The 144,179-nt window shown below is 40.4% G+C and overlaps 1 protein-coding gene across 1 annotated transcript; it reads right to left on the bottom strand.

The window, feature by feature from the left end:
• Window positions 1-80,151: 80,151 nt before the first annotated feature.
• LOC128644223 (U6 snRNA phosphodiesterase 1-like) lies at window positions 80,152-142,211 on the bottom strand. The gene is made up of 7 exons (XM_053696916.1): window positions 141,947-142,211; window positions 137,954-138,108; window positions 107,120-107,303; window positions 106,994-107,047; window positions 99,471-99,576; window positions 89,257-89,340; window positions 80,152-80,558 (listed from the first exon to the last, which is right to left on the bottom strand). The coding sequence occupies exons 2-7, from the start codon at window positions 138,066-138,068 to the stop codon at window positions 80,454-80,456; spliced, it is 648 nt and encodes a 215-aa protein (XP_053552891.1). The 5' UTR covers window positions 138,069-138,108; window positions 141,947-142,211; the 3' UTR covers window positions 80,152-80,453.
• Window positions 142,212-144,179: the final 1,968 nt, after the last annotated feature.

The following is a 144,179-nucleotide window of genomic DNA, read 5'->3' as shown; positions in this document are numbered from 1 at the left end:
GCTTGCAGACTGAGTCAGGAAGTGCTGGAGAGCAGGAGGAGGTGCCAGTAAGGAAGGTAAGACTTACAATTCCAGCAGGATATCCAGGAATTTGCCTGTGAAAGGAGAGGTAAAGTTTACCTTAACAGAAGCTCTTACTTCAGACTGCCAGGGCAGAGAGAGCTTAATGCTGCAGCAGTAGTTGTTTTCCAGGTTACAGCTGACAAAGGAGAGATGGTAAATTAAGTGGAGGCTTTCAGACTGCCAGGGCAGAGAGAGCTTAATGCTGCAGCAGTAGTTGTTTTCCAGGTTACAGCTGACAAAGGAGAGATGGTAAATTAAGTGGAGGCTTAGCTGAACTACTTAGACAGTAGTTAATGTGATCCAGGTATCAGAAGACAATACTAAGCAAAGAGAGGTTGGGGGAGGAGACTTTTATAGGGTTCAGATACAGGATTTAAAGGGATATACATGACAGACTTCTAGCCTTGCTCCTTGGAGAGTTGGACTTTATTTAGGGTTGGTTACTTTGATCGGAGCTTTCGAGTTCTCTGCGCTGTCCGGATTTCTGGATATGCTCCATTCCTTTTGTCTGGCTTTTTGGCCAGTCAGGTGTTTAGTTCCAGGGTATAGATGCCTGAACTATTAGGTACCAGGACCTGTTTTTTCTTCCTGAGTCTTCGCTCCTGTACAAGTTTTGGGACCTGACCGAGTAAGGGTTGGCCCGGTCTATCAGAGTATTTATTATTCCTTGCCACATAGTAACCCATGTCATCTTGAGTTAGCTGAGTGGCTTGCGCCTCAAGAATGGTGGTTTCTTTCAGGGATATTCGCTTCTCGGGAGACGGAGTCCTTAATAAGGGCTTCTCCTGGTTGGGAAGTGGAAGGGGGACTTGGTTCCACCTGGAATCTTGCTGGTTCCATGTCAGACTGTGGTGCCTTGTTTTGATAGATCTTTGAGTCTGGCCTTGTCTGTTTTCAGAGTTGGGTTGTACTTGTACTCTGGGGGGATGGCTTTGCCATCTTTACGCTCGTTCCTGTACCAGTTTCAGGATCTTTGTTCCCTTGTATTGGTGGCCCAGCTGGGTCTGCAGGTCAGGATGCCTGAGCGGTCTATGGGTTACAGTATCCTATGAGATGCGTGAGCTTGTTGTGTCTATTCTGATTTTCCTTTCTCCTTGCTCCTTTGACAGAAGACTGTTTCCTCTTCCTTTGGGTTCTGAGGTTAATTCTCCTTCTCGGGGGGCCTCGATGGAGGCTTTGTGTTCCCCTTTCTAGGGACCTGTGAGTAGGTCTGGTGGCTTAGGTTGCCTGGAGCGTGCCCTCTGTTGGGGGCTGTTTTGTACAGTCTGTTTCTTATTAATCATTTGTTTATTTATTTTTTTATTATAGATTTTGAACAAATAACAAAACTTGATGCTTCTACAAACACATATTACAATGTATCTCTACATTCCGTTACAAAAACCATTTCTTTGCACTATATCACTTGTAGATAACAATATCATAAACAAAGGCATCTTATACAATATTATATCATAATGAACAAAAACTTTTTTTTTTTACTATCAAAAGTATTTACTCATGATGCCAAATGTTGAAATGAAATCCTATTTTTCCGATAATACCTATGTGCCCATACCTTGGGCCCATCCCTCATACTTTACTCTTTCGTGAGTGGGAGGGGAAAGGGGAAAAAAAAGAAACCCACAGAAATAAAGGGAGGAGCGAGGGATCTAAGTGTATCTATCTCTCTTCTAACGCACTTCTCCCTACCTACCAGATCCCCAATAATACTATCTCCGTATTTCTGAAGGGGAAAATAAGATATTCTCTCTCATTCACAGGGAATCCTTTAATAAACATTGCCCATTTTTAAAAAAACGCACAAATATCTCTATCACTGTTCATATCTACATTATATTGTTCAAGTATATATTGTTTTTTCAGGTAGTTTTTAACTTCAGCTAATTTAGGGGTATCTGCTACCTTCCATTTCCTAAATATCAAATTTCTCACTGCCAAGATAATTACGTTAATTAGCTTCCTATGCTGAAAATATTGTGTCTCGTCCCAAAGGCAAACTATCTGTCTTATATTAAGGTTCCCAATGGGAAGCTTCAAGGAGTTAGAGGCCCAGTAAGCAACTTTCTGCCAAATCTGGTAGATTTTAGGGCATTCCCATATCATATGGGTCAGATTGGCCCCTAGGTAGGAGCACTTTGGGCAGACCTGAAATGCTGAGTTACCCCATTTAAGCCCCTTCTCTGGGGTATAATAAGTTCTATATAGTAGTTTCACATGGGATTCAATCCAAGTTGAGGATAGTGTGCTTTGATTCACCAATTCAATGGATCTTTTAATATGAGGGATATTTATCTCTACGTCCGCAGTTAACTTAGTCCACTGCAGCGATATCTCTCTAAAGTTGGAGTCATTTAATCTAGAAATTATTATTTGATAGCCCGTGGATATTGAATAGAATCCATTTTAACCATTGCAATCCATGTCTCAAGATCTCCCCAGCTCCCCTCAAAATCCCTAATAAGTGTATACGCATAATGTCTGGCTTGTAGATATGCATAGAAGTCTTTATTCTCTAAATTAAATTCCTGCCTCAGTGTACTAAATGTCTTGATTGTGGAGTTCTCCAAATCCACTAACTGTACAATCCTACATAGACCTAATTCTCTCCATGTCTGAAAGACTTTTGATTGAGAACCATCTTGGAATTCTGGATTTCCCAGAATTTTTTGGTATCTAGAAATGTTAGATTTAAGTGCTAGCAATGAAATAATTTTTCGCCATGCTATTATGGGCGTATAGATAGATTTGAGAAGCTTAATTCTGGTTGGTGTTTTTCTAGGTTCACAGTGAATTAGAGAGACTGGTAGGAAAGGGTAGGTCATATTATTCTCAAGTTTATTATTAGTTACATATCCTGCATTTGCTATCCAATCCAGTACAATTCTAGCCAAGAACACCAAATTATATATATGGATATCAGGAAGTGCCATACCTCCATATTCTTTAGCTAGGCAAAGTTTCTTAAATGCAATTCTGGGCTTCTTACCCTGCCATATAAACCTCCGGATTGAAGTATTTAGATCTTTTAAATCCTTCCCCTTCAGCAGCACAGGAGTGTTTTGGAGAGCATATAGCATTTTTGGCAATAAAATCATCTTAAATAAGGCTATTCGGCCTGATATTGAAAGTGGGAAATTTTGCCAATTCTTCATACTCTCTTTGACTTTTTCAATTATGGGAGAAATATTCAGACTGTACCAAGTTTTAGGTCGTCTTGATATAGTTATTCCAAGATATTTGAAAGCTTCAGGTGCTAATCTAAAGGGGTCTCAAACCTATCCTCCCCTCTTTCCAAAACTCAGAAAATCACTGATTTCGAGACATTTATCCTGTATCCAGAAAAGGAGCCATATACTTCAATAATTGATAGTATTTTTGAGATATTTTGTCTAACATTGGAGACATAGAGAAGGATATCGTCTGCATATAGAGTAATTTTCAATTCTTTTGCTCCTATTATGATACCTTCTATATGCTGATGTAGCATGATTGCCAATGGTTCAATTGATATATTAAATAAAAATGGAGATAGCGGGCAGCCCTGCCGAGTACCTCTTCCAAGACAAATATCAGATGAAAGAATATTATTCACTATTATTTTTGTAATGGGCGTATTATACAGATTGCGTATAAAGTTAACAAAATTATCCTTGAAACCGAACTTAGTCAGAGAGAATATTAAGTGGTCATAATGTATTGAATCGAACGCTTTTTCAGCGTCGATTGAAATAAGCGCAGAGTCTACTAGATTGCCCCCAATAGGAATTGATGCTTCCTTTAAGTTATTATAAAAATCTAACACCAAATAGATTTCCCTAATCGTGGCTGCAGAGTTTCTTTTATACATGAAACCTGCTTGATCCTCATGTATTATAGTGGGTAGAACCCTTTGTAGCCGAGTATAAAAGTAAGCAATTTATAATCAGAGTTTAGTAATGCTATGGGGCGATAGGATTCTTTCTTAGTCGGGTCCTTACCCGGCTTGAAAATCAGCATTGTCAGGGAAGCAGTGAAACTAGAAGGAATTAGTTTATTCTCCTTGTAAAAATAGTTATATAGGTTCTTAAGATAAAGTGTAATGTTTTATCAATTTCAACTTCAGAAATTGTAGCATTCATATTGGAACATACCTCAGAGGATATAGCTGGGTTCCTAATCTTCTCCCAGAATTCTTTTCTATGCTGCTTATTCGAGTTTTGAAACGCATATAAATTACTATAGTATTTAGTGAACACTTTAAGTATATCTTCAGTTTTTATTGCTATTGTGCCCTCATCCTGTATACTCTCCATGACTGTAGTTCTTCTATCGTTTTTAACTAACGCTGCCAGCAATTTACCCAACTTATTACCGTGTTTGTAGAATTTAGCTTGTAACCTAATCTCATCTTGTGTTGATTTGTAAATTAATAAAGTGTCTCTCTCTTTTTTAGCTCTAATATAACTTTCCCAGTTCTCCGGGGTTCTATCTAATAAATATTGGTTATATGCATTAGAAAGAAATTTTAATACATCTTGTTCTCTTTTCTTAGTTTTTCTTTTTAGTGCTATTATATTAGGTAATTTCTCCTCTTAACACAGCCTTTGCCGTCTCCCAAAAGACTAATGGTTTATTTATATAGTCATAATCTTCAAACTTTATCCTTAAAAATTCTTTAAACTTTATATCATTTGTCAAGAATTTTGGGAACCAAAAGCGCGGAGGGGTATAAGTAAGGCTTGAAACAGGGATCGAGAGGGAAACTGGAGCATGATCTGATATCGAGATAGGAAATATATTCATTCTAATATTTAAACTTGCAATCTTATCATTTACTAGGAATAAATCAATCCTTGAAAGGGATTTATGTGCTTTAGAAAGACACGTATATTCCCGAACATTCGGATTCATACTACGCCAAAGATCCCCGAGTGCCAAATTTGAAACAATTTTCCTAAACATTTTAGACTCGAGTGCATCCCTCTTAGTTTTAACTGATTTTACCTTTTTCCTATATCTATCTAGGGGGTATTGCGGGGCCATATTGAAGTCCCCTCCCATAATTACGTATCCCTCTGCACACTGTAGTATCCTTAGTTTGAGACTGTCCCAAAAACTCGGTGTCACATTGTTTGGATCATATACATAGTGTATAAATAGAGTTACCTATTTTTAACTTTAACAGGAGGTATCGACCTCCTGCATCCGTATATATTTGTAATGTTTGTGCTTTAATTTTTTTCGCTATTAGAATAACTACTCCCTTCCGTTTAAGTTCTCCTGGCGAGGCCACTACCTCTCCAACCCAGGAGGTTTTTAATTTAGCGGTCTCTTTTAAATTTAGGTGAGTTTCCTGTAAAAATGCTATAGAACAATTTAATTTCTTCAGTTGAGATAGCACTGTCTTCCTTTTTACGGGGGAATTAAAGCCCCCAATGATCCATGAAATTATATTCATATAACCCAAAGAGTCAGCCATATTTGTGGTTTAAATATAAATAGTTTTGAATCCTTCAGAGAGATGGGGGAAAAAAATAAGAAAATAATACAATGTTTCCCCCTCCTACCCCTCCCACCCCACCTAAATCCTGTAGGTAGTCTTTATTAATATCCCAGCTAGCTGCCCATATTCGATATGTGGGGTAATTGCCCTTCTCTTTTCCATTATGAGAGGACCCCATACTGAGAATAGTACACACACGAGAGAAGTATAAAAACAAAAAATTCCCTAGTCTTAACCCTATCTTCATAAATCCTTATAGTATTTTGTTTTCTATCAAAAAAAATTCAGCAGCCTTGTGATTATCAAAAAAATATACCTTATCCCTGTATGTCACTTTTAGTTTGGCTGGGTACAGCATAGTAGCCTGCACACCCTGGTTAATTAGCTTTGTACATATGGGTGACATTTCCTTTCTCCTTAAGGAGGTCTCATAGGAAAAATCCTGGAAAAGAAATATTCTAGCCTCCCCTATAAAGATTGGTTGCATTTTTCGATAATACTGCAATAATGTCACCTTATCCTGATAGTTAAATAATTTAGCAAGTACTGGTCGTGGTCTTACTTCCTTGTTACTATTAGTTAACTGACTACCTAACCTATGTGCCCGCTCCACTATTATATTAGGATAAGTGGAGGGAATGCCCAGAAGTTTGATCAGATTTGAAGAAATAAATTCTGCCAGGTTTTCATTTCCTTTCTTTTCAGGGAGGCCTACTATCTTTATGTTGTTCCGTCTAGAACGATTCTCCAAATCCTCAATTTTGTATTGTAATTTAGAGATCAAGGTGTTATTAGTTTCAATTCTAGTTTTCATGCCCTCAGTATTATCCTCAATATCTGATACTCTCTGTTCGACCTCCTGGAGTCTACTGGAAAATTGTCTTACTTCATTTGTTAATATCGTTAAATCCTGTTTAATCTCAGAGTGCGGTCTGTTTCTTAATAACTGCTTCTTCCTTGCAGCTAGCTGGCCAGCTAGCTCAGCGTGCTAATGCTCTGTGGCTACTCTGCACTATAGCAAACCGAGGGTTGCAAGTTCGATCCCCGGCGAGGTCTACTCAGCCTTCTTCCTTTCGAGGTTGATGAGATGAGCAGCGCCTTGAGTCCCTTAAGGGGGATTAGCCACTTGTTACAAGAACATCATGTTTTAGCTCCCTCTGTGTTCTCAAACTTGGAGTCTATTACACGCTCTTTCATGGTCGAATACTTAGGTATTCTATGGGCATGCACTGGGAGGACTTTGCCTCTTTAGTTGCGTTCCTTACTTGCAGGATGTTGGAGAGAAGTTTTTTTTCAGTCTCTGTGCCCGGTATTATTCCGGGTTTCACCTTCCCTGTTTGGGTTCATTTCGGTCTCTGATTACTGGACCCACTCTTGGAGGTGCTGTTTTTTAGCAGTGAGGGACTTTTCGGTTTCCTTGGTCCGCCTTGACCTTGTTCCCTTTGGGGTTTTTGGCTGGTTTACCCTTCATTTGTGAGGGGTGAATGGTGGGGGACCGTCTGTTGGGCAACGGCGGTGTCTCTTGGTGGCCTGTTGGCACAGTTGAGTCAGTTTTGCGGTCTCTAATTTGGCTCTGGACTGGCTGCGAGTCAGTGTCACTGAGGCTTTTCCTTTGAAAAAATATTCTCTGCTTCGGACAAAGCGGGATTTTTTATTGGGTAGAGGTTCAGGCCTGGTGCCTTCAGTATGAGCCGCCTATTGTACCCTCCCGTCTTGGCATTCAGTGTCCTCTATAGCTTGGGTATTGTTTTTCCAAAAGTAATGAATGCAGCTGTGGACTCTTTCCATTTAAGAATAAAAACATAAATTATGCTTACCTGATAATTTCCTTTTCTTCTGATGGAAAGAGTCCACAGCTCCCCACCTGTCATTTTATGTGGGGCGTCCTTATTATTCTTCTGGCACCTTTCACCCTGATATTTCTTCTACTGTTCCTTGTTCCTCGGCAGAATGACTGGGGGATGAGGGGAGTGGGAGGAGTATTTAAGCCTTTGGCTGGGTTGTCTTTGCCTCCTCCTGGTGGCCAGGATCTTAGTTTAGATCTTAGTTTGAGAAGAAAAGGAAATTATCAGGTAAGCATAATTTGTTTTTTTTACTAATTTTATATTTTTATATTTTTGCCTCGGCTGAGGCTTATTTTGGGAAGGGTTCTTCGAGCAGTGGTGCCTTCTGTTTAGGTTACCTGTCTTGTCCCTCCCTAATCATCTGTGTACTTTTAGCTTTCTTATTGGTTCCCAACAGAAATTGATGATGATGCCGTGGACTCACCATATCTTAGGAAACAAAACAAAATGTATGCTTACCTGATAAATTTCTCTCCGGATATGGTGAGTCCAGGGCCCCGCCCTTTATTTTAAGATAATTATTTTTCTTTCATGTAATTAGCAAGAGTCCATGAGCTAGTGACGTATGGGATATACATTCCTACCAGGAGAGGCAAAGTTTCCCAAACCTCAAAATGCCTATAAATACACCCCTCACCACACCCACAAATTAGTTTAAATACGATTTTTAAACCTCCTGTAGTTATTCCGGAGGTTTTTCCCGTTCCTGATGCTATTTCTGAAGTAATTTCCAGGGAATGGAATAATTTGGGTAATTCATTTACTCATTCTAAACGGTTTAAGAAATTATGCGTAATTTTTTTGACGTTTTTGCGCCAAAAATGTCGGCGTCACCGGATGTGGCGCCAAAAGCATTTAGGCGCCAAATAATGTGGGCGTCTTTTTTGGCGCTAAAAAATATGAGCGTCATTATTGTCTCCACATTATTTAAGTCTCGTTGTTTATTTGCTTCTGCTTGCTAGAAGCTTGTTCATTGGCATTTTTTCCCATTCCTGAAACTGTCATTTAAGGAATTTGATCAATTTTGCTTTATATGTTGTTTTTTCTATTACATATTGCAAGATGTCTCAGATTGACCCTGAATCAGAAGCTACTTCTGGAAAATCGCTGCCTGATGCTGGATCTACCAAAGTTAAGTGTTGTTGTAAACTTGTGGTAACTGTTCCTCCGGCTGTTGTTTGTGATGAATGTCATGACAAACTTTCTAATGCAGATAATATTTCCTTTAATAATGTTCCATTACCTGTTGCTGTTAGGAGGGACTCACAGTCCTCTGGCTATGAAAGAAGTATCTCGAATGTATGGGCGGAATCCAGCTCCTGTCTAATTTCTGCGGTTCACATCCCAGGTATAGACAATTGGGAAGCGGATTATCTCAGTCGCCAAACATTACATCCGGGCGAATGGTCTCTTCACCCAGAGGTATTTCTTCAGATTGTTCAAATCTGGGGACTTCCAGAAATAGATCTGATGGCTTCTCATCTAAACAAGAAGCTTCCCAGGTATCTGTCCAGATCCCGGGATCCTCAGGCGGAAGCAGTGGATGCATTGTCACTTCCTTGGAAGTATCATTCTGCCTATATCTTTCCGCCTCTAGTTCTTCTTCCAAGAGTGATTTCCAAGATTCTAAAGGAGCGTTCGTTTGTTCTGCTGGTGGCTCCAGCATGGCCTCACAGGTTTTGGTATGCGGATCTTGTTCAGATGGCTACTTGCCAACCGTGGACTCTTCCGTTAAGACCAGACCTTCTATCGCAAGGTCCATTTTTCCATCAGGATCTTAAATCCTTAAATTTGAAGGTATGGAGATTGAACGCTTGATTCTCAGTCATAGAGGTTTCTCTGACTCCGTAATTAATACTATGTTACAGGCTCGTAAATCTGTGTCTAGGAAGATATATTATCGAGTCTGGAAGACTTACATTTCTTGGTGTTCTTCTCATCATTTTTCTTGGCATTCTTTTAGAATTCCTAGAATTTTACAGTTTCTTCAGGATGGTTTGGATAAAGGTTTGTCTGCAAGTTCCTTGAAAGGACAAATCTCTGCTCTTTCTGTTCTTTTTCACAGAAAGATTGCTAATCTTCCTGATATTCATTGTTTTGTACAGGCTTTGGTTCGTATAAAACCTGTCATTAAGTCAATTTCTCCTCCTTGGAGTTTGAATTTGGTTCTGGGGGCTCTTCAAGCTCTTCCGTTTGAACCTATGCATTCGCTGGATATTAAATTACTTTCTTGGAAAGTTTTGTTTCTTTTGGCCATCTCTTCTGCTAGAAGAGTTTCTGAATTATCTGCTCTTTCTTGTGAGTCTCCTTTTCTGATTTTTCATCAGGATAAGGCGGTTTTGCGAACTTCATTTAAATTTTTACCTAAGGTTGTGAATTCTAACAACATTAGTAGAGAAATTGTGGTTCCTTCATTGTGTCCTAATCCTAAGAACTCTAAGGAAATATTGTTGCATTCTTTGGATGTAGTTAGAGCTTTGAAATATTATGTTGATGCTACTAAAGATTTCCAAAAGACTTCTAGTCTATTTGTTATCTTTTCTGGTTCTAGGAAAGGTCAGAAGGCCTCTGCCATTTCTTTGGCGTCTTGGTTAAAGTCTTTGATTCATCATGCTTATGTTGAGTCGGGTAAAACTCCGCCTCAAAGGATTACAGCTCATTCGACTAGGTCAGTTTCTACTTCCTGGGCATTTAGGAATGAAGCTTCGGTTGATCAGATTTGCAAAGCAGCAACTTGGTCTTCTTTGCATACTTTTACTAAATTCTACCATTTTTATGTATTTTCTTCTTCTGAAGCAGTCTTTGGTAGAAAGGTACTTCAGGCAGCTGTTTCAGTTTGATTCTTCTGCTTATAATTTCAGTTTTTTTCATTATAAGATTTAAACTTTGTTTGGGGTGTGGATTATTTTTCAGCGGAATTGGCTGTCTTTATTTTATCCCTCCCTCTCTAGTGACTCTTGCGTGGAAGATCCACATCTTGGGTATTCATTATCCCATACGTCACTAGCTCATGGACTCTTGCTAATTACATGAAAGAAAACATAATTTATGTAAGAACTTACCTGATAAATTCATTTCTTTCATATTAGCAAGAGTCCATGAGGCCCACCCTTTTTGTGGTGGTTATGATTTTTTTGTATAAAGCACAATTATTCCAATTCCTTATTTTTTTATGCTTTCGCACTTTTTTCTTATCACCCCACTTCTTGGCTATTCGTTAAACTGATTTGTGGGTGTGGTGAGGGGTGAATTTATAGGCATTTTGAGGTTTGGGAAACTTTGCCCCTCCTGGTAGGAATGTATATCCCATACGTCACTAGCTCATGGACTCTTGCTAATATGAAAGAAATGAATTTATCAGGTAAGTTCTTACATAAATTATGTTGTTTTTTTTTTTTATGAAAGTTTTTTTTATTGACTTTTGAATGTTATTACATACAGCATCTTAAATAACAGTTAGAAACATAAAAACAAAAAATACAAATACAATAACATTGCAGCCTTCAAGTGATTGAATATGTGAGTTTTCCACACAAGACAAGAGTAATTTTGGTTTATCGACCTTTCAGTAACATTCCAAAATATAATGGTGTGTTAATTCCGCTTTCCATCTAGCCTGACTCAATCTCAATCATGATCAAATCCCTATTTCCTCCCCCCTCATCTCTACCCGTTCATCTTGCTCCTGAAGACTCAATTATCTCACTCATTGAGGCACTCTAACCGGATTGTTTCCTACTGATCTTGTTGGTTTGCTAGGATTCTAGCTCTATTTTCTTTTTCAGTATACATAATATATGGTTCCCACTGTTGTATAAACTTATCCCTGGTATTAAGAAGCTCTGCCGAGGCGCTACTCATTGTAAAGTGATAATCTATTCTACTTTTAATATATTCAAATGAGGGTGGATCCACCTTCCAAAATCTAGCTATGCTTACTCTCACAACCGTGCAGATCAAGGCTATTAGCTTGTGATGTCTTTTCACTTTATTATCTGGAGGAAAATGAAGCAAAGCCTGTTCAGGGGTAAGTGTGATATTAGTTTCTAGAATTAGGCTTAGATACCTTGAAGTCTGATTCCAAATCTCTGTAACCTTTCCACAATGCCACCACATGTGTAAGTATGTCCCTTCCTCCCCACAACCCCTGTAGCACAAGTGGGGCCTGCTGTCCTGTGTATTGGCAAATCTTGTGGGATATATGTACCATTTATAGAGTACTTTAATATAGTTTTCCTTCAACATGGCATTTGGAGAAAACGATAGACCTCTATTAATGTTTGATACCCAATTATCTATTGTCCATGTCCTGCCCAAATCCTGTTCCCATTTAGTCATTATTACACTCTTGTCCCTATTTGAGCCACCATTAATAGCCGGATAGAGCAATGCTATCAGTCCCCTCCTAACCTCCTTCGATAAACATAGTGATTCTAATATAGTATTGTTTGGAGGCTTATCTAATCCCATTATCTCTCGAACTCTGGATTTAAGTTGTAAGTAGTGGAACCACTCATTTTGCCCTGGTGTGCCTAGCTCTGCATATTGAGAGAAGGATAGTAGGTCGCTATTAACATAAACATCTGCTATTCGGTAGAGGCCTTTATTCTCCCATTTCCTTTGAGTATGTATGTCAACTAAAGATTCAAGAGGGGAGAGCGGGGTCAGTCTGGACCTCTCGTTGAGTAAATGATACTTTCTCCAACATAGGTGTGTCCGGTCCACGGCGTCATCCTTACTTGTGGGATATTCTCTTCCCCAACAGGAAATGGCAAAGAGTCCCAGCAAAGCTGGTCACATGATCCCTCCTAGGCTCCGCCCACCCCAGTCATTCTCTTTGCCGTTGCACAGGCAACATCTCCACGGAGATGGTTAAGAGTTTTTTTTTGGTGTTTAAATGTAGTTTTTATTCTTCAATCAAGTGTTTGTTATTTTAAAATAGTGCTGGTATGTACTATTTACTCTGAAACAGAAAAAAGATGAAGATTTCTGTTTGTAAGAGGAAGATGATTTTAGCAGAAGTTACTAAAATCGATTGCTGTTTCCACACAGGACTGTTGAGATGAAGTAACTTCAGTTGGGGGAAACAGTTGGCAGACTTTTCTGCTTAAGGTATGACTGGCCATATTTCTAACAAGACTATGTAATGCTGGAAGGCTGTCATTTCCCCTTATGGGGACCGGTAAGCCATTTTCTTAGTTAAATAAAAGAATAAAGGGCTTCATAAGGGCTTAAAAAACTGGTAGACATTTTTCTGGGCTAAAACGATTGCTTTGCTAGGCATATTTTGCAGATTCTAACTATTAATGGTTATTATAATCTTGGGGATTGTTTAGAAAAACGGCAGGCACTGTGTTGGACACCTTTTTCAGATGGGGGCCTTTTCTAGTTATAGACAGAGCCTCATTTTCGCGCCACTAATGCGCAGTTGTTTTTGGAGAGCAAGGCATGCAGATGCATGTGTGAGGAGCTAAGAATCACTGAAAAAGCTTATAGAAGGCATCATTTGGTATCGTATTCCCCTCTGGGCTTGGTTGGGTCTCAGCAAAGCATATAGCTGGGACTGTATAGGGGTTAAATGTAAAAACGGCTCCGGTTCCGTTAATTTAAGGGTTAAAGCTCTGAAATTTGGTGTGCAATACTTTTAATGCTTTAAGACACTGTGGTGAAATTTTGGTGAATTTTGAACAATTCCTTCATACTTTTTCACATATTCAGTAATAAAGTGTTTTCAGTTTGAAATTTAAAGTGACAGTAACGGTTTTATTTTAAAACGTTTTTTGTGCTTTGTTGACAAGTTTAAGCCTGTTTAACATGTCTGTACCATCAGATAAGCTATGTTCTATATGTATGAAAGCCAAGGTGTCTCCCCATTTAAATTTATGTGATAATTGTGCCATAGTGTCCAAACAAAGTAGGGACAGCAATGCCACAGATAATGATATTGCCCAAGATGATTCCTCAAATGAGGGGAGTAAACATGATACTACATCATCCCCTTCTGTGTCTACACCAGTTTTGCCCACACAAGAGGCCCCTAGTACATCTAGTGCGCCAATTCTTATTACCATGCAACAATTAACGGCTGTAATGGATAACTCTATAGCAAACATTTTATCCAAAATGCCTACTTATCAGAGAAAGCGCGATTGCTCTGTTTTAAACACTGAAGAGCAAGAGGACGCTGATGATAACTGTTCTGACATACCCTCACACCAATCTGAAGGGGCCATGAGGGAGGTTTTGTCTGAGGGAGAAATTTCAGATTCAGGAAAAATTTCTCAACAAGCTGAACCTGATGTTGTGACATTTAAATTTAAATTAGAACATCTCCGCACACTGCTTAAGGAGGTATTATCTACTCTGGATGATTGTGACAATTTGGTCATTCCAGAGAAATTATGTAAGATGGACAAGTTCCTAGAGGTTCCGGTGCCCCCCGACGCTTTTCCTATACCCAAGCGGGTGGCGGACATAGTAAATAAGGAGTGGGAAAGGCCCGGCATACCTTTTGTTCCCCCCCCTATATTTAAGAAATTATTTCCTATAGTCGACCCCAGAAAGGACTTATGGCAGACAGTCCCCAAGGTCGAGGGGGCGGTTTCTACTCTAAATAAACGCACTACTATTCCTATCGAAGATAGTTGTGCTTTCAAAGATCCTATGGATAAAAAATTAGAAGGTTTGCTTAAAAAGATTTTTGTTCAGCAGGGTTACCTTCTACAACCAATTTCATGCATTGTTCCTGTCACTACGGCAGCGTGTTTCTGGTTCGAGGAACTAGAAAAGTCGCTCAATAAAGAATCTTCGTATGAGGAGGTTATGGACAGAGTTCAAGCACTTAAATTGGCTAACTCTTTTATTTTAGATGCCGCTTTGCAATTAGCTAGATTAGCGGCGAAAAATTCAGGGTTTGCTATCGTGGCGCGCAGAGCGCTTTGGCTAAAGTCTTGGTCAGCGGATGTGTCTTCCAAGACAAAATTGCTTAACATCCCTTTCAAGGGTAAAACATTATTTGGACCTGATTTGAAAGAGATTATTTCAGACATCACTGGGGGAAAGGGCCACGCCCTCCCACAGGATAGGTCTTTTAAGGCTAAAAATAGGCCTAATTTTCGTCCCTTTCGCAGAAACGGACCAGCCTCTAATTCTACATCCTCTAAGCAAGAGGGTAATACTTCACAACCCAAACCAGCCTGGAGACCAATGCAAGGCTGGAACAAGGGTAAGCAGGCCAAGAAGCCTACCACTGCTACCAAAACAGCATGAAGAGATGGCCCCCGATCCGGGACCGGATCTGGTGGGGGGCAGACTTTCTCTCTTTGCTCAGGCTTGGGCAAGAGATGTTCAGGATCCTTGGGCGCTAGAGATAGTTTCTCAAGGTTATCTCCTGGAATTCAAGGAACTACCCCCAAGGGGAAGGTTCCACAGGTCTCAATTATCTTCAAACCAAATAAAAAGACAGGCATTCTTACATTGTGTAGAAGACCTGTTAAAAATGGGAGTGATTCATCCAGTTCCAATAAGAGAACAAGGGATGGGTTTTTATTCCAACCTGTTCATAGTTCCCAAAAAAGAGGGAACATTCAGACCAATTTTGGATCTCAAGATCCTAAACAAATTTCTCAAGGTTCCATCGTTCAAAATGGAAAATATTCGAACGATCCTACCTACTATCCAGGAAAATCAATTTATGACTACCGTGGATTTAAATGATGCGTACCTACATATTCCTATCCACAAGGAACATCATCAGTTCCTAAGGTTTGCTTTTCTGGACAAGCATTACCAGTTTGTGGCACTTCCATTCGGATTAGCCACTGCTCCAAGGATTTTCACAAAGGTACTAGGGTCCCTTCTAGCGGTTCTAAGACCAAGGGGCATTGCAGTAGTACCTTACTTGGACGACATCCTGATTCAAGCGTCGTCTCTGTCAAAAGCAAAGGCTCATACGGACATCGTCCTAGCCTTTCTCAGATCTCACGGATGGAAGGTGAACTAAGAAAAAAGTTCTATGTCCCCGTCAACAAGAGTTCCCTTCTTGGGAACGATAATAGATTCCTTAGAAGTGAGGATTTTTCTGACAGAGGTCAGAAAATCAAAAATTCTAAGCTCTTGTCAAGTACTTCATTCTGTTCTTCGTCCTTCCATAGCGCAGTGCATGGAAGTAATAGGATTGATGGTTGCAGCAATGGACATAGTTCCTTTTGCACAAATTCATCTAAGACCATTACAACTGTGCATGCTCAGACAGTGGAATGGGGATTATACAGACTTGTCTCCAACGATTCAAGTAGATCAAAAGACCAGAGATTCACTCCGTTGGTGGCTGACCCTGGACAATCTGTCACAGGGAATGAGCTTCCGCAGACCAGAGTGGGTCATTGTCACGACCGACGCCAGCCTGGTGGGCTGGGGCGCGGTCTGGGAACCCCTGAAAGCTCAGGGTCTATGGTCTCGGGAAGAATCTCTTCTCCCGATAAACATTCTGCAACTGAGAGCGATATTCAATGCTCTCAAAGCTTGGCCTCAACTAGCAAAGGCCAAATTCATAAGGTTTCAATCAGACAACATGACGACTGTTGCATATATCAATCATCAGGGGGGAACAAGGAGTTCCCTAGCGATGGAAGAAGTGACCAAAATTATCCAATGGGCGGAGGATCACTCCTGCCACTTGTCTGCAATCCACATCCCAGGAGTGGAAAATTGGGAAGCGGATTTTCTGAGTCGTCAGACATTCCATCCGGGGGAGTGGGAACTCCATCCGGAAATCTTTGCCCAAATAATTCAATTATGGGGCATTCCAGACATGGATCTGATGGCGTCCCGTCAGAACTTCAAGGTTCCTTGCTACGGGTCCAGATCCAGGGATCCAAGGGCGACTCTAGTAGATGCACTAGTAGCACCTTGGACCTTCAACCTAGCTTATGTATTCCCACCGTTTCCTCTCATTCCCAGGCTGGTAGCCAGGATCAATCAAGAGAGGGCCTCGGTGATCTTGATAGCTCCTGCGTGGCCACGCAGGACTTGGTATGCAGACCTGGTGAATATGTCATCGGCTCCACCATGGAAGCTACCTTTGAGACAGGACCTTCTTGTTCAGGGTCCATTCGAACATCCGAATCTGGTTTCCCTCCAACTGACGGCTTGGAGATTGAACGCTTGATTTTATCAAAGCGTGGGTTTTCAGATTCTGTAATAGATACTCTGATTCAGGCTAGAAAGCCTGTAACTAGAAAAATTTACCATAAAATATGGAAAAAATATATCTGTTGGTGTGAATCTAAAGGATTCCCATGGAACAAGATAAAAATTCCTAAGATTCTATCCTTTCTACAAGAAGGTTTGGAGAAAGGATTATCTGCAAGTTCTCTGAAGGGACAGATCTCTGCTTTATCTGTTTTACTTCACAAAAGACTGGCAGCTGTGCCAGATGTTCAAGCATTTGTTCAGGCTCTGGTTAGAATCAAGCCTGTTTACAGACCTTTGACTCTTCCCTGGAGTCTAAATCTAGTTCTTTCAGTTCTTCAAGGGGTTCCGTTTGAACCCTTACATTCCGTAGATATTAAGTTATTATCTTGGAAAGTTTTGTTTTTGGTTGCAATTTCTTCTGCTAGAAGAGTTTCAGAGTTATCTGCTCTGCAGTGTTCTCCGCCCTATCTGGTGTTCCATGCAGATAAGGTGGTTTTGCGTACTAAGCCTGGTTTTCTTCCGAAAGTTGTTTCCAACAAAAATATTAACCAGGAGATAGTTGTACCTTCTTTGTGTCCGAATCCAGTTTCAAAGAAGGCACGTTTGTTACACAATTTGGACGTAGTCCGTGCTCTAAAATTCTATTTAGAGGCTACTAAAGATTTCAGACATACATCTTCCTTGTTTGTTGTTTATTCTGGTAAAAGGAGAGGTCAAAAAGCGACTTCTACCTCTCTTTCCTTTTGGCTTAAAAGCATTATCCGATTGGCTTATGAGACTGCCGGACGGGCGCCTCCTGAAAGAATCACAGCTCACTCCACTAGGGCTGTGGCTTCCACATGGGCCTTCAAGAACGAGGCTTCTGTTGACCAGATATGTAAGGCAGCGACTTGGTCTTCACTGCACACTTTTGCCAAATTTTACAAATTTGATACTTTTGCTTCTTTGGAGGCTATTTTTGGGAGAAAGGTTTTGCAAGCCGTGGTGCCTTCCATTTAGGTGACCTGATTTGCTCCCTCCCTTCATCCGTGTCCTAAAGCTTTGGTATTGGTTCCCACAAGTAAGGATGACGCCGTGGACCGGACACACCTATGTTGGAGAAAACAGAATTTATGCTTACCTGATAAATTACTTTCTCCAACGGTGTGTCCGGTCCACGGCCCGCCCTGGTTTTTTAATCAGGTCTGATGAATTATTTTCTCTAACTACAGTCACCACGGTATCATATGGTTTCTCCTATATATATTTCCTCCTGTCCGTCGGTCGAATGACTGGGGTGGGCGGAGCCTAGGAGGGATCATGTGACCAGCTTTGCTGGGACTCTTTGCCATTTCCTGTTGGGGAAGAGAATATCCCACAAGTAAGGATGACGCCGTGGACCGGACACACCGTTGGAGAAAGTAATTTATCAGGTAAGCATAAATTCTGTTTTCTAGTCGCTGTGTCCCAAATAAAAGCAGTGTGTGTGATCGCAATGAACTGTTTGATGTGACCGGGTCTGTTTTGCTGTGTTGCCCAAAGAATATTATCCAATCTTCTTACATTAAGCATGTCTTTTTCTAGTTGGACCCATTGTGGTGTAAGTCCTAATTTAAACCATTGTGTGGTCTGGGCCAATCTAGCTGCATAATAATATGATATTAGGTTAGGTAATCCGATGCCTCCCTCTCCCCTATGTCTCAACATATTGTGTTTGCTTATTCTAGCCCTTTTCCCTCCCCAAATGAATTTTAAAATTGCCTTCTGCATTACATATAATTCTGACAACGGTATTGAAATTGGGAGTGTTCTGAATAGGTATAGGAGTTTGGGCAATATTGTCATTTTGACAGATATTACTCTTCCATACAGGGAGATGTTAAATTTAGTCCATTTCACTAATAGCTCTCTAATGTGTGTGAACATGGGGACATAATTTTCCCTATAAAGTAAGTGCACATCTTTTGTGAGGTTGATTCCTAGATATTTGAGAGATGATTTGGCCCATTTAAATGTAAAGTTAATTTCTAATAATTTCTTTGTTGGCCTTGGGAGATATGTGCTAAGGGCCTCACACTTGCCTTCATTAATTTTATATCCAGACAACTGTCCAAATTTATTTATTATGGAATATACCATCGGGAGCGAAAGTAAAGGTTTTGTGACTGCAAGGATGACGTCATCAGCAAATAATGAAATTTTATATTCCTTATCCCCCACCCGTATACCTGCAATATTTGGATTATCCCTTATCCTAACCGCCAATGGCTCAATACATAGAGCAAAAAGTAGGGGTGACAGGGGGCAACCTTGTCTTGTGCCATTACGGATTTTTATTCTGTCTGATTGATACCCTGAGAGTCTTATGTATGCATCTGGGCTTGAATATATCTTTTTTAAGGCAGTAGTGAAGGGGCCTTTAAATCCCATTTTGCTAAGCACTGCAAACATGTATTCCCAGTTAACTCTATCAAATGCCTTCTCTGCGTCCAATGCTAGAAACAGAGAAGGCATCTTCCCAACTGTCGCATAATTAATCAGGTCAATCACTTTCCTAGTGTTATCTGGTGACTCTCTTTGCGAGATGAAACCCACTTGGTCATTGTCTATCAAATTTCTAACGGGTAGGGTCAATCGGTTAGCCAAAATTTTTGTGAATAATTTTAGGTCCTGGTTGATTAAGGAAATTGGCCGGTAATTTTGGCAGTATTGTTTGCTCTTGCCAGGTTTTGGAATGACCGTCACCCTTGCAGTCAACAAATCTGGGGGAATATCTACTCCTTGCAAGATGTTATTAAACAGTATCCTCAATTGGGGAGCCAGTGATAACTGCAGGTCTTTATAAAATGAGCCTGGAAACCCATCAGGGCCTGGTGCTTTGTTTCTTTTAAGTTCTTTGATAGCCAGCATAATCTCTTGTATTGTTATGGGGGAGTTCAAATTCTCTAGTTCTTCTTCTGTGATAGTTTTTAATTTGCTATCTTCTAGGAATCTAATCAATTCTTCTCTCTTGTTATTATTTGTATTACTACTAGGTAAATTATAAAGATTGTTATAAAAGTTGGCAAACTCATTGGCTATTTGTTGGGGATCATTTGTGACTTGTCCCGAGGTAGTTTGTATTTGTGGGATTGTAGTCGCCCTTGTCAGGTCTTTTAGTTTATTTGCCAGCATCCTATCTGGTTTGTTTGCGTAAATATAATATCTGGTGTCTACCGCTTTTATCGACTGGATCACTTCTCTATCTAATAGTTTGTTTATTTCTTCGTTTTTAATTTTAAGTAATTTTAAGACCTTTTTTTGGGGGCTTTTTTTTATTTGTTCTCTGAGTGCAGAAATTTCTACCCTCAAGCTATCTAGTTTGGCATTATAATTCTTCTTTATTTTGTTAGATTCGGCAATTAGCAGGCCTCTCACCGAGGCCTTAAGTGCACTCCATACAAAATTTGGATTGGACGTTGATCCTGCATTAATATCTACAAAATCTTTAATGTGCTGCTGTACTTTCTGAAGAACAATGGTATTCTGAAGTAGGCTAGGGTGGAGTGACCAGGATCTAACTCTATTGGGGTTGATCATTCCCTCTAGATCAATTATCATCATATCGTGATCAGACCATGAACAGTTATGAATAAACGCTAGCTTTACCAGTGGCAATAGGACCTGACTGATTAGGATCAAGTCTATTCTTGAATGGGTACCATGCACTGTGGAGTAATAAGTGAAATCTTTAGTTCCCTTGTTAAGTGCCCTCCAACTGTCTATTAGATTGAAGTCTAGTAATAAGTCAGCTAGAAGCTGTTGGGCTGGTGTTGTTCTCCTTTTTTTATGGGGTGTTTGTGAAGTTCTATCTAGATCGTCATTTAACGTTAAATTAAAATCTCCTCCTATTATGATTTTACTTCTCTTCCATGACAGGAGTAGTCTGCCTATTTTAGTAATGAAGGGGCCCTGATTCTCATTGGGTGCATATACATTCATTAATACCACTGGGACGTTATGGATTGTCCCCTTGACTATTAGAAATCTCCCTCCCTTATCTTTAACTATCTCTTCCTCCTTAAAGTTCAGAGAGCTATGTATGAGGATGGAAACTCCGCATTTTTTCTTGTCAGTGAATGCATGATATTGCAATGGAAAGCTCTTATCCCAATATTTAGGTGTTACATCTGAGGTGAAGTGCGTTTCTTGGAGCATTATTATTTGGGCTTTCTGGGCCTTGTAATCTATAATAGCTTTTTTCCTTTTTGTGTTGGAGTTAAGCCCCCTAACATTGTGTGAAATTAATCTAATGAATATGACTTCTTACCGCGAGCACTGCTTATATAGGTCCTCTTTATAAGTCGCCTATCTATACCTCTTACCTTTATACCTGAACATCTTAGGAAAGCAACATTCTTAATACCTCGAATATTACCCTTTATATTAATTGTCTTGTGAACTTCTATTTTGATGACACTTGAGACTGCATATAAACATATATAAAAACATAACATTAACATAAAACTTAGTGTGTTTGAACAACTGAATAACATTTGAACGTTTTTCTTGTTTTAAATAAAAATCAACAATATAATCAACTCTGGAACTAACATATATTGATCTATGATCTCATCTTATCACATAAGGCAGATTTTAGAGAACCAATCATATCCTTGGTATTAGCATCAGTGAATATCAAGTATTAGTATTAGGGGAAGGTTAGAAGGGAATGAGTGGGAAAAAGCTGGAGGTAAAGAAGAATGAATAATTAGGGTAGAGGAGAGCAAGCAAACAATGAGATTACCCCCTTTCAACATTGTTCATCATTCTGGTAACAGTACCTTCATCTTAAATATTATTATTATCATTGTATGATCCATAGATCACACTTCGGTTTTCTTTTTCTCTTTATCAAACCTCAAAGCTGTCTCTGTTGAGAGAATCACGGCACTGGGTATGCCTCTGTGCTATTGTTGCTTCCACCATCTTCTCTTGTGACATTAGATTTGGGGTTTTTAGGTCTCCCATTCCTATTTACCTCAGTCCATTCTTTCTGTGGTAGTCTCCTAGTGGTTTGTGGGGGGTCCGGCGAAACATCTTCCTCTATTGGAATCTCAAGCTTGGCAAGCAGCAACCGCCCCTCTTCAACCGTGGTGCATGAATAGGTGGAGTTCTTACATGTGAAGATTAATTTGAACGGAAAGTTCCATCTATATCTCAATTTTTCTCTTATGAGGGCTGTCACTACTGGCTTCAATTCTCTTCGCCTTCTTAGTGTCACTGGTGATAGATCTGTAAATATCTGGATATTATGCCCTTCATATGTAATTGTGCGTGCTTGTCTTGCAGCTTGAAGTATTAGTTCTTTAACATGGAAATAATGTAGTTTGACTACTACATCTCTTGTCTTGGATTGAGAGGGTTTGGTTAAGGCTCTATGTACCCTGTCCATCAAAAGCATGGAGGGTTCTGTATCTGGGACAAGTTGATGAAAAATCTCAGTTACATCTGCTTGCAAATTTTTGTACTCTTCTGGAAGATTCCTTATTCTGAGATTGGAGCGCCTCGATCTATTTTCCAAATCTTCTACTTGATCCTCCAGCTTCTTGATGTATATAGAATGATCCATTACAGTAGTTTTAATCTGAGGGATGTCTTCTGAGATATCTTCCAGCCTATTTTCAATCTCCGTTGTTCTTCCTCCAATCTCTTTGATGTCTTGCTTAAGGTCATATAAAGCTGTTTTTAGTTCCTCATGGAAGAAAGTTTTGATTTGAGACAGAAGCTCATTATTTGGTATATCTCCAGGTTGTCCCACCTCGTCATCTGATGTTTCTGCTTGAGTATGTTGTTTTGGAGGACTATTAGCTTTGTCTGCTGCTTTCAATTTTAGCTGTGACTTAGTGAGGCACTCTTTCACAGATTGGTTTCTGCTCTTCATCTTGAAAAAATTATTTACGTCTTCCCTTAATCAGTTCAGAGTGTATCTTCCCCTCTATGTCGCTAGGCTTCTTAGCGTGCAATTTAATTATTATGAATGAAGGGCAAAAGTATGGATTTATTCTCTCATATTACATTTATTTAAAGATCATGACTGGCTTTATTTGTTCCAGGTTGATATTTAATGCTTTAACATTGCTTTTGAACTTTATATATAATGGTGCAGAGCATTATTATTGGTTTTTACATAGGAAATTGCAGTATCTCCATCTCCTGACTTTTAGGGCCCTGAAAAGTTCTCTAATCGTATCCCGAAAACACCACTGGTTAGAGAGTCTTGTAGTTGTTATCTGTGAAAACCCTTATAGAAGAGATACTGAACCAAACTTCCTATTTATTTCCCTTTACATTTGCATGTGCAATCTTCAGGTGAATTAAGAGTTTATTAGTTGCTTATGTTCTTGTTGTCATTGTTTTAGTTCATTATATTAGCTTTATAGCCCTTACAATGTCCAATACTCCCATAAAATGGAGTCTCAATATTAGGCCTTGTAGCCTCTAATGAAAATACAATAAAAGTAATTCCTTGATAGTCTGATTTTTGCTAGTGTAAGTGTCTGAAATATCTAGATGACAGTGATGTATATTACACACAGTGGTTTGCTGCTTGTTTGTTACTCACACTGTGAAGGTTCCTTCTTTTCTCCTCCTTTCCACATAAATTATGTTTTTACTGAAACCTCAGGCACATTTGCACCTTGTGTTGCTTCTTTTCTCCATTTACCTTCGGTCGAATGACTTGGGGTTGTGGGAAGGGAAGCTTTGCTGTGGTGCTCTTTAACTCATCCTGCAGGCCAGGAGTGGTATTGCCAGCAGTAATTGATGATGATGCCGTGGACCATATCCGGAAAGGAAGACATTTATCAGGTAAGCATACATTTTGTTTTATAACTGCCTTAATATGACAGTTTTTGGACTCATAAACTGTGTACTTTTGGCTTGGAACAAACAGGTTTCACTTTCATTTTTGAGTGTTGCGCAGCTCATAATAGCTTAGCGTCTTTTTCATAGCAGGGGAAGACCTGTCCTACGCACCACGTGACCAGGTGTGGTCTTTTCATTTTCCTACAATCTTGCTGCGGACATCACTCCTAAGGAGAGCATTTTCACTGTTAGCTGTCTGGGTCTAGGAGCTGGTGAGTGCCCCAGCCATTGGGATTATAAAGGTGCCTTTTTTTGAATAAAATTGTTTACTTTTTGTTTGTCCTTCTGTGAATATATCTTAGCTATGGAGGACTCTGATACTACATTAGAAGGTTCCGCTCCTTCTATACTGATTAATAATTACTGTTTATATTGTGAGGAGGCCGTGGTTTGTCAGTCTGCTCAATTTTGTTCCATTTACCTAAGCACTGTTCTAAAGAAGGGAAACAAGCCTGCTAATACTCATAGCGCTATTAGCCCCTCTGAGTCGTCTACCTCTCAGGAACTGTATCCTGAGAGATTACTACCCTTTCTACACTACCCGCTCCACATGCAGTTCCCCGCGGCTCAACTAATCCTCCATCTGGAGGGGGCTTTTTTCCGGCGAACTTTACCGCACAGTTACAATCAGCGGTGTCTGCGGCCCTGAGTGCCCTACCTCTAGCAAACATAAGAGAAAGGTTAAACATAGTTCTCCTGACCTAAATTCATCTAAATATTTCTCAGATTTAGCTACTATGTCCCAGCTATCCGAGGATGAGTTAACCTCTGTAGCTTCAGAGGGTGAACTTTCTGAGTCAGAGACTTCAGTTTGTAAACCTCCTTCAGCGGAGGAACCCTCCTTTAAATTTAAAATTGAGCATCTGCGTTTTTTTTAAAAGACCCGATGAGTCCACGGATCATCTTCATTACTTATGGGATATTCACCTCCTGGTTAGCAGGAGGGGGCAAAGAGCACCACAGCAGAGCTGTTAAATAGCTCCTCCCTTCCCTCCCACTCCAGTCATTCTCTTTGCCTACGTTAGTGCTAGGAAGAGGTAAAGTTGGGTGTTAGAAAAGATTCTGCAATCAAGTGTTTATTATTTTTAAAGTAGTGCCAGAGAGTGCTGCTTTGTTCTAGGGTGTAGCCGTAGTCCATATCAGTCTCTTCAGTAGAGCTTTTGGTGGCTTTAGAGCAATAGGAACTCGTGGGACATAATTCTCACTGCGCCTCCTATACATTGCTGCTGCCCTTCTCCTGATAGCCTAAGCACACTTAAGGCATTATGATTTTCTACAGGGCTATGGGAGGGAGAGGACCTCCTAAACCTGCTGAGCTGCCCTGCTGTCGGGCAGAATACAAAGGGAAGTGCTAACTTTGTTTTTTATTCTGGGAACAGTAATCTCAGAGGCAAGTGGGCACTTTAACCTATTTCATATCACATATGGCTCAGACACAGAGATCCTTGTGTGGGGACATCTATCTCTCTTGTTTAGAGGGTACTGGAGGACAGCCATAAGTACAGGCACTGGGGCTGGGGAGCTCATTTTTCATTGCTGGTGGTTATTTTCCTATCGGTTTAATTTAAGACTTTTAAGATGATTGTGTTATGTTTAACTGTGACGCCCACGATGGGCGGGGCTAGCGGTTCCCGCGCTTACTATGATTAACTGCGCAACTCTCAGCCATTCTATAGCTGCCATAGCCTGCAAGGTGGAAGGCATCGGCACATTGTGACTCTAAAACCGCATGGTTTACTGACAAGTTAAGCAGGCTGTTATAGCGTTATTGGGCTATTGCACATCCGGATCATTCCAGCTCCAAAAAAGTTGAGACCAGGGAGTGAGTCCGTTTGGCAGGTAGGCACCTCAGCAGAGTTGCTGAGGTGTAGGGGTGTCTGAATTATGTTCTGTTTAGCTGCTGGGTTACGTTTAGCTATTACAGTTAAAAAGTTAGCTTTTAAAATTTAAAGACACAGTAACGGGTTTTTTTCTGTCATCAAATTTTTTGATATTGAGCAATTTGATTGTATTTTGACCTGTTTTTTTGAGAACATATTTCTCAAGTAGTAGAAAAGGTTTTTTTCTTGTTAAAATTTAAAGAGACAGTAACGGCTTATTTAAAAAAAAAATGTTTTTTGTTACATTGTTTTTTCTTATTGTGCTCAGTATGGACATAGGAGCTGTGGAAAATGTTACTTGTTCCATGTGTTTGGATGCAAATGTGGAACCACCAATCCCTTTCTGTCCCTCGTGTATTGAGAGTGCTTTAAGTTGTAGGGAAAAGATTTTTCATGAGCAAAATTTCTCAAAGGCTGATGCTTCTCAGGAGTTTAATGATGAGTCAGAGTATGCCGCAGCTTTCTAGCCAAGCATCCCAATCTTTAACGCCCGCGCAAGCAGTGCACTGTACTACTGCTCTAGCGCCCACTGGAGTTACCTTAAAAGACATGCGCTTATGTCTTCCACAATTTCTGATGTGTTGTCTGCTTTTCCTATGCTACAAGGCAAACGTAAGAGGAAAGACAACCATGTTGTCAGTGAGGTTTCTGATGCAATGGTGGCAATCTCGGATGTACCCTCCCAGGGAACTGAAATGGAGGGTATTGAGGTTCTATCAGAAGGCGAGATTTCAGACTCGGAAAGTTCATTACCGTTGACTGATTCAGAGATTGTATCTTTCAGGTTTAAACTAGAACACCTCCGCCTGTTACTCAGGGAGTTTTGGTTACTTTAGACGACTGTGATTCTACAGTAGTGGTCGCTCCTGCGAAGTCAAGTAAATTGGATATATATTTTGAAGTTCCCTCTTACTCAGACGTTTTTCCAGTGCCAAAGCGAGCTTCGGAGATAGTTTCCAAGGAATGGGAGAGACCAGGTATTCCCTTCTCTCCGTCTCCTATTTTCAAAAAGATGTTTCCTATAGCTGACGCTATCAGGGAAGCTTGGCAAATAGTTCCTAAGGTGGAAGGGGCTATTTCCACCTTAGCCAAGCGAACTACTATTCCCATTGAGGATAGTTGTGCTTTTAAAGATCCCATGGACAAGAAATTGGAGGGTCTACTTTAAAAGATTTATGTTCACCAGGGTCTGCTATTGTAGCCAGCTGCATGCATTGCTACTGTCACTAGTGCAGCAGCTTATTGGTTTGATGCTCTGTCCGAGTCTCTCAAGAGAGAAGATCCAAGATAGGATTAAGTTAGCCAATGCTTTTATTACGGATGCTTCTCTGCAAATTACTAAATTGGCAGCTAAGAGTTCAGGGTTCTCTATCCTAGCCCGCAGAGCCTTATGGTTAAAACCTTGGTCTGCGGACGTGTCATCTAAGTCTAAGCTTCTAGCAATTTCTTACAAGGGAAAGACCTTGTTTGGACCTGGTCTGACAGAAATTATCTCTGATATCACGGAATTTCCTTTCGAAATTTCAAGGGAAATTCTTTCTCTTCCGGAAAGGAAGAAATTTATCAGGTAAGCATACATTTTGTTTTATAACTGCCTTAATATGACAGTTTTTGGACTCATAAACTGTGTACTTTTGGCTTGGAACAAACAGGTTTCACTTTCATTTTTGAGTGTTGCGCAGCTCATAATAGCTTAGCGTCTTTTTCATAGCAGGGGAAGACCTGTCCTACGCACCACGTGACCAGGTGTGGTCTTTTCATTTTCCTACAATCTTGCTGCGGACATCACTCCTAAGGAGAGCATTTTCACTGTTAGCTGTCTGGGTCTAGGAGCTGGTGAGTGCCCCAGCCATTGGGATTATAAAGGTGCCTTTTTTTGAATAAAATTGTTTACTTTTTGTTTGTCCTTTTGTGAATATATCTTAGCTATGGAGGACTCTGATACTACATTAGAAGGTTCCGCTCCTTCTATACTGATTAATAATTACTGTTTATATTGTGAGGAGGCCGTGGTTTGTCCGTCTGCTCAATTTTGTTCCATTTACCTAAGCACTGTTCTAAAGAAGGGAAACAAGCCTGCTAATACTCATAGCGCTATTAGCCCCTCTGAGTCGTCTACCTCTCAGGAACTGTATCCTGAGAGATTACTACCCTTTCTACACTACCCGCTCCACATGCAGTTCCCCGCGGCTCAACTAATCCTCCATCTGGAGGGGGCTTTTTTCCGGCGAACTTTACCGCACAGTTACAATCAGCGGTGTCTACGGCCCTGAGTGCCCTACCTCTAGCAAACATAAGAGAAAGGTTAAACATAGTTCTCCTGACCTAAATTCATCTAAATATTTCTCGGATTTAGCTACTATGTCCCAGCTATCCGAGGATGAGTTAACCTCTGTAGCTTCAGAGGGTGAACTTTCTGAGTCAGAGACTTCAGTTTGTAAACCTCCTTCAGCGGAGGAACCCTCCTTTAAATTTAAAATTGAGCATCTGCGTTTTTTTTAAAAGACCCGATGAGTCCACGGATCATCTTCATTACTTATGGGATATTCACCTCCTGGTTAGCAGGAGGGGGCAAAGAGCACCACAGCAGAGCTGTTAAATAGCTCCTCCCTTCCCTCCCACTCCAGTCATTCTCTTTGCCTACGTTAGTGCTAGGAAGAGGTAAAGTTGGGTGTTAGAAAAGATTCTGCAATCAAGTGTTTATTATTTTTAAAGTAGTGCCAGAGAGTGCTGCTTTGTTCTAGGCTGTAGCCGTAGTCCATATCAGTCTCTTCAGTAGAGCTTTTGGTGGCTTTAGAGCAATAGGAACTCGTGGGACATAATTCTCACTGCGCCTCCTATACATTGCTGCTGCCCTTCTCCTGATAGCCTAAGCACACTTAACTCAGGCATTATGATTTTCTACAGGGCTATGGGAGGGAGAGGACCTCCTAAACCTGCTGGGCTGCCCTGCTGTTGGGCAGAATACAAAGGGAAGTGCTAACTTTGTTTTTTATTCTGGGAACAGTAATCTCAGAGGCAAGTGGGCACTTTAACCTATTTCATATCACATATGGCTCAGACACAGAGATCCTTGTGTGGGGACATCTATCTCTCTTGTTTAGAGGGTACTGGAGGACAGCCATAAGTACAGGCACTGGGGCTGGGGAGCTCATTTTTCATTGCTGGTGGTTATTTTCCTATCGGTTTAATTTAAGACTTTTAAGCTGATTGTGTTATGTTTAACTGTGACTCCCACGATGGGCGGGGCTAGCGGTTCCCGCGCTTACTATGATTAACTGCGCAACTCTCAGCCATTCTATAGCTGCCATAGCCTGCAAGGTGGAAGGCATCGGCACATTGTGACTCTAAAACCGCATGGTTTACTGACAAGTTAAGCAGGCGGTTATAGCGTTATTGGGCTATTGCACATCCGGATCATTCCAGCTCCAAAAAAGTTGAGACCAGGGAGTAAGTCCGTTTGGCAGGTAGGCACCTCAGCAGAATTATGTTCTGTTTAGCTGCTGGGTTACGTTTAGCTATTACAGTTAAAAAGTTAGCTTTTAAAATTTAAAGACACAGTAACGGGTTTTTTTCTGTCATCAAATTTTTTGATATTGAGCAATTTGATTGTATTTGACCTGTTTTTTTTGAGCACATATTTCTCAAGTAGTAGAAAAGGTTTTTTCTTGTTAAAATTTAAAGAGACAGTAACGTCTTATTTAAAAAAAAAAAAGTTTTTTGTTACATTGTTTTTTCTTATTGTGCTCAGTATGGACATAGGAGCTGTGGAAAATGTTACTTGTTCCATGTGTTTGGATGCAAATGTGGAACCACCAATCCCTTTCTGTTGCTCGTGTATTGAGAGTGCTTTAAGTTGTAGGGAAAAGATTTTTCATGAGCAAAATTTCTCAAAGGCTGATGCTTCTCAGGAGTTTAATGATGAGTCAGAGTATGCCGCAGCTTTCTAGCCAAGCATCCCAATCTTTAACGCCCGCGCAAGCAGTGCACTGTACTACTGCTCTAGCGCCCACTGGAGTTACCTTAAAAGACATGCGCTTATGTCTTCCACAATTTCTGATGTGTTGTCTGCTTTTCCTATGCTACAAGGCAAACGTAAGAGGAAAGACAACCATGTTGTCAGTGAGGTTTCTGATGCAATGGTGGCAATCTCGGATGTACCCTCCCAGGGAACTGAAATGGAGGGTATTGAGGTTCTATCAGAAGGCGAGATTTCAGACTCGGAAAGTTCATTACCGTTGACTGATTCAGAGATTGTATCTTTCAGGTTTAAACTAGAACACCTCCGCCTGTTACTCAGGGAGTTTTGGTTACTTTAGACGACTGTGATTCTACAGTAGTGGTCGCTCCTGCGAAGTCAAGTAAATTGGATATATATTTTGAAGTTCCCTCTTACTCAGACGTTTTTCCAGTGCCAAAGCGAGCTTCGGAGATAGTTTCCAAGGAATGGGAGAGACCAGGTATTCCCTTCTCTCCGTCTCCTATTTTCAAAAAGATGTTTCCTATAGCTGACGCTATCAGGGAAGCTTGGCAAATGGTTCCTAAGGTGGAAGGGGCTATTTCCACCTTAGCCAAGCGAACTACTATTCCCATTGAGGATAGTTGTGCTTTTAAAGATCCCATGGACAAGAAATTGGAGGGTCTACTTTAAAAGATTTATGTTCACCAGGGTCTGCTATTGTAGCCAGCTGCATGCATTGCTACTGTCACTAGTGCAGCAGCTTATTGGTTTGATGCTCTGTCCGAGTCTCTCAAGAGAGAAGATCCAAGATAGGATTAAGTTAGCCAATGCTTTTATTATGGATGCTTCTCTGCAAATTACTAAATTGGCAGCTAAGAGTTCAGGGTTCTCTATCCTAGCCCGCAGAGCCTTATGGTTAAAACCTTGGTCTGCGGACGTGTCATCTAAGTCTAAGCTTCTAGCAATTTCTTACAAGGGAAAGACCTTGTTTGGACCTGGTCTGACAGAAATTATCTCTGATAGCACGGAATTTCCTTTCGAAATTTCAAGGGAAATTCTTTCTCTTCCTCCTCTAAACCAGAACAATCTAAGCCTACTTGGAGACCCAACCAGTCTTGGAGCAAGGGTAAACAATCCAAGAAACCTGCTACTGAAGCCTATACAGCATGAAGGACATGCCCCCGATTTTCGTTCAGCCCTGGGTTCGGGACATTCAGGATTTCTGGGCAATAGAAATAGTGTCTCAGGGATACAAACTGGAGTTCAAAAATTTTCCTCCCCGAGGAACATTTCTTCATTCAAGATTATCTGTAAACCAGATAAAAAAAGATGCGTTCCAGTATTCCCGTTCCAGTACAGGGACAGGGTTTTTTTTATTCAAATCTGTTTGTAGTTCCCAAAAGGAGGGAACCTTCAGACCTATCTTAGACCTCAAGAGTCTAAACAAGTTTCTCAAATTTCCATCATTCAAGATGGAAACTATTCGTATCATTCTTCCATTGATCCAGGAGGGTCAATTTATGATGACAGTGGATTTAAAGGATGCATATCTACATGTTCCTATCCACAGAGATCATCACAAGTTCCTGAGGTTTGCCTTTCTGGACAAACACTTTCAGTTTGTGGCTCTTCCTTTCGGTCTGGCCACGGCACCCATAATTTTCACGAAGGTTCTGGGGTCTCTGCTGGCGGTTCTAAGACCGCGGGGCATTGCGGTGGTGCCTTATCTGGACGATATTCTAATCCAGGCATCATCTTGTCAACAAGCAAGATCTCATACCGACGTTGTGCTATTCTTCCTGAGAACTCACGGGTGGAAGGTAAATCGGGAAAAGAGTTCCTTAATCCCGAAGACAAGGGTGACTTTCTTGGGAACTCTAATTGATTCTATATCTATGAGGATTTTTCTGACAGAGGTCAGGAAATCAAAGATTCTAGATACTTGTCGAGCCCTTCAGTCCAAACCTCGGCCGTCAGTGGATCAGTGCATGGAAGTAATCGGACTGATGGTGGCGGCGATGGACATCATCCCGTTTGCTCTGTTTCACCTCAGGCCTCTGCAGTTAAACATGCTCAGGCAGTGGAATGGAGATAATGCAGATTTGTCTCCTCGAATAACCCTGGGACAGGAGATGCGGGACTCTCTTCAATGGTGGTTGTCTCTGGATTATCTATTCCAGGGAACCTGCTTTCACAGACCTTCCTGGGTGAGACAACAGACGCCAGCCTTTTAGGGTGGGGAGCTGTCTGGGGTTCCCTAAAGGCTCAAGGAGTATGGACTCAGGCAGAGTCTGTTCTTCCTATAAACATCCTGGAACTAAGAGCGATCTTCAATGCTCTTCTGGCCTGGCCTCAGTTGGCTTCGGCCCAGTTCATCAAAATCCAGTCGGACAACATAACGTCAGTGGCTTACATCAATCATCAGGGAGGAACAAGGAGTTCCTTAGCGATGACCGAGGTTCCTTAATTTGGTGGGCGGAGACCCAATCTTGCTATCTGTCAGCGATCCACATCCCAGGGGTGGACAACTGGGAGGCGGACTTTCTGAGCAGGCAGACTTTTCATCCAGGAGAGTGGGAACTCCATCCGGAGGTGTTCTCCAACCTAATTCTCAAATGGGGTCGACCGGAATTGGATCTCATGGCATCTCGTCAGAATGTCAAGCTCCCGCGATACGGGTCGAGGTCCAGGGATCCCCAGGCGGAAACTGATAGATGCTCTGGCGGTTCCTTGGTCCTTCAATCTTGCATACCTATTTCCACCGTTTGCTCTTCTTCCTCGGTCATTGCTCGCATCAAGCAGGAGAGGGCATCGGTGATCCTCATTGCACCTGCTTGGCCTCGCAGGATTTGGTATGCAGATCTGGTGGACATGTCATCCCTGCCACCCTGGAGACTTCCGTTGAGAAAGGACCTTCTCAGTCAAGGGCCTTTCCTTCATCCAAATCTAGTTTCTCTGAAGCTGACTGCTTGGAGATTAAACGCTTAATCCTATCCAAGCAGGGTTTTTCTGATTTGGTCATAGAGACCTTGATTCAGGCGTGTAAGCCGGTAACTAGAAAGATTTACTATAAGATATGGCATAAATATCTCTATTGGTGTGAATCCAAGGGCTACTCATGGAGTATAGTTAGGATTCCCGGAATTTAGTCTTTTCTCCAAGAAGGTTTGGAGAAGGCTTTGTCGACAAGTTCCCTAAAGGGTCAGTTCTCTGCCTTATATATTTTGTTACACAAACATCTGGCAGATGTCCCAGATGTACAATCATTTTGTCAGGCCTTGGTTAAGATCAGGCCTGTGTTCAAACCAGTTACTCCTCCATGGAGTCTGAATTTAGTTCTCAAAGTTCTTCAAGGGGCTCCGTTTGAGCCTATGCATTCCTTAGATATTAAGTTGTTATCTTGGAAAGTTTTATTTCTTGTTGCTATTTCTTCAGCTCCTAGAGTGTCTGAGCTCTCGGCTTTGCAATTCACTTCGCCTTACCTTATTTTCCATTCATATAATGTAGTTTTATGTACTAAACTAGGTTTTCTTCCTAAGGTTGTTTCAGACAGGAACATTAATTAGGAGATTGTTGTTCCTTCCTTGTGTCCTAATCCTTCTCAGAAAGAACGTCTTCTGCACAATTTGGACGTGGTCCGTGCTTTAAAATTTTACTTACAAGCGACTAAGGACTTTTGTCAGTCCTCTTCTTTGTTTGTAATTTTCTCTGGAAAACATAAGCTATGGCTACCTCTCTCTCTGGACAGCAGCCTCCTGAGAGGGTTACGGCTCATTCCACTAGGGCTGTTGCTTCCTCATGGGCATTCAAAAATGAAGCTTCTGTAGAACAGATTTGCAAGGCTGCAACTTGGTCCTCTCTTCACACTTTTTCTAAATTCTATAAATTTGATACTTTTGCCTCAGCTGAGGCTGCTTTTGGGAGAAAGGTTTTTCAAGCAGTGGTACCTTCCGTTTAGGTTCCCTGTCTTGTTTCTCCCTTATCATCTGTGTATTCTAGCTTGGGTATTGTATCCCATAAGTAATGAAGATGATCCGTGGACTCATCGTGTCTTTAAAAAGAAAATGTATGCTTACCTGATAAATTTGTTTCTTTTTAGACACGATGAGTCCTCGGCCCACCCTGTTCTTTTAGACAGGTTGTTTTTTTATTATAAACTTCAGACACCTCTGCACCTTGGCTTCTCCTTTCTAACTTCGGTCGAATGAGGGAAGGGAGGAGCTGTTTAACAGCTCTGCTGTGGTGCTCTTTGCCTCCTCCTGCTGACCAGGAGGTGAATATCCCATAAGTAATGAAGATGATCCGTGGACTCATCGTGTCTAAAAGAAACAAATTTATCAGGTAAGCATAAATTTTCTTTTTTATTAAAGGAGGTTCTGTCTACGCTAGAGGTTCCAGAGGCTATACTCCCTGAGGAACCTAAGATCCCTAAATTAGACAGGGTTTATGAAAACAGGAAGGTCTCTCTGACTTTTCCTGTGCCAGTTAAAATGGCGAACATTATTAGTAATGAATGGGAAAGGATAGGGACTTCTTTTTCCCCTTCGTCTCCTTTAAAAGGATAGTTCTTTTAGAGAGCCTATGAATAAGAAAATGGAAACCTTTCTGAGGAAGATGCTTCAACATATGGGGTATTTATTTCAACCGGTAGCAGCTGTTGCCGCGGTTGCTGGAGCAGCTATCTACTGGTGCGACACTCTGTTGAGCAATCCTCATCCAAGTCCATACAGCCCAAGAGTATATGCAGCGAGTGGGGGACGCCGAAGATAGATCTCATGGCATCCCGCCTCAATACCAAGCTACCCAGGTACGGGTCGAGGTCAAGGGATCCTTAGGCGGAATTGATAGATGCCCTATCAGTACCATGGAGGTTCAGACTCATATCTTTTTCCTCCACTACCGCTTCTCCCTCGTGTGGTGGCTCACATCAAGCAGGAGCGAGCATCAGTGATTCTGATTGCTCCCTCGTGGCCACGAAGGACGTGGTTTGCGGATCTGGTGGGGATGTCCTCAGTGGAGGTTACCTTGTTGCAGAGATCTGCTGATACAAGGTCCCTTCGTTCATCAAAATCTAGATTCTTTGAGGCTGTCTGCATTGAGATTGAACGCTTAGGCTTAGCCAAGAGAGGGTTCTCTGAGAGTGTTATCAACACTCTGGATCAAGCTCATAAACCAGTTACTCATCGTATCTACCATAAAGTGTGGAGGACTTACTTGTACTGGTGTGAAGAGCGTGGCATAAGGTTAAGGTTGCCAGAATTTTATCTTTTCTCCAGGGTGGACTGGAGAAGGGTCTACTTGCTAGTTCCTTGAAGGGACATTGGCTGAGGATCAGACCTGTGTTAAGATCTGGGGCTCTGCCTTGGAGCCTAAATCTTGTTAGTGTTTTGCATTCAGGCTCCGTTTGAGCCTATGCATACTGTTAACATTAAATTGTTATCTTGGAAGGTTCTTTTTTTTGCTGGCTATTGCCTTTGTGCTGTAAGACTATTTGTAATAGTAATAAAAAATATTTGTTAATATTGACCAAAGATAGCCACTTGATCACAAGAGTGATTAGTCTAGTGATGTTTAAGTTCTTTTCATTATGTATTTGGCTATACACTCAGTCCTACTTACTGCACAAATAAGACAAAATGGTTGACTTTTTATAGTTTAATAGCATAAAATGACATCAACAAATTGATAACAAAAATAATCACAAATAAGCACATTTAGGTGTAAAACTAATATCGAGGACCAATAGCAGATTAGCTATAACCACAGATAAAAATGTAATGCAAAAAAACAATAACTATATTTAATTCAGCAAATAGGAGATACAGATAAATCAATGTAACTATACAAAGTTTACTGTTCTATAAAATGATTTGCAAATTAATTTGTATCACAGTTCTTTTTTTGAAAATGCAATTGTAACTTAATTTTCTATACATGTATGAGAATGCATTAGAATATCTGTCTTATGAGCTCAATGTACAATTATTAAAACTGTATGGTTGGGGGGCGGAGTCTGGCCACGCTTGCAGATGGCCGCGTTCTAAGAGGGCTCCCAAATCCCAAGCCAGTTTTATCCCCTCTACCTAACCTCTTTACCCTCAATCCTTCCCCACACCTAACCTCTATGTATCGGAAGTAACCCGACATCTCGGGTTAGTGGAAAGAGGCTGATCACCTGCCGCACGCCACCTCAGGCACATCCCGGGACCAATTGAGGCCTCAGAAGTCCCAGCGCCGCAATAGCGGTTTCAGCCCAGACGTCCGACGGAAGCAATCAGGCACCAACTCACCGCTTCACAGGTACCTTGCCTCCTTGACACTGACAGTGATCCCGGTGGCCGGCGTTTAAGCCATACAGCCCCTACTGCCTTGCAGCCATTGCTGGGTCACGTGGGCCCGCTACGGAGTGCTCCCAGGATATAATAACAGGGGCCTACCTGCCAAACACGCAGCGTTTGCATCTCACTCTGACCAGTTTATTGCGGAATAAGGCCCTTTTAACCCAAGTCTTAAGTGAAGGCCACCACATTGTCCTGAAAGCGTGAATCTAAACAGGGCCCTTTTACCACCTTACCCTAGGCCCGAGCCCTTTCCCAGGACTTATCCTAACACAGCAAGCCTCGCAGCAAAAACAGGGTGGGTTGTGCTCGGCGTGGATTGCACTCAGGAACTAACATTAAACATTAGCCAGCCAGACACGGGTTGTTAATGCCCCACTCCTGTCTACTCACTGTGTTTCTGAGGCCTTGCAACCCGAGATCGATCTAAAAGGCCCCATGCAATTTTATCTAGGGCACTTCTTCCACCCTATCCTGGGCCTGGGGTCCCTCCCTGGACCTGTCCTTTAATAACCAGCTTCCACCTGGACAGCTTCAGGCCCAGGACTCCCGCTGAGAGAATTGTTCCATGCAAGAACCTATCGACTGTCTACCATAAAGCTAAACAACTACTACTAGTCTTACTCAATAGGGCCTCTTGAACACTCTCTCACCTGGCCACACAATCATCACCACCATCTGGGTAATGCCGTGCAAAAAACACAACAAGCCAAGCGTTCAAAGCACAGGTAAAACTCTGAAACAATACCTTACTCCAAGAGATCCCCCCCCCCTGAGCCAATTGACGCTAACATGTCTGACACACAGAAAGCTGTTCAAGATCCTATTCCAACAAAGGACCATTCCTCCTATATCACCAAACAAGACATCAAACACCTCTCCTCCAAAGAGGACATCAATGTGGTGCTTCAAGAGATGAGATCACTTTTTGGAGATCTAAGAAAAGACCTGGGTGCTCTGGACCGCAGAGTACAAGCCTTAGAAGAAAAGCAGAACCCCACCAACCTCAAGATACAAAACAATGCTGCAATTATCAGTGATCACGAAGACAAGCTTTCTATCCTGAATGAAAAATTAGAGGATCTGGAAAACAGATGCCGTAGAAACAATTTAAGATTCAGGGGGGTCTCTGAGACAGTTTCACCTACAGCCTTAGAGGGATACTTGCAGGCCCTTTTCAAAATCATTAAGGATAGCCCCACGGCCCCAGACATACCTCTAGACAGGGCCCACAGGGCCTTGAGTTCGAAGCCTCCACCAAAAGCCCCTCCTCGGGATATCATTTTCAGGTTCTCAAGTTTTAAAGATAAAGAAGACATCCTCCGCTATGCTAGAATCAAGAAGAACATTTTTCATGCCGGAGAAGAGATCCATATCTACTCTGATCTAGCCCAGTCTACGTTACAGAAGAGGAGAGAACTCTCTTCCATCACTTCTCTGCTCAGAGAACATAAGATCCCTTACAGATGGGGTTTCCCGGTCTCCATAATAGTGAACTATAACAACAAAATTATCACTTATAGACCGGGATCTGATCCAGCTTTTTTCTTCAGAGAACTGTCAATACCCTCCCTTTCACGATCTGAGGATGATAGCAATCCTGGACTTGGTGCCGTATAAAGTTACCAATAATGTTTTGTTCTCTTTTGTAATCACTTTTCTATTTGCCACGTTAATCATACCGTTATTACTAGGTTTGAATTTTATAGTACTAAAATGTTGCATTTTGGTTTAATTAAGACTGCAGGTATCTTCAGACCATCCCTATCCTTTCTATGCTGCCCCTATGCTCCACATATCTACACTCTGACTTGGTGCAGTATAAGGTTAACAATAATGTTTTGTTCTCTTTTGTAATCACTTTTCTATTTGCCACGTTAATCATACCGTTATTACTAGATTTGAATTTTATAGTACTAAAATGTTGCATTTTGGTTTAATTATGACTGCAGATGTCTTTAGACCATCCCTATCCTTTCTCTGCTGCCCCTATGCTCCACACATCTACACTCTGTTATGGACCCCAGGCCTCATATTAGAACACTAGACCTAGATCCTCCCAATGCAGACCTCAGATCAATACGCCTAGTTAACACTTAATGTTTTCATCATAGAGCTCACTCTGATAGATAGTTCTAGTTTAAACTTTAACGGAAAGATCAATACTACCTTGAGCTTCATGAGATAACAGGACACTTCTACTCTAACCTATCAATTAACATGTCTAGAGGCCCTATAGTTTTGCACTCACAAGCTGACAACTCAGGACAGCCGCGCTTCTTTCCCCTATTAATATCACCCCCTCATTCTACTTTACATGGTGATACTGGTTGACAGCTTTCACCCTAGACCTGTGTTTTATTGCAGAGACCTCAAATTCATCACAGTCACATTAGAAGCCTATAACCCTGTCCCCAGTCAACGTAGCCCTCCCTCTGACACCAATGCGTCTCCAAACCCTTCCTACTTTATCACTTGGTTTTTGGCCTGGTACTGGTTTGAGGTCTCCTTCCAGTTCATTGCTCAATTTTAACTGTTGATGTGTTATTTACTGTAGATGCCTTTTTACTCTTCTTGTGTCTCTAATTATGTAATCAGTATATATATGATGTCAATATTTATTATTGTGTTGCTTGAATGTCGGTACCCCTTCTCTTCCCACATGCTCTCACATTTCCTCCAAACCTTACCCTTCCTTTGACCCCGCCTAATACCCCTTTAGAGTCATAGGCACGTAGGAAAATCTATCCCCCTGTCTCTCATCTTTCACAGGTGCAAAACTCCTAATGTATTACAATCTACCAACTCTGGTCCCACGGGGTTACCTAACTGGCCATCTAATTTCTTGGACGCCTTAGTTACCCTATCACTTTGTTAAACCCGGCCTTGGCTTTTTCCCCTTCCTTATTACCCTCATTAGCATCAATCACACGGAGCTTACCTTCCCCCTTTTACCCCCTCCCCCCACCTCCCCTTTCCTCCCTCCCTCCATCCCACCCATCCCCCCCCATTTACCCCCCTAGCCCTCAGCATAAACACCTTCCCTCTATACTTATCCTTCCCTACCCCCCAATCTGTCAGGTAGACCATTACCACTTTCAATCTTTACGATACATATAACTGGTCTCGGGATTACTTCCCCCAACTCAGTTCTTCCTTTCTTAAATTAGTTAATAACCTTGACTGCCCTATCTCTTTCTATTTAACCTCCCTCGCTTTCAAATATTCTCTTTCTTTCCCACCCCTGCCTTCTCTCTTTTAATATCTCTCTTCTGCTCCCTTCTCTTTAACACCCCTTGAATTCTTTTTTTTTTTTTTTTCCCCCTCCCTCAAATGGCTAAACACAGTAGATTCCAGGATCATACTTTCAAATTAACATCCGTCAATGCCAAGGGACTTAATAGCCCCGGCAAGAGATCTATTGCCTTGAAAGAATTGCACAAATTAAACAGCCAAATTCTCCTACTCCAAGAGACACATTTCTAAAGAGGTAAAGAGCCTAGGTGGTACAACCCTCACTACCCCACTGCCTTCTTCGCGTCCGGCCCACACAAGAAAAACGGTGTCGGAATTCTGATCCACAAATCCTTCCCCCTACAGGTCTCCCACTTAGAAAGGGACACTGACGGCAGGTACCTGATCCTTACAGGGACACTTTACAACCACCACCTCTCTACTAGAGGCAACTAACCGGTATTTCGAGGGACTAAACCTACCCTCACTATCGGCAGAGCAAGCCCAAAGCTTAGAATCCCCCATTTCTGTAGAAGAATTAACCCAGGCCATTAAAGACTCCCCTTCGGGTTAAAGCCCTGGTCCCGATGTCTTTACCCCCAGATACTATAAAACCCTCAAAGATATACTGATCCCCCACATGCTCCATATTTTTAACGCTTTAAGAGAATTCCCTTATCTAACTAGATCCCTATTAGAAGATCATGTCACCGTTATTCCCAAGCCGGGCAAAACCCACACAAGCCCCGAACACTTCAGACCCATATCCCTAATCAATACTGATATGAAAATTTTAGCTAAGGTCCTTGCCAACAGGCTCAATAAGGTTCTCCCCCACCTAATATCAAACGACCAAGTCGAGTTTGTCCCAGGGAGGGAGGCTAGGGACAACACCACCAAGGTGCTAAATCTGATTTCTTATGCCAAAACAGAGGGGACTCCGCTGGTCTTGTTTGCAACAGATGCGGAAAAGGCCTTTGATAGGGTCAGATGGTCTTTCTTAAAAAAAGCGATGCAGGAAATGAATATCCCGAGGCCTTTATTAATATGACGCTCTCCCTTTATTCGAACCCCAACGCCAGAATAAGGGTCAACAACACCTTATCAGACTCGTTTGACATCAAGAACGGCACAAGACAGGGCTGCCCGCTTTCCCCTCTCCTGTTCGATATTTCGATAGAGATCCTGGCACAAAAAATAAGAGAAAACCCTGCTATCAAAGGGCTTCAGGTAGGCGATAATCACCACAAACAGGCTCTCTTTGCTGATGATATTCTCTTCACTCTAACTGAGGCAGAGAGTTCCATACCTGCTCTGCTTAAAGAACTTGAAGCCTACGGCTCTGTATCCAATTTTAGTCTTAACCTCAGCAAATCCGAACTCCTTAACATAAACACCCCACAACATCACATCCAATTCCTCAAGAACAACTTTAATATCACAATAGCCCAACAGAAACTTAAATACCTAGGTATCTTCCTTTCAGCCTCCCCACAAGACTTATTTAAACTCAATTATCTCACCTTAAAACAAACAATCGCTAGCGATTTATCTACATGGAAAAATAAACCGCTCACTTGGCTGGGCAGAATAGGGGTGGTCAAAATGAATGTCCTCCCCAGGATTCTGTACATCCTCCAAACGCTTCCTATCCCCCTTCAGAGAGGCTACCTAGAACAACTCCAAGGATTAATCGAACAATTCATATGGGCGGGGGTTAGGCCGAGAATCCCTAAAAAAACTATGCATCTCCCAAGAGACAGGGGTGGCCTAGGGGTACCCAATTTAGTAAATTACAGAAGAGCTATCTTGCTCCAACACATTGTTGAATGGTCTCACAACTCTAATGGTAAGGCCTGGGTTGACCTGGATAGACATATACTTAAACTTAACAATGTGGGGTCTTTGGCCTGGTTTCCCCCAGAAGTAGTAAGAAGTGAATACAGCGCCAACAAGAGGCCAAGGGATAAATATACTCACAGAGAGATAAAAGAAGATTATTTAATGAACCATGTTAAAAAGCATCAGTAATAAAAGACTATATATAAAAAATGTAAAAAGCACATATAAATAAAATTACAAATACAGGAATATCTTACAGAAGCGGCTCAAAGGGCCAAAGCTGATAATTACAATAAAAACAGAGGTAATAACAGGTGATCAGTGTGAGTGGTACACCAGAATAAGAGTGTATACTAATAAAACAGAATTAGCCTAAGTACAACTATAACAAGTGCATTAAGCAAAAGACTAATAAACAATAGTAGAAACAATAGTGTTCAAAAATAGTGTTTCAAAAATAGTGTTCCAAAAAATAGAAAAATGCACTGCAGTGCAAAAAAAAAAGGGGGTAGCAAAATAATTGTATAGATACGATCAAATAGTGAGTGAGTGCAAATGGATATAAAAATGCTAGCTACTTAATCCAGTGAGGTTAAGATATAATTAAATAAAATGCACAATATGCAATAACATAAATAATAAAATGCACAATATGCAATAACATAAAAAATAAAATATAATCCAAAAAAGTGTTCAAAAAGTTGATCAACAAATGTTAGTGAAGAACAAAAATAAGTCAATCAAAACTAAAAAGTGGAAAAAATGGGTGATGAAAAGCAAGGTGAAAGTGAGGAAATTGATTCCTTCCAATGTTAGTTACTTTAACAGATCCAAATTCCTGAGTGTGGTAGCTGAAGTAGCTGATTGGATCCTAGCACCTGTCAGCTGCTCCTATGGTATCCTAAAAAATGTCCCTGTAAAAAAAGAAATTCACAACATAGTGTATCCAATATGAGAATGAAGTAAAGATTAAAGTAATGCTTACCAATATGTCAACACGTTTCTGCCCTCAAAAAAGGGCCTTTCTCAAGACTAGAATATTGGTAATGGCAGCTAGCCTTATATACAGTTTAGAAGTAGCCTATATGGTAGTTTAATTGATTAATTGTATTGTTTGGGCGCCAAATCCCTCCACTTCCTGTTACACAGGAAGTGGAGGGGAATCTTTTAGATGTTACACAGGAAGTGATGCTACACTTTATGGGGGAATCTTTTAGATGTTACACAGGAAGTGGAGGGATTTGGCGCCCAAACAGTAAAAGTTTATTATTTTCAAATGGTACCGGAGTTGTACTGTTTTAGCCTCAGGCAGAAAGTTGAAGAAGAGTCTGCCTGTGGTTTTTGATGATCTTAGCAGGTTGTAACTAAGATCCATTGCTGTTCTCACACATAACTGAAGAGATGAGGTAACTTCAGCTGGGGGAATGGCGTGCAGGGTCTCCTGCTATGAGGTATGTGCAGTTTAAATTTTTCTAGAGAAATGAATATGCTAGAAAATGCTGTTAATACCGGATTTATTTAAGGTAAGCCTGATTACAGTGATTTAATAACGACTAGTATCATGCTTGCTGTAAAAGGTAATATTCTTATTACTTTCTCACATTACTGAAAATAAGATAACGTTTGCTGGAAGTGTTTAAACGTTTTTTTCTACATATTGGTGATAAAACTTTATTGGGGCCCAGTTTTTTCCACATGGCTGGCTAGATTTTGCCTAGGGATAGTTTTTTATGGCCCTCTCACTGTGAGTACAGGTTGGGAGAGGCCTAATTTCAGGCCTAAATCGTGCAGTAGTTTTTGCAGCTTGAGACTTCCAGCTTCCCTAGGAGTCCCCTGAACACTTAGGACCTCTACAAAGGGTTTTTGTGCCTTCAAAAGGGATGGTAGGGTCACAGCAGAGCTGTGGCAGTTTGTTGTGACTGTTAAAAAACGCTTATATCGTTATTTTGATCCGGTTTTGAAACTAAGGGGTTAATCATCCATTTGCAGATTGAAGATTTACTGCTTTTTATCACTGTTTTTCAATTTCTGACAAAATTTGTTTCTCTTAAAGGCACAGTACCGTTTTTATTTTCAAGCTTGCTGGTCTCATTGCTAGTCTGTTTAAACATGTCTGACATAGAGGAAACTCCTTGTTCATTATGTTTAGAAGCCATTGTGGAACCCCCTCTTAGAATGTGTACCAAATGTACTGATTTTACTTTAAGTTATTAAGATCATATTCTGTCTTTAAAAGATTTATCACCAGAGGAAATTGACAAGGGGGAAGTTATGCCGACTAACGCGCCCCATGTGTCAGAACCTTTGACTCCCACTCAAGGGACTCCCGCTCAAGTGGCGCCAAGTACATCTAGCGCGCCCATGGCGTTTACTTTACAAGACATGGCGGCAGTTATGGATCATACCCTTACAGCGGTATTGTCCAAACTACCAGGGTTACAAGGAAAGCGAGACAGCTCTGGGACTAGAAAAAATACAGAGCTCTCTGACGCTTTAGTAGCTATGTCTGATATCCCTTCACAATATGCAGAAGCTGAGGCAGGAGAGCTTCTTTCTGTGGGTGAGTTTTCTGACTCAGGGAAGATGCTTCAACCTGATTCTGAGATGTCTACATTTAAATTTAAGCTTGAACACCTCCGCGTGTTGCTCAGGGACGTTTTAGCTACTCTGGATGACTGTGACACCATTATACTGCCAGAGAAATTGTGTAGATTGGATAAATACTATGCAGTGCCTGTTTACACTGATGTTTTTCCAATACCTAAAAGGTTTTCAGAAATTATTACTAAGGAATGGGATAGACCAGGTGTACCGTTCTCTCCCCCTCCTATTTTTAAGAAAATGTTTCCAATAGATGCCGCTACACAGGACTTATGGCAAACGGTCCCTAAGGTGGAAGGAGCAGTTTCTACCCTAGCTAAGCGTACAACTATTCCCGTCGAGGACAGTTGTGCTTTCCTAGATCCAATGGATAAAAAGTTAGAGGGTTACCTTAAGAAAATGTTTATTCAACAAGGTTTTATTCTCCAGCCTCTTGCATGCATTGCCCCGGTCACTGCTGCTGCGGCCTTCTGGTTTGAGTCTCTGGAAGAGGCCTTACAGGTAGAAGCTCCATTGGATGATATACTTGACAAGCTTAAAGCGCTTAAGCTAGCCAATTCATTTGTTTCTGACGCCGTTGTTCATTTAACCAAACTAACGACTAAGAACTCAGGTTTTGCTATACAGGCGCGTAGGGCGCTATGGCTTAAATCCTGGTCAGCTGACGTTACTTCAAAGTCTAAGCTTCTCAACATTCCCTTCAAGGGGCAGACCCTATTCGGGCCTGGACTGAAGGAGATCATTTCTGATATTACTGGAGGAAAAGGTCATGCCCTTCCTCAGGATAGGTCTAATAAATTAGGACCAAACAAACTAATTTTCATGCCTTTCGAAACTTTAAGACGAGCGCGGCATCAACTCCCTCTAATGTAAAACAAGAGGAAAATTTTGCCCAGTCCAAGCCTGTCTGGAGACCTAACCAGGCCTGGAACAAAGGTAAGCAGGCCAAGAATCCTGCTGCTGCCTCTAAGACAGCATGAAAGATCAGCCCCCGATCCGGTAAAGGATCTAGTAGGGGGCAGACTTTCTCTCTTCGCCCAGGCTTGGGCAAGAGATGTCCAGGATCCCTGGGCGTTGGAAATTGTGTTCCAGGGATATCTTCTGGACTTCAAAGCTTCTTCCCCAAAAGGAAGATTTCACCTCTCACAATTATCTGCAGACCAGATAAAGAGAGAGGCATTCTTACATTGTGTTCAAGACCTCCTAGTTATGGGAGTGATCCACCCAGTTCCAAAGGAGGAACAGGGGCAAGGCTTCTATTCAAATCTCTTTGTGGTTCCCAAGAAAGAGGGAACCTTCAGACCAATCTTAGATCTCAAGATCCTAAACAAATTTCTCAGGGTCCCATCTTTCAAGATGGAGACTATTCGAACCATCCTACCTATGATCCAGGAGGGTTAATACATGACTACCGTGGACTTAAAGGATGCTTATCTTCACATTCCGATACACAAAGATCATCATCGGTTTCTCAGGTTCGCCTTCCTAGACAGGCATTACCAGTTTGTGGCTCTTCCCTTTGGGTTAGCTAAGGCACCAAGAATCTTTACGAAGGTTCTGGGTCACTTCTGGCGATCCTAAGACCGCGTGGCATAGCAGTAGCCCCTTACTTAGACGACATTCTGATACAGGCATCGAATTTCTAAATTGCCAAGTCCCATACGGACATTGTTCTGGCATTCCTGAGGTCTCATGGGTGGAAAGTGAACGAAAAGAAGAGTTCTCTATCCCCTCTCACAAGAGTTTCCTTCCTGGGAACTCTGATAGATTCTGTAGAAATGAAGATTTACCTGACAGAAGGCCAGGTTGTCAAAACTTCTAAATTCCTGCCGTGTTCTTTATTCTACTTCTCGCCCTTCAGTGGCTCAGTGTATGGAAATAATCGGCTTAATGGTAGCGGCAATGGACATAGTGCCGTTTGCCCGCCTACATCTCAGACCGCTGCAACTCTGCATGCTCAGTCAGTGGAATGGGGATTACACAGATTTGTCCCCTCTACTAAATCTGGATCAAGAGACCAGGGATTCTCTTCTCTGGGGGCTATCTCAGGTCCATCTGTCCAAAGGTATGACCTTCCGCAGGCCAGATTGGACAATAGTAACAACAGATGCCAGCCTTCTGGGGTGCAGTCTGGAACTCCCTGAAGGCTCAGGGATCGTGGACTCAGGAGGAAGCACTCCTTCCAATAAACATTCTGGAACTAAGAGCGATATTCAATGCTCTTCAGGCTTGGCCTCAGCTAGCTGCGGTCAGGTTCATCAGATTTCAGTCGGACAACATCACGACTGTAGCTTACATCAACCATCAAGGGGGAACAAGGAGTTCCCTAGCAATGTTGGAGGTTTCAAAGATAATTCTATGGGCAGAGATTCACTCTTGCCATCTATCAGCTATCCATATCCCAGGAGTAGAGAACTGGGAGGCGGATTTTCTAAGTCGCCAGACTTTTCATCCGGGGGAGTGGGAGCTCCATCCGGAGGTATTTGCACAGTTGATTCAACTTTGGAGCAAACCAGAACTGGATCTCATGGCGTCTCATCAGAACGCCAAGCTTCCTTGTTACGGTTCCAGGTCCAGGGATCCCAAGGCAGCACTGATAGATGCTCTAGCAGTGCCTTGGTCCTTCAACCTGGCTTATGTGTTTCCACTGTTTCCTCTGCTCCCTCGTCTGATTGCCAAGATCAAACAGGAGAGAGCTTCAGTGATTTTGATAGCACCTGCGTGGCCTCGCAGGGCTTGGTATGCAGATCTGGTGGACATGTCATCCTCTCCACCATGGGCTCTGCCTCTGAGACAGGACCTTCTACTTCAGGGTCCTTTCAACCATCCAAATCTAATTTTTCTGCGTCTGACTGCTTGGAGATTGAACGCTTGATTTTATCAAAGCGTGGTTTCTCTGAGTCGGTCATTGATACCTTAATATAGGCGCGAAAGCCTGTCACCAGGAAAATCTATCATAAGATATGGTGTATATATCTTCATTGGTGTGAATCCAAGGGTTGCTCATGGAGTAAAGTCAGGATTCCTAGGATATTATCTTTTCTCCAAGAAGGATTGGAGAAGGGTTTATCAGCTAGTTCCTTAAAGGGACAGATTTCTGCTCTGTTTATTCTTTTGCACAAACGTCTGGCTGAGGTTCCAGATGTTCAGGCGTTTTGTCAGGCTCTGGTTAGAATCAAGCCTGTTTTTAAACCTGTTGCTCCGCCATGGAGTTTAAATTTAGTTCTTAAAGTTCTTCAAGGGGTTCCGTTTGAACCTTTGCATTCCATAGATATTAAGCTCTTATCTTGGAAAGTTCTGTTTTTTAGTAGCTATCTCCTCGGCTCAAAGAGTTTCGGAGTTATCTGCTTTACAATGTGATTCCCCTTATCTCATTTTCCATGCAGATAAGGTAGTGTTACGTACCAAACCTGGTTTTCTGCCTAAGGTGGTATCTAATAAAAATATCAATCAGGAGCATCCAGAATAACTCAGTCATCCATGTATGCACACAAAGATATGGGAGGTCTAGGGGTACCCAACATATTATTATATAAACAAGCTATTTCACTACAAAGAATTCTAGAGTGGTGTAGATACGACCCCACAGATTCAAAACACTGGGTACAAATGGAACACGACATCTCGGGCATATCCCAACTGGGGGGGTTATGTTGGTTACCCAACTCACTATCAAAATCTCAACTCACCCACTCTTCCACAATAATGAATACTATTTCGGACTGAAAACACATACATGACAAATATAAAGGCATATCTAGTACTTATTCACCCTTAACTCCAATATTAGCAAATCCAGAATTCCCGGGGGGCAAGGAATATCTTACAATAAGCGATAACAGCCTGAAGGGACATATTCCAATAACATTAATAACTAAACTTGGTAAACTATTACCCAGGATTGAACTAGGGGACCTGGGCAACAAGTTTTTTGACCAATGGCTACGATACCACCAAGTCAGCCATTATATAACGACACACAGAAATAGGACAAATTTATTAAGAACACCAACAACCTTTGAACTTATGTGTATCTCCAAAGATCCACAAAAAGGGATCATTTCTATTTTGTATAAATTACTGCTCACTGTTACATCCCCCAAACCACATAGTTATGTAAAAGTTTGGGAGAGAGAACTTTTGGGGAAACAAGATCCTAAGACTTGGGATAACATTTTCCAAATTATAGCCCATTCCGCACACACAACACACGCACTAGAAACAAACTACAAAATATTGTTTAAATGGTACCTTACACCAAACAGAGGCCTAGATTTGGAGTTCGGCGGTAGAAGGGCTGTTAACGCTCCGCCGGTTTTTTTCTGGCCGCACCATAAATTTAACTCTGGTATCGAGAGTTCAAACAAATGCTGCGTTAGGCTCCAAAAAAGGAGCGTAGAGCATATTTACCGCAAATGCAACTCTCGATACCAGAGTTGCTTACGGACGCGGCCGGCATCAAAAACGTGCTCGTGCACGATTCTCCCATAGGAAACAATGGGGCAGTTTGAGCTGAAAAAAAACCTAACACCTGCAAAAAAGCAGCGTTCAGCTCTTAACGCAGCCCCATTGTTTCCTATGGGGAAACACTTCCTACGTCTGCACCTAACACTCTAACATGTACCCCGAGTCTAAACACCCCTAACCTTACACTTATTAACCCCTAATCTGCCGCCCCCGCTATCGCTGACCCCTGCATTACACTTTTAACCCCTAATCTGCCGCTCCGTAAACCGCCGCCACCTACGTTATCCCTATGTACCCCTAATCTGCTGCCCTAACATCGCCGACCCCTATGTTATATTTATTAACCCCTAATCTGCCCCCCACAACGTCGCCGACACCTGCCTACACTTATTAACCCCTAATCTGCCGAGCGGACCTGAGCGCTACTATAATAAAGTTATTAACCCCTAATCCGCCTCACTAACCCTATCATAAATAGTATTAACCCCTAATCTGCCCTCCCTAACATCGCCGACACCTACCTTCAATTATTAACCCCTAATCTGCCGACCGGAGCTCACCGCTATTCTAATAAATGTATTAACCCCTAAAGCTAAGTCTAACCCTAACACTAACAACCCCCTAAGTTAAATATAATTTTTATCTAACGAAATAAATTAACTCTTATTAAATAAATGATTCCTATTTAAAGCTAAATACTTACCTGTAAAATACATCCTAATATAGCTACAATATAAATTATAATTATATTATAGCTATTTTAGGATTAATATTTATTTTACAGGCAACTTTGTAATTATTTTAACCAGGTACAATAGCTATTAAATAGTTAAGAACTATTTAATAGTTACCTAGTTAAAATAATAACAAATTTACCTGTAAAATAAATCCTAACCTAAGATATAATTAAACCTAACACTACCCTATCAATAAAATAATTAAATAAACTACCTACAATTACCTACAATTAACCTAACACTACACTATCAATAAATTAATTAAACACAATTGCTACAAATAAATACAATTAAATAAACTATCTAAAGTACAAAAAATAAAAAAGAACTAAGTTACAGAAAATAATAAAATATTTACAAACATAAGAAAAATATTACAACAATTTTAAACTAATTACACCTACTCTAAGCCCCCTAATAAAATAACAAAGCCCCCCAAAATAAAAAATTCCCTACCCTATTCTAAAATACAAATATTACAAGCTCTTTTACCTTACCAGCCCTGAACAGGGCCCTTTGCGGGGCATGCCCCAAGAATTTCAGCTCTTTTGCCTGTAAAAAAAAACATACAATACCCCCCCCCAACATTACAACCCACCACCCACATACCCCTAATCTAACCCAAACCCCCCTTAAATAAACCTAACACTAATCCCCTGAAGATCTTCCTACCTTGTCTTCACCATACCAGGTTCACCGATCCGTCCTGGCTCCAAGATCTTCATCCAACCCAAGCGGGGGTTGGCGATCCATAATCCGGTGCTCCAAAGTCTTCCTCCTATCCGGCAAGAAGAGGACATCCGGACCGGCAAACATCTTCTCCAAGCGGCATCTTCCATCCGATGACGACCGGCTCCATCTTGAAGACCTCCAGCGCGGATCCATCCTCTTCTTCCGACGACTAGACGACGAATGACGGTTCCTTTAAGGGACGTCATCCAAGATGGCGTCCCTCGAATTCCGATTGGCTGATAGGATTCTATCAGCCAATCGGAATTAAGGTAGGAATTTTCTGATTGGGGATTAGTGTTAGGTTTATTTAAGGGGGGTTTGGGTTAGATTAGGGGTATGTGGGTGGTGGGTTGTAATGTTGGGGGGGGGGTATTGTATGTTTTTTTTTACAGGCAAAAGAGCTGAAATTCTTGGGGCATGCCCCGCAAAGGGCCCTGTTCAGGGCTGGTAAGGTAAAAGAGCTTGTAATATTTGTATTTTAGAATAGGGTAGGGAATTTTTTTATTTTGGGGGGCTTTGTTATTTTATTAGGGGGCTTAGAGTAGGTGTAATTAGTTTAAAATTGTTGTAATATTTTTCTTATGTTTGTAAATATTTTATTATTTTCTGTAACTTAGTTCTTTTTTATTTTTTGTACTTTAGATAGTTTATTTAATTGTATTTATTTGTAGCAATTGTGTTTAATTAATTTATTGATAGTGTAGTGTTAGGTTAATTGTAGGTAATTGTAGGTAGTTTATTTAATTATTTTATTGATAGGGTAGTGTTAGGTTTAATTATATCTTAGGTTAGGATTTATTTTACAGGTAAATTTGTTATTATTTTAACTAGGTAACTATTAAATAGTTCTTAACTATTTAATAGCTATTGTACCTGGTTAAAATAATTACAAAGTTGCCTGTAAAATAAATATTAATCCTAAAATAGCTATAATATAATTATAATTTATATTGTAGCTATATTAGGATGTATTTTACAGGTAAGTATTTAGCTTTAAATAGGAATTATTTATTTAATAAGAGTTAATTTATTTCGTTAGATAAAAATTATATTTAACTTAGGGGGGTGTTAGTGTTAGGGTTAGACTTAGCTTTAGGGGTTAATACATTTATTAGAATAGCGGTGAGCTCCGGTCGGCAGATTAGGGGTTAATAATTGAAGGTAGGTGTCGGCGATGTTAGGGAGGGCAGATTAGGGGTTAATACTATTTATGATAGGGTTAGTGAGGCGGATTAGGGGTTAATAACTTTATTATAGTAGCGCTCAGGTCCGCTCGGCAGATTAGGGGTTAATAAGTGTAGGTAGGTGTCGGCGACGTTGAGGGGGGCAGATTAGGGGTTAATAAATATAACATAGGGGTCGGCGATGTTAGGGGTAGCAGATTAGGGGTACATAGGGATAACGTAGGTGGCGGCGATTTGCGGTCGGAAGATTAGGGGTTAATTATTTTAAGTAGCTTGCGGCGACGTTGTGGGGGGCAAGTTAGGGGTTAATAGATATAATACAGGGGTCGGCGGTGTTAGGGGCAGCAGATTAGGGGTACATAAGTATAACGTAGGTGGCGGTCGGCAGATTAGGGGTTAAAAATTTTAATCGAGTGGCGGCGATGTGGGGGGACCTCGGTTTAGGGGTACATAGGTAGTTTATGGGTGTTAGTGTACTTTAGGGTACAGTAGTTAAGAGCTTTATAAACCGGCGTTAGCCAGAAAGCTCTTAACTCCTGCTATTTTCAGGCGGCTGGAATCTTGTCGTTAGAGCTCTAACGCTCACTGCAGAAACGACTCTAAATACCGGCGTTAGGAAGATCCCATTGAAAAGATAGGCTACGCAAATGGCGTAGGGGGATCTGCGGTATGGAAAAGTCGCGGCTGAAAAGTGAGCGTTAGACCCTTTAATCACTGACTCCAAATACCAGCGGGCGGCCAAAACCAGCGTTAGGAGCCTCTAACGCTGGTTTTGACGGCTACCGCCGAACTCTAAATCTAGGCCAGAATGAAGTATTTGTTTCCTTCAGCTAATGAAAAGTGTTGGAGATGCAAGCAAGAGGTGGGTGACATGGGTCACATTTGGTGGACATGTACAAAAATTAAACCTTTCTGGGTGAAAATAATAGATGAGATAAACAAGGCATTATCAAGTAATTTAGCTCCTATTCCACTAGTTTGTTTATTTAATGTATTAAAGGAGATTAAGTGTTCAATTAGGAGAAACATTGGGCATATCATGCTCAATGCAGCTAAACAACTTATAGCTTCTGCATGGAGATCTGTGGAAATTCCCACAATTGAAACATGGTTAGAAAAAGTTAAGTGCACCCTGATGTTAGAGAGATACTTCTATCTTAAAACTAACCGTTTAACATTGTATAGCGAAATGATGTTTTATTGGGAGTCATACGTGGGCTCCAGGTAGTACAAGTAGATGATTCTACACCTATGTTAACCTTATACACCTCATTCTCTCCTTTGGAATGCGCTAACATGTCTTTACACAATACATTACCCATTCAGAGATTAAGAGAAAAAGATAGTGACCTCTGCAAGTATTAGTTGAAGTTATTTGTTGTTTTGTTTAATATTGTTAAATACGGATTTGTTTTCTTTTTTATATCATTGATGCATTTTGATGGTTCAGGGGCTTCTAACTCTACAGTCTTGATATATGAAAGAGAAATTGTGAATCAATGTTTTTCTAAGTTATTGTAACTGTGAACTATAATTGTTTGACTAAGATAGGATTTGTGGAGAACCTTTTTTACTACATCGCTATGTATCTACTTGGATTGTAAAAAGAATATGTTGGAAAATCAATAAAGAAATATTAATATAAAAAAATATCAATCAGGAGATTGTTGTTCCGTCACTGTGTCCTAATCCTTCTTCAAAGAAGGAACGTCTATTACACAATCTTGACGTGGTTCGCGCTTTAAAGTTTTATTTACAAGCTACTAAAGATTTTTGTCAAACATCTGCATTGTTTGTTGTCTACTCTTGACAGAGGAGAGGCCAAAAGGCTTCGGCAATTTCTCTATCTTTTTGGCTAAAAAGTATAATCCGCTTAGCTTATGAGACTGCTGGCCAGCAGCCTCCTGAAAGAATTACAGCTCATTCTACTAGAGCGGTAGCTTCCACATGGGCTTTTAAGAATGAGGCTTCTGTTGAACAGATTTGTAAGGCAGCGACTTGGTCTTCGCTTCATACTTTTTCTAAATTCTATAAATTTGATACTTTTGCTTCTTCGGAGGCTATTTTTGGGAGAAAGGTCTTACAGGCAGTGGTGCCTTCCGTTTAAGCGCCTGCCTTGTCCCTCCCTTCATCCGTGTCCTATAGCTTTGGTATTGGTATCCCACAAGTAATGGATGATCCGTGGACTGGATACACCTTACAAGAGAAAACAAAATTTATGCTTACCTGATAAATTTATTTCTCTTGTGGTGTATCCAGTCTACGGCCCGCCCTGTCATTTTAAGGCAGGTGTTTTTATTTTTAAACTACAGTCACCACTGCACCCTATAGTTTCTCCTTTCTCTTGCTTGTCTTCGGTCGAATGACTGGTAGGTGGCAGTTAGGGGAGGAGCTATATAGACAGCTCTGCTGTGGGTGATCCTCTTGCAGCTTCCTGTTGGGAAGGAGAATATCCCACAAGTAATGGATGATCCGTGGACTGGATACACCACAAGAGAAATAAATTTATCAGGTAAGCATAAATTCTGTTTTATGTCCCGTCCCCATATTTCTTGCACTTATGATAGGCGATTTGCTGTTTAACAGTGCTTATCCTATTCTCCCAGAGCATTTTTAACATTTTCATTATTTCCCCACAGTTCACTTCTACACTATTATTCTTCTTCTTCTTTATTTATTTATAAAGCACCAACAGATTCCACAGTGCTGTCCATGGGTAACAAAGATAAAAGGACAGTACAATATGAGACACCAGACAAAATTTTACAAACAAATACAGGGGGAATTGGGAGCCCTGTTCCCGTGGGAACTAACAATCTAAATGGGTAGGAGGGTGAGAAACAGGAGGTGGGGACTGCAAAGGTGGGACTATACAACCACACTATGTATAATGTAATATATACTGTATGTGTAATATACTTGTATTCTGTTTTACCCTTACAGGGGCGGAACGTGTGCCGCCGGCGTTTGCGCAGTGATGTCACTTGATCCACTTCCAGGTCTCGATCTGGCGCCGGAGAGCGATGGTCGACGGTGTTCTAACTGCTCTCTGTCTATATATTTAACAATTTGGCAAGTGCACGCTAACGCTTGTTTTTTCACTAGAGTCTGAGGACGGCAGTTACTCCCCGAAAATGTTAACTCTTTAATATATACACCTTGTATTTTCAAACGGCGAGAGCACCCTATAGACATCTTATTACTTGTTACGGTATAGCCCGGACATCGAGGGTTAATACCAGATGAAAGATGCCCTGAATACGGGATCAGAAACACATGAACCCAGTTAATTCCCCCCAAACACGAGACCAAGCTCCGTCTTGAGGGTAAAACAGGAATCTCTTTATTGAGGGCTACATGCCCGGTATTTAAGCAGGTCTCCCACCTAGTGGACAAGTATAGTACATTAGCCAATCGCAGTGGCTCAGGCATAAACGCTCCCCTTGGTACCAGTGAACCCCTCCTCCCTATCCTGAAGATAATTGGGAAAAAATTCAACTATCTCCATGGAAACGCCCTTTTACAGGATACAATAAAGATACATTGCATAAACAATTAAACAATCAAACACAAGAAAACAATTGTCTATTCACAGGTAAAACAGATTAACATATCACACAGGAACACAATTAGTTTACCCAGTCAGACTCCTGAGACACAATCAGATTAGAAACGAAAATAAAATACATCTTATTACAGAATATAATAACAGCTCTTATTAACTATTAAGGCTTTTATGCCCACTTGGTTTATAGAGTCACAATTGCTCCCACAAGGGGCACTCACACCCTGTACCCATCCTGTATTTATGGATACAGGGTGACATGGACATAAGACAGAGTTATGAAAGTACATGGGGTGTCCAGCATATAAAAGTCCACATTTCCATGCAGTCTCTGGGTATCCTTAAGCCCATGTACCTCCAGCCCAAAGAATGTTCCATAACAGGCCCTCCAATGCACAGTGGCAAGATTGGTCTCTTCACATCTCTCCCCTTTTCCAAACAGACTAACGGGGTATCTGACCTCCTGCCGGTCAGTGCCCTGGTTAGTCCAGCAACCCACCCATAAAACACAATTAGTAGTACAGCCCACCCACAATAAATGGTTACTACACCTGAGTATGGGGAAAACTTCTCCATGTCCAGGTGCCTCACCACAGCTGTGTGGGGGACTGGTACGCTGAATTGGTGGGTTGCAAGGTGGGCAGAGACCAGCTGTACTCTGCCCGGGTGCCAGCACTACCACGGAAGTAGCCTGGTTGCTGGAGGGGGGAGACCGACTGTCTCCCCTTTGGATACATAGATGTGCTGCTGGATGGGGAGACCGATCGTCTCCCCTTTGGCTAAACAGCCCTGTTGCTGGGGGACAGGACCGACTGTCCCTACCCCCTGTGCTGTAAGTGCAGAGACCACGGTCCCATCTGCACGGTTGTGGGGCTTACTGTCTCCCCCTGGTGCGTTAAGCTGCTGCTGGGGAGAGGGGGTAACAAGCTCCTCTCCGATACATACTTCCAGCCGCTGGGGAATGGAGACTGGGCTCCCAATCCCCTGCATCTCACTCTGCTGATGGGGGGCAGAACCGACTGTCTCTGCCCCCTGTAACTCAGCCTGCCGCTGGGGAATGGAGACTGGGCTCCCAATTCCCTGCATATCTCTCTGCCCCCTGTAACTCAGCCTGCCGCTGGGGAATGGAGACTGGGCTCCCAATTCCCTGCAGGACCGGTGGAGAGACCTCGGTCCCATCTCTACCGGCCACCTGGGGTCCTTCCCAGTAAAACTCCACAATATCTTCCCAGCTGAATGGGTCTGGATCTGGGTCTTTCACCTTGCTGTCCTGCTGAGCCTTCCCAATGGAGTGGAAGAGATCTCGGTAGTCCTGCTCCAGTTCCAACTCCAGGGCTGCTAAGTGAGCCAGGTCTGGCTCTACCTCATGGGGGTCAGCCCAGTCATGCCTAGCCTCCCTCTCGTAGAAAATGTCCTGAAGTCTGGTCTGCGCAGGGCTCCCGAAGTCGGGCTCTGCAAAGGACTCCCATAACAAGCCAGGACCATCAAACTCCTCTCCCTCTGGTTTGTCATGCTCGGCTGTCCAGGGTATATACTGTGCCATATACCACCAGAGCACCTGGTAGGCATCCTCCAGCCATAGCTCCTGCCATACCCGGTGCTCTAGTTCCTTCACCCATTCCTCCAGGGGCTGCTCTCCCAGGAAGGGCATCCGCAGGGCCACTTGCTTCTGCAACTGCTGCTCTTCACTGGGGAGACTCTCACCCCGCTGGTATTGTACATTATCCAGGGCCTGGTACCAGATGCCTTTCCTTAATGCATCCCGGCCATCCAGGTCCTCCTCCTCGTATAACACTGCTGGTTCCATTCTGTTGCTTTTAGGGTCGCTGTACTGGGACATGCGTTGCCCCCAACTTGTAAATCCCTGGATGTGTAGTTGCTCTTCTGGGCGATGAGGACAATCCCGTCGCTTGCCACCAATTGTTACGGTATAGCACGGATATCGAGGGTTAATACCAGATGAAAGATGCCCTGAATACGGGATCAGAAACACACAAACACAGTTAATTCCCCCCCAAACACGAGACCAAGCTCCGTCTTGAGGGTAAAACAGGAATCTCTTTATTGAGGGCTACATGCCCGGTATTTAAGCAGGTCTCCCACCTGGTGGACAAGTATAGTACATTAGCCAATCGCAGTGGCTCAGGCATAAACGCTTGGTACCAGTGAACCCCTCCTCCCTATCCTGGAGATAATTGGGAAGAAATCCAACTATCTCCATGCCTAGAGGAAAACACCCTTTTACAGGATACAATAAAGATACATTGCATAAACAATTAAACAATCAAACACAAGAAAACAATTGTCTATTCACAGGTAAAACAGATTAACATATCACACAGGAACACAATCAGTTTATCCAGTCAGACTCCTGAGACACAATCAGATTAGAAACGAAAATAAAATACATCTTATTACAGAATATAATAACAGCTCTTATTAACTATTAAGGCTTTTATGCCCACTTGGTTTATAGAGTCACAATTGCTCCCACAAGGGGCACTCACACCCTGTACCCATCCTGTATTTAAGGATACAGGGTGACATGGACATAAGACAGAGTTATGAAAGTACATGGTGTGTCCAGCATATAAAAGTCCACATTTCCATGCAGTCTCTGGGTATCCTTAAGCCCATGTACCTCCAGCCCAAAGAATGTTCCATAACAGGCCCTCCAATGCACAGTGGCGAGATTGGTCTTGTCACATTACTATTATTACTTTGGGTAGCATACCGACATCATGGATTGGGAACAGTGAGTGCTGGTATCTTTATACATATATATATATATATATATATATATATATATATATATATATACACACAACACACAGAGAAAGTCTAGCACTTGCTTAAAAGCTCTCAGCTAAGATTAAAACGAAACTGGAAGAGTTAGTTGGGATGTGTACCCAGTCCAGCCTGAGAGTGCAGTCCCCTTCCGTGTTTTGTATATGTCTAGGGTGATTACATAAGTCTGTGAACCCTGACTTGTGCCTAGTTTGTTTGATTGAGAGCTGGCATTTGTATGGCTGTATTAGGGACCCATGTTTTGAAAGAGACCTTGACGTGGCACCTGGGCTTGTCCCATTTGGCCAGATGTGATAACTAACTCTGCCAGTTTTGCTTTTAATCTTAGCTGAGAGCTTGTAAGTGAGTGCTGGACTTTCTCTGGCCTAGATTTGGAGTTCGGCGGTAAAAGGGCTGTTAACGCTCCGCGGGCTTTTTTCTGGCCGCACCATAAAATTAACTCTGGTATCGAGAGTTCAAACAAATGCTGCGTTAGGCTCCAAAAAAGGAGCGTAGAGCATTTTTACCGCAAATGCAACTCTCGATACCAGAGTTGCTTACGGACGCGACCGGCCTCAAAAACGTGCTCGTGCACGATTCTCCCATAGGAAACAATGGGACTGTTTGAGCTGAAAAAAAAACTAACACCTGCAAAAAAGCAGCGTTCAGCTCCTAACGCAGCCCCATTGTTTCCTATGGGGAAACACTTCCTACGTCTGCACCTAACACTCTAACATGTACCCCGAGTCTAAACACCCCTACCCTTACACTTATTAACCCCTAATCTGCCGCCCCCGCTATCGCTGACCCCTGCATTATATTATTAACCCCTAATCTTCCGCTCCGTAAACCGCCGCTACTTACATTATCCCTATGTACCCCTAATCTGCTGCCCTAACATCGCCGACCCCTATATTATATTTATTAACCCCTAATCTGCCCCCCTCAACGTCGCCTCCACCTGCCTACACTTATTAACCCCTAATCTGCCGAGCTGACCTGATCGCTACTATAATAAAGTTATTAACCCCTAATCCGCCTCACTAACCCTATCATAAATAGTATTAACCCCTAATCTGCCCTCCCTAACATCGCCGACACCTACCTTCAATTATTAACCCCTAATCTTCCGAGCGGAGCTCACCGCTATTCTAATAAATGGATTAACCCCTAAAGCTAAGTCTAACCCTAACACTAACACCCCCCTAACTTAAATATAATTTTTATCTAACGAAATAAATTAACTCTTATTAAATAAATGATTCCTATTTAAAGCTAAATACTTACCTGTAAAATAAATCCTAATATAGCTACAATATAAATTATAATTATATTATAGCTATTTTAGGATTAATATTTATTTTACAGGTAACTTTGTAATTATTTTAACCAGGTACAATAGCTATTAAATAGTTAAGAACTATTTAATAGCTAAAATAGTTAAAATAATAACAAATTTACCTGTAAAATAAATCCTAACCTAAGATATAATTAAACCTAACACTACCCTATCAATAAAATAATTAAATAAACTACCTACAATTACCTACAATTAACCTAACACTACACTATCAATAAATTAATTAAACACAATACCTACAAATAAATACAATTAAATAAACTAGCTAAAGTACAAAAAATAAAAAAGAACTAAGTTACAGAAAATAAAAAAATATTTACAAACATAAGAAAAATATTACAACAATTTTAAACTAATTACACCTACTCTAAGCCCCCTAATAAAATAACAAAGCCCCCCAAAATAAAAAATTCCCTACCCTATTCTAAATTAAAAAAGTTACAAGCTCTTTTACCTTACCAGCCCTGAACAGGGCCCTTTGCGGGGCATGCCCCAAGAATTTCAGCTCTTTTGCCTGTAAAAGAATAAATACAATACCCCCCCCCCAACATTACAACCCACCACCCACATACCCCTAATCTAACCCAAACCCCCCTTAAATAAACCTAACACTAAGCCCCTGAAGATCTTCCTACCTTGTCTTCACCATCCAGGTTCACCGATCCGTCCTGAAGAGCTCCTCCGATGTCCTGATCCAAGCCCAAGCGGGGGCTGAAGAGGTCCATGATCCGGTCAAAGTCTTCATCCAAGCGGGGCAGAAGAGGATCTTCCATCCGATTGAAGTCATCATCCAGGCGGCATCTTCTATGGTCTTCCATCCGGAGCGAAGCGGCAGGATCCTGAAGACCTCCAGCGCGGAACATCCATCCGGACCGACGACTGAACGACTAATGACTGTTCCTTTAAGGGACGTCATCCAAGATGGCGTCCCTCGAATTCCGATTGGCTGATAGGATTCTATCAGCCAATCGGAATTAAGGTAGGAATTTTCTGATTGGCTGATCCAATCAGCCAATCAGATTTAGCTCGCATTCTATTGGCTGTTCCGATCAGCCAATAGAATGCGAGCTCAATCTGATTGGCTGATTGGATCGGCCAATCGGATTGAACTTGATTCTGATTGGCTGATTCCATCAGCCAATCAGAAAATTCCTACCTTAATTCCGATTGGCTGATAGAATCCTATCAGCCAATCGGAATTCGAGGGACGCCATCTTGGATGACGTCCCTTAAAGGAACCGTCATTCGTCGGGAGACAACGGAAGAAGAGGATGGATCCGCGTCGCCTGCTTCAAGATGGACCCGCTCCGCACCGGATGGAAGAAGATTGAAGATGCCGCTTGGAGATGTTTGCCGGTCCGGATGTCCTCTTCTTGCCAGATAGGAGGAAGACTTTGGAGCCTCTTCTGGACCTCTTCAGCACCGGATGATGGATCGCCAACCCCCGCTTGGTTTGGATGAAGATGTTGGAGCCAGGACGGATCGGTGAACCTGGTATGGTGAAGACAAGGTAGGAAGATCTTCAGGGGCTTAGTGTTAGGTTTATTTAAGGGGGGTTTGGGTTAGATTAGGGGTATGTGGGTGGTGGGTTGTAATGTTGGGGGGGGGTATGGTATGTTTTTTTTTACAGGCAAAAGAGCTGAAATCCTTGGGGCATGCCCCACAAAGGGCCCTGTTCAGGGCTGGTAAGGTAAAAGAGCTTGTAACTTTTTTAATTTAGAATAGGGTAGGGAATTTTTTATTTTGGGGGGCTTTGTTATTTTATTAGGGGGCTTAGAGTAGGTGTAATTAGTTTAAAATTGTTGTAATATATTTCTAATGTTTGTAAATATTTTTTTATTTTTTGTAACTTAGTTCTTTTTTATTTTTTGTACTTTAGCTAGTTTATTTAATTGTATTTATTTGTAGCAATTGTGTTTAATTAATTTATTGATAGTGTAGTGTTAGGTTAATTGTAGGTAATTGTAGGTAGTTTATTTAATTATTTTATTGATAGGGTAGTGTTAGGTTTAATTATATCTTAGGTTAGGATTTATTTTACAGGTAAATTTGTTATTATTTTAACTAGGTAACTATTAAATAGTTCTTAACTATTTAATAGCTATTGTACCTGGTTAAAATAATTACAAAGTTGCCTGTAAAATAAATATTAATCTTAAAATAGCTATAATATAATTATAATTTATATTGTAGCTATATTAGGATTTATTTTACAGGTAAGTATTTAGCTTTAAATAGGAATCATTTATTTAATAAGAGTTAATTTATTTCGTTAGATAAAAATTATATTTAAGTTAGGGGGGTGTTAGTGTTAGGGTTAGACTTAGCTTTAGGGGTTAATACATTTATTAGAATAGCGGTGAGCTCCGGTCGGCAGATTAGGGGTTAATAATTGAAGTTAGGTGTCGGCGATGTTAGGGAGGGCAGATTAGGGGTTAATACTATTTATGATAGGGTTAGTGAGGCGGGTTAGGGGTTCATAACTTTATTATAGTAGCGCTCAGGTCCGCTCGGCAGATTAGGGGTTAATAAATGTAGGCAGGTGTCGGCGACGTTGAGGGGGGCAGATTAGGGGTTAATAAATATAATATAGGGGTCGGCGATGTTAGGGGCAGCAGATTAGGGGTACATAGGGATAACGTAGGTGGCGGCGATTTGCGGTCGGAAGATTAGGGGTTAATTATTTTAAGTAGCTGGCGGCGACGTTGTGGGGGGCAAGTTAGGGGTTAATAAATATAATATAGGGGTCGGCGGGGTTAGGGGCAGCAGATTAGGGGTACATAAGTATAACGTAGGTGGCGGTCAGCAGATTAGGGGTTAAAAATTTTAATCGAGTGGCGGCGATGTGGGGGGAGCTCAGTTTAGGGGTACATAGGTAGTTTATGGGTGTTAGTGTACTTTAGGGTACAGTAGTTAAGAGCTTTATGAACCGGCGTTAGCCAGAAAGCTCTTAACTCCTGCTATTTTCAGGCGGCTGGAATCTTGTCGTTAGAGCTCTAACGCTCACTTCAGAAACGACTCTAAATACCAGCGTTAGAAAGATCCCATTGAAAAGATAGGCTACGCAAATGGCGTAGGGGGATCTGCGGTATGGAAAAGTCGCGGCTGAAAAGTGAGCGTTAGACCCTTTAATCACTGACTCCAAATACCAGCGGGCGGCCAAAACCAGCGTTAGGAGCCTCTAACGCTGGTTTTGACGGCTACCGCCGAACTCCAAATCTAGGCCTCTGTTTGTAGCATTCATTTATTTTGTAATTTTCCCTATGGGCCTTGCCTGGGGTTAAAGGGACATAAAACCCAAATTTTTTCTTTCGTGATTTAGATAGAACATAAAATTTTAAACAACTTTCTAATGTACTTCTTTTATCATATTTTCTTTGTTTTCTTGTTATCCTTATTTGAAAAGCAGACATGTAAGCTCAAGAGTGTGCACGTGTCTGCAGCACTATATGGCAGCAGTTCTGCAACAATGTTATACATTAGCAGGAGCACTATTCCCTATCATGTAGTGCTTCAGGCATGTGTACGCTACCTACCTAGGTATCTCTTCAATAAAGAATAATATGAGAATGAAATAAATTTGATAATAGAAGTAAATTGGAAACTTTTTGAAAATTGTATTATCTATCTGAATCATGAAATAAATGTTTTGGGTTTAATGTCCCTTTAACGGCCTGTGACTCTGAAAACAGCACAGCTTCCTGAGAGTGCTATTAGCACCCAGGGCCGAGCATGTTGCAGGTTCATGGAATGTGTACCCAGTCCAGCCTGAGAGTGCAGTCCCCTTCCGTGTTTTGTGTATATATATTTATATATTTTGAGTAAAAATTGGAAGTTTGACCCTCATAAAAGATCAGCACCTGAAAAAAGTTGCCACGTTACCCTATGGCTTAACGCAGAGGTGAGGCAAATTAACTGCACTACAAGCAAGATGGGAGTCTATTTTACCTATGAGTGGAAATTTAAAAAGCAAAACTGTCGCATGTAAAATTTGACAGGGATGGGTGTCTTGAAAGGTTTCATTGCCTCCTAATCCATTTGCTACTGGTATACAGCGCATTTACCTTGATGCTTGCCACTCACCTACAGGATGCAGTATGTTTAATTGTATACAGAACTTTAACTTGTGTATAGGGAACTTTACTTTCTAAATATTATTTTTAGTCCTTTTGCAAATATGGAGCTAATACAAAAGAAAAGATTGCAACAATATTTTTTTATACATACTTCATTTGTTCAGCTAGTTAGGGATTGCTGTATGAGGCAAATTGAAGGGAATTTTAAAATTTGTCAGAAAAAGAGTAAGTGCTCGTGCCTTGGCTTTCTATTATGTGTTTGTTCTGCGGTATTTAATGGTCTTTTAACTTTGATTCCATAAATCTTGAAAGCTATGCTTCTCACACCTGAATATTAAACCCTTATAGCGATCTACCCTTACTGCAGTGGCCCATCTCACCTGCATGACCTCCTCTCCCCTTCCTCCTTCTAAAGAGTCCTCATCTAAATAGTATGGATGTGCTCAGACCACTCATACTGTGCTCGTTAGCACTTGCAACTCATTTTTTCAACACCTTAAAAGAATAAAATGAATGCCATCTGAAACAACATCACTTAAAATTGTGTGTGGGAATGGAACCACAGAACTGTGATAAGATAGATAAATCATCTCAACTATCCATTAAATGGAGATTTAAAGTAAAAAAAAAAATAATTTCATGATTTAGATACATAGTAGATGAGGTTGAAAGAAGACTGAAGCTGCTAGTTGAACTTACATTAATACACTTATAAAGCGACCCATTCATCACAAGCAATAATATCACTGAAATCTGTTTTTAGCCAGAAATGTATCAAAGCCATTTTTAAATTTATCTAACGTATTGGCATTCACTACCTCCTTAGGCAAGGAGTTCCACAATTTAATTGCTCTTACTGTGAAAAAATTTTTACTTTGCTGGAAATGTAATCTCTTTTCCTTTAGTTTTAACGTGTGACCTCTTATCTCAAACACTTTCCTTGGAATAAACAGAGTTTCTGCCATCTCTGTATATGGGCCTTGAATATATTTGTATAATCCTATCACCCCTCAAGTGCCTTTTTTCTATAGTAAACAAACCCAATTTGGCTAAATTCTCCATTCCCCTTATTAGTTTTGGGGCTTTTTTTCTAGTCTAGCCCATTTAAATAATAGGTAGCCTGCATTTTTTTTACTTCCAAAATGTAGAACTTTTTATTTACCACCCCATTCTTCCTTTTTGTGTGTAAATCCTGCACTAACCTAATAACCTTATTTATATCACATCAACTGATTCACCTTTATCTATGTTTGCATTCTCTATCTAGATAAAATAAACAATTTTAAACAACTCTCCAATTTACTTCTGTTATCTATTTTGCTTGGGGGCTGCACATATATGCCACTTGTCATTGGCTTATCAAATGTGTTCAGCTAACTCCCAGTAGTGTGTTGCTGCTGCTTCAACAAATGATATCAAGAGAATGAACCAAATCTGATAACAAATAAATTGGAAGTATCAGTAATCCAGTTCCATAATTAGTTCTTTAATCAAATTATACATATTTTTTTATTGGTCTTTATTGATTTTCCAGTGCGAATTTGAGCAATCCAATAATATATTGGCTTGGAATCAATATAAAACAACAAACAAATCAGGGTAAAACTTGGACAGGTAACTGTTACGTCACATTTCTAAAATACAAGCTGCTCTAGTTACAATGGAAAATAAGTCCCATATCCTCCAACTATAAATTGCTAAAATTGATATATTATAAAGGAACAAAAATGACAATACGCGTTGTTTCATAGAAAGGTGTAAATGAAGGTAATGTCTGCCTGTAAACAGAAACCCAGGGTTAACTCTGACTAAGAGAAAACAAGAGGAGATAGAAGCAAAGGGAACATCGAGAGATAAGGGATAATGGGTAGGTAGTGGTAATACCGGTATGGCTTAGTGATCTCCCAGACATTTAATCTTTGGGCATGGGGAGTATCGGATCCCGAGACTGCCAGAATCCCAAATGGTCACACTGAAGCATTTTCTTCTTAAACGGGAAGAGTCCACAGCTGCATTCATTACTTTTGGGAAATACAGAACCTGGCCACCAGGAGGAGGCAAATACACCCCAGCCAAAGGCTTAAATACCTCCCCCACTTCTCTCATCCCCCAGTCACTCTTTGCCTTTCGTCACAGGAGGTTGGCAGAGAAGTGTCAGAAGTTCGAGATAGTCTCTTATGGAGGGTAGTACTCTTCACAGTGGGACTGGAGTTTTAAGTAATCCTGTCAGCCTCTCAGTGAGAGCGTGGATGATGCAGGGAGAGTTTTCCTGCGAACCCATCCTGACTCATATTAACAGCTCCTTGGTAATCAGTGTTGATGAGTTTAGCTGCCTACCTTTCTTCACTCAAGTCCATGTCAGAAGGGAGGCTACTATCTGTCACACTTGAAGGGCCATGTTCCTGTTCCACGGCGTAGATTCTGGTAAGATCATTTCATTTTATTTCGATATGTGAAAGTTATGTTAACGAAACAAGGTAGAGTCCCAGTGGGACTCCTTTTATCTTAATAAGGAATCATGGGTTAATATCTCCTGAGGGGGGTTATTGAACAGGGGGGACATTAATCATGTTTGTTATATGGTTTTATCTGCATATGTGTAGAAATATCTAAGCTTGCGGCTTTTCCGGAACAAAACAGCCTTATTTTACTGATGCAATCTCTCGACATTGCGCGCTCTTTTCTGTGCCTGGCACGATGCACCTCGTGATGGGTGCGGTTACGTTGTTTCTCACTTCTGTATGCTGATTGTGTGGACAGAGAGAGTCTAGCTTGTGGGTTGTCTGGTTCACAGGAGGTTGTGAGTGCCCCAGCCATTGGGGGTGTTAAAAGGGTGCCAGATAGTTTTTGTCATTTTTGTAATCCCAAGATTATGGAGGATTCTGATATGTTAGACACAGATATGAAATGGCCCGAGTAATCAATGCCCATCAGTTATGTTCCGATTGCCATTCTAGAGTATATGCAATGGAACAAAAAAAATTCCAGAGGCAGTCTCCGTCAGCTTGAAGTAAAAACAATCCTTTATTCTTTCAAATTAAAACATACACATGAGTTCATGGCAGGGTAAATTAGACCGGTTGACTGGTCCTATGCGTTTTGGCGTAGTGCCGTATTCATAGACCTGCAAAATGCTTTAAAAAGAGGCTGCTTTGCAGCCATTGGACAAATGATCAACATATGTTAATTTCTTAAAGTGACTTCACCTCATGGAATACAACTGCCTGCAAGTGTTTTACTGCAAAAGTGGGGTACAATAATTCTATTATAGAATAGTTAAAGCTATGAGTGTTAACTATGCTGATACCACCTAAACACAATCTATTTATAAGTAAAGCTATATGCAAACGGCTTTCATGATATTTATTATTCCCATTAGCTAGTCTGCTAATTTAAATATCTAAAATAAACCGTGAGATGCTAAATGTTTGCTTTACAATATAATAGGAAGATACTCTTTAGCAGTTCATTAGCCAACAACTTTCAAGGGTTAAAAATTGAAACATACATTATCTCCGAACATATATAAACACACTGAATATACTGAGATGGTTATGTTTTCACTTGCAAAGTGAGCATTAGAAAGTTAAATCTAAATTCTAGAGTACTCTCTTCCCCCGAATCAGGGAGCTTAGAGTGCATTGAGCCATCTACCTCCGAGGTTTCTATGTTCCGTGAGGCGCGTGCCCCAGACCCTTTCTCGGCTATGCAAGCAGGTGTCCCTATGGCCTTTAATCCTTCTCCGGAGGGTGGCTTGTTTCCTCTAGAGGTTATGGCACAGTTCCGCATGGCCATTTCTATGGCGCTGGCTCATTTATATCTCCCAAGTAAGATATGTCCGTGTTCTGTTAACCAGGGCCCGTTGGGCATGGGATCGCCTGATTCAGTTAGGCCTTCTGGGGAAGCGTTGGCCTCTGAGGCTTCAGAGGCCCCAACCTCAGGACCAGGGTCTTTCGTTGATCCGGCGAGAGATGATTTTGCCTTCCGTTATAGGCTGGCACTCCATCGTGTTCTTTTAAGGCATGTTTTGGCGATGTTCGAGGATCCCAGTCCTAGTGGACCGAGGGATCCCAGACCTTAGATGCTGGATGGCAAATTGGATATGATGTTTGGGGATGAAGCCAATCTCCTTAACGTCTTCGTTTTATTTTTTCTTTGTTTCGGTTCCAGTTCTGAGCTTGGGTGAATGGGGCCTCTGATCGTCTGGTCCTGCTGGCATTCTCATTCACCTTGGGCGTTCACCCGATGGATGCTGCCTTCATTTTAATTTTGATCTGGATGGATGCGTTTCACCCCTTAATGACTGACGACGTGCAGGGTACTTCCTCAAAAAAATTATAGTTAACGACCGACGACGTACCCTGTATGTAGTCTGGGAAACAGTGGAAGCGATCCTGATCGCTTCCAGCCACTTTCCGGTTATTGCAGTGATGCCTCAATATCGAGGCATCCTGCAATAACAGTCCTTGGCCATCTGATGCAGAGAGAGCCACTCTGTGGCCCTCTCTGCACTGGACATCGATGGCCGGTATCGTTGGTGGGTGGGAGCCGGTGTGGGAGGCGGGTGGCGGCCATCGATAGCCCTTGTGATGGGGAAGGGGGGGCGGGATAGTGGGTGGGGGTAGTCGGGGGTGCGCACGGATGCGTGCGCGTGCATGGGGGGCGGGCGCGTGCACGTGGAGGGAGCGGGTGGGAACAGCTACACTACAGAAAAACTAGTTAAAAGGGGGGGGGGGGGATAAATTTAAATCATCATGGGTTTTATTTATTTTTTCCGTTCAAGATGCCCCCCCAATAAGGCAGAGGGGGAGGGTTAGAGAGCTGTTTTTGGGGGGGGGGGAATCAGGGAGTTTGGGGGTTAAGGGGGGATCCTACAAAGTAGCATATGTAAATATTAAAAAAAAAATAAAAAAATTCAAAGATACCTTTTATTTTAGTACTGGCAGACTTTCTGCCAGTACTTAAGATGGCGGGGACAATTGTGGGGTGGGAGAGGGAAGGGAGCTGTTTGGGAGGGATCAGGGGGTGTGATGTGTCAGGTGGGAGACTGATCTCTACACTAAAGCTAAAATTAACACTACAAGCTACCTAATTAACCCCTTCACTGCTAGCCATAATACACGTGTGATGCGCAGTGGAATTTAGCGGCCTTCTAATTACCAAAAAGCAACGACAAAGCTATATATGTCTGCTATTTATGAACAAAGGGGATCCCAGAGAAGCATTTACAACCATTTATGCCATAATTGTACAAGTTGTTTGTAAATAATTTCAGTGAGAAACCTAAAGTTTGTGAAAAAGTGAACAATTTTTTTTATTTGATCGCATTTGGCGGTGAAATGGTGGCATGAAATATACCAAAATGGGACTAGATCAATACTTTGGGATGTCTTCTAAAAAAAATATATACATGTCAAGGGATATTCAGGGATTCCTGAAAGATATCAGTGTCCCAATGTAACTAATTTTGAAAAAAAAAGTGGTTTGGAAATAGCAAAGTGATACTTGTATTTATTGCCCTATAACTTGCAAATAAAGCAAAGAACATGTAAACATTGGATATTTCTAAACTCAGGACAAAATTTAGAAACTATTTAGCATGGGTGTTTTTTGGTGGTTGTAGATGTGTAACAGATTTTGGGGGTCAAAGTTAGAAAAAGTGTGTTGTTTTCCATTTATTCCTCATATTTTATAAAAAAAATTTATAGTAAATTATAAGATATGATAAAAATAATGATATCTTTACAAAGTCCATTTAATGGCGAGAAAAACGGTATATAATATGTGTGGGTACAGTAAATGAGTAAGAGGAAAATTACAGCTAAACACAAACACCCCAAAAATGTAAAAATAGCCTTGGTCCCAAACGGACAGAAAATGGAAAAGTGCTGTGGTCATTAAGGGGTGAATTTGTTTTTTCTTAAGCTCATGTCTGTTAGAATCTCGTTTTTGGAACTTTCTTCTCTGGAACAGATACTTGCGATTTTGTGGTTGCGTGGGCACTTCCTCAGAATTTGCGCACTTTTTGAATAATAGAATTATGTTTTCTAGTTCATTTATCGATCCTTTGGGTCGAATTTCCTTGGACCTTGGGCAGTTCTGGAGTGTTCTTATACCAGGACGCTTTTCGGCTGTTACCTGGGTCCATGTCACCCTCGGGGTGCTGATTAATCCTGTCCGATTCTGAATGTCTCTTGGCCTATTGCTATGGACTCCAGGCTCAGATCCTATCAAAGTATGAGGCCTACCATTTAAATGCAACCCCTCTGATGGAGGGTTGGGAGTGCCGATCTAAGGTTGGCTGTTTCGGGCTACTCGCCTGGGATATGGATCTGTTTTTGCAGGCGTCATCATGGTTCTTTCAGGTCCCTGGGGACTTAGAACAGTAATTTTCATTCCTTTGGAATTAGGAGATGTGAGTGACCTATATGGTGTTCCGAGTGGTGAACAATTGCGTCTTCACTCGAGGTTCTCTGGATGCTGACTTTTTAGCCCATTAAGCATTTTCTTGCGGTGGCGGAGTCTCCTTCCTTCCCGCCTTGGATAGCTCATCTGGTCTGGAAGAGCGGGCAAGGCCTTCTTCCTCTGCTCAGAGTTGCGTTACTCTAAGAGGTGGTGTGCAGGGGTTCCCTGCCTTCTGGAGCGAGGCTCCAGCTTTACCCTGAGAAAAAAGGGTTTTCTTTTTGGAAGATCGATCCTACAAGGGTCTCTGGCTGTTGTCTCTTCCATCTTTTACCCTTGGTCGAACCACGGTCTTTGACATTCGGGTGTTTCTACGTCCTCATTGCAACTCTAGCCTTGGGCTTAACAGTGAAGAGTTGAGCTCGGTCTCAGACGGTCGCCCTTCTGAGGTCAGGTAGTTGACCATTTATCCTCGATGTTCCTTTGGGACTTGGGACGTGGAGGGTGCCTTACATCTAACTCTCTGGGATGGCGAGCAAGGTCAAGGGTTCTCTCTCACCTTTGGGTGTTGGTTGCTACCTTGCCAGTGTGTGTAACACTTGTTATTGCTTGTCTACAATATTATGATCCAAGTGCGCTGAGTATATATTTCTTCAACTGTTTAGGAGCTCTTTCAGACTCCTGGGTTTGAGGCTGTTGCACTCCTAATCGTCGGAGGCAACTTAGGGTTCCTCTGGAAGTCAGATCTTTAAATCGTTTCCGTTTTTCGAGGACCCTGGCCTAGGTCTATGTCTCTCCCGAGAGGGGTGTGGACGGTTCGGTATCGCCTTAGGCGTTGCGGTCCTGGGTACCTCTCTCAGAGGGGGGCAGGGCCTTGTTTTCCGGGGTAGATGCCTATCTGCCTGTAGCTTAGGCTCTAGGTCTTTCTGACGGGTCCCTACTTGTCTTCTGGCGCATTTGATGTTCCTGTAAACTCTAGGTGTCTTCAACTGGGTTGGCGATATGGCCCTATGGTAGGGTGTTTTCTGTGGCTTTCCCCTGCTCTTCTAGAGCGAGGGTGGAGTTCTCCTGGTTCATAATTACCTTAGCTTTTGTTGTGTCCCACGACAACTTAGTGGTAGACTATGTTTACTTGGCAGCTGTAGGTCAAGAGCTCATCTCCAGCTATGGTTATGCACTCTTCATCAGGCAAGTCCTACAATTATCCTTGCCTAACGCTGCTTTATATGGTGACCTGTGGGTCCTGTCTTTTCTGCCTTGTAAGGGTCTTTTCCCTTCTTGCGTTTTTCAGAATCCTGGAAAGGGGGATGTGATGTAGTGTCTGGTCCCTCCATTCCTGCAGCGGGAGGCTGAGGGTTTGATCCCTGTTGGGGCTCCTGCTAAATATTGAATTCTGATATATAGGGGTCTGAGGGCCCTTTTCCATTGGGAAGTGTTCCTTTTGGGGAAGGCAGGCAGTGTAGGGAGTCTTGTACCCATGCACAATGCCTGCCTGAATTGCGGTATAATGCCGTTTGTAGCAGCGGTCAGAGGTCTATCCGGGGGCTTTGTTCCTCGTTGACCCTTCCCCTTCCAGAGGTCTGGGACTCTTGTCTTCAGTATTTAACTAGCCTTGGGCTGGGACCATTACCCTGGAGGGAAGCTCGGGATTGGTTACCTATGTAGTGTTGACCTTTTTTTCTTCCAGAATGACCCTCCCCTTTGGTGGGAGGACTTTTGATGTCCTTCCCTTTTTCTACTAGTGTCTGGTACTGGGAGGGGACACTCATGGAGCCCGGTCTTCGGAGGGCTGTGAACTTTTGGAAGGTTAACAGTTCAAAACCAGCTACAGCTACTTGCTCTTTGAAGGTGTGCTAGAAGGCTTACAACGTCTTTAGGCAGTTGGGGTTCGCGATGGCTGAGTCAGGTTTCCTATCTAGAAGCTGGTCATTGAGAGTTCCTGTGCAGATGGTTTGGGTTCTCTTGGAAGAGCTCCTTCCTAGCTGCTGGCATAGTTATCCTTTTGCCACTGTCTCTGTTGGCCTAGCCTGCAGGTTTCGATCTGATATGATGCAACAGGGAACTCTTGTTTTTCTGGAGTACCTTAGGGTATGTGACTGGATCAGGGATATGAGGGTGCCCCTCAAGTCCTTTTGGGACGTGTTTCCCTGTGTATTGATCTGTTTTTATTCGGTCCTTGTGTTTCTGGGGAGTTCGTCTCTCTGGGCGCTACTATCATAGGACAACCTTGGGTTGTGGAATGATCCTTTGGATTTTTCCTGGGAATCTGTTCTCCTTTTTGGGGGTAGATAGCGGGCCTGGTCTTTTGGCTGGGTACCTTCATGGGAGTCATAACCCGCGGGGCTGACTCCTCGGAGGCTGTTTGGGCTCGACGGACTCTGGTACTGAGTGGTCTCTAGTTCGGCTTTGCTGGCGGTGTAACTAATGTGCAGTTACTTGGGCTTCAGGTTTTCACCCGTGTCGTCTATATTTTTATAGGGTGTCAGGTAATTTCAGGCTGTGGTGCCTTTCAAAGGGGCCGCCTTTTGTACCCACCCGTTGTTTGCATTCAGTGTCCTCTAGCTTGGGTATTGTTTTCCCAAAAGTAATGAATGCAGCTGTAGACTCTTCCCGTTTAAGAAGAAAAACATAAATTATGCTTACCTGATCATTTTCTTTTCTTCTGACGCGAAGAGTCCACAGCTCCCGCCCGTGTTTTTATCTATTTGGCGGCGGTAATTTTTTGTTCTTCTGGCACCTTTTTTCACCCTGATATTTCTCCTACTGTTCCTTGTTCCCTTTGCAGAATGACTGGGGGATGAGGGAAGTGGTGAAGGTATTTAAGCCTTTGGCTGGGGTGTCTTTGCCTTCTCCTGGTCGCCAGGTTCTGTATTTCCTAAAAGTAATGAATGCAGCTGTGGACTCTTCCCGTCAGAAGAAAAGAAAATTATCAGGTAAGCATAATTTATGTTTTTTAAAATTGTTCCAGTAAAATTGACTGTTACAGAACAGCTCAAGCTGAAGTCTTTTATAGAACCCGTAACTCTCAAGAGACAGAAGCACCTCCACTGTCAATCCACATCTGTCTGGTGTTTGCAAGCCCTAGTTACCAGTGATGTACATTCATTTTAATTACTTTTCTCATTGTTTTAGATGTTGGTAGCGGTGCACACTGCTATTCTGCATGGTTTGGCTTCTGATTTGCTGTACTGCCAGCTTTGTCCTAGGAAAAAAAATAGTATCTAGGCAGAAGGTAATGAAAGGAGAATAAGCAGGAACAAGGGATTTAAAAATGATTTACAGTTTAAGAGTTGAGGTTTCACACTGGGACAAATCTTTAAAGGGACATGAAACTCAAAATGTTTCTTTCATTGTTTAGATAGTGTTACCTTAAAGGGACAGTCTACACCAGAATATTTAATGTTTTAAAAGATAGCTAATCCCTTTATTACCCATTCCCTAGTTTTGCATAACCAACACAGTTATATTAATACATTTTTTACCTCTATGATTATCTTGTATCTAAGCCTCTGCAAACTACCCCTTATTTCAGTTCTTTTGACAGACTTGCATTTTAGCCAATCAGTGCTGACTCCTAGGAGCTGCACGTGCGTGAGCACAGTGTTATCTATATGAAACACATGAACTACCACCCTCTAGTGGTGAAAAACTGTCAAAATGCCCTGAGATGAGAGGCGGCCTTCAAGGCCTTATACATTAGCATATGAACCTCCTAGGTTTAGCTTTCAACTAAGAATACCAAGAGAACAAAGCAAAATTGGTGATAGATGTAAATTTGAAAATTGTTTAAAACGACATGCCCTATCTGAATAATGAAAGTTTGTTTTGGACTAGACTGTCCCTTTAAAAAAAGAAAAAGGAATACTCTTAACAGTTATTAGTTATTTACAAAGGGACTAGAGAGCAGCACAATCTGCTACCATCTAGACACGTACATGCTACCTACCGAGGTATGCGCTTTAACAAACAATAACATAAGAACAAAACAAATCTGATAATAGAAAAAATTGGAAGCTTTTTAAACTTTCATGCGCTACCAGAATCATGAAGGAAAAATTTGGGGTTTTGTGCCCCTTTAAACACAGGGACTGTAAAAGAATAAAAAAAAAATGCCTGGGGCATGCTTAAAGGTACATTAAACCCAAAAAATGTATTTCATGATTCAGATAGAGAATGCAATTTTAAACAAATTTCTAAGTTACTTCTATTATCTAATCTGTTTCATTCTCTTGGTATAATTTGTTCAAGGAGCAGCAATGCACTAATTGTTTCTAACTGAACACATTTGTGAGCCAATCACAATCTATATATATATATGCAGCTACCAATCAACAGCTAGAACCTAGGTTCTCTGCTGCTCCCGAGCTTGCCTAGATAAACCTTTCAGCAAATGATAACAAGAGAAGGAAGTAAATTAAATAATAGAAGTAAATTGAAATGTTGTTTAAAATTGTATTCTTTATCTGAATCATGAAAGAAAAAATTTGGGTTTCATGTCACTTTAAAGCTAGCCTAAGAAATAAGTACTTTTACACTGCACAAGTAATATAGGTAGACTTGATGGGCCTTTTGGTTCTTATCTACCGTCAAATTCTATGGTTTAATTTTAAAAAGATTTTAGTGTCACTTGAAGCTAAAACATCATCATACAAACCATGTTTAAAAAGTCAGGTATTCCTTTTATGTAAAATGGAAAGGCACCTCTGCAACCAACATTTTCAACTGCTCTCTGAATGTGTGCATTATGGAGATATGGGCTACTGATTGGCTGGTATCGGGCGTAAATATAGGGGTTGCAGAGCTTGACACTGTGACTGGGTCCCTCCTTTTTAGGGGGCCCTGCCACTATTCCCGCACAACTCGATTTTATAATGCTCGTTTATGGGGCTGCTATTTTTCTTTTCGCCCCTAGAGGTTGCTAAACTCTGGCTGACTGGAAAAAACATAATAATTTTTTTATTTTTTTTAAATGAAAAGTTCTGACCAGAAATCTAGCAGTAAACTGAGGTATGTATTTAGTTGTGCTTACTAATACCGTGTTTGCTAGGTTGTGCAGTTACTCCTTATTGTTTCACCCTAATCAGCCTTAAACTAGGGAGTGAATCTATTCATACTATTGTTTCTTTCCAATGGCAGGGAGAGACAATGAATTCATTAATTACTGTTGGGAATACAACACACCTGGCCACCAGGAGGAGGCAAAGACATCCTTAGCCAAAGCAATCAGTATCCCTCCCACTTCCCCTACCCCCCCCCCCCCAGTCATTCTTTGCCTAGTAAACTAGAAGGTTGGCGAACAAAATGCTCTGAAGAAGATTTGGTTTTAAGTCCTTTAATGGGTAGTTTCCCTGCAAAATAGGACTAGGTTTGTACTGTAGCCATGTAATTATTGGTGAATGTTAGCTCTGGATGTCGCAAATAACCTTCCTTAGCCTCCTTCCAGTATAACTTTGCTAACACCCCAACCTGGCAACCAGTGTAAGCTTACACTGCATTCCTTTCTAAATCAGGTCCCTGACAGATGCGGAGGAGCTGTGAGATCTGGAAGTGCTGTGACTGCTCCACAGCAAAGACCCTGGAGCTAAGTGCCTTTATTCCTTCCCTTAGGTCCAAAGGGGGCAGATGGAGTATGAGGGCACTATGATTGGTGACGAGATAGCATCTAATTACCTCTCTAAGGGGTCTGGGTACAAAGAATATTATATCCTATGTCTGGGATATTTATTAACATTGAGCAGATTATACAGGGTGTCTGTGCGAAATGATCTGATCAGGTATACGGATCATATTTTGCAATTTGGGGCATGCGAGGGCTCTTAGCCTTTATTACTGGGCTCAATAGGGCTTTTTATAACATTTCTTTATGTAATATCTAGGGATCACAGCGCGCAGATAGTGCTGTTTTCGCACGCTTCAGTGCTATGAAGAGGATAGTCTATCCAAACGTTCTGAGGATGAGCACACCTCAGTAGCCTCTGAAGGTGAGCTTTCTGACTCCACTGTGGAAAAAAGCAGTGGAGCCAGAGGAGATAAACTTCAGGTTTAAGCTTGAACATCTTCGTTTTTTACTCAAGGAGGTCTTATCAACTCAGGATGTTCCTGAACGTAAGCCATCTGAGGAACCAAAGATTCCTAAGCTGGACAAGGTTTATGACGTTAGACCCAGAGCTCCTGGGGTTTTTCTTGTCCCAGCTCGCATGGTGGAAATCATTTCTAAGGAATGGGAGAAACCTGGGATTTCTTTCTCCCCATCTGCTAATTTTAAGAAGATGTTTCCAGTTCCTGACTCTCACCTGGAATTGGTGAGTTTTATTCCTAAGGTGGATGGAGCTATTTCCACCCTGGCTCAGCGTACTACTATTCCTCTCGAGGATAGTACCTCCTTCAGGGACCCCATGGACAGAAAGATGGAGGGGTACTTAAGGAGAATGTTTCCCCATATGGGACTTCTTTTTCAACCGGTGGTAGCCATTGCGGCGGTTGCTGAAGCTGCTACTTACTAGTGTAACTCTTTATCTGAGTTTATTCTGGTCGAAACTCCGTTGGCGGATATCCAGGATTGGATTAGGGCTCTTAGGATAACTCTTAGGATAACCAATTTCTTTATTAGTGACGCTAACATGCATTCGTCTGAATGCTAAGTCTTTTGGTTCCACTGTTCTTTCGCAACAAGCTCTTTGGCTAAAATCATGGTCAGCAGATATGGTATCTAAATCTAGACTTCTTTCCTTGGCTTTTAAAAGGAAAGACTTTGTTTGGTCCGTGCCTGGATTCTATCATTTCCACAGTGACAGGAGGGAAGGGAGGCCTTCCTCCCTCAGGATAAAAAGTAAGATCCAAGGGTCGCCAGTCTGGTATTTTTCGTCCCTTTCGCAAGAACAAGGGGCAGCAATTTCTGAAGTCGGACCAGCCCAAGAGTTCCTGGAAGCCCAGTAAGTCTTGGAATAAAACAAACAGTCCAAGAAGCCCTCTTCTGACAATAAGTCTGCATGAAGGGGCCGGATCGTGTAGGGGGCAGACTACAGTATATACTTTTTTTAGTACAATTGGTTTTGCAACTTTAAGGACCCTTGGGTCTTGGACGTGGTCTCCCAGGGTTCAAGTATCGCCCTCAACGAGGCAGATTCCTTCTGTCAAGTCTCTCTTCAAATCCAACGAAGAGGTCAGCCTTCTTTAACTGTGTAAAGGACCTGTCTTCTCTGGGAGTGATCGTCCCTGTGTCCCCTTCAGAACGGGGCCTCGGGTTTTATTCAAACCTTTTCAAGGTTCCCAAGAAGGAAGGAAATTTTTTGTCTGATTCTGGACTTAAAGTGTCAATATGTTTCTCAAGGCTCCGTCTTTCAAGATGGAGACTATCAGATCCATCCTTCCATTGGTCCAAGAGGCTCAATTCTGGACAAACATTTCCAATTTGCTGCTCTGTCCTTTGGTCTTGCCATGCCTCCAAGAATCTTTACGAAGGTTCTAAGAGCTCTTTGAGCGGTGGCCAGGACGCAAGGAATAGTGGCAGACCCTTACCTGGATGATATCTTGGTTCAGGCTCCATCTTTTTCTTTGGTAAGATCTCTCACGGCCTCTCTTTTGTGTCTTCTTTGGACTCATGGATGGAGGATCAATCTGGGCAAGAGTTCCCTGATACCCAACACCAGGGCTGATTTCTGGGAACAATCATTGATTCAATTTCATGCAAATCTTTCTGACGGATCAACGGCGATCCAAACTCCTATCTGCCTGTCTCTCTCTACAGTCAACGGCTTGTCCATCAGTGGCGCAAAGCATGGAGGTGGTGGGTCTCATGGTGGCTACCATGGATATTACTTTTGCTCGCTTCCATCTGTGACCTTTACAACTATGTATGCTCAGGCAATGGAACAGCGACCACTCCTACCTACCCCAAAAGATCGTACTGGACAGCCGTATGAGAAACTCTCTTCTTGTGGCTTTGTCAGGACCCTCCGTCTCAAGGCACATGCTTTTTGAGACCATCTTGGGAGATAGTGACTACGGACACCAGTCTTCTTGGCTGGGACACGGTTTGGGGTCCCTTAAAAGCCCAGGGAACCTGGTCGCTGGAGGAGTCCTCCCTTACATTCAATATTCTGAAATTGAGAGCCATTTTCAATGCTTTGATGGCGTAGCCTCAACTTCATTTTGTCTGGTTTATCAGATTTCAGTCGGACAACATATGCCTATATTAATCATCAGGGGGGGAACGAGGAGTTTCCTGGCGATGAGGGAAGTGTCTTGCATCCTTAAGTGGGCAGAATCTCACAATTATCTAATATTGGTCATTCACATCCTGGTGTGGGTGGACAATTGAGAAGCAGACTTCCTGAGCAGAGAGACCTTCACATCCTGGTGTGGGTGAACAATTGAGAAGCAGACTTCCTGAGCAGACAGACCTTCCACCCCGGGGAGTGGTCTCTTCACCCTGAGGTGTTCTCCGAGATAGCCCTTAGGTGGGGGGTTCCGGAGATAGACCTCATGGCATCTTGTCTCAATGCCAAACTGCCCAGATACGGGTCGAGATCGAGAGATACTCAGGCAGTGTTGGTGGATGCATTAGTAGCTCCGTGGAGGTTCAAACTTATTTATGTTTCCACCATTTGCCCTCCTTCCCTGGGTGATCGCCCGACGTGGCCTCATTGGACCTGGTTCGCTGACCTAGTGAAGATGTCCTCTTACCCTCTGTGGTGGTTGCCTCTATGAGCGGACCTTCTACTCCAGGGCCCGTTCCTTTACAAAAATCTAGATTCTCTGAGGCTGACTGCATGGAGATTGAACGCTTAGTGCTGTCCAAAAGAGGTTTTTCTGAAAGGGTCATGGATACCTTATTCAGGCTCGTAAGCCGGTTACTTGTATTTGCTACAAGGTATGGCGTACCTATTAAGCTTGGTGTGAGGAACACGGTTTCCCTTGGCACAAGGTGAGGGTTCCTCATTCTTTTGTTTCTCCAGAATGGTCTGGAGAAAGGTTTATCTGCCAGTTCTATCAAGGGTCACATCTCTGCACTTTCTGTGTTATTGCACAAGAAATTGGCTAATCTTCTTAATGTTCAGTCCTTTGTTCAGGCCCTGGTTAGAATCGGGCCTGTGTTTAAGCCAGTGGCTCCTCCATGGAGCTTTAATCTTGTTCTCCGTGATCTTCAAAAGGCTCCTTTTGAGCCTATGTATTCTGTTGACATTAAACTTATCTTGGAAAGCTTTGTTTTTATTGGCTATTTCTTCTGCTCGCAGGGTTTCTGGGTTATCTGCTTTACAGTGCGATTCCCATTATGTTGTTTTCCATGCGGATAAGGCTGTTTTACGTACCAAGTTAGGTTTTCTACCTAAGGTTGTCTCTGACCTCAATTCAATCAGGAAATTGTAGTTCCTTCTTTTTTTTTCTAATCCTTTCTCTCAGAAGGAGCGTTTGTTGCACAATCTGGATGTAGTGCATGCGTTGAAGTTCTATCTTCATGCAACCAAGGATTTTAGACAATCTTCCTTGTTTGTTTGGTATGCCGGTAAGCGCAAGGGTCAGAAGGCCACTGCGACTACTCTTTCTTTTTGGCTGAGGAGTGTCATTCGTTTGGCTTACGACCAGTGATGAAACATTGTCTTTTATGTAAATGGAAAAAGATTTACATGAACATAGCCATTTGTGCTAAGGAGACATTAAGGTTATCCGTCTATGCAAAGGGACAGAAAAGAACAGCCAAGATCACTTGCAGAAGATTGACTGATATGGACAGGTGCCCACCTTTTAGCCTTAGCAGCGTTGCAGCCATTTTCTTGTTTGTAGCAAAGACATGGCATTCGTATCTAAAATGCATCATGGGGAATTGGCGTTGTGGAAATTAAGAAGATGACAAGCTTTTATTTTGGTTGAAAAGATGATTGCCAGAGCTTATATTCTCAAACAAAAGAAAATGTTGGTGTCATTGTTTAATGGAAATTCTGTACCTGAATGCCACCCCCCAAAAAAAAAAAAACATTTTGATTTTAAATAAAGAGCTCCTGTAAAAATACAGCACTGTTGTTTCTGCGTGCAGTACAGCATGACATTCTGCATAGACGGCTTTAACTCATCTGGTCTTGCACCTTCTCATTCTTGATATTGTGTGACCTCATGCTGTGACAAGGAACTGCCCAGGGGCAGAGTGCTTGAGACCCCATTTTGAAATATCAATCATCCATTTTGAAAGAAGTGAGGCCTCGGTTTTATAGGAGGGGTCACTAGCCTACCATAACCAACCATTGCAACAAGAATCCCTGAAAGAATCATCGGCGTATAGAATAAAACCAGGAGGAATATCCGATAATAAATCATGGGCATAAGGCCACATCTGAAAGCTGTAATCTTGCTCTTTCAAATGAGTTCTCCCATGCCGATCCAGGTTACATGAGGACTATGACTATCAAAATAATGACAGCTACACTGGTCCTATGTTGGGGAATATGGTAGCTCTAGACCAATTATGACCACATCACTATAAGCACCATTATTTTTAAAATTCAAAATAATGAATTCAAATAAAGGATTTCCTACCGTTATGCTAAGCGATCATCTCAATAATGTGTACCATAGAGCATGCAGTAACCTTACTTTGTTTTGCTGCTGATGTCTTTATATAAATATTAAAATTACATGACATTTTTATTTCAATTATTTTTTTTCTAGTTAGATATGTTATTACTATTTATGTTCAGTATAAATTCCAAGATGATGCAAACTGAAAAAAAAAATACATTTTGGTTTGTAAATTTCAATGGTAATTTTGGTTCTTTGGGAAGGTGATCTGATGCTAAATATAGAACCAATACAAAAATATTTTTCTTGATTCCTCACTCTGAAGACTACCTATCTGGTGGGCAGACATGTTTCTAAACTACAGGCCCTTTCCATTAAGTAACATTTTATTGTCTTCCATCAGGATAAGTTCATTCTACAAACAGTTTCTGAATTTCTTCCTAAGTGTGTCTGATTTCCACAGAAGTAAAGACATTGTTCTACCATCTTTCTGCCCAAATAAGCAAAAAGTGCAGGGTAAACCTCTCTATTGTCTTGATGTCGTACACTACATGTCTATTACAAGAGGACACAGTCTATCTGTAAGACAAATCAATTGTTCTTCATTCCTAAAGGAACACCTACAAAGTTTACCATTTAAAGTTGGCCTCTGCATATTCCATAAGGGCAATTGTAACATCAAGGGATTTTGAGGCAGATGCCACACCTGGACAATTTTGGCAGGTGGGGGTCTGGAAGTACTATCACACTTGATGTACCCAAGTCTTCTGCCAAATTCAGTTGCAAGATTTTGTCTTCAGTATTATCTTGAATAATCTTTGTGTTTAGCAGTTTAACTTTGTATTTTTCCCACCCACTGTTTTCTGTACTTTGCTGCTATTACCAGGGAAAGCCAAGATAAAGGATAGCAAACTATTCACAACGTATACAAAAAAGGAAAAATATTTATGTAATAAACTCTATACTAGACTTCTTAATTTATATATGCGTTGAACATTTTTATTTTTTAACATTTTTGATATTCCACAGGAAGTATAAAATATTAATAGAATGTCTGTACATATGCATTTTGTTATTTCTAAAGATACCCACACTGTGTAAATTAATCTGACAACATATGACAATACATATACAAGAGGTTTGCTATTTCCATACAAAATAAGTTATTACAAAATTCTGATGAACGGTAAATTGGTACAAGGTTTAGAACATATTTCTCCTTTTGCAGAATATGCAGCACCTTTAGCACAGTGGCTTTGCTTTGTGACTTGGCCAAGAGAAACAAGAAACTTGTGTGCCTGCTTCATTGTAGCGGGATACAGAAAGTCTTGTTCCCAGACTTGCAGCGAATCTCCTCTGTATAGATGCGTGTCAGGGTGCCAGAGTCTTCAAATCTGTCTAGTGCTCTCTGTAACAAGCAGAATACACACAAATAAGTTGGGATTGCAAGGTAATGTGATGTGAACAATTAGGGAGTTTGTGGGCAGCCCAAGCGACTGAATCCCCATAAAAACAATCTTAAAGGGACACTGAACCCACATTTTTTATTTCATGATTCAGATAAAGCATGCAATTTTAAGCAATTTTTTCATTTACTTCTATTATCAATTTTTCTTCTTTCTCTTGCAATATTTATTTGAAAAAGAAGACATCTATGCTAAGGAGCCAGCAAATTGTTGGTTCAGAACCATGAACAGCACTTGTTTATTGGTGCTGTCCAATCAGCAAGGACAACCCAGGTTGTTCACCAAAAATGGGCCGGCATCTAAACTTACATTCTTGCTTTTCAAATAAACATACCAAGAAAATTAATTAAATATGATAATAGGAGTAAATGAGAAAGTTGCTTAAAATTGCATGCTCTGTCTGAATCATGAAAGAAAAAATTTGGGTTCAGTGTCCCTCAGGGCCACAGATAAAGGGAAGAAAGTTTGAGTGCAGAAAACATTCCCATTAGAACAAATTGCATATTAAATTTATCAAGTCAACGTATATAATAAAAAGGTACCTATAGAAAACAAACACAAAAAATCCTTAGCATATATAACAACATACTAAAATTATTAACTATGATTCAAAAATGGACATTGAGCAACCTAGGGTGCAATAGCTTTCAACCGATTGTCACAGGATTATATGCAGAAAAACAAAATTTATGCTTACCTGATAAATTTCTCTCTTTCTGGGCATGGAGAGTCCACGATTTCATTCCAATTACTAGTGGGAATTCAACTCCTGGCCAGCAGGAGGAGGCAAAGAGCACCCCAGCAAAGCTGTTTAGTGTCACTTCTCTTACTCATAATCCCCAGTCATTCGGCCGAAAGAAAATGTAAAAAGACGATAACACAAGTATAGAGGTGCCTGAGGTTTGTACCAAAAAAAGGGCCATCTTAAATGTAAATAAAGGGCAGGTCGTGGACTCTCCATGCCCGGAATGACAGAAATGTATCGGGTAAGCATAAATTTTGTTTTCTTTCCTATGGCATGGAGAGTCCACGATTTCATGCCAATTACTAGTGGGAACCAATACCCAAGCTAGAGGACACAGAATGAAAGGGAGGGAGAAACAAGACAGGCAGACCTAAGCAGAAGGCACCACCGCTTGAAGAACTTCTCTCCCAAAGGAAGCCTCAGCAAAAGAACCAATTTTGTAGAATTCGGAAAAAGTGTGTAAAGAGGGCCAAATGGCCGCCTTGCAGATCTGCTCCACAGAAGCTTCAATTTTGAAAGCCCAGGAGAAGAAACAGCCCTAGTAGAATGAGCCATAAGTCTTTCAAGAGGCTATAGTCCAGCTGTCTCATAAGCAAACCAATCAGAGAAAAAGAAGAAGTGGAAGAGGTCTTCTTATCCCTACTCTTGCCACAGAAAAAAAAATGAAGGCAGCAAATGATTGCCGAAATCTTATAGTTGCTTAAAAGAAACAATCTAGAGCATGTACAACAACCAGGCTATGCAACAGGAAACCTTCTTGAGAAGAAGGAATAGGACAAAATAAAGGAGCAACAATGTTCAGTTAGAAATTGAGATCCGATACTACCTTGGGAAGAAATCCCAACAAGTACAAAGAACCACCTTCTCCGCAAGAAAAATAGGAAAAGGGGGAACACTGCAGAACCGAAAACTTGGAAACTCTGTGAGCCGAAGAAATAGCAAGAAGAAATAAAATCTTCCAATATAACAATTTAACATCAACTGCATGCATAGGCTCAAACGAAGCCTGCAGCAGAAACTTTAAGATTAAAATTCCAAGAGGAAGCAACAGGATTAAACACAGGCCTGAATCTGCCAAGGCCTGCACAAAAGATAGAACATCTGGCTAATCCACCAGACATGTGAACAAAAGATGCAGAAATCAGACCCAACAGTGCTGACTGATAAACCTTTCTCCAGGTCATCCTGAAGAAAAAACAAAAATCAGGGTACCCTTATCCCTGGTTTAAGAAACCCTTTGAGTTACACCAATAAAAAGGTATCTACACCATACCTAATGGTAAATCTTACGAGAAAACAGGCTACGAGCCTGAAGCATGGTATCCATGACCTTTTCAGAAAAACCACACCTAGTAAAACTAGGCATTCAATCTCCAAGCAATCAGCTTCAGAGAAGCTAAATCTGGGTGGAGGAAGGGACCTTGAAGAAAAAGGTCCTTCCAAAAAAGCAACCTCCAAAGGGGAAAAAAAAAATGATATCTTAACCAAATCCGTGAATCAGATCCTGCAAGACCAGGCAGGCACTATTAGAATCACTGACGCCCTCTCCTGCTTGAAACGAAGAAGAGCAAACGGAGGGAACAGGATGCAAGACTGAAGTTCCAAGGCGCCGTCAGAGCGTCAATCAGAGCGGCTTGTGTATCACTTGAACTGTACCTTGGAAGCTTGGCGTTTAGGCGCGACGCCATAAGATCCGACTCCGGAACCCCCCCACCTGAGGGTTATCATTGAGAATACTTCCTGGAGGAGAACCCACTCCCCAGGAAAAAAAGGTCTGGCTGCTCAGAAATCCGCATCCCAGTTGACCACCCCTGGGATGTGGATGGCAGAGTGGAAACAATCGTGAGAGAATGCAAAAATCCTTCTTCACAGCTAACGAACTACGAGTTCCTCCCTGGTGGATGATGTATGCCACCAAGGATGTTGTCTGATTGGAATCTGATAAACCGGGCTTAGTTGAGGCTAGGCTGATAGAACAGAGAAGATTGCTCCCAACTCTAGAATGTTTATGGGAAGAGAAGATTCCTCTCAAGTCCAAAGACCCTGATCAATTAAAAAACCCCAGGCTGCTCCCCAGCCTGACAGGCTGTCATCTGTGGTCAAAATCATCCCGGATGGACTCAGGAAGCAGGTACCCTGAGACAGATGGACTTGTGACATCCACCAAGATAGAGAGTCTCTAGTTAGGGGGTCTAGAACTATCCTCTGCAAGAGATCCAAGTGGATCCCGTTCCATTGTCTGAGCATGCATAACTGTAGAGTTTTAGAAGGAAACTAGAAATTGGAATAATATCCAGGGAAGCAACCATTTGACCAATTACTTCTATACACTGAGCCACTGATGGGCGGATAGAGAACTAAAGTGAAAGGCAAGAAGTTTGGATTTTCTGACACCCATCAGAAAAAACTTCACAGACAGAGGGACTATAAATCGATCCCAAGAAACACACCCTGGAGGATGGTACAAGGGAACTCTTATCCAGATTAGCTTTCCACCCGTGGGAACGTAGCATAGACAACAGCATCTCAAAATGAGATCTCGATAACTGAAAAGATGGCGTCTGAACCAAGAAGTCATCAAGGAATGAAGCCACCGCTATTTCCTGAGATCTGACCGCCGTCAAAAAGGCACCTAGAACTTTTGTAAAGATTTGAGTAGCCAAAGCGAAAGGGAAAGGCAACAAACTGACAATGTTTGACTAGAAAGGCAAAACACAGAAATTGGAGATGTTCCCAGTGAATGGGAACATTAAGATATGCTTCCTGTCAGGATTAAAAGGTAAGTTTTAGAAGAAAACGAGTGAAATGTCAATTTTGATTTTAGTGCCCTTGTTTTTAATAGGATTATTAAAAACCGGGCACTAATTCATCGAAATTGACCATCACTTTAACACAGATTAAGCAGGTTTCTCTCTTCACCTGGTTTACTAATAACCTTGAAGGATAAATCTGCCCCTAGAAGGACAGGACTTGACAGGAAGGAAACTACTTCCACCGCCCGAAGATCTGGGCCTTTGCGGGTCCTAGCCTGTCAAAAGGAAGGAAACCTAACCCCTACTTGATTCAAGAGAGGATAGGGGGCGGTCCCTTCATGCTGACTTAGACCCAGAGGAAGGCTTCTTGGACTTTAGCTCTTATTCCAAGGTTGGCTAGACCTCCATGAAGTCCTAGGTTGCTCCGGCTTGAAAGAAGAGGAGAGAGATTTCTGTCCCTTAAAGTTACAAACGGGACGAAAAGATAAAGACAAAAGTTTGAACTTGGATGTTACAACCGCAGACCAAAACCTTTAGTCAAGGAATTCTGCAAGAAGAAAACTGCAAAGCTAGAATATTGATTCCCAGCCTAACAACTTGTATGCTGGCATCACAATAAAATATTAGCTAGGTAAAGAGCCTTGATCCTATGCCTATCCTGGATCTCCTCTATGGTAGTCTCCTCCAAAATGAGGACGACAAGTCGCACCAATAAGAAGACCCTGATGAATATACATATTTCTTAAATAAGCTTCCAGCTTCTTATCCATAGGGCCCTTGAAATAGGAACTATCCTCAAGGGATAAAAGCAGTTCTCTTGAAAATAGCGCCTTAGGCACAGAGTCAGCAACAGGAAATATTTTCTTAAAAACAGGGGATGGGGAGAAAGAAATCCCCGGATCTTCCAATTCCTGTGCTAAGATGTTCAATATACTATCTGAAACTGGAAAAACCTTTACAGATGTAGGAGTGATATCAAAAACTCAGATAAGCTTGTAAACTTTTAAGGAGTCTCTGTGAAAGAAACAGAGTCCTCCATTGTAGTTATAACCTCCTTTAAGAGTAAATGGAGGAGCTCCAGCTTAAATCTAAAAATTAACCTTTTCTGGATATGCTATACTAGCAACAGGAGTCTTAAAATCAGAGATCTTACCCACAGAGCCACTGAGGAATGATCCTTTTCAGAACCGAGAGAGGCTGACAAACGCAGATCTAGCGGAGTAAGATTCTTTGATTTAGATAAATTCTTAGTTTTCCTCTATCTCTTCCCAGTAATGGGAAAGACTGACAAAGCTGCAGAAACTCCTGGTAAATAAAACACCCCCTGGAACTAGATAAGAGGAAAGGCAGGGCACTGAATGCGAAAAACTGCTAAAGCTTGGGACTTTTGAGGCATGGCACGGGCAATATTAACCTGAGAAATAAATGGCACTGATATGGTATCAGATCCTTTAAAACATTTACATTCTATTTAAGCATGTGGAATAAAAAACTGCATAGGAGTATTTCTGAGCCTCCAAGTAGTATAAGCATTGGTTAACAAACAAAGTAGGATCCTTTTCAGAAAACATCCTGACACCAGATACCCATAGGATTCAAAACTTTATTAGAGTGTAAATAATAAAGATGTCACCAAAAAACACTCCCTAAGTAATTTTTTTTTATTAGGAGTATAGATACACTGTCAAGTGTAGAAATCCGAGTCTGAAACCCATTGCACCTAATTAACCCTTTTTGTCTTTCCTACCCGCTTTACATTGCCGGCCTCCAAAAATTTCAGTTTTAAAACTTTTGCCTCCGTCTAGTGGCGGTTCCAGAAAAAACAATGGCACCAAAATACTTTTACTTATACTATAGTTTTCCTCACAATGACTTTTCAAACTGAGGAAAAAGTAACCCTCTGGTGTAACTGAGGAAACTGTTAAACAAGCGATTGGCTCTTCTCAGCTACCCGCTGAAAATCTGAGCTGACCTACACAGCTCCGCTTTCCAAATCGGCAAGGAGAGCAGCCGAAAATGAACAGTGGAGAGTGATCACGTGATCGCACCTAGAAAAAGAAACCGCGCCATAAAAAAGCAGACGGCCACTATGCTAAGAAGTAATCTAAATAAGGCAAATGCCGCCATAAAGTAAATGCCGGATAAATATCAAACCGGCTGAAAAACTTCACAATGTTTCCACCATGCTTAAGAGTTCCTCTCAATATACAGTCTGCAGAGGACAATACAAATCCCATAAGAGTCTCACATGCCCAGACTTATAAAAAAAAAAAAAAAAAGATGCAATAATCACTTAAGCCCCTGAAGCAGATCAGTTCCCTGGCAGTTGCTGCCAAAAAGAAATCCTGTATATAAAGGATAAATAAGTCCCATATGATTTTCACAGAGGAATTTAACTTCTAATGTGCTGAGTCCCTCCAACTATGGAAGATAAAAGCACCTGTGGATCCAGCTGCAGGGCAGTAGACAGCTCTTCAGGTATATCAGACCCAACTGGACTCTGGCAGATGACCTGAAGAAAAAGAAAGAGTAACCAACCCTGGTTTTCTATAGAGGGATAGCATAAATGTTGGAAGGTAAGCAAAGACTACTAGGCCGTCTTCCAACTGCTAAAAGCCACCATTACTCTTACTAAAGAGATTGACATGGACACAACATAGCCCCAATCCTTGCTTGCAGGGAAAAGTACTCATGAAAGGATTAAATATATCTTCAGACACCAACTTCGCACATCCGTCCGTGACAGAGGCAAAAGAGAATGACTGTGGATTATGGGTAAGGGAAGTGACACTTAACAGCTTTGCTGGGTTGCTTTTTGCCTCCTCCTGCTGGCCAGGAGTTGAATTCCCACTAGTAATTGAAATGAAATTATGGACTCTCCATGCCATAGGAAAGAAAGATGCTTTTCATAAGTATACCCTATAATATCAGTGTTTTTATAGTTCAGTGCTCAGGGCACGCTAGCGGAACAGATTTTCATATCTAAACTAAAGCACAGATGAAATAATCAGCTGATCAGTAACCATGGTTACTAACCTGCTCTCACCCACAGCTGATTATTTCACCTGTGCTCTAGTTCAGATATGAAAATCCAACCCTGTGCACTGGAGTTGAAAAAAATCTTCACTATATGACACATTCCATCATTTTCTACTCCAAAATTGTTATTGTTTAAAAAGATAACACCTTTACCGCCCATTCCCCAGCTCAGCTTTGCACAACCAACATTGTTATATTAATATACTTTATAACCTTTGAATCTCTAAATTTCTGCCTGCTTCTAAGCCCCTGCAGGTCGCCTTTATCTCCGTGTATTTTTTAATCGTTCATGTATGTCATTTAGATAACATTGTGCTCACTCCTGTGGAGTTACTTATGAGAGGGCAGTGATTGGCTAAAATGCAAGTCTGTCAAAATAACTGAAATAAGGGGGCAGTAAGCAGAGGCTTAATTACAAGGTAATCACATAGGTAAAAAGTATATTAATATAACAGTATTATATAATAATAATAAAGGGATTATCTTTTTAAACAATAACATTTTCAAGTATACTGTCCCTTTAAAGTAGAGTTTTATTGGAGCAGAGCCATCTAGAGGTATTATGATTGTCGATGGTAGCGATCTTGCCTGGTTAATTTCCGGAACACTGGAGTTTACTGTAGATTACCTACTTTGTTCCTTGTTCTTCCCTATTTTATCTGTTAGCAGCATGACCTTACAATAATAGCACTTTATATATGCCTATTATACATGAGGGCTTATAATAAATGGTATAGATTATAGATAGTGTCTATCCTTTATAGACATTATTAAGAACACTACTTCTTATGTATTTACAGTCCTGTGTTGAATTATTTTAAATGACTGTTTTTGTACAATATTACAGTGTGATTATACGTATAAATCTATCTGTATCGGTTACTTTAATTTTCTTATTAAAAAATGTAATACCAATTACACTTAAACTGCATTATATGATGTATAAAAGGTTTTAGTGTTACACATTGTAGTAATATTCATTCATTAAAGGGACAGTCTAGGCCAAAATAAACTTTCATGATTCAGATAGCGCATGTAATTTTAAACAATTTTCCAATTTACTTTTATCACCAATTTTGCTTTGTACTCTTGGTATTCTAAGTTGAAAGCTTAACCTAGGAGGTTCATATGCTAATTTCTTAGACCTTGAAGACCACCTCTTTTCAGAATGCATTTTAATAGTTTTTCACCACTAGAGGGTGTTAGTTCACATATTTCATATAGATAACACTGTGCTCGTGCACGTGAAGTTATCTGGGAGCAGGCACTGATTGGCTAGACTGCAAGTCTGTCAAAAGAACTGAAGTAAAGGGGCAGTTTGCAGAGGCTTAGATACAAGTTAATCACAGAGGTTAAAAGTATATTAATATAACTGTGTTGGTTATGCAAAACTGGGGAATGGGTAATAAAGGGATTATCTATCTTTTAAAACAATAAAAATTCTGGTGTAGACTGTCCCTTTAAAATATTATTTCTTAAAACAGCATTAAACACCTCCTGCTTTGGTGTAAAAAACAAAACAAAAAAACAACTGTCTTACGCTACCTAGAGAGGCCAAAAACCTAGGTTTTGAAAATGCTGCAAATTGCCTTAACCAGTTATTCGATTTGCAGCACTTTGAAAACCTAGGTTACAGAATTTTCTTTTGGGCATCTCTAGAAAGAGTGGAATAAACTCAATATTTTACACAGAAGCAAGAGGTGTTTAATGTCCCTTTAATTCAAAATATTTCTATTGAATATTCTGTTAGAAAATAAGGTATTAAATAGGCATGGGCAGTTAAATGCTTTGTTAGCATCCAAATGCGGAAGGCGGCGGCCTCTCGAAGCCGGATTTCTTGTTGTGAAAAAGCAACACACTAAGATCTGTGGAAAACCAGATCTTTAGTGTGTTGCACTTTCACAACAAGAAATCCAGTTCTAAAATGAGTCTAACATCAAGAGCGGCCGCCAAGTTTTAAATAAGTGTTGTGTGGGTGATACCCCAAAGTGAAGAGCAGCAGTGACGTGATCTAATCACATTTATAATTCTGTTTTTCATTGATGACAAACTAATTTTCTGCATTGGTTCTTTGTGTGTGAGGAAGAGGGCTGGCATGCTTACCTGTAGCAAAGTAACACAGTTAGGATTTAACTTTGCAGACACGTCCCCCACACACCACGCCAGGCTCACATGGAACGATGGGTTCTACAGAAATAAAGAACCTGTTACTACCATTTATTCTCTGAACATTTAACTAGAGAAACTTTTAAGGTTACAGGCAAAACTCCTGCATGTCTTACATAACTATCAGAATAGAAACAAAACAATAAAGTGCAATATGTCTTATGGCCTCAGACAATGACTACCCTGGGGGGAAAGCTGTGATTGGAGGAAGTCGGATTAATCATTGCTGACGTGTGAATAGAGGATCTCTATGTGGGAAGCTGCTCTGGCTGTGAAAAGAAAAAAAGGTAATTTTTTTTAACAAAACGGCTGCCTTGTAAAAAAAGTGCCCCTGTTTTTAATAGTATTTTTAAAAAATGGGCTTTCATTCACCAAAGTTTACCTTCACTTTAAAGGGACATTGTTCACTAGATTTTTCTTTTCATAAATGTTTTGTAGATGATCCATTTATATAGCCGATATGGGAATTTTTTGTAACAATGTATAGTTTTGCTTAATAACATAGTGCTGATTTTCAGACTTCTAACCAAACCCTAAAGTGTCAGATGTATACAGACTCCTGCTGGCTCCTGTTTATGTTATTTGTCTTTTCATATGCAGGGTGTGGGGGGGGGGGTCTGCTCTTTCTTTTTTTTTCCCCAGCCTAACCTCATCAACAGAGCTAAACTGGGAGTTTCTAAGTAAGTTTTTCAAATGTTATAATATAATGGAATTTTAGATCAGTATCTGTGCATATTCTTCTTTATAGTAGTGTATTACATGCAGATATATGAAAATGGGTGTATACTGTCCCTTTAAGACTAATGTAAACAAGACAAGAACATTGCAGTAATTGTTATACAAGGTCCGGCTTTTGCATTAGACATAGTGCAATCCAAATTCCTTTTCTTTTTTGAGAAACTAGGTTACCACAGTCATAAAGAAACCACACTAAGAAAAGTATAGGCTCATCTTAAAGGGATGTAATACGTTTGAGATTCTAGACGGATTCCTAAAAATATATCAAACCTTGTAATAACTTCCCAAGGCACATGGAACCGAAAAATGTTCTCTCATTATTCAGATAGAGCATACAATTTACTTCTATAATCTAATTTGCTTAGTTTTCTTGATTTCCTTTGTTAAAAAGGATACCTAGATTGGCTCAGAAGCTGGGAGATAGCTGCTGATTGGTGGCTTAACATATATGCCTCTTGTCATTGACTTTTACAATGTGGTTAGCTAGCTCCCAGTAGTGCATTGCTGCTCCTTCAATAAACGATACCAAGAGAATAAAGCAAATTGATAATAGAAGTACATTAGAAAGTTGTATGCTCTATTTGAATCACAAAAGAATATATATGGGTTTTAGTTTCCTTTAACCTAGTGGTGTGCATCCAGCACATTTGTGTCAGCTGTGAGGGTTATCACAAAAGCAATTTGTTTTGTTCTGGGAAGCATCTCAGCAAATGGAAACATATTGCAAAATGTTTCTACGCGAGTTTGAAATACACTAATCTGCATTTCAATTTGCTTTTTTTTTTTTCGTTTAAATATTTTTATTGATTTTCTTTGGTAACAGAAACTTAAAGAAACATTACAGGACATTTCAAGGAAATTAACATTGTATTCCCTGACCAATACTAAACAAATGAGTGTAGAGAGAGGTATTGGGAATACGGGTAGGGAAAAGAATAGGAAAAGGAATTAGGGAAAGATCAAATCCACTACATAAGGATCACATTAGGCAAAGACATCATTACATTATGAAGGCATTAGCCCAGATTCATGTACAGTTTGTTCCCATAAAAAATTACATCCAAAATAAAGTCTTTTCTCCCAGAATAGCTGTAATGAATCTTTTCGAGAGCTAGCACATGAGCGACTTCCTGTCGCCATTGATTAAAGGTTGGAACTTGTTGCTTTTTCCAAAAACGTGGTATAAGGCGTTTAGCGCAATTCAACATACATTGCAAAAGTTTTAGCCGAAGTTTACAGCCCAACTTTGGGTAATGGTTTAGTAGTATCAGAGAAGGAGACATATGAACAGTGTGACCTATTACTGTGTCTATGTGAGTACCTATTTGGGCCCAAAAGTATTTAAGGTGTGTGCACGAGACCCAGATGTGTGATAGACTGCCTATCTCGCCGCAGCCTCTCCAGCACTTAGGTGACGCATTCGGGTACATTGATCTTAACTTTTGTGGGGTAAGATACCAGCAGAATAGAATCTTGTAGTTCAGCTCTAGTATGTTAGGGGCTATAGAGGATTTTGCTGTTGAAAGAAAGATTTTCCTCCATGTTTGGTCGGAAAATGGTGTAGGGAGCTCTGATTCCCAATGTTTAATGTAGGTAGGTCTTTTGTCCGGAAAGGAACCCCTCAGTAGTTTATAGATGATGGAAATATGTGCTCTGCCTATTTCGGGGGAGATATTTAGGTGCTCAAACTTAGTCAGTGATCTAAGAAACATGGGCTTATGTGTACTAGACATGATAACATTACTGGTTTGGAGGTATGAGAACCATTGGTGAAAGGGGGGACCTATTTCTTCCTTAAGCGTAATCATACTTTTGAGACTACCGCTCTTAACTAATAAGTAAATGGGTACATTAGTGAGTATCCCCTTATTTTCGGGCGGTCGTAGGATTTGTTTTTCCCAGAAGAGAGAATTATTAAGTAAAGGCGTTAGAGGTGAGATAGGGCTGGAGATACAAGTAGTTTCTTTTAATACCCTGTCCCATATGTCAAGAGTGTTTTTAATGTATTTATTTCGGTATAGTAGAGGGGACCGATGTTGCTTGGGTAACCAGCACACATCTCTCATGTGTAGTAAATTGGATAAGTAGGCCTCGGTCGCCACCCATAACTTGGACTGTGAGTTGTGATTCCATGATACAATGCGGCTTAGATGGATTGCTTTGTAATAGTTGGCAAGATTTGGAACCCCCAGCCCCCCGTCTTCTTTATCTAAATATAAGGTATGTTTTGTGACTCTCGGTTTTTTATGGGCCCAGATAAAGGAATTTATCATGCGCTGCTGTGTTATAAGATATCTATCTGGTAGTGTGCAAGGGAGAGTTTGAAAGAGATATAGGTACTTAGGTGCTATTGTCATCTTGACAGCGCTAATGCGGCCCAACCAAGAGAGTCGGTTATGTTTGTGCCAGGTTTCTAAAAGTTTTGATATTTCTGTTTGAAGTGGAATATAATTAAGGTCAAAGAGGTTGTTGGGGTTGTCTGAAATAGTGAGTCCCAGATATATTAATCTGTCTGAAATTAGAAAGTCTGTGTTCTGGGAGAGAAATTGTTTCTCAGTTTCCAATAGATTAACCGGAACCAGCGCTGATTTATCCGTGTTTATTGAGAAGTTGGAAACCGATTTATAGTCCTTCAGTAATTGGGTTAAGGCAGGTATGGAGGAGAGAGGAGACTGTAGTGTTAGAATGATATCGTCAGCAAACAATAAACATTTCTGTGTTATGTCTCCCAAGCCTATGCCAACAATGTCGGGATGTGTCCTAATTTGGATCGCCAGTATTTCTACCGTCAGGGCGAACAGCAACGGCGAGAGTGGGCAGCCTTGCCTCGTACCGTTACTTATTTGGAATGGTTGGGAGAGGGTATTATTGACTCGCACTCTGGACGATGGTTTATTGTAAAGGGCTCGTATTCGTGTAATAAAATTATTGGGAATACCAAACTTTGACAGGGCAGACCACATGAAATCCCAGTCCACCCTGTCAAAGGCCTTTTCTGCATCTGTAGACAGTAGAAGTAGGGGAGTACCATTATCTGTTGCTATTTGAAGTGTGTGAAGAAGTCTAGTTGAGTTGTCTTTAGCCTCCCTGCCAGGGATAAATCCTACCTGATCAGGGTGAATTAAATTGGGGAGAAATTTGTTTAGTCTAGTCGAAAGGAGTTTTGCGTAAATTTTTACATCTAAGTTGATTAAGGAGATAGGTCTGTAGTTACTAACTTTGTCCGTGGGTTTTCCCGGCTTGGGTATAACTGTGATCGTTGCTTCAAGGAGGGGTTGTGTGAAGTGTTTATTTTGATCAATAGATTGAAAAAGCTCTAGCAATGGGTTACCTAGATGACCTATGAGTAATTGGTAGAATTTTGAGGTGAGACCGTCAGGGCCAGGAGACTTGCCCGATGGTAACATTTTGATTATATTATGAATTTCCTGTAAGGTGAATGGGGAATTCAAAAGATCTATATCCTCGTCTGCTAAGGTTGGAGTGTTCACTTGCGTAATGGCTTGCATTTTATCTGGGTAGTTAGAAGTTTGCAGGTTATATAGGGATTTATAAAAGGACACAAAGCTGTCAGCTATGTCTTCTACTTTATTACTGGGTGCACCCGAGGAATTAGATATCGATCTGATAAAATTACCCAATCTTTTCTTTTTGAGTATCCTGGCCAACAGGCGACCAGTTTTATTGCAAGTCATGAAAAACTTGGCTTTAGAAGTAAGTGTTCGCAACTGTGCGTACTGCGTTAAATATCTATTCATATTTTCCCTGGCTTTCTGAAGGTTTGCTAATGTTTGGTCAGAGGTCGGGTTCTGTTTATGACAGTGTTCCGCAGTTGTTAGAGCTGCTGACAATGTATTAAATTGTGTTGATCTAATCTTCCTAAGTCTTGCCGTATGTTTGATAAGGTCTCCCCTAATATAGCTTTTATAGGTTTCCCAGTTGTTAGAGATAGAGGTGTCTTGTGGATCATTAAGATGGAAGAATTCTGCAGTACTCTTAGAGATATGTTCTATTGTCAAAGGGTCAGAAAGAATAGCCTCGTTTAACCTCCAATGAGTCCTGTTAACAGGTCTTGCAGACCAAGCAAAGGTACTGAGGACCATGCTGTGATCTGACCACGCAGTGTGGGAGATCTGCGAGGCTGTTAATGACGACAGTAAGTTTTGACTGACTAAGATATAGTCAATTCTTGTATAATTACGTTGTGGATGGGAAAAAAAGGTGTAGTCCCTTTGAGTAGGGTGCGCAATTCTCCAGGTATCAAAAAGTGTCAATTTAGTTAGTGTAGTCCAATTTGCCTTGATTTGACTAGCTCTTATATAGGATCTGCCTGTGTGGGTATCTATGGAAGAGCAAACAGAGACATTTAGATCGCCTCCAAGGAACACTGGTCCCTTGGCTATATCTAAAACTGCATTAGTTATTGACTTAAAAAATAGTGGGGAAGGCCTGTTAGGTGCATAAACATTGACAATCGTGACCGGCAGGCCAAATAGGAGACCGACCACGATGATCATTCTACCCTCTCTATCGCTTTGTTGTTGTATAAGTTCAAAAGGTATATTGCGTCTGAATGATATGCCCACCCCATTTTTCCTGTTAGGCCCAGAACTAAAAAAATGTTGGGTGTAGTAGCGTTTGGACACTATAGGCTCGTTTCTTTTACGGAAATGTGTCTCTTGTGTAAGAATAATATCCACCCCCTTCTTGAAAAAATCATGAAGTGCTATTGAACGCTTTTCTGCAGAGAGGAAGCCCTTCACGTTTTGCGTGGCTATAGAGATGGTATTAGTTTGGGTCCCAGGACACATAATTACTCTAGATGCGGCTGCGAGATGTGATTTAGGGCTAACAAGTTGCTCTCTCTCTTAGACTAATGTCAATCTACCTTACAATGTTCTGTGATACGTGTGGATTGTCGGGAGTGGGGGGAATATGGAAGAAGGTAGGGAATAGGGGAAAACCAGAGGAGTGCTAAATGCCTCTGGAGTGTGAGTGTTAATGGAAAGAGAAGAAAGAAGGAAAAGGTGGAGGGCCAGTAGCCGTGGGCGACCAGAAACCTTATTACTGAAAAAAAAAGGGAAGTTATTACAATCATAACCCTGACAATTACATTTCATACACTTCAATGTTAATAAGGAGGCGGGAGGGAAGGGGGGGAGGAAGAGGGGAGAGGGTAAGGAATAAATCACAATTAAAGTGTAACTTACATTTTTCGAGTATAGTTAAGTCAACAATACATAAAGAACATGAAACAAAAAGACTAAAACATAACTGTCAACATATTACAAAGGCAGCATGTCCCAGTAGTGGAGACCGCTGTATTGCATTCGTATAATCTATAATCTAATGAGATAAAGTACAGACGAGGTCTAACTCTAATCAGTTCTCTAAACTACTCTGAACTTGTAGTTAGACTATAAAAACCTAAGTGAGTCTCCCAGAGCCCAACTGGGCTCTATTATGTATAGGGTAACAATAGAGACGTTGAGCTAGAGAAAGTCACAAATGGCCTAGATTAGGATTATTAACACCTATGACGTCCCAATGGGGCCAGTAGTGTATCAGGCCTAGACAGGGCCATAGATGCAGTTTCAAGAGAAGTTGAAATATCAGTCACCTGTGGTTAGCAGACTTACGTGGTCAGACACAGCAGGATGAGTTCAAGCGTTTTTTGCTCTTTTGGGGGAATCGTGGGAGTGTTTCTTAGTGCCCCTTCTTTTGTCTTCCGACCACGACTCTCTTTGTGGCCTTGGGGGATCAGAGGAGTGCTCTTCGGGGCATTCATTTGCTGATGGGGAGCGTGGAGCTGGGATTCCCAATGATTTGCAAAAGGGGGCTATGTCCTCTATCGTTGTGCACTCAAATCTTCTGCCATTCTTGGAGGTTATCACTGAGGCTGGAAAACCCCACCTATAAGCAATTTTCAAGTTCCTGAGGTGTAGTGTAAGTGGGGCAAAGTCACGCCTTTTCTGCAAGGTTTTCATAGAAAGATCTTGAAAAATTTGTATCCTAGCATCTTGGAATTTTATGACAGAGTGATTTCTAGCAAGGTTGTATATCAGCTCTCTGTGTCTATATGTTTGAAAACAAACAATGATGTCCCTTGGGGGTTGAGAATCGGACGGTTTCGGTCTTAAAGCACGGTGGGCTCTTTCTAAAGGTATGGTTGACATGTCGACATCTTGTTCTTTTGCTAACTCTTCGAATAGTGCCTGAAGAAAGTCAGGAATGGCTGGCCCCTGTATATCCTCAGGTATGCCACGGAACCGCAGGTTACAGCGCCGTGTCCTGTTTTCGAGGTCATCAACCTTATTTTCTAGGTCAATTATTTGCTGGTGATGTTGGGATGAATTGTCTGCCAATTCGGAGTAGTTGTGCTTAGTTTCAGCTGCCTCCTCTTCAAGTATTTCCACCCTGTGACACAGATCATTAAGATCCTTCTTGAGGCCTGCACACTCCTCCTTGATACAAGATTTCACTTGATCGATTAGCTTTTCAATGGCTTGCAGTGTGACAGGAGTGTCTGTTTTCCCTCCCGAGGGGGACCCCTGAGTCGTGCGTGTAGTATTATCATTAAGGCTGATGTTAGAGTCCTCATCCTCTTGCTCTATCATTGCTGCAGATTTACTATGGTCAGATAGTTTAAAAAATGAGTTAACTGAGCTACGTGCTGCAGGCTGGGTATTCTTAGGTCTGTCTACTTTAGATTTCCGCTGCGACATCCTTGCTTGTATAAATGATAGGTGTTGTCTGTGTTCCTGATTGAAAAACACTGAATTTAACTGCTTATGTAATGCTGCTTAGCTTGCCCACATGGCGCTCTAGATGACCTCCTATGTTAGCATAGCATGCTAATGAGTATCAGCGGAAATGCAGTATTTTAGCAAAAGAGCACCACATTCATCTATGTCTGTTACACTGTGTGATAAACCATATAGTAGGCATATATCAGTTTTTTCCACCACCCCACTTCAGTCCAACCTGAGCGCCATCCCCAGGATGTATTTTGCTTTTATCATATGTGCCTGCTTTTTACTTGTAAAGTTTGTGCAGTGTTAGTTACTAGGCAGAATTTCACCTACATTAGCTCCGCACTCTGGTCGTAACTTCATCACCTGTGCCACGCTTTCCAATTTAACAGAGAAGGACAGGCTTACGACGTCAGTCTGAGGATGCTGGAGCGTGTTCAGGCCCGGGATGTTATGTTGGCTGTCGGGTTTCACCCGATCCGTTAATCCGGCTTCCAGAAGTGTTACCGCGGTCAGGGGGGTATGAGCTCAAATCCGACAGGCATTAGCAGTGAAAACTGCCGAGGCTGAGCTGGTTTCTGGTCGACCCGGTCACGGAGCTCTAATGTGTTGCGGCCATCTTGGATGCCCGCTAGCTCCGCCCACCTTCAATTTGCTTTTATGTCCCTTTAACCAGATATATGTGGGGACAAAAATACAGCACATTATACTATTTTTTTTCTGCACCATCTAAGAATATTTCAGAATGTATCTCATTACGTTTTGCTGAATAAAACCAACTTTTTCTTTGTGAGTTGTCCCTATCAGCCAGGGGCATATTTTGGCCTAGGCAAACAAGGCACTTGCCTAGGGCAGCAGATTGGAGGGGGGCAGCAAAATGTTTGTTATTTTAGAAGTATTATTCAAGTATATAATGGGAGATTTTGCCCAAGGAGCTTACATTATATGGGGGTATAATAAGAGAGTGCTTATAGAGGTAACTCTGAAACTTTCATTTATTCAGCTAGCTATTGGCCTTTAGTTCTGTTGGCTTTCAGCACTCAGTATTGTGTTTGGGGAAAAATTTAAATCTGTGTTTGGTTTTTACATATATTGCAGTAATAGATAGATATGTGTGTCTGTATATATATATATATATATATATATATATATATATATATATATATATATATATATATATATATATATATATATATTGTATTATGCAGAGGGGAACCAGCACACACTTTCAATAGATTAACGTCCGTGGTGCACTTCAAAAGACATAAATAGTAAACAGGCAAAGGGAAGGCACTCACCGTAATAAGCATATATGGTGAACATTTACTTTGGAAATGCCATTAAAAAAATTACGTTACTCTCTGAGCAAAAAAAGGCCAAAATCTTGGTGGTGAGGGGGGCAGCAGAATTTTGAGTGTCTAGGGCAGCATAAAACCTAAATACGCCACTGCTATCAGCCAATGAGCAGTAGAGTCTCAGGACTCAGTAGTACACAATCATGCACTTCATGTTAGTTTCATATCAAATTTATAGAGCCTAACATTTTTTTTATGCAAAATATTTTAATGTTAAAGGGATATGAAACCCAAAAAATCTCTCATGATTCATGTTATTCTTTGTTGAAAAGATATCTAGATCGGTAGCATGCACATGTCTGGAGCACTACATGACCGGAAATAGTGCTGCCATCTAGTGCTCCTGCTAATGTATAACTGTTGCAAAGCTGCTGCTATATAGTGCTGCAGACAATGCACGCTTCTGAGCTTTTCAACAAAGGATAACAAAATACCTAATAATAGAAGTAAATTGCAAAGTTGTTGAAAATTGTATCCTCTATCTGATCCACAAAAGAAAAAATTGGCGTTTTATGCTCTTTTGTGTGCATGATAAACAATTTTTGAGTGCCATGTGCCTTTAAAGCCTTCCCTATTTTCAGTAGACATTGTTCTAAAATAAATTGACCAATCAAACGTCCAGAAACCACAAAGCGACAAACCATGGCTTATAATCAGGCTCTCAAGTCCGCCAACTTGTACATAATCATTGCGCCTAAACTATGGTATTTAGCATGGAATTCTACCTCATCTCAGGTTTCTTATGTGCAGAACATTGCAAATGTTTGGTTCTTTGTGTATAAATAGATTTGGTGGCACTTGAGTAAGCATAAACAGTGCTTTGTATTTTACTACAGCACATTTCAAATGTTCATAGGAATACTTTATCAAGCTGCAGGCAATCCTGCAATAAAACAAGAGCAGGGCCTGTAAGCAAAACTAGTGGGTTCTAGGTAATTTATCTCCACCACCTAATAGAGGATAATATGAGGAGCCTTGCACAGCAATGTGTAAGGAGCTGCAAAAGCAGCTTGATAAGTTCTTCCTATAGAATTGTTCACTGGCTCAATGTACAGAAGAAAAAAATCCATTGTATAAAAGGCTGGAGCCCCATGCTCTCTAGATCACTGGTTTTCAAACCTGTCCTCAGGTCTCCCTAACAGGCCACATTTTGAGGATATCTGAACTGGAGCACAGGTGAAATAATCAGCTGCTTAGTAAACATGATAATCCTGAAAACCTGGCCTGTTGGGGAGGCCTGAGGACAGGTTTGAAAACCAGTGCTCAAGAGTTAGACCAAAGATAATTTCCAGACAAATCTGCTCACCTGGTAAAAAGTCTGCAGCTTAAACTCCTGCAATGATTTATCCACTTCTGACACTACTTCCAAGAGATTATCCATCCCCACAGTGACTTCTAAGCCCAAGAAAGTCCTGTGAGAGTAAGATCAAAGCATATGAAAATGACACAGATTTTATGTAAGGCTGGATGACTATAGATCATATTATAGCAGGTTTACTATATGACCTTTTACACACATTATACAACATGTGAATGATTTCCAACTACTTTTATTATAAAATGTCCAAATACTGCTGCTGTAGAGTAAACCTTGCTAAGATATCAAGAGAACTAAGCTAATGTGTTATTAAAAAGTAAATTAGAAAAACTTCATTAAAATGTCATGCTTGATCTAAATCATGAAAGTTACATTTTGTCACTACTGTCCCTTTAACCTGTTTAAAAAAATACATTGCTGTTTCTTAAAAACTTGCCCAAAGCAAACCTTATTTTTTTTTTTTTTGGTATTAGTTTTTTTAAACCGGAGATCATCGTGAACAAGAGTAATGAAAACAAGGAAATAATTTTCTAATTCTCAGTCTTTTTATTGAGGATAACTCGCTCTTGAAGGTGGTTGATCCGTAGAAACACGTAACCTGTTAGAAGTCTTAAATATATTTCTTGAATTCAAGTTCACTTCTTAGTGTGTCCATTCCTTTTGTAGCAGGTCTTGTGCTACACGTTATTGCACCATCATGTGTGCTTTTTCTTAAGGTACATTAAAGAGTGTGACGTTGACCACTTACCTACAGAGGCCGGCGTCGCCAAAGAATACCTATATGTCATATTGGTGATTGGAGAAACCAAGGCTGGCAGCGACCCAAAGGGAAGTTTACTTGGAATTTTATTTCCTATCTTGCTGTATCTTTATTGTTAAAAAAACATAATTTATGCTTACCTGATAAATTCCTTTCTTCTGTTGTGTGATCAGTCCACGGGTCATCATTACTTCTGGGATATAACTCCTCCCCAACAGGAAATGCAAGAGGATTCACCCAGCAGAGCTGCATATAGCTCCTCCCCTCTACGTCACTCCCAGTCATTCGACCAAGAATCAACGAGAAAGGAGAAACCAAGGGTGAAGTGGTGACTGGAGTATAATTTAAAAGATATTTACCTGCCTTAAAACAGGGCGGGCCGTGGACTGATCACACAACAGAAGAAAGGAATTTATCAGGTAAGCATAAATTATGTTTTCTTCTGTTATGTGTGATCAGTCCACGGGTCATCATTACTTCTGGGATACCAATACCAAAGCAAAAGTACACGGATGACGGGAGGGATAGGCAGGCTCATTATACAGAAGGAACCACTGCCTGAAGAACCTTTCTCCCAAAAATAGCCTCCGAAGAAGCAAAAGTGTCAAATTTGTAAAATTTGGAAAAAGTATGAAGCGAAGACCAAGTTGCAGCCTTGCAAATCTGTTCAACAGAGGCCTCATTCTTAAAGGCCCAAGTGGAAGCCACAGCTCTAGTAGAATGAGCTGTAATTCTTTCAGGAGGCTGCTGTCCAGCAGTCTCATAGGCTAAACGAATTATGCTACGAAGCCAGAAGGAGAGAGAGGTAGCCGAAGCCTTATGACCTCTCCTCTGACCAGAGTACACGACAAACAGGGAAGACGTTTGTCGAAAATCCTTAGTTGCCTGCAAGTAGAACTTGAGGGCACGAACTACATCCAGATTGTGTAGAAGACGTTCCTTCTTTGAAGAAGGATTTGGACACAAGGATGGAACAACAATCTCTTGATTGATATTCCTGTTAGTGACTACCTTAGGTAAGAACCCAGGTTTAGTACGCAGAACTACCTTGTCTGAGTGAAAAATCAGATAAGGAGAATCACAATGTAAGGCTGATAATTCAGAGACTCTTCGAGCCGAGGAAATAGCCATTAAAAACAGAACTTTCCAAGATAACAATTTTATATCAATGGAATGAAGGGGTTCAAACGGAACACCCTGTAAAACGTTAAGAACTAAGTTTAAACTCCATGGCGGAGCAACAGTTTTAAACACAGGCTTGATCCTAGCTAAAGCCTGACAAAAGGCCTGGACGTCTGGATTTTCTGACAGACGCCTGTGTAACAAGATGGACAGAGCTGAGATCTGTCCCTTTAATGAGCTAGCCGATAAACCCTTTTCTAAACCTTCTTGTAGAAAGGACAATATCCTAGGAATCCTAACCTTACTCCAGGAGTAACCTTTGGATTCGCACCAGTATAGGTATTTACGCCATATCTTATGGTAAATCCTTCTGGTAACAGGCTTCCTAGCCTGTATCAGGGTATCAATAACCGACTCAGAAAAACCACGTTTTGATAAAATCAAGCGTTCAATTTCCAAGCAGTCAGCTTCAGAGAAGTTAGATTTTGATGTTTGAATGGACCCTGTATCAGAAGGTCCTGTCTTAGAGGTAGAGACCAAGGCGGACAGGATGACATGTCCACTAGATCTGCATACCAAGTCCTGCGTGGCCATGCAGGCGCTATTAGAATCACTGATGCTCTCTCCTGTTTGATTTTGGCAATCAATCGAGGAAGCAGCGGGAAGGGTGGAAACACATAAGCCATCCCGAAGTTCCAAGGTGCTGTTAAAGCATCTATCAGAACCGCTCCCGGATCCCTGGATCTGGACCCGTAGCGAGGAAGTTTGGCGTTCTGGCGAGACGCCATGAGATCTATCTCTGGTTTGCCCCAACGTCGAAGTATTTGGGCAAAGACCTCCGGATGAAGTTCCCACTCCCCCGGATGAAAAGTCTGGCGACTCAAGAAATCCGCCTCCCAGTTCTCCACTCCCGGGATGTGGATTGCTGACAGGTGGCAAGAGTGAGACTCTGCCCAGCGAATTATCTTTGATACTTCCATCATTGCTAGGGAGCTTCTTGTCCCTCCTTGATGGTTGATGTAAGCTACAGTCGTGATGTTGTCCGACTGAAACCTGATGAACCCCCGAGTTTTTAACTGGGGCCAAGCCAGAAGGGCATGGAGAACTGCTCTTAATTCCAGAATGTTTATTGGTAGGAGACTTTCCTCCTGATTCCATTGTCCCTGAGCCTTCAGAGAATTCCAGACAGCGCCCCAACCTAGTAGGCTGGCGTCTGTTGTTACAATTGTCCAGTCCGGCCTGCTGAATGGCATCCCCCTGGACAGATGTGGCCGAGAAAGCCACCATAGAAGAGAGTTTCTGGTCTCTTGATCCAGATTCAGAGTAGGGGACAAGTCTGAGTAATCCCCATTCCACTGACTCAGCATGCACAATTGCAGCGGTCTGAGATGTAGACGTGCAAAGGGTACTATGTCCATTGCTGCTACCATTAAGCCGATCACCTCCATGCATTGAGCTACTGACGGGAGTTGAATGGAATGAAGGACACGGCATGCATTTAGAAGCTTTGTTAATCTGTCTTCTGTCAGATAAATCTTCATTTCTACAGAATCTATAAGAGTCCCCAAGAATGGAACTCTTGTGAGAGGAAAAAGAGAACTCTTCTTTTCGTTCACTTTCCATCCATGCGACCTTAGAAATGCCAGAACTAACTCTGTATGAGACTTGGCAGTTTGAAAGCTTGAAGCTTGTATCAGAATGTCGTCTAGGTACGGAGCTACCGAAATTCCTCGCGGTCTTAGTACCGCCAGAAGGGCACCCAGAACCTTTGTGAAGATTCTTGGAGCCGTAGCCAATCCGAATGGAAGAGCTACAAACTGGTAATGCCTGTCTAAGAAGGCAAACCTTAGATACCGGTAATGATCTTTGTGAATCGGTATGTGAAGGTAAGCATCCTTTAAATCCACTGTGGTCATGTACTGACCCTTTTGGATCATGGGTAAGATTGTCCGAATAGTTTCCATTTTGAACGATGGAACTCTTAGGAATTTGTTTAGGATCTTTAAATCCAAGATTGGCCTGAAAGTTCCCTCTTTTTTGGGAACCACAAACAGGTTTGAGTAAAACCCTTGTCCTTGTTCCGACCGCGGAACCGGATGGATCACTCCCATTAATAACAGATCTTGTACACAGCGTAGAAACGCTTCTTTCTTTATCTGGTTTGTTGACAACCTTGACAGATGAAATCTCCCTCTTGGGGGAGAGAATTTGAAGTCTAGAAGGTATCCCTGAGATATGATCTCTAGCGCCCAGGGATCCTGAACATCTCTTGCCCAAGCCTGGGCGAAGAGAGAGAGTCTGCCCCCCACTAGATCCGGTCCCGGATCGGGGGCCCTCGGTTCATGCTGTCTTTGGGGCAGCAGCAGGTTTCCTGGCCTGCTTGCCCTTGTTCCAGGACTGGTTAGGTTTCCAGCCTTGTCTGTAACGAGCAACAGCTCCTTCCTGTTTTGGTGCAGTGGAAGTTGATGCTGCTCCTGCTTTGAAATTCCGAAAGGGACGAAAATTAGACTGTCTAGCCTTAGCTTTGGCTTTGTCTTGAGGCAGGGCGTGGCCCTTACCTCCTGTAATGTCAGCGATAATTTCTTTCAAACCGGGCCCAAATAAAGTTTGCCCCTTGAAAGGTATATTAAGTAATTTGGACTTAGAAGTTACATCAGCTGACCAGGATTTTAGCCACAGCGCCCTACGTGCCTGAATGGCGAATCCTGAGTTCTTAGCCGTAAGTTTGGTTAAATGTACTACGGCCTCCGAAATGAATGAATTAGCTAGTTTAAGGACTCTAAGCCTGTCCGTAATGTCGTCCAGGGTAGCTGAACTAAGGTTCTCTTCCAGAGACTCAATCCAAAATGCTGCCGCAGCCGTAATCGGCGCGATGCATGCAAGGGGTTGCAATATAAAACCTTGTTGAACAAACATTTTCTTAAGGTAACCCTCTAATTTTTTATCCATTGGATCTGAAAAAGCACAGCTATCCTCCACCGGGATAGTGGTACGCTTAGCTAAAGTAGAAACTGCTCCCTCCACCTTAGGGACCGTTTGCCATAAGTCCCGTGTGGTGGCGTCTATTGGAAACATCTTTCTAAATATTGGAGGGGGTGAGAACGGCACACCGGGTCTATCCCACTCCTTAGTAACAATTTCAGTTAGTCTCTTAGGTATAGGAAAAACGTCAGTACTCGCCGGTACCGCAAAGTATTTATCCAACCTACACAATTTCTCTGGTATTGCAACAGTGTTACAATCATTAAGAGCCGCTAAAACCTCCCCTAGTAATACACGGAGGTTCTCCAATTTAAATTTAAAATTTGAAATATCTGAATCCAATCTGTTTGGATCAGAACCATCACCCACAGAATGAAGCTCTCCGTCCTCATGCTCTGCAAGCTGTGACGCAGTATCAGACATGGCCCTAGTATTATCAGCGCACTCTGTTCTCACCCCAGAGTGATCACGCTTGCCTCTTAGTTCTGGTAATTTAGCCAAAACTTCAGTCATAACAGTAGCCATATCTTGTAATGTTATCTGTAATGGCCGCCCAGATGTACTAGGCGCCATAATATCACGCACCTCCCGGGCGGGAGATGCAGGTACTGACACGTGAGGCGAGTTAGTCGGCATAACTCTCCCCTCGCTGTTTGGTGAAATTTGTTCAATTTGTACAGATTGGCTTTTATTTAAAGTAGCATCAATACAGTTAGTACATAAATTTCTATTGGGCTCCACCTTGGCATTGGAACAAATGACACAGATATCTTCCTCTGAATCAGACATGTTTAACACACTAGCAATAAACTTGCAACTTGGTTACAATCTTATTTAACAAAAACGTACTGTGCCTCAAAGAAGTACTAAACGATTAAATGACAGTTGAAATAATGAACTGAAAAACAGTTATAGCATCAATCCTTAAAAACAACACAACTTTTAGCAAAGGTTTGTTCCCATTAGTAAAGTAACAATAATTAAATATGAAACATAAAAATTACAGAGCAACGTTTTTAATAACAGTCAATATATAAGTCTCACAGCTCTGCTGAGAGAATCTACCTCCCTCCAAAGAAGTTTGAAGACCCCTGAGTTCTGTTAGAGATGAACCGGATCATGCAGGAAATACAAGAGTAACTGACTGGAAATTTTTGATGCGTAGCAAAGAGCGCCAAAAACGGCCCCTCCCCCTCACACACAGCAGTGAGAGAGAAACGAAACTGTCACAATTAAAACAAGCAACTGCCAAGTGGAAAAATAATGCCCAAATATTTATTCACTCAGTACCTCAGAAAATGCAAACGATTCTACATTCCAGCAAAAACGTTTAACATAATAAATACCTATTAAAAGGTTTAATGTACTTTTAACAGAGTAATTCCGGTGAAATACCATCCCCAGAATACTGAAGTGTAGAGTATACATACATGTCATTATAACGGTATGGCAGGATTTTCTCATCAATTCCATTCAGAAAATAAAAACTGCTACATACCTCAATGCAGATTCATCTGCCCGCTGTCCCCTGATCTGAAGCTTTTACCTCCCTCAGATGGCCGAGAAACAGCAATATGATCTTAACTACTCCGGTTAAAATCATAGTAAAAACTCTGGTATATTCTTCTTCAAACTCTGCCAGAGAGGCAATAACACGCTCCGGTGCTATTGTAAAATAACAAACTTTTGATTGAAGTTATAAAAACTAAGTATAATCACCATAGTCCTCTCACACATCCTATCTAGTCTTTGGGTGCAAGAGAATGACTGGGAGTGACGTAGAGGGGAGGAGCTATATGCAGCTCTGCTGGGTGAATCCTCTTGCATTTCCTGTTGGGGAGGAGTTATATCCCAGAAGTAATGATGACCCGTGGACTGATCACACATAACAGAAGAAAAAATAATTCTAAGATGTAGTCATTCAATTTCGTAATCCCTAATGTTTCATTTGGCACTTGCACAAGGCTACAACTGGCACCTCTGCAGAGTAACATCCATTTATCCTCTATATTCTATACCCAAAAGACAATAATTATCTTATATATTTAGCCTTATAGTGATTGCCTGCTTACAAGGACTTTAAAAGACTTACATTAATCAGAATATAACAGTGCATGTAACATGAAGTCCCTCTGCTTCAATCCTGCTTTATATTCCATGTTACAACTACTGTGAAGTACAGTTTTAAAGGGATAGGAAAAAACTTGCATGATTCACATATAGCATGTAATTTTAAGACACTTATAAATTCACTTCTATTTTCAAATGTGCTCTGTTCTGTTAGTATCCCTTGTTAAAAATGAATACGCACATACCATACACTAGTGGGAGCTAGCTGCTGATTGGTGCCTGCACACATTTGTTTCTTGTGATTGGCTAACTAGATGTGTTCAGCTAGCGGCCAGTAGTGCAATGCTGTTCCTTCAGCAATGGATAACAAGAGAATGAAGCAAATTTGATGATAGAAGTAAATTGGAAAGTTGTTTAAAATGGTTTGTTCTATCTGAATCATAAAATAAAAATGTTGTGGTTTACTATCCCTTTAAGTATATGAAACCCCAGAAAATACATGAAATGTCATCATGTACATAAAACAGAGTATAACAAAACATGAAGTTTGAGCAGAAAGAATAGATTTATAATTTACCTGGTTTTCTCCTGGTTCGTGTAAACCTTTATCTGGTCAGCAATGCAGACAAAACTGAAAGAGATACAAATTATCATTATACTGGAAAACCCTTTGTGTATGTTCAAAAATCTGCGTGGCACTCACCGATACATGGTGTGCAGCCTGTCCCTCAATGACTGGACAAACGGATCAATCCAGTGATGTCGCAACACAACTGTCTGTGATTGGCTAATGTGAAACTCACTCATTTTATTCAAGATGACACCATGGTCCGCAGCCATGGAGAGCAGCTCATCCAGCAGGTCCCAGAACTCCTCACGGGGCTGAACTAAACAAGATGGTTATATTGACATTTTATGGTAAAGACATGACAACAATGCTTTGCTGCTTGACCTTGCACCAGGCACTAAAATATGTTCTAGTGTGTTGTGTATCCAAATTCTTTCATATCCATCTCATAGAAACTAATTAGACTCAACCAATATAACAGAGTCTAGACAAAGATTAATCTAGTAAATTAGATTTGCACAGATCTTTGCGTTTTGCACTTTAACATGAATAAATCTGAATGATAAATGCATATACCTAGTAGAAAAATTACCTGTCCAGTGCTCAATCAAATTATGTGCTAATGCAACAGTGTTAATACAGCCATGAAAGTTGTTTTTAGAAAACCATTAAAGTTATCATGGAGAGCTAAAACAAGTATTCATGGGAAGTTACCTCCAAAATTATAACATGTAGGAAGAGCTACAACTAAACATACGTAAGGTTTCCACCTAGGCTTTCAATGTACAGAAACCTACTAGGATTAAAATAGCCACAAAAAAAAAACAGTAGGGGGCGCTGTACTTAAAATTAAATATTATGTAAAAAAATTAAATATATAACAAAAATTAAAATAAAAATCAAGACAAATCAGCACAAAGTCCCAAAAATGTCCATACGAAGAAAATCTTCCAATACAAAGGCTGCACTCCAGAACAGGCTTGGCACATCTTGACATTCTAGAAAATATAGAACAGGAGGCGCCTCATAGCATATTATGCAGAGGATCAAGGATTCAAGGAAGAACAAAAAATCAAATCACATTTAGGGAGGCACAAACAGTGCAGGTCACACAAACTGGGCATTCAGAGCAACCCGGACAGCTCACCTCCAGCCACAAGAACGTGTAATATCTGAAATTCTACGTTAAAGTAGCTAGAAGTGAGCTTTCCGGGTTGCTCTGAATACCTGGTCTACGTGATCAGCACTGTTTGTTTTGTATTTACTTAAAATTGCAATGTTCATAAGTGCATTTCAGTATTGAATAGAAACAATTTTGTAATATAGTAGCAAAAGCAAAATTATTCTAATAAATGTTATTACTGTAATACTGTTTCAGCAACATACATGTGAGTGCCCTGTGCACCAGCATTCAAACACCACAACGTCTCAGAGCTGGCAGTGTTGTGTATTGTTAAATTGTGTCACACAAGCCACCTCTAACTTTCTGAGCAGGAGCGGTGTTTAAATGCATGTGTGTGGGACAAGCATTGCATATGTGTATTTGTTGCTAAAACAGTATGGGAGTATTTTGCAAAAAACGAAATTTATGCTTACCTGATAAATTTCTTTCTTTCCGGACATGGAGAGTCTACGACTGCATTCCAATTACTAGTGGGATATTCAACTCCTGGCCAGCAGGAGGAGGCAAAGAGCACCCCAGCAAAGCTGTTAAGTGTAGCTTTCCTTACCCATAGTCCCCAGTCATTCAGCCGAAGGAAAATGGAAAAAGAAGAAACCAGGGTATAGAGGTGCCTGAGGTTTACTCAAAAAAACTGCCAAACATAATTTAAAAAGAGGGCGAGGTTGTGGATTCTCAGAAAAAAAGAAATTTATCAGGTAAGCATACATTTTGTTTTCTTTCCTATGGCATAGAGTGTCCACAACATCATTCCAATTACTAGTGGGAACCAATACCCAAGCTAGAGGACACGGAATGTAAAGGGAGGGAGAACAAGGCAGGAGGATCTAAACAGAAGGCACCACCACTTGAAGAACTTCTCTCCTAAAAGAAGCCTCAGCTGAGGCAAAAGTATCAAATTTGTTGAATTTGGAAAAAGTATACAAAGCGCCTTGCAAATCTGTTCCACAGAAGCTTCATTTTTGAAAGCCCAAGATGAGAAGACAGCTCTAGTGGAATGAGCCATAATTCTCTCAGGAGGCTGCTGTCCATCTGTCTCATAAGCAAAACTAATCATACTTCTTAACCAGAGGGAAAGAGTAGTAGAAGTGGCCTTCTGACCCTTATGCTTTCCAGGGAAAACAACAAACAGGGCAGTAGATTGCCGAAAATCTTTAGTAGATTGTAGGTAAAATTTTAAAGCATGCACAACATCCAGGTTATGTAAGAGATGTCCCTTTTGAGAAGAAGGATTAGGACACAACAATTTCCTGATTAATGTTTTGATCCGACACAACCTTAGGGAGAAAAAAGGTACAGGGAATCACACTGCAGAGCCGAAAGCTCAGACACTCTGCGAGCAGAAGAAATCGCAAGAAGAAAACGTAATTTATGCTTACCTGATAAATTCATTTCTTCTGTTGTGTGATCAGTCCACGGGTCATCATTACTTCTGGGATATTATCTGCTCCCCTACAGGAAGTGCAAGAGGATTCACCCAGCAGAGTTGCTATATAGCTCCTCCCCTCTACGTCACCTCCAGTCATTCGACCAAAGACCAACGAGAAAGGAGAAGCCAAGGGTGTAGTGGTGACTGGAGTATAATTTAAAAAATATTTACCTGCCTTAAAAAACAGGGCGGGCCGTGGACTGATCACACAACAGAAGAAATGAATTTATCAGGTAAGCATAAATTACGTTTTCTTCTGTTATGTGTGATCAGTCCACGGGTCATCATTACTTCTGGGATACCAATACCAAAGCAAAAGTACACGGATGACGGGAGGGATAGGCAGGCTCATTATACAGAAGGAACCACTGCCTGAAGAACCTTTCTCCCAAAAATAGCCTCCGAAGAAGCAAAAGTATCAAATTTGTAAAATTTGGAAAAAGTATGAAGCAAAGACCAAGTCGCAGCCTTGCAAATCTGTTCAACAGAGGCCTCATTCTTAAAGGCCCAAGTGGAAGCCACAGCTCTAGTAGAATGAGCTGTAATTCTTTCAGGAGGCTGCTGTCCAGCAGTCTCATAGGCTAAACGAATTATGCTACGAAGCCAAAAGGAGAGAGAGGTAGCCGAAGCCTTATGACCTCTCCTCTGACCAGAGTACACGACAAACAGGGAAGACGTTTGTCGAAAATCCTTAGTTGCCTGCAAGTAGAACTTGAGGGCACGAACTACATCCAGATTGTGTAGAAGACGTTCCTTCTTTGAAGAAGGATTTGGACACAAGGATGGAACAACAATCTCTTGATTGATATTCCTGTTATTGACTACCTTAGGTAAGAACCCAGGTTTAGTACGCAGAACTACCTTGTCTGAGTGAAAGATCAGATAAGGAGAATCACAATGTAAGGCTGATAATTCAGAGACTCTTCGAGCCGAGGAAATAGCCATTAAAAACAGAACTTTCCAAGATAACAATTTTATATCAATGGAATGAAGGGGTTCAAACGGAACACCCTGTAAAACGTTAAGAACTAAGTTTAAACTCCATGGTGGAGCAACAGTTTTAAACACAGGCTTGATCCTAGCTAAAGCCTGACAAAATGCCTGGACGTCTGGATTTTCTGACAGACGCTTGTGTAACAAGATGGACAGAGCTGAGATCTGTCCCTTTAATGAGCTAGCCGATAAACCCTTTTCTAAACCTTCTTGTAGAAAGGACAATATCCTAGGAATCCTAACCTTACTCCAGGAGTAATCTTTGGATTCACACCAGTATAGGTATTTACGCCATATTTTATGGTAAATCTTTCTGGTAACAGGTTTCCTAGCCTGTATCAGGGTATCAATAACCGACTCAGAAAAACCACGTTTTGATAAAATCAAGCGTTCAATTTCCAAGCAGTCAGCTTCAGAGAAGTTAGATTTTGATGTTTGAACGGACCCTGTATCAGAAGGTCCTGTCTTAGAGGTAGAGACCAAGGCGGACAGGATGACATGTCCACTAGATCTGCATACCAAGTCCTGCGTGGCCATGCAGGTGCTATTAGAATCACTGATGCTCTCTCCTGTTTGATTTTGGCAATCAATCGAGGAAGCAGCGGGAAGGGTGGAAACACATAAGCCATCCCGAAGTTCCAAGGTGCTGTCAAAGCATCTATCAGAACCGCTCCCGGATCCCTGGATCTGGATCCGTAGTGAGGAAGTTTGGCGTTCTGGCGAGACGCCATGAGATCTATCTCTGGTTTGCCCCAACGTCGAAGTATTTGGGCAAAGACCTCCGGATGAAGTTCCCACTCCCCCGGATGAAAAGTCTGGCGACTCAAGAAATCCGCCTCCCAGTTCTCCACTCCCGGGATGTGGATTGCTGACAGGTGGCAAGAGTGAGACTCTGCCCAGCGAATTATCTTTGATACTTCCATCATTGCTAGGGAGCTTCTTGTCCCTCCTTGATGGTTGATGTACGCTACAGTCGTGATGTTGTCCGACTGAAACCTGATGAATCCCCGAGTTTTTAACTGGGGCCAAGTCAGAAGGGCATTGAGAACTGCTCTCAATTCCAGAATGTTTATTGGTAGGAGACTTTCCTCCTGACTCCATTGTCCCTGAGCCTTCAGAGAATTCCAGACAGCGCCCCAACCTAGTAGGCTGGCGTCTGTTGTTACAATTGTCCAGTCCGGCCTGCTGAATGGCATCCCCCTGGACAGATGTGGCCGAGAAAGCCACCATAGAAGAGAGTTTCTGGTCTCTTGATCCAGATTCAGAGTAGGGGACAAGTCTGAATAATCCCCATTCCACTGACTTAGCATGCACAATTGTAGCGGTCTGAGATGTAGACGTGCAAAGGGAACTATGTCCATTGCTGCTACCATTAAGCCGATCACCTCCATGCATTGAGCTACTGACGGGAGTTGAATGGAATGAAGGACACGGCATGCATTTAGAAGCTTTGTTAATCTGTCTTCTGTCAGATAAATCTTCATTTCCACAGAATCTATAAGAGTCCCTAAGAATGGAACTCTTGTGAGAGGAAAAAGAGAACTCTTCTTTTCGTTCACTTTCCATCCATGCGACCTTAGAAATGCCAGAACTAACTCTGTATGAGACTTGGCAGTTTGAAAGCTTGAAGCTTGTATCAGAATGTCGTCTAGGTACGGAGCTACCGAAATTCCTCGCGGTCTTAGTACCGCCAGAAGGGCACCCAGAACCTTTGTGAAGATTCTTGGAGCCGTAGCCAACCCGAATGGAAGAGCTACAAACTGGTAATGCCTGTCTAAGAAGGCAAACCTTAGATACCGGTAATGATCCTTGTGAATCGGTATGTGAAGGTAAGCATCCTTTAAATCCACTGTGGTCATGTACTGACCCTTTTGGATCATGGGTAAGATTGTCCGAATAGTTTCCATTTTGAACGATGGAACTCTTAGGAATTTGTTTAGGATCTTTAAATCCAAGATTGGCCTGAAAGTTCCCTCTTTTTTGGGAACCACAAACAGGTTTGAGTAAAACCCTTGTCCTTGTTCCGACCGCGGAACTGGATGGATCACTCCCATTAATAACAGATCTTGTACACAGCGTAGAAACGCTTCTTTCTTTATCTGGTTTGTTGACAACCTTGACAGATGAAATCTCCCTCTTGGGGGGGGAGAATTTGAAGTCTAGAAGGTATCCCTGAGATATGATCTCTAGCGCCCAGGGATCCTGAACATCTCTTGCCCAAGCCTGGGCGAAGAAAGAGAGTCTGCCCCCCACTAGATCCGGTCCCGGATCGGGGGCCCTCGGTTCATGCTGTCTTTGGGGCAGCAGCAGGTTTCCTGGCCTGCTTGCCCTTGTTCCAGGACTGGTTAGGTTTCCAGCCTTGTCTGTAACGAGCAACAGCTCCTTCCTGTTTTGGTGCAGTGGAAGTTGGTGCTGCTCCTGCTTTGAAATTCCGAAAGGGACGAAAATTAGACTGTCTAGCCTTAGCTTTGGCTTTGTCTTGAGGCAGGGCGTGACCCTTACCTCCTGTAATGTCAGCGATAATTTCTTTCAAACCGGGCCCAAATAAAGTTTGCCCCTTGAAAGGTATATTAAGTAATTTGGACTTAGAAGTTACATCAGCTGACCAGGATTTTAGCCACAGCGCCCTACGTGCCTGAATGGCGAATCCTGAGTTCTTAGCCGTAAGTTTGGTTAAATGTACTACGGCCTCCGAAATGAATGAATTAGCTAGTTTAAGGACTCTAAGTCTGTCCGTAATGTCGTCCAGCGTAGCTGAACTAAGGTTCTCTTCCAGAGACTCAATCCAAAATGCTGCCGCAGCCGTAATCGGCGCGATGCATGCAAGGGGTTGTAATATAAAACCTTGTTGAACAAACATTTTCTTAAGGTAACCCTCTAATTTCTTATCCATAGGATCTGAAAAAGCACAGCTATCCTCCACCGGGATAGTGGTGCGCTTAGCTAAAGTAGAAACTGCTCCCTCCACCCTAGGGACCGTTTGCCATAAGTCCCGTGTGGTGGCGTCTATTGGAAACATCTTTCTAAATATTGGAGGGGGGTGAGAACGGCACACCGGGTCTATCCCACTCCTTAGTAACAATTTCAGTTAATCTCTTAGGTATAGGAAAAACGTCAGTACTCGCCGGTACCGCAAAGTATTTATCCAACCTACACAATTTCTCTGGTATTGCAACAGTGTTACAATCATTAAGAGCCGCTAAAACCTCCCCTAGTAATACACGGAGGTTTTCCAATTTAAATTTAAAATATCTGAATCCAATCTGCTTGGATCAGAACCGTCACCCACAGAATGAAGCTCTCCGTCCTCATGCTCTGCAAGCTGTGACGCAGTATCAGACATGGCCCTAGAATTATCAGCGCACTCTGTTCTCACCCCAGAGTGATCACGCTTGCCTCTTAGTTCCGGTAATTTAGCCAAAACTTCAGTCATAACAGTAGCCATATCTTGTAATGTTATCTGTAATGGCTGCCCAGATGTACTAGGCGCCATATCATCACGCACCTCCCGGGCGGGAGATGCAGGTACTGACACGTGAGGTGAGTTAGACGGCATAACTCTCCCCTCGCTGTTAGGTGAAATTTGTTCAATTTGTACAGATTGGCTTTTATTTAAAGTAGCATCAATACAGTTAGTACATAAATTTCTATTGGGCTCCACCTTGGCATTGGAACAAATGACACAGGTATCTTCCTCTGAATCAGACATGTTTAACACACTAGCAATAAAAACATGCAACTTGGTTACAATCTTATTTAACAAAAACGTATTGTGCCTCAAAGAAGCACTAAACGATTAAATGACAGTTGAAATAATGAACTGAAAAACAGTTAAAGCATCAATCTTTAAAAACAACACAACTTTTAGCAAAGGTTTGTTCCCATTAGCAAAGTAACACTAATTAAATTTGTAACAACGTTTGAAATCACAGTCACTATATAAGTCTCACAGCTCTGCTGAGAGAATCTACCTCCCTTCAAAGAAGTTTGAAGACCCCTGAGTTCTGTTAGAGATGAACCGGATCATGCAGAAATACAAGAGTAACTGACTGGAAATTTTTGATGCGTAGCAAAGAGCGCCAAAAAACGGCCCCTCCCCCTCATACACAGCAGTGAGAGAGAAACGAAACTGTCATAATTAAAACAAGCAACCGCCAAGTGGAAAAATAATGCCCAAATATTTATTCACTCAGTACCTCAGAAATGCAAACGATTCTACATTCCAGCAAAAACGTTTAACATGAAAATACCAATTAAAAGGTTTAATGCACTTTTACAGAGTAATTCCGGTGAAATACCATCCCCAGAATACTGAAGTGTAGAGTATACATACATGTCATTATAACGGTATGGCAGGATTTTCTCATCAATTCCATTCAGAAAATAAAAACTGCTACATACCTCAATGCAGATTCATCTGCCCGCTGTCCCCTGATCTGAAGCTTTTACCTCCCTCAGATGGCCGAGAAACAGCAATATGATCTTAACTACTCCGGCTAAAATCATAATAAAAACTCTGGTAGATTCTTCTTCAAACTCTGCCAGAGAGGTAATAACACGCTCCGGTGCTATTGTAAAATAACAAACTTTTGATTGAAGTTATAAAAACTAAGTATAATCACCATAGTCCTCTCACACCTCCTATCTAGTCTTTGGGTGCAAGAGAATGACTGGAGGTGACGTAGAGGGGAGGAGCTATATAGCAACTCTGCTGGGTGAATCCTCTTGCACCAGATAATATCCCAGAAGTAATGATGACCCGTGGACTGATCACACATAACAGAAGAAACAAAACTTTCGAAGATAACAATTTTAGATCAACAACATGCATTGTCTCAAACGGAGCCTGCTGCAAAACTTTGAGAACTAGGTTAATGCTCCAAGGAGGAGCAACAGGTTTAAACACAGGTCTGATTCTGAACAGGGCCTGAACAAAAACTTGAGCATCCGGCAAATCTGCCAAACGTTTGTGCAAAAGAATAAACGGTGCAGAAATCTGACCCTTCAGAGTACTGACTGACAAACCTTTCTCCAGGCCATCCTGAAGGAAAAACAAAATTCGGGAAATCCTCACCCGGCTCCAGAAGAAATCCTTAGATTCGCACCAATGAAGGTATTTACGCCATATCTTATGGTAGATCTTGCGAGTAACAGGTTTACGAGCCTGAAACATAGTATCAATGACAGCTTCAGAACAACCACGTCTAGACAGGACTATGCATTCAATCTCTAAGCAGTCAGCTTCAGAGAATCTAGATTTGGATGAAGGAATGGACCCTTCCTCAGAGGTAACCTTTAAGGTGGAAGAGATGATATCTTCACTAGATCCGTGAACCAGATCCTGCAAGGCCAAGCAGGAACTATTAGAATCACAGAAGATCTCTCCTGTTTGATACGAGCAATGACTCGTGGAAGGAGAGCAAACGGAGGAAATAGGTATGCTAGACCGAAATTCCAAGGAACAGCCAGAGCATCTATCAGAACGGCCTGAGGATCTCTTGATCTTGATCCGTACTTTGGAAGCTTGGCGTTTTGAGGAGACACCATCAGATCCAACTCCGGAACACCCCACCTGAGGGTTATCCTTGAGAACCTTTCCAGATGGAGAGCCTATTCCCTGGGATGAAAAGTCTATCTGCTCAGAAAATCTGCCTCCCAATTGTCCACTCCTGGAATGTGGATGGCAGATAGGAGACAATCGTGAGCTTCCGCCCACTGCAGAATGCGAGTCATCTCTTTAATGGCCAAGGAACTCTGAGTTCCCCCCTGGTGGTTGATGTAAGCCACTGAGGTCATGTTGTCTGAAATCTGATAAACCGGACTAAAGATAATTGAGGCCATGCAGTCAAGGCATTGAAGATTGCTCTCAACTCCAAGATATTTATGGGAAGAGAAGACTCTTCTTGAGACCACAGGCCCTGAGCTTTTAGAGAAGCCCAAATAGCTCCCCAGCCTAACAGGCTGGCGTCCGTAGTCACAATCACCCAAGAAAGTCTCAGGAAGCAAGTGCCCCAAGACAAATGTTACTGTGAAATCCACCAGGAGAGAGAGTCTCTTCTTAGGGGATCTAGATTTATCCTCTGTGATAAATCTGAATGGTCTCCGTTCCAGATGGAACTGAGCAAAGGGAATAATGTCCATGGAAGCCAGCATCAGACTAATCACCTCCATGCATTAGGCCACTGATGGGCGAATAGACTGGAGAGAAAGGCAAGAAGCTTGGATTATCTGACGTCCATCAGGAAAATCTTCATGGACAGGTAATCTATGATTGTCCCTAGGAAACACACTCTTGTAGCTGGAACTAGAGAACTCTTTTCCAGATTTACCTTCCACCCGTGGGAACGTAGAAAAGATAACATCTCTGTATGAGAGTTTTGCTAGTTGAAAAGATGACGCCTGAACAAAGATGCTGACTAGATAAGGCGCCACAGCAATACCCTGGGATCTGACTGCTGCCAATAGAGCCCCCAGAACCTTTGTGAATATTCCGGGAGCCGTGGCAAGACCAAACGGAATTGCAACACACTGGAAATGTTTGTCCAGAAAGGCAAACCTTAGAAACTGGTGATGATCCTTGAGAATGGAAACATCCTTCAGGTCTATAGTCGTCATGAACTGACATTCCTGAACCAATGGAAGAATGGAACAAATAGTTTCCATTTTGAAGGACGGAACCCTGAGGAATTTGTTGAGGCACTTAAAGTCTAGGATTGGATGAAAAGTTCCCTCCTTTTTGGGAACTACAAATAGATTTGAATAAAATCCTTGACCCTGTTCCTCTAGAGGAACTGGTACAATAACTTTCAGGGAGGATAGTGTCATATATGTTACTATTCTTTCATATACCTTTAAGCTTACTTGACACTCCCCCAACTCCTTCTATAAATTCCTAAGTAAGCCTTTCACCTTCGCTTGGTAATCCTATTTCTCACAGGAAGTAACCAGCCTCTGCACAGCTCTTAGTGCAAATCTTTCAGAGTCGTCTCTGCTCAGCTGTTCCTGTCTCCACCTGAAGTCTGCCTGATCAGCCGTTCATGCGGTGATGTCACACGCCAGCTCGCATCCTCCCAGTCAGCTGCTACATCCATGGCCGCAACTGCTCTCTCCTGCTACCGGACCGTAACACTGAGCAAACCCCTAGGACTACCTAAAGTAAGTCTCAATTTGTTTTGGAGATCATTGACAATGTTTAAATCATACATCTGAGACTTATGCAAGGGTTTAAATACGATATCCTGTCTTATATTCGGATCAGCATAGCTCCGCTCTGTGGGTGGTATCTATTCTTTAATTGTGCTATCCAGCTGAGGTTAATCATCCTGTGTTATACTCGGAAACTAAATGTGTTTAACTCTCAGTAAATGCCTATTTATTAATACGAACATCCACTGCATTTTACTTGATTCCACATACCTAAGGTGTAAGCTGTTACGTGCACACAGGTAAAGCTACACGGTAGCTTTACTGTCCTTTGTGTGTTTGTTTGCTTTTACCAGAGAAAAATTTGTTTGACTCCCTGAATGAATAGAGGTTTTTAATTCCTCCGTAAACCAGTTGTATTACTTCCCCTCAGTTATCAGGGAGACCGCCAAACAAAACTAAATTAATACTATTACTACTAATTACCATCAAACAGGTATATTTAACTCTGCAGTTGTGGTTCAATACTTAAAGAAACATTACTCCTCTTTTCTAGGGAGGCAGCATTTGACAGATAGGTCCTTTACGTAATTTTAGAAGGCCTCCCTTTTTACTTGATTTGAGGATAGTCTTGACAGCAGAAATCTGACCCTTGAAGGGCAAGACTTAAATCCTATTTTGTAACCCTGAGATAGTATGTCCACAGCCCACGGATCTGGGACATTGCATATCTAAGCCTGTCGAAAAAAGGAAAGCCTGCCCCCCACTTGATCCAAAATCGGAGCAGGGATGGATCCTTCATACTGATTTAGAGTCAGCGGAAGGCTTTTTGTTTTTTTTCCCTTATTCCAAGGCTGGCTGGACTTCCAAGAGGACCTGGATTGGTCTGGTTTGGAAGAATAGGAGGAAGACTTCTATCCCTTAAAGTTGCGAAAGGAACAAAAATTATAAGTCTGTCGACCCTTAGGTCTATTCTTCTTGTATGGGGGGTGACGTAGCTACAGCTTAGGAGGTGTGTAGGTAGCTAACCAATTGCAGTCCTCAAAAAGCCGGTCTGAAGGAATGTACTTGTGGCAGGGTGCCAGCTGAAGGAAGCCGAGCAGGCTTCATAGAATACAGGTTCAAGGATTAGCAGCACTCCAGAAGATAGAGTAAAAACACAGTCTTTATTCTTGTAAATTTAAAAACGCAAAAAATACACAAAAAATAGTGCAGTACAGCACAGCACATCAGCAAAAAGGTTTACATAGAAGGGGAGCGAGTTCCTGACATGTTTCGTGCTATTCAGCACTTAATCATAGGATGATTCCCCACCTGTGTAATGCTCCATTTAACTGGTTTTCAACCAATCAGAATTTTTCAAAAATATACACACCCTCAAAACAAAGAGAGCTAGTATAAATGGTGCATTACAGAGGAAGACAAGAATAATAAAACAAAAAATAACATAACAATGATAAAAACACTATAGTTATAAAAACAATGATAAATAGAATGAAAAAACATTGTTATTAATTCCTATTATTACAGCTTAAATATAGTTTCAAATTTGATAAGTTTATAACTCTTCATAAATAAATATTTAATTATTTATTTTCACATACTTTGATGTATAGTGAGTGTCAATAATAGGTACTTTGTTTACTCAATTCTGCAACTAGCCTCATATTCAATTAAATCATATTAGTCATATTTAGACTTGAAATATCTATAAATACCATTCTCATAACAATTGATGGTATGATGCGCATCGTAACTATCTGTCTGTAGATCACAACGACAGATGTCTTAAATCACAGATGTTTCAAAAACATAACCATTAATCATTAAATAAAATATAAAAGCAAATAATAATATTATTGTGAAACCTCTGATCATGGGATAAGAACAAACAAAAGGGTGATAGGATATCACTAATACCTCATAACATGTTAATGTGAAAACATATACAATAAATGCAGGTATTAGATGTACACTTATACAGGCTACTCTACCAAAGGGGATTACAGAACAATAGCACCAGAAGATCTATAGTCATAAAGGAAATAAGTTTTTATAAATATATATTTTCCTAGACTAGCTTAGGAATCAACAAAAAAACTGATGTCCCATTCTTTATTGAGGCCATGTGGTGTCCTAGTATTAAGCTTCCATATCCAATAAAGCTCCTTTTTGGAAAGGATAGAATTAATATTACCTCCTCGAATAGGTCTTTTGGCTACATCAATTACTTTAACTGTAAACTTAGATTGATCTGTAAAATGTATGCCATTAAAGTGTCTTGCTACACTAGAATCTTTATTATAGTTTTTTATGTCTCTTTTATGTTCCCCTATTCTAGACCTGAGGGCACGTGAAGTTTGACCAACGTACTGTTCTGAGCATAAAGAGCATTCTATGAGATAAACTACAAATGTAGTGCCACAGTTGGCATAATGATCAATCTTAAAATTGCCTTTGGTTGAGTAACTATTGAAGTTTATTCCCATAGAAATATGCTGGCAGGTGTGACAGTTCCTTGACAAGCATTTAAAAGTCCCTTTCTTATTAAGCCATTGCACACTTTTATCTCTGACATTATCATTAACCATACTGGGGGAAAGTTTCTTGCCCAATGTAGGTGCTTTTTTTGACACAAATTTAATCTTGTCAACAACATTGGCCAAAGTACTGTCCCCTTTAAGTATGGGTAAGTTCTTTTTAATTATATTACATAAGTCATTGAACTGCAAGGAAAATTCAGTAGAAAATATCACTACATCTTTATGAAAAGCATCCTTCTTACCCTTACTGAATGAAGGAATAAAATTTCTCTTGACATCTTCCAATGACTTATGTAATGTATCAGGATTGTAACCCCTAGCAATTAGTCTGTCCGTTAGTTTATTGGCTTGATGGTTAAACAGATCATCAGAATTTGTGTTCCTTCGAAGCCTAAGAAACTGACTTTTCGGAATTGACTGAATTAAATGCTTAGGATGACAAGAGGTAGCGTGCAAGATCGTATTTCCTGATGTTGGCTTCCTGAATGTATCTGTAATGATCCTATTGGTTTCTACTGAGCCATACAAAGTAAGGTCTAAGAAATGTATTTCTTTATCCTGAATCTCCCCAGTAAACTTCAATTTGAGGTCATTATTGTTAACATATTTCAAGAATTCTTCAAAGACAAAGTCACCCTTGACCACAAAGATGAGATCATCAATAAATCTCATATATGTGCAAATATTTTCAAAAAATGGATTATTTCTACTGTAGAGGCTGCCGAGTTCCCACCATCCCACAAATAAATTTGCGAATGAGGGCGCAAACTTCGCCCCCATCGCAGTACCACATATTTGTAGGTAGTATTCGCCATTAAACATAAAATAATTGTGGGATAGTAGAAACTCGACAGTCTCACAAAAGAACAGTTTAAACTCTCTTGAATAATTGGTGTAGTTGTCCAAGAAGAAACAGACAGCCTGTATACCCAAAGCATGTGGTATACATGAATACAGTGACACCGCGTCTATCACCACCCACCTAAAGTCAGCATCCCATTTAATATTATCAATTATTGTGAGTAGATGGGAAGAATCCCTTAAGTAACTACTCAAACCTTTCACCAAAGGTTGCAAGACCGAGTCAACCCACTCAGATAAAGGCTCAAATAATGAACCAATCCCAGAAATTATTGGGCGACCTGGTGGGTTGACTGGATCCTTGTGCATTTTAGGTAGGTGGTGAAAAACGGGCGTCACTGGATGGAGTGGTATCAATGAAGTGTGCTCTTCTTTAGATATAAAGCCCAATGCTAATGCCTCATGAAGTAGTCTATCAAGCTTCCTAGAAAATTCTCTTTCTGGTTTGGACGCTAACTTTCTATATGTAATTCCATCATTTAATTGTCTGTATGCCTCATTGATATATTGTTGCTTGCCCATCACAACTATATTACCGCCTTTGTCAGATGTACGAATGGAAGTGTGGGGGAGGGATAGCGCTAACGAATAGCTGAGAGCCAAAATATCTAAAAAACTCTAATGAGATAGTACATTACTAGTATAAATAAACAATAAAAATCGAATTAAAATTAGCGTGTCTACGTAGCCAAAAAAAAGAGGAATTGGATATATATGTACAAATAAAACAATATTTATTATAACAATATAAGATAAATTCTAACATAAATTCTAACAGATAACTCCTATAAAAGATGCCGGCATCAGGTAAAAAATGAGTGTATCTAAAAGACTGCAATGAGAGTGACTATCTGAGGTTCTCAAATAAACAAAATTATTAGGCAGCATAGATGACTAGACAGAATTAATAGCAGCATGTATAACTAACCAGAATTATTGGCAGCCTATATGACAAAAACAGATAAAAATAACTACAAAGTCCTATTAAAAAGTCTATTAAAAAGTGCTTGATATCAGTATTCCCAAAATGGAGCTGATCCGTGGGTGATAATGTTTTACCAGTGTGATCCGTGGGTGGTAATGTTTACCAGTGTGATCTCCTTAGGGGTAATGTTACCAGTGTGTCAATTCAAAGACCGGGTAAAAACGGAGTGATATGAGAAGTAACTTTATCTTCTTTCTGTATGGCTTTCCCTCCGTTTTTTTAGCCTGTTTTAGCCAGTATCTGTCCGTCCTCCGCAGCAGGTATCCAGCGTGTGGAAATGGTCCCAGAGGGATCAAGTTCCGGGTTAAAGTTCAGTTCAGATTTCCAATAGTAAAGCGCCGTTGTGCAATATTTCAGCCTATGAATGATAGACCTTTAAAAAGCACTCTGGGTTCGTTTATCTGTGGGTCCTGGGGCAGGAATTACACATACAGAGACGGCTCACCTGTGATCAGTGACCGCTCAATGTACCTGTCCTATCCACCAACGATACTCAGCTAGTAAAGAGATATAAAATGTATCAAGGTTTTAGTAAGCAAGTTCTACGCGTTTCAGCCTCCAGGGGCCTTTATCAAGATGCTTACTAAATGTTTAGGGCCATTTTAAATAGCCCTCTCTCTTTTCTCATTGGATAATACCCAGCCAATAGTGAATAAGCTATTGGAGATATGTGAATCATTGTGTTACAAACGTTACACTGTTTTGTTAATTCATATGTTTACACTTGATTTTAAGTATTTGATTCATTTGATACAATAAATCCAATCTTGGCAACCTCTTATTGAATATGGAAAAAATATAAAAAATATAAAAGTTATTAAAATATATACGGAAAAAATATATAAAAATATATGTGTGGTATATAAACAACAAATATTTGAGAGGATTCTATCTCTACTAAGTTTTCTAAATGGTTTTGGTAGTTATATGTGTGTGTTATGTGGTGGTGTTAGAGATAGCGAACATTTGTACAAAGTAATAACAATTTTCATGAAGTTTGTGCAAAATTAGGAATTAGTTTAAAATGAAAATAATAATATATACACATGTATTATAAAATATAAAATCATACATGTGTATAAAAAGATTATTTAAAATTCTTTTTTTGAAAAATTTGAAAAATTGGATTTTCATATTAGCCTACTAAGATCCATTTCGGAGTTCAGGCCATGGGGGTGGAGGGTTTTAAAATTAAATATAAATTCAGCTTCCTTTTTTAGTAATACATTGTTGATATTCCTCCCCTACTCCCAAGATTAATTTGTGTTACACCCCAATATTTAAAATCTTTTAGACTCCCTTCATGTTTTTCTTTAAAATGGTTATATAATTTTGTTTCTGAAGAGCCGTGCTCTATTTTTAAAATATGTTCCCGGATGCGATCTCTTAAAATCCTACTCGTCTGTCCAAAATAGAACAGATTACATGAACATTTGATGCAATAGATTATATTCTTATCAGAACATCTTATTAATTGCTTTATTTTAAAACTGAAGTTTGGTGTTATGTGATTTTAAATCTTTTATCTTATGACTGTGTTTGCATGACTTACAGGTGTTACACGGAAAAAAACCAATTAGTTTATCTCCTTTCATATCTTTATATGTAGAATGTTGTTTTTTTTTCCTTATATTCACTGGGAGATAATAAACTCTTTAAGTTTCTAGCTTTTTTAAAAATTATATCAGGTTGATTTTTTACTTGATTCCCTAGTATATGGTCCTGTTTAATTAAATGCCAATGTTTTCTCAGAATCTTTTTGACTTCATAGTGTTCTGAGCTAAACCCAGTGATGAAAGGTATAAACAGTTCATTGGATTTTTGTGCAACGGATTTCTTTTTTGGTAGTAATAAGGTGTTTCTATCAATTTTAGCAACCTCTTGTTGTATTTTGCCTATTCTATTGCTGTCATAACCTTTCTCTATAAATCTGGTGGTTAATATCTGGGATTGTGTCTGATAGCTTTCTAGAGATGAACAATTTTTCTTTACTCTCATATACTGGCTTTTGGGATATTGTGTTTCCATTGATTTAAATGGCAACTGGATGAATGTATATAATTATTAGGCGTCAATCGCTTTGAAGTAGGTTTCAGTGTGTATTTGATTATCATTGATTTCTATTGCAATATCTAAAAAATTGAGTTTCCTACAACTGTATTCATGAGAGAAGGATATTCCTAAGTTGTTACTGTTAAGATCTGTTAAAAATATGTTTAATAGTTCAACGTCCCCACGCCACACAATAAAAATGTCATCTATGAATCTGCAATAGAGCACAAGGTTCGCCTCCCAATGGCCATTGTAGATGTAATTATCTTCAAAGTGGCCCATAAACAAATTAGCATAACTGGGGGCGAACCTTGTGCCCATTGCAGTTCCCTTAGTCTGGAGAAATACCTCCTTATTGAATAAAAAAACTGTTATTTTGTAGGATAAAACCAATACAATCCAAAATAAATTTATTTTGAGTCTCAGATAGATCTATATCTCTGTCTAAAAAATGATTTAAATAGCCTCTTTTCCCATATGGTGTGATATATTAGTATACAAAGAATTGACATCACATGTTGCCATAATGTAATTTTCTTTCCATTCTAGGTTTTGGATTTTATTTAGAAAATGTGTCGAGTCTCTTAAATATGCTGGTAGCGTTATCACATATTTCTGTAGGAAAAAATCTACATACTGGATAGGCCTGATGTAAGGGAACCTATCCCAGAGATTATGGGACGGCCAGGGGGATTTTTAAGATCTTTGTGGATCTTTGGTAGAAAGTAAAAGGTGGGGGTCTTAGGATATGTTGTATTTAAAAAGTTAAATTCTGATTCATTAATTATACCTTCTTTCTTAGCCTCTTTGAGTAATGTTCCTAGTTTTAATTCCTGTTGCTTTAATGGATTCTGTTTTAAGTTTAGTGTAAGTAGTCTTATCTTGTAAGATCCTATTTGCTTTTTGGATATAATAGTTTGTGTCCATTAGGACAATCCCCCCACCCTTATCTGCCGGTTTCACTACTATATCAGTGTTATTTTGTATTCCTTAAGCGTTTCAACTCTCTTTTTTACTCATATTATTTTTAAAAGGTTTGCTTTGATCGAGTGTTTCTAAATCTTTCTTTATATTCTCCTCAAATAGTTTTATGTGTTCGCTTTTCTCCTGTATAGGAAAGAAATCGGATTTTGCCTTCAGGTCTGTATGGATGTAACTGTTTTGTGTGTCTCTGTGTTGTATGGGATTTTTGAGAAAGTATCTTTTTAATGTGAGTTTTCTAATGTACTGATTGACATTAATTAAGGTCTCAAATTTATTAAGTCTGCATGATGGTGCAAACGTGAGGCCTTTTCCTAATACTTTCTCTTGTTCTTCGGTTAAAATCACTTTACTTAAATTAAATATTCCAACTTTCTTTTTGCTTTCTATCTCCTTTGTGATTTGTTTAGAGGTTCCTCTCCCTCTTCTACCTCTAATCTTCTTTTTCCTTGTGTGTTTCTTTCTGGTATTATAGCTCCTGGATAATCTCTTGATGGCCCCGCCTTTGCGGGGACACCCTCTAAAAAATGTTTTGTCTGTGTGTTGTCTTCTTGTATGTTTGAATTTAGTTGTTTCCTGAATTGATGAGTTCTCGCGGGGCTCTGTTGTGCTTGTAGTGGTGTATATCTGTTTTGTAGGGGTATTCTCCAGTTTTGTTGTTCATTATAGGAGTGTTTGGGGTATTCTCTATACATATTATATGAATGGTTGATTGATTTCTAAATCCATTGTCATTTTGTCTATTATTATGTCTGTTGTCATTGTATCTGTTATTGTAATAATTGTATTGATGACTGTAAAAATCTCTATCTGAGTTTTCCATGGTTCTGATATCTATTTTGGTATCTGTGTTGATACCAATTTTGATGACTATTGGGGTACCAATTTTGGTGGTTTCTTTGGTTATATGTATTATCATAACCTCTCTCATTGTTGTATTGATTATATCCTCTCCTTTGTGGTATATACTCTTCTCTTTTTGTGTGCCAACCATTATTTGTGTTTCTACTTGGTGTTTGTTGACCAATTTTCAGAGTCTATGTTCTGATATTCATTCTCATTATTGTGATGATTTTCATTTCGCTTATTTGGCTGTTTATTCACTTCTTCAATTCTTTTGTGATTCTGATAATTAGTTTTATGTTTGTTATTTGTATAATTGGGTACATTTTCTTTATCTTTATTCATGTTTTTCTTTTTGCTAAATAAATGTGCTATTTCTTCTTCTAGAGTTATCTGTGGTGGGGTTATCAATAATAATTTCCTCTATATTCCTTTCTATAGTAATTTTGTTTGGAATTACTCTCATCTTCATTTGTTTTATAATCTGTTGTATCTCTTTGAAATTTTGAATTTTTCTGCAAGGTGATGTTATTTTTAAGTTCAGAGGTTCTCCTTATTAATTCAATTTGTGTGTTCTTGTGTTCCTCATTTTGTTCTATGCTGTTCATTTTATTTTTTATAGTTTCAATGTCCTTTTTTTACTTCTGAAAGTTGTATATTTCTCGCTTTAACTACAATTTTCATAAGGTTTAAAGAGGCATTTTCTAATACTTCAAACCATTCTGTTTTTAATTTTTCTGGTAGTGTAAATGTACAATCTTTTTTTAATCTGAGACCTCTTGGTACCAAATTTGAATCTAAATAATATTGCATGTATTTAATTTCCAAAGTATGTTTTATTTCTTTAGAGAGAGTGTTTTCCAAATCTATATGGATGTTTTCTATATCGTTCCCTTCATTATAAAATTCAATGTTTGTATTATCATTCCTAGCAATCTCATTGAGGATTTTATCTCTATGAGAGAATATGTCCATTTTAATATAGAATCAAAGAAAATGGGATTGAATAAATCTTCTTATTACTAAAAAAATGAGTGATGTGAAATTTCTAGTGTGTCAAAAATAGGTGTTTAAAAAGTATACAAAAAATATATATAAAATTATTTAATAATTATTTAAAATACGATGTGTATATACAAATAAATAAGTGTATATAATAAGTGTATATAATAATACTGTGAATAGTGTTGTGATAACGTGAGGAAAAATTAGGAAATATAGAAATGTGATTTAAATATTTAAATAAAATATAAGAAATAAGTGGATCTCCTAGTCTGAGGTTAAATACAAGCTAAAAATGTAGAGTGTGATTAGGGATACTACACTTCTGCTCTCCTAGCTAATCCCAATATGGAGTGTGCTAACCTCATAAAGTACACCCTTAGTTCAAAAAGAAAGTGTGGGGGAGGGATAGCGCTAACGAATAGCTGAGAGCCAAAATATCTAATATCCAATTCCTCTTTTTTTTGGCTACGTAGACACGCTAATTTTAATTCGATTTTTATTGTTTATTTATACTAGTAATGTACTATCTCATTAGAGTTTTTTAGATATTTTGGCTTCTCAGCTATTCGTTAGCGCTATCCCTCCCCCACACTTCTTTTGAACTAAGGGTGTACTTTATGAGGTTAGCACACTCCATATTGGGATTAGCTAGGAGAGCAGAAGTGTAGTATCCCTAATCACACTCTACATTTTTAGCTTGTATTTAACCTCAGACTAGGAATCCACTTATTTCTTATATTTTATTTAAATATTTAAATCACATTTCTATATTTCCTAATTTTTCCTCACGTTATCACAACACTATTCACAGTATTATTATATACACTTATTATATACACTTATTTATTTGTATATACAGCATCGTATTTTAAATAAATATTAAATAAATTTAAAACACCTATTTTGACACACTAGAAATTTCACATCACTCATTTTTTTAGTAATAAGATGATTTATTCAATCCATTTTCTTTGATTCTATATTAAAATGGACATATTCTCTCATAGAGATAAAATCCTCAATGAGATTGCTAGGAATGATAATACAAACATTGAATTTTATAATGAAGGGGAACGATATAGAAAACAATCCATATAGATTTGGAAAACACTCTCTCTAAAGAAATAAAACATACTTTGGAAATTAATACATGCAATATTATTTAGATTCAAATATGGTACCAAGAGGTCTCAGATTAAAAAAGAATTGTACATTTTACACTACCAGAAAAATTAAAAACAGAATGGTTGGAAGTATTAGAAAATGCCCTCTTTAAACCTTATGAAAATTGTAGTTAAGCGAGAAATATACAACTTTCAGAAGTAAAAAAGAACATTGAAACTATAAAAAATAAAATTGAACAGCATAGAAACAATATGAGGAACACAAGAACACACAAATTGAGAATAATAAGGAGAACCCCCCCTCTGAACTTAAAAATAACGATACCTTGCAGAAAAAATTCGAAAATTTCAAAGAGCTACAACAGATTATAAACAAATGAAGATGAGAGTAATTCCAAACAAATTACGTATAGAAAGGAATATAGAGGAAATTATTATTGATAACCCCACCACAGATAACTTCTAGAAGAGAAATAGCACATTTATTTAGCAAAAGAAAAACATGAAATAAAGATAAAGAAAATGTAGCCCAAGTTATAGGCGAAATAACAAACATAAAACTAATTATCAGAATCACAAAAGAATTTGAAGAAGTGAATAAGACAGCCAAATAAGAGAAATGAAAATCATGCACAATAATGAGAATGAATATCAGAACATAGACTCTGAAAATTGGTCAAAAACACCAAGTAGAAACACAAAGTACTGGTTGGGCACACAAAAAGAGAAGAGTATATACCACAAAGGAGGTGATATAATCAATACAAACAATGAGAGAGGTTATGAATAAACCATATAACCAAGGAAAACCACCAAAATTGGTACCCCAATAGTCATCAAAATTGGTATCAACACAGATACCAAAATAGATATCAGAACCATGAAAACTCAGATAGATTTTTACAGTCATCAATACAATTATTACAATAACAGATACAATGACAACCGACATAATAATAGACAAAATGACAATGGATTTAGAAATCAATCAAACCATTCATATAATATGTATAGAGAATACCCCAAACACTCCTATAATGAACAACAAAACTGGAGAATACCCCTACAAACAGATATACACCACTACAAGCACAACAGAGGCCCCGCGAGAACTCATCAATTCAGGAAACAACTAAATTCAAACATACAAGAAGACAACACACAGACAAAACATTTTTTAGAGGGTGTCCCCGCAAAGGCGGGGGGGCCATCAAGAGATTTATCCAGGAGCTATAATACCAGAAAGGAAACACACAAGGAAAAGAAGATTAGAGGTAGAAGAGGGAGAGGAAACCTCTAACAAATCACAAAGGAGATAGAAAGCAAAAGAAAGTTGGGAAAATTTTAATTTAGTAAAGTGCTTTTAACCGAAGAACAAGAGAAAGTATTAGGAAAAGGCCTCACGTTTGCACCATCATGCAGACTTAATAAATTTTGAGACCTTAATTAATGTCAATCAGTACATTAGAAAACTCACATTAAAAAGATACTTTCTCAAAATTCCCATACAACACAGGACACACAAAACATTTACATCCATACAGACCTGAAGGGCAAAATCCGATAATCTTTCCTATACAGGAGAAATGCGAACACATAAAACTATTTGAGGAGGAATATAAAGAAAGATTTAGAAACACTTGATCAAAGCAAACCTTTTTAAAAATAATATGAGTAAAAAAGAGAGTGAGAAGCGCTTAAGGAATTACAAATAACACTGATATAGTAGTGAAACCGGCAGATAAGGGTGGGGGGGATTGTCCTAATGGACACAAACTATTATATCCAAGAGAGCAAATAGGATCTTACAAGATAAGACTACTTACACTAAACTTAAACAGAATCCATTAAAGCAACAGGAATTAAAACTAGGAAATTACTCAAAGAGGCTAAGAAAGAAGGTATAATTAATGAATCAGAATTTAACTTTTTAAATACAACATATCCTAAGACCCCCACCTTTTACTTTCTACCAAAGATCCACAAAGATCTTAAAAATCCCCCTGGCCGTCCCATAATCTCTGGGATAGGTTCCCTTACATCAGGCCTAACCCAGTAGGTAGATTGTTTTTCCTACAGAAATATGTGATAACGCTACCAGCAGTATTTAGAGAGACTCGACACATTTTCTAAATAAAATCCAAAACCTAGGAATGGAAAGAAAATTACCATATGGCAACATGTGATTGTCAATTCTTTGTATACTATATATCACACCATATGGGAAAAGAGGCTAGTTAAATCATGTTTAGACAGGAGATATAGATCTATCTGAGGACTCAAAATAAATTTTATTTTTGGATTGTATTGGTTTTATCCTACAAAATAACAGTTTTTTATTCAATAAGAGGTAATTTCTCCAGACTAAGGGGAACGGCAAATGGGCACAAGGTTCGCCCCCAGTTATGCTAATTTGTTTATGGGCCACATTGAAGATTAATTACATCTACATGGCCATTGTGAGGCGAACCTTGTGCTCTATTGCAGATTCATAGATGAGCATTTTTATTGGTGTGGCGTGGGGACGTTGAACTATTAAACATATTTTTAACAGATGCTTAACAGTAACAACTTAGGAATATCCTTCTCTCATGAATACAGTTGTAGAGGAAACTCAATTTTTTAGATATTGCAATAGAAATCAATGATAATCAAATACCACAGCTGAAACCTACTTCAAAGCGATTGACGCTAATAATTATATACGATCATCCAGTTGCCATGTAAATCAATGAAACACAATATCCCAAGAAAGCCAGTATATGAGAGTAAAGAAAAAATTGTTCATCTCTAGAAAGCTATCAGACACAATCCAGATATTAACCACCAGATATATAGGAGAAAGTTATGACAGCAATAGAATAGGCGCAAATAACAACAAGAGGTTGCTAAAATTGATAGAAACACCTTATTACTACAAAAAAGAAATCCGTTGCACCAAAATCCAATGAACTGTTTATACCTTTCATCACTGGGTTTAGCTCAGAACACTATGAAGTCAAAAAGATTCTGAGGAAAACATTGACATTTAATTAAACAGGACCATATACTAGGGATCAAGTAAAAAATCAACCTGATATAATTTTTTAAAAAAGCTAGAAACTTAAAGAGTTTATTATCTCCCAGTGAATATAAGGAAAAACAACAACATTCTACATATAAAGATATGAAAGGAGATAAACTAGATGGTTTTTTTTCCGTGTAACACCTGTAAGTGCATGCAAACACAGTCATAAGATAAAAGATTTAAAATCACATAACACAAACTTCAGTTTTAAATAAAGCAATTAATAAGATGTTGCTGATAATGTTCATGTAATCTGTTCTATTTGGACGAGACGAGTAGGGATTTTTAAGAAGAGATCGCATCCGGGAACATATTTTTAAAAATAGAGCGACGGCTCTTCAGAAACAAAATTATATAACCATTTTAAAGAAAAAAATGAAGGGAGGTCTAAAAGATTTTAAATATTGGGGTGTAACACAAATTAATCTGGGGAGTAGGGGAGGGGGAATATCAACAATGTATTACTAAAAAAGGAAGCTGAATTTATATTTAATTTTAAAACCTCTCACCCCCATGGCCTGAACTCCGAAATGGATCTTAGTAGGCTAATATGAAAATCCAAATTTTCTAATTTTTCAAAAAAAGAGATTTTAAATAATCTTTTTATACACATGTATGATTTTATATTTTATAATACATGTGTATATATTATTATTTTCATTTTAAACTAATTTCCTAATTTTGCACAAACTTCATGAAATTGTTATTACTTTGTACAAATGTTCGCTATCTCTAACACCACCACATTAACACACACATATAACTACCCAAAACCCATTTAGAAACTTAGTAGAGATAGAATCCTCTCAAATATTTGTTGTTATATACACACATATATTTTTATATATTTTTTCCGTATATATTTTAATAACTTTTATATTTTTTATATTTTTTCCATTATTCAATAAGAGGTTGCCAAGATTGGATTTATTGTATCAAATGAATCAAATACTTAAAATCAAGTGTAACATATGAATTAACAAAACAGTGTAACGTTTGTAACACAATGATTCACAAATCTCCAATAGCTTATTCACATTGGCTGGGTATTGATCCAATGAGAAAAGAGAGAGGGCCTATTTAAAATGGCCTAAACATTTAGTAAGCATCTTGATAAAGGCCCCTGGAGGCTGAAACGCGTAGAACTTGCTTACTAAACCCTTGATACATTTTATATCTCTTTAGCTAGCTGAGGTATCGTTGGTGGATAGGACAGGTACATGAGCGGTCACTGATCACAGGTGAGCCGTCTCTGTATGTGTAATTCCTGCCCCAGGACCCACAGGAAAACGAACCCAGAGTGCTTTTTAAAGGTCTATCATTCATAGGCTGAAATATTGCACAACCTGCGCTTTACTATTTGGAAATCTGAACTGAACTTTAACCCGGAACTTGATCCCTCTGGAGGCCATTTCCACACGCTGGATACCTGGCTGCGGAGACGGACAGATACTGGCTAAAAACAGCGCTAAAAAAACGGAGGAAAGCCATACAGAAAGAAGGATAAAGTTACTTCTCATATCACTCAGTTTTTACCCGGTCTTTGAATTGACACACTGGTAACATTACCCCCCTAAGGAGATCACACTGGTAAACATTACCACCCACGGATCACACTGGTAAACATTATCACCCACGGATCAGCTCCATTTTGGGAATACTGATATCAAGCACTTTTTAATAGACTTTTTAATAGACTTTGTAGTTATTTTATCTGTTTTTGTCATATAGGCTGCCAATAATTCTGGTTAGTTATACATGCTGCTATTAATTCTGTCTAGTCCATATATGCTGCTAATAATTTTGTTTATTTGAGAACCTCAGATAGTCACTCTCATTGCAGTCTTTTAGATACACTCATTTTTTACCTGATGCCGGCATCTTTTATAGGAGTTATCTGTTAGAATTTATGTTAGAATTTATCTTATATTGTTATAATAAATATTGATTTATTTGTACATATATATCCAATTCCTCTTTTTTTTGGCTACGTAGACACGCTAATTTTAATTCAATTTTTATTGTTTATTTATACTAGTAATGTACTATCTCATTAGAGTTTTTTAGATATTTTGGCTCTCAGCTATTCGTTAGCGCTATCCCTCCCCCACACTTTCTTTTTGAACTAAGGGTGTACTTTATGAGGTTAGCACACTCCATATTGGGATTAGCTAGGAGAGCAGAAGTGTAGTATCCCTAATCACACTCTACATTTTCAGATGTACGAATGACCAGATCTTGTTGGCTTTCTAATTGTTTAACTGCTGCCTTTTGCTTGATTGTAAGGTTGTCATGAGTATTGGTATATGTCTTCTGATTGCCTAATTGGACAATTTCTTTCTCTACTTGTTTCTGAAATAAGTTGATATGTTGACCTCTTGATTGAGTGGTATAAAAATTAGATCTCGCCTTTTTTGGTTTTGGTATACACAGGTCATTGAATTCAGTGCCATTTTCTCCCAGAATTTTAATTGTTCCAAAGTACAAATATCCTTAAAATCAAAATTCGAAGTTGAACTTAAATTTATATCAGGTCCAATGGCACTGAGATCAAAAGAAATAGGATGTACTTCTCTATCCTCAGACAATACATCATCATCAATTTCATTACAATGATCAGAGTTATGGAAGTGTTTGTGCAACGTTAGCTTCCTTACAAATTTATTAACATCAAGTAGCGTGTTAAAAACTGAAAAATTGTAAGTTGGGGCAAAACCTAAGCCCTTAGACAAAACATTTATGTGATCATCAGTAAGTTGGAAGTCCGATAAATTAATGACAGAGAGTGCTATTTCTTCTTTGACCCCCTCTTTGAAACTCTTCTTCCTTCTCCTGGATTCAGCTCTGCGCGTCCTTTTTCTTTTCCTAAAGGGATTTCTTGTTTTCTTGCTTTTGGGCGGACATCATCATCTTTCCTTCCTTGATCTTCACGTGATGATTCCTGCAACGAGAGTAAGGGAGGGGCAGACAAAGAGGAAGAAGAAGAGGAAGAAGAAGAAGATGATGATGAACTATCATCTGAGGAAACACCACTTTTTTGTTTTTCTTCTTTTTATGTTTTTTCTTCAAAATAGATTTTGGTTCAGACGAGGATATCGAAGCACTCGCTAGATGTGACTTAATCTTATGCTTGATCTTTTATTCTTATGCTTATTCTTGTTTTTGTTTCTATTTCTGTTTTTATTAGAGTTACGGCTCTCACCATCTGTGTCTGGACTTGAGTTGTAGTCCCTCTGATTGACAGAAGACCTACGTTGTCGTCTGGTAAATCTGGACCAATCATATACATTATTCTTTAAATAGTCGTCTTGGTCTCGGTTAAATTTTCTTCCTTTGAGTGAGGCCAATTCAGTGTCAAATTTCCGTACTCTTTTCTTCATGTTGGATTTCAACTCAGGATATTCCTCATCTTGTTTGTAGTTCTTTAACTCCTGCTTGATATTACTGATCTGTACCTTTAAGGAATCCCTTTTCATATTTTTGCTCCTTATAAGAATATCAATGATTGTTAAAGAACAGGTGGTGAGTGTTTTTAAATTTACAAGAATATTCTTCTTGTCCTGAGGTAGGAAAGATCCCTTTCCACCCGTAATCTCTGAAATAATTTCCGCCAGACCAGAACCGAATAGGGTCTTACCTTTATAAGGTAAAGCTAAAAGCTTGGCCTTTGAAGATACATCAGTCGACCAAGATTTTAACCAGAGAGCTCTACGAATAAAAACAGTGAAGCTAGACATCTTAGCTCCCAGTCTAATTACCTGAATGTTGGCATCTCAGATAAAGGTACTGGCTATTTTAAGAGCCTTGATCCTATCTTGTATCTCCTCAATCGTAGTCTCCTCTGATATCAGATCAAACAGGGCATCGCACCAGTAAGATGCTGCACCCGCAACCGTAGCAATACTTGCCGCAGGTTGCCACTTTAATCACTGATGGATGTACATCTTTTTTAAGTAAGCCTCTAGTTTCTTATCCATAGGATCTTTAAAAGAAAACTATGCTCTATACGAATTATAGTTCTTTTAGCTAGAGTAGAGATAGCTCCTTCTACTTTAGGCACCGTGTGCCATGAGTCCCGAATGAGTCAGCAACAGGAAACATCTTTTTAAATACAGGGGAAGGGGAAAAAAGAAACCCCTGGCTTATCCCATTCCTGAGCTATGATTTCAGACATCTTGTCTGGAACAGGAAAAACATCCTCTGAAGGGAGAGAATCATAAACTCTGTTAAGTTTAAAATACTTTTTAGGTTGACAGGAATCGAAGGTTCAGAATCATCACAAGGTAGCTAGAACTCTTTCAGTAGCAACCAGAGATGTTCAAGCTTAAATCTGAAATGAACTTCTTCTGATTCAGAAGATTCCCCCCCCACCATAGTATCAGAGTCTGAGATCTCAGCTTCAGAAGCTACTGAAGTATCTTCCTTGTCAGACATCTTGGAAAGGTTGACCAGCACAAATTTAGAGGGGTTCGAAACCCTTACTAGCAGAAATATGTCTAGATTTCCTCGTAACGCTTTACCCAAAGAGGGAAAAGCAGCTAAAGCCCGCAGACCACCGCAGACCACCGCAGAGGTAATCTGTTCAGGCAAAATCCTCCTGGCAAATAAATACCCCCCAGGAGGTTGAGAGAAACCGCAGGGCACTTGTATGTGAGACCATTAAGGCTTGGGACATTTGAGGAGAAAGCTGCGGCATATCCTGAACAGCATTATCCTGAGAGACTATTGGTTTAAAAGGAAGCAATTTATGTTTTAATTTTAGAGTCTTAGCTAAACATGAGGAACAAAAATTGAATAGGCAAAAACAATTTGGGCCTCTAAACATAATAGATATTTGTCCAGAGAAACAGAATCTTGGTCAGTGTCCATAGCTAAAAAAAGTTGGTATAGAAAAATAAAATGGAAACCGTTATGTCACTTTAAGAAACATTAGGGACAAATACTCAAATTATTTCAAAGTAAACTCAAAGATATTTAAGCAGTTTACAATAAAAAATCCTCACACCTCTATACCTCAGACTAGCTGAGGAGATCTTACCACACCGGAAACTGGAGTTGACACTAGTAAAAGGAGAAGTCTTTCACGAACTGCAAATCCGCTGTCAGTGATGGCTTTCAGCCCTGGAAAGCTGAATCCAGATCGGTAAAGAATTACTAAAGCCCCAACATGCGATCGTTTTATACACAGAGCAGTAAAAACATACGCACTAGGCCTCACTTTCCACTCCGCTCTCAAGTATACAAGTGGAATGGCACGTGATCGGACTAGAAAATAAACTGCGCCACTGAAAAAACGTAAAGATTCAGCTCCAACCTATAAACAACACTAACTACAGAGCGAAAATCTCTAAGTCTCAACTCTGCACTGATAGCCCAATATTTAAAAACAAAGTACATGCCGTTATGTTTTTCACATGTGCTACAGACCCTCCTTTAAAAAATGCTTCAGCCAGTCTCTCAAATAAAAAAGGGAAATGAAACCCTTAACATTTACTTTTAGCCTCATTAAAACAGTGCCTGCCAAGCTGCCCAAAAGTTAACCCCCAAAGGTTGTAATATGTCCCATATGATAATCCACTAGAGGAATTAACCTCCAAAGTGCTGTCCTTCAGTACCTAGAAGGCAAATGCACTTACCTGTGGATCCAGCTGCAGGTCAACAACAGCTTCTTTAGGTGTGATAGACACTCCACTCTCTATCAGGGACCTGAAGAAAAAGAAAGAACTGAGTAATCAACCCTGGCTTTCCATGAAGGGGTAGCAATAATGTTAGAAATAAAGCAAAGACAACCTTGCCACTTTCTAACTGCTAACAGCCACCATTACTTTTACTAAAGAGATTGACATGGACACAGCATAGTCCCAAATTCTTGTTTGCAGGGAAAAGTACCCATAAAAGGATTAAATATCTTCAGACACCAACTTCGCACATCCTCCATTGACAAATGCAAAGAGAATGACTGGGGATTATGGGTAAGGGAAGTTACACTTAACAGCTTTGCTGGGGTGTTCTTTGCCTCCTCCTGCTGGCCAAGAGTTGAATATCCCACTAGTAATTTGAATGGTGTTGTGGACTCTCCATGCCATAGGAAAGAAATTGGGGTTTTTTTTATTTTAAAAGGGACATGAAACCCAAACTTTTTATGATTCAGATAAAGCATACATTTTAAACAACTTTTCAATTTACCACTATTATTAATTTTGCTTCTTCTCTTGATATCCTTTATTGAAGAAGCAGCAATGCACTACCGGGAGCTATCTGAACCCATTGGTGAGCCCAAGACAAAAGCAGAACTGTAAGTTTAGGAGTCTGCCCATTTTTGGTTTTGCACCTGGATAGCGCTTGTTGATTGGTGGCTAAATGTAACCACCAATCAGCAAGTGCTACCCAGGTGCTGAACCAATAATGGGCCAGCTCCTAAGCTTACATTCCTGCTTTTTGAATAAAGATGCCAGAAGAACAAAGAAAATTTGATAATATGAGTAAAATAGAAAGTTGCTTAAAATTGCATGCTCTATCTGAATCTTTAAATACAAAATGTGGGGTCATATCCCTTTAACTAGAGTGGAGAAAAGAAACGTAATTTTGTGTTTAACCCTTTCACACTCACAGTTCACTAATTGCATATACATGGCACAAACTATTAGTCTGTCAACACCACTTTACCACTATATTTGACTATATAAATATTTTAAACACTCTTCATAAGTGATTTTGGTGGGGTTGTCAAACTGAATTCTGTATCCGTTTTAAAAGTACTCACAAGGTATATAGACATAGGTAGCCCAGTTGCCTCGCTCATGTTTGAAGTTGCGTATCCGGCCACCATGCTTTGTGACATCATCACATACTTCATTTTCTATCACATCCTGGAACATATTGAGCACACTTTCTGGGACCGGCAGACGAGGTGCGACCCTGAGGAACACACAGTAAATGTGGGATAAAGAGTTGTGCTAAAGCAATATTAAACACCTCTTGCTATTTTTTTGTTTTTGGTGGGGGGGAATCTCTTCTTCAAAATTCTGCAAATTGCCTAAACTAGTTATCGGATTTGCAGCATTTTGAAGAAAACCTAGTTTACTGAAGCAGAAAAGCTATTGGAGGAGATAGTCTGCTGGGCATAGAAGGGAATCATGGTGCTTTATGACAAATAGTCTTATGGATGAGTAGCATTTAAGGTTAGGGAAGAAACAGTGTTATTGGGGAGGCAAATGGAAATAAAAAAAGGATTTATGATGCTTCAGGGACAACAGATACCAGAAATGATAAAAGAGAAGTGTTCCGAGTACTGAAGACAAGAAAACTGAGCCAGGCTAAGTCTATTCAAGAAGAGAGACATCAAACCCAGTTACAATTGTATTCTATTAAATAAGAAAATGACGCATGAGAGATTCTCACGTTTTGGATAATATGCTCCATGAGGCAAAACATTCCTCAATCATTGGTGAATATAAGTTGCTGAACAATATGGAGACACTGAGCTTTTAGGAGAGAAAGCAAAATACTAAACAATGAGGCATTAACATGGAGAACAAGGGAAGAAAAAACAGAATTGTTCTGTCATGATTCAGAGAGAGCATGCAATATAAAAAAAACTTTCCAAAGCTAATTTGTTCTTTTGATATCCTTTGTTGAAAGGACTAGCTGTTGATAGGTGACTGCACTTCATTGCTGCTCTTTCAACAAATGATTCCAATGAAGCAAATCTGATAATAGAAGTAATTTGGAAAGCTGTTTAAAGGTACAGTCTAGTCAAAATTAAACTTTGATGATTCAGATAGGGAATGCAATTTTAAACACCTTTCCAATCTAGCGCTGCGGAATCTGTTGGCGGTCTACAAATAACCGATAATAATAATTTACTTGTATCATTCAATTTGCTTTGTTCTCTTGGTATTCCTTGTTGAAAGCTATCTCTGGGCGTTATGACAGTTTTTCACAGCTAGAGGGCGTTAGTTCATGTGTTCCATACAAATAACATTGTGCTCATGCACGTGGAGTTACCTAGGAGTCAGCACTGATTGGCTAACATGCATGTCAGTCAAAAGTACTAAAATAAGGGGGCAGTATGCAGAGGCTTAGATACAAGGTAATCACAGAGGTAAAAAGTATATTAATATAACCATGTTGGGGAATGGGAAATAAAGGTATTATTTATCTTTTTAAACAATAAAAAAATAGTTTGCTCTATCTGAATCATGAAGGGAAAAACATATGGGTTGTATGTCCCGTTAAGACTAGAATATGATTTCCTAAAGTTCTAACTTGTTCAAATCTAAGTAAATGGAATTTTGCAGTAATTCTTCCACATGGCATATGGAAAAAAACATACCTAGAGTAATACATTTATATTACTTTGCTTAACCCCTTAACGACCAAGGACGTACGCCACACGTCCTCAAAAAAAAATGCAGTTAATGACCGAGGACGTGTGGCGTACGTCCTTGGTCTGGAAAGCAGCTGGAAGCGATCCTGCTCGCTTCCAGCTGCTTTCCGTTTATTGCAGTGATGCCTCGATATGGAGGCATCCTGCAATAACCCCCCTTGGCCATCCGATGCAGAGAGAGCCACTCTGTGGCCCTCTCTGCACCGGACATCGATGGCCGGTATCGTTGGTGGGTGGGAGCTTACGTGGGAGGCGGGTGGGCGGCCATCGGTGCTCTATGTGGAGTGGAGGGGGGCGGGATCGGGGGGCGGGAGCTACAGGGGCGCGCACTGGGAGCGCAGCGCGAGTGCCACGGAGGGTGGTGGGCGGGGCGCGTGCACGGGGCGGAGCGGGTGGGAACCGCTACACTACAGAAAAAAAAGTTAAAAGTTAAAAACACAAATACACTAAAATGCAATCTAAGGGTCCTCAAAGGGGTTGGGGGTTGGTCTCGGTGGGGGGGGGAAGCTACACTACAGAAAAGGGAATTTTTTAAAAAAAAGGCACATTTTGTTACAAAACTGGGTACTGGCAGACAGCTGCCAGTACCCCAAGATGGCGCCCATTATTTCAGAGGGGAAGGGTTAGTGAGCAGTTTGGTGGGGGATCAGTGAGGTTGGGGTCTAAGGGGGGATCCTACACATCAGCATATGTAAATTTGCTTTTTTTTTTTTTAAAAAAAAAAAAGGGCCAAATACCTTTTATTTTTGTACTGGCAGAGTTTCTGCCTGTACTTAATCTGGCGGGGACATTTGTGGGGTGGGGGAGGGAAGAGAGCTGTTTGGGAGGGATCAGGGGGTCTGATGTTTCAGGTGGGAGGCTGAGCTCTACACTAAAGCTAAAATTAACCCTGCAAGCTCCCTACAAGCTACATAATTAACCCCTTCACTGCTAGCCATAATACACATGTGATGCGCAGCGGCATTTAGAGGCCTTCTAATTACCAAAAAGCAATGCCAAAGCCATATATGTCTGCTATTTCTGAACAAAGGGGATCCCAGAGAAGCATTTACAACCATTTGTGCCATAATTGCAGAAGCTGTTTGTAAATAATTTCAGTGAGAAACCTAAAATTGAGAAAAAATTAACGTTTTTTTTAATTTGATCGCATTTGGCGGTGAAATGGTGGCATGAAATATACCAAAATTGGCCTAGATCAATACTTGGGGTTGTCTACTACACTACACTAAAGCTAGAACTACCCCAAAAAGCTCCCTACATGCTCCCTAATTAACCCCTTCACTGCTGGGCATAATACACGTGTGGTGCGCAGTGGCATTTAGCGGCCTTCTAATTACCAAAAAGCAACACCAAAGTCATATATGTCTGCTATTTCTGAACAAAAGGGGATCCCAGAGAAGAATTTACAACCATTTATGCCATAATTGCACAAGCTGTTTGTAAATAATTTAAGTTAGAAACCAAAAGTTTGTGAAAAAATTTGTGAAAAGTGAACGATTTTTTGTATTTGATTGCATTTGGCGGTGAAAATGGTGGCATGAAATATACCAAAATGGCCTAGATCAATACTTTGGGTTGTCTACTAAAAAAAAAATATATACATGTCAATGGATATTCAGAGATTCCTGAAAGATATCAGTGCTCTAATGTAACTATCGCTAATTTTGAAAAGAAATGGTTTGGAAATAGCAAAGTGCTACTTTTATTTATGGCCCTATAGTTTACAAAAAAAGCAAAGAACATGTAAACATTGGGTATTTCTAAACTCAGGACAAAATTTAGAAACTATTTAGCATGGGTGTTTTTTGGTGGTTGTAGATGTGTAACAGATTTTGGGGGTCAAAGTTAGAAAAAGTGTGTTTTTTTCCATTTTTTCCTCATATTTTATAATTTTTTTATAGTAAATTATAAGAAATGATGAAAATAATGGTATCTTTAGAAAGTCCATTTAATGGCGAGAAAAACGGTATATAATATGTGTAGGTACAGTAAATGAGTAAGAGGAAAATTACAGCTAAACACAAACACCTCAAAAATGTAAAAATAGCCTTGGTCCCAAACGGACAGAAAATGGAAAAGTGCTGTGGTCATTAAGGGGTTAATAAATGTTTAGGCTAAAAAGGTGAATATTAAATGTGTTAAGACATGTTTGTTTTTTTATAACAATCCAGATCTAATTTTATATTATATATATGTACTTCTAGTTCTGGGGGTACCAACAAACGTAAGCTGTGACACCCAAACTTTTATCCGAAATGAGATTGAGAACTAATCTAAATCTGTGGCAGGTTTAGATACATAAACATACACTTTCAATCTTAAAACAATCAACAGAACTACAAGCCCCATGATTCTCTGCGGCCCAACCTGTCCTGCGGTTCCTCATCTTCTGAGCTACTGTATTCCACCAGAGCCAGCGCTGACGAGATCACAAAGTTTTAACGTTCAGGAAACCGGGGATTTGTTTTATATGTGAGATTAGCAATTACGGGGAGATGGCGGAGAGGAAACCTCTATCGATTAGAACATCAATATGAGAACAGAAATATACAGAAAATGAAATAGCAATGTATGTAAAATAGAGTCGCAGAACATCAATTTCCTGAAGATAACTCCGCGTACAACTGACAGCACTTCCTGTCTCCGACTCTCAGCCTATCACAGAGCTCGCTCTGCCCAAGTATGTCTCGGTTCCTCTTGCGTTTGAGATTTAGGATTAGTTGGTTTAGGTTATAAACTGCCCTTTCATCCATTAGATATTCTAGCAGAGTTTCCACCAATATTTGTTTGTATTTGACATATAAAAAATACAATTTGCTTTACCAGGTCGGACTTAACTGATAATGTCATTCTACTTATGTTTTACCGTATCGGACTTACTAATAATATATTTATGCTCTAGCATTATTCTCTACCAGAGCTAACTTACTAAAATAACATTATGCTTTACAAAAGAGGATCAAATAATAAAGATGATTTTATCAGTAGTAAACCTACACATGGAATTAGAAGAGGATGTCAGACTAAAATAAGTTGTAAAATTCTACAAAAAAACTAAAACATATGCACTGCAAGCGTATGATATTAGGTTATTTATACAAACAGAATATTGCAGACCGTACTTCTCTGTCTCCTTTTTGTAAGATAAAAAAACTAATGAAGGCATTATAAAATACAGTGTTCTCCACAGAAAGTTTTGCCAGCTGGGTGGCATCATGAAGTAGCGGATGGGGGTAGTGTAATACTTTAAAACATTATAACATTTTTTTGTCATTTATAAATGTTACTAAAGCTATCCAAAGCACCAATTAATTGCATAGGTTTTCTTTCCACTGTTTTTTCTCCATTAACTTCTATGGGGCAATAGGTTATCATTTGCACGACAGTCTAATTGCACTAGAAGTAAGCTGCGCTCGTCGGGTTAGTGCGAGAGCGATAACTTTTTAACTCATAACACCAGTGCAACACGATGAGTGCAAAAAGTTTACTTCTAGCGCTCTAGCGGAAGCACAAAATACCGCTCCACTTGTAATCTAGCCCCAAACCTGAGAAGGCTGATGTGTGCAGGAGAGAGATTACATAGTCTTTTATATATAACTGAATTGTCAGGAAGTGTTTGGATTGCAGTTTGGTGGCAAATGCGGGTCATGAACATGTAGGCCATTACAGAATTCATTATATCTGGCACCATAAAAGTAAAATCTGGAAAAATAATTCAGCTTACTTGGCATTGAGTTGGCAGAGAGTTGGCTAAGACAGAGATGTCACTTCTGATTGTTTTGTATAGTAAATATATTAAATAGCTAAATATTTTCCTCCAAAGAATTTGTTCATTCAATGCAGACTTAATCAGAAGAATCTCCCAATCTCCTTTAGCATAGGTAACCTCAGTAGAAGGCAACTTCTGTGAAGAGTATGTTATATGATGCAATGCTATATTATTAAAAAATCCCTGGCAACAAGACAACCCAAACACCACCTCTGAAGCATCTACCTTTACAATGTTAATATCAGTTTTATGTAGGGTGGAGATTAGCTCAGTAATGAAAAGGTTTCAGGTTTTGAAAAAAAGCAACATGGTAACCAGGTAAAATGTAGTCTCTCGGGTCTGGGTTCTGTGTAGTGAAAGTCAATCCTAATGTTGTGGAAGAGGCAACAAGACTGGTAGATGTTTCAGATGTTTGAGCAGAAACAGGAGTGGGGATGGGCTTCTAGGGAAGTCAACTTCACTGTGATAGCTTAAACCTTTGCATTCAAAACACCCATCTGTGCAGCTTGTGCTCCCAACATTTGCCCTTGGTAGGTCCCTTCCTTAGCAGTGTCCATATTGTGGTCCATGTATACTGTCATACTTGCTCAACTGTAGAGAATGTCAGTGCTTGCGAGGAACCAGTGGAGAAGGTTGGATATAAGTGCAGCCCTGGACAGAGCCTGAGATTTGACACATCTTCTATGCATTAATGGGACAGTAAACACCTTGTAATTACAACACATTTCATATTTACAGGAAACAATTTGGGCTTGAGTCTGCAGACAACAAGGATAGTCACTGTCATAATGTTAGAAACAAATATATTGTTTTGCAGTTGTTATCAGTTAA

The sequence above is a fragment of the Bombina bombina genome, unplaced genomic scaffold (assembly GCF_027579735.1).
Source record: "Bombina bombina isolate aBomBom1 unplaced genomic scaffold, aBomBom1.pri scaffold_639, whole genome shotgun sequence".
Classification (NCBI taxonomy): domain Eukaryota; kingdom Metazoa; phylum Chordata; class Amphibia; order Anura; family Bombinatoridae; genus Bombina; species Bombina bombina.
This window is presented reverse-complemented; position numbering and strand designations above follow the sequence as displayed.

What these genes read in the sequence shown, in the direction of transcription:
- LOC128644223 (XM_053696916.1), bottom strand. Translation starts at nt 138,068, where the DNA reads ATGTTCCAGGATGTGATAGAAAATGAAGTATGTGATGATGTCACAAAG. An exon ending in TACCTATGTCTATATACCTT is followed by an intron (nt 107,304 to 137,953) that starts GTGAGTACTTTT and finishes CATCTTGTTTAG; the next exon opens with TTCAGCCCCGTGAGGAGTTC. An exon ending in AGCTGCAGACTTTTTACCAG is followed by an intron (nt 89,341 to 99,470) that starts GTGAGCAGATTT and finishes TTATTTCTGTAG; the next exon opens with AACCCATCGTTCCATGTGAG.